This window comes from Manis pentadactyla, chromosome 12, assembly GCF_030020395.1.
Source record: "Manis pentadactyla isolate mManPen7 chromosome 12, mManPen7.hap1, whole genome shotgun sequence".
NCBI lineage: Eukaryota > Metazoa > Chordata > Mammalia > Pholidota > Manidae > Manis > Manis pentadactyla.
In genome coordinates, this window is record NC_080030.1 from 12,261,882 (window position 1) to 12,382,257 (window position 120,376).

The 120,376-nt window shown below is 47.4% G+C and overlaps 2 protein-coding genes and 1 long non-coding RNA gene across 11 annotated transcripts; 2 read left to right on the forward strand and 1 right to left on the reverse strand.

The window, feature by feature from the left end:
• Nucleotides 1–10,324: 10,324 nt before the first annotated feature.
• On the reverse strand, nucleotides 10,325–21,715 carry LOC130680050 (uncharacterized). The gene is made up of 3 exons (XR_008993067.1): nucleotides 21,110–21,715; nucleotides 20,435–20,581; nucleotides 10,325–11,058 (listed from the first exon to the last, which is right to left on the reverse strand). It is a non-coding gene; the product is annotated as an uncharacterized LOC130680050 (long non-coding RNA).
• Nucleotides 21,716–23,437: 1,722 nt separating this feature from the next.
• LOC118917609 (ultra-long-chain fatty acid omega-hydroxylase) lies at nucleotides 23,438–55,558 on the forward strand. Of its 4 annotated transcripts, XM_036895629.2 has the most exons (14): nucleotides 23,438–23,576; nucleotides 28,638–28,782; nucleotides 29,119–29,341; nucleotides 31,793–31,937; nucleotides 36,963–37,016; nucleotides 37,131–37,258; nucleotides 37,444–37,565; nucleotides 48,373–48,640; nucleotides 49,647–49,713; nucleotides 49,824–49,953; nucleotides 51,420–51,553; nucleotides 52,271–52,335; nucleotides 52,961–53,043; nucleotides 53,429–55,558. In XM_036895629.2, the coding sequence occupies exons 3-14, from the start codon at nucleotides 29,120–29,122 to the stop codon at nucleotides 53,604–53,606; spliced, it is 1,596 nt and encodes a 531-aa protein (XP_036751524.2). In that variant the 5' UTR covers nucleotides 23,438–23,576; nucleotides 28,638–28,782; nucleotide 29,119; the 3' UTR covers nucleotides 53,607–55,558. The 4 variants fall into 4 exon arrangements, with proteins under 4 accessions (XP_036751524.2, XP_036751523.2, XP_057346028.1 ...); XM_036895628.2 differs by lacking the exon at nucleotides 28,638–28,782 and having other exon boundaries at nucleotides 23,446–23,576; XM_057490045.1 differs by lacking the exons at nucleotides 28,638–28,782; nucleotides 52,961–53,043 and having other exon boundaries at nucleotides 23,446–23,576.
• Nucleotides 24,783–115,635, forward strand: LOC118917569 (cytochrome P450 4F2-like). Of its 6 annotated transcripts, none has more exons than XM_036895521.2 (14): nucleotides 24,783–26,191; nucleotides 61,735–61,781; nucleotides 62,150–62,348; nucleotides 80,478–80,622; nucleotides 82,257–82,310; nucleotides 82,399–82,526; nucleotides 83,880–84,001; nucleotides 84,719–84,989; nucleotides 85,325–85,391; nucleotides 85,587–85,716; nucleotides 91,869–92,002; nucleotides 92,081–92,145; nucleotides 92,301–92,383; nucleotides 92,550–93,186. In XM_036895521.2, the coding sequence occupies exons 1-14, from the start codon at nucleotides 26,174–26,176 to the stop codon at nucleotides 92,725–92,727; spliced, it is 1,641 nt and encodes a 546-aa protein (XP_036751416.2). In that variant the 5' UTR covers nucleotides 24,783–26,173; the 3' UTR covers nucleotides 92,728–93,186. The 6 variants fall into 6 exon arrangements, with proteins under 6 accessions (XP_036751416.2, XP_057346033.1, XP_057346036.1 ...); XM_057490050.1 differs by lacking the exons at nucleotides 80,478–80,622; nucleotides 82,257–82,310; nucleotides 82,399–82,526; ... (6 more) ...; nucleotides 92,301–92,383; nucleotides 92,550–93,186 and adding exons at nucleotides 102,237–102,381; nucleotides 104,582–104,635; nucleotides 104,724–104,851; ... (6 more) ...; nucleotides 114,886–114,968; nucleotides 115,357–115,635 and having other exon boundaries at nucleotides 24,796–26,191; XM_057490053.1 differs by lacking the exons at nucleotides 24,783–26,191; nucleotides 80,478–80,622; nucleotides 82,257–82,310; ... (7 more) ...; nucleotides 92,301–92,383; nucleotides 92,550–93,186 and adding exons at nucleotides 102,237–102,381; nucleotides 104,582–104,635; nucleotides 104,724–104,851; ... (6 more) ...; nucleotides 114,886–114,968; nucleotides 115,357–115,635 and having other exon boundaries at nucleotides 61,735–61,865.
• The last annotated feature ends 4,741 nt before the right edge of the window (nucleotides 115,636–120,376 follow it).

Below are 120,376 nucleotides of genomic sequence, written 5' to 3' on the forward strand. Positions count from 1 at the left end.
TTCCAGCGGGGAGTCCCTGGGATGCTGAGGGATGGTGGTCACATGAGATTTCCACGTAGTGTCCACCTGGTCTGGGAGGGATCTTGACTCAGTATTAGGGACCCTGGGTTTGTCGCATGATTCTGCCACTGATCCCAGCTGTGGGAGACCCTTGAGGTTTTATTTACCCATCCATTTATGGCCAGTTTACCCAGCAGGAAGGTGAGCTCGGAGAGGTTAAATAACTTGTCCAAAGTCACATAGCAAGAACCAGGAGAGGGCTCCAAGCCCCGTGCCTGTCTCCACTCTTCTGTAGCTGGGTCAGGGTCAGAGTAATTATGACCACGTCTCTGCAGACTGGCTGCAGAACAGCCTCCCATTCAGGGATACATGGGCCCACCAGGCAGGCAGCCTCGATTCTCTTTTAAAGCTTGGAGTTGGCGGCAGAGGCTTGGGTTGAGTGCGAGCCAGGGGCATGTCATGGTTGGCTAGTGTGTCCCTTAGGGTTTGTCTGGGATTGTGACCTTCTGAGGTAGGACCCTTCCTCCAGGAAGGCTTCCTTATTACCCGTGGCTGCTCCATTTCCCCACCCTGGCTCCCTAGCCCGAGATTCCTCCCTGTGACCCAGATTGGTCCATTTTAGGGCTGGCAGTTTTTCTGTCTGGTTGTCTCCCCAACACTAGGAGATGCTGAATCCTTTCGGGGTGCACAGCACAGTCCAGGAACCAGGTGGGTGGCAGGGAGGGATTGCTGAGTGCACGAAAGTCCTGATTGAGGATGTGGGGTCAGCTTGGGGTCGGGCTCTGAGACATACACGTAGGCACCTGGGCTGGGTGCCTGGGAGGCAGCAGAAAGGCTGGGGTTCCTGTGGTGACTCACACCCCCACCTCTCACCTCTCGCCTCTGCTTCCCTCTCGGCTCATGACGCCCACCTGCCATGGCAGGACAATGGCCCTCCAGGCTGCAGACAGACCAGGGGTCTCAGGAGACTTGTCCCTGTCCAGGGCTTGGGGACAGCTCTTAAGGAGGAACCATTGGCACAGACAGGCAGAGTCCTGGGCCCTGCATCTGAATTGAGGCTGGGATGAGGGCCAGAGTCCAGAGGGAAAGGAACCTGGGGCTAAGCTGGGCTTGAGGCCAAGGTCAAAGAATAATATTTATTTGGGTAGGAGAATGATAATATAATGAAGACCCTTACAATCATAATAACTGCTATATGTGGGGCTTTGAGCTAAGATTTTATATGCCTGCATTTCTCTTTTATCCAGTTCTGGGTTTTGTTAAGAGATGGTGTAGAGCAGAAGATGGCAAACTACAGCCTATGGGCCAGCTGTCTGATCAACAACATTTTTTTTTCTTCTGATATCATTAATGTACAATTACTTGAACAACATTATGGTTACTAGACTCCCGCTATGATCAAGTCCCCCCCACATACCCCATTACAGTCACTGTCCATCAGTGCAGTAAGATGCCATAGAATCATTCCTTGTCTTCTCTGTGCTGTACTGCCCTCCCCGTGTCCCCCCCGCTACATGATGTGAGCTAATCATAATGCCCCGTTTTCCCCCTTATCCCTCCCTTCCCACCCACCCCCACCAGTTCCTTTCCCTTTGATAACTGTCAGTCCATTCTTGGGTTCTGTGAGTCTGCTGCTGTTTTGTTCCTTAAGTTTTTTCTTTGTTCTTAAGCTCCACAAATGAGTGAAATCATTTGATACTTGTCTTTCTCCCCCTGGCTTACTTCACTGGGCATAATACCCTCTCGTTCCATCCATGTTGTTGCAAATGGTAGGATTTGTTTTCTTCTTATGGCTGAATAATATTCCATTGTGTATATGTACCACATCTTCTTTATCCATTCATCTACTCTTGGACACTTAGGTTGCTTCTATTTCTTGGCTATTGTAAACAGTGCTGTATTAAACATAGGGGTGCATATGTCTTTTTCAAACTGGGCTGCTGCATTCTTAGGGTAAATTCCTAGGAGTAGAATTCCTGGGTCAAATGGTATTTCTATTTTGAGCTTTTTGAGGGACCTCCATACTGCTTTCCACAATGGTTGAACTAATTTCCATTCCCACCAGCAGTGTAGGAGGGTTGCCCTTTCTCCACAACCTCACCAACATTTGTTGTTGTTTGTCTTTTGGATGGTGGCGATCCTTACTGGTGTGAGGTGATATCTCATTGTGGTTTTAATTTGCATTTCTCTGATGACTAGCGATGTGGAGCATCTTTTCATGTGTCTGTTGGCCATCTGAATTTCTTCTTTGGAGAAGTGTCTATTCAGCTCCTCTGCCCATTTTTTATTTTTATTATTTTTATTTTATTTACTTATTTATTTATTTAAAATTTTATTTTGGTGTCATTAATCTACAATTACATGAAGGACATTATGTTTACTAGGCTCCCCCCTTCACCAAGTCCCCCCCACATCCCTGTTCACAGTCACTGTCCATCAACATAGTAAGATGCTGTAAAATCACTACTTGTTTTCTCTGTGTTGCACAGCCCTCCCCGTGCCCCCCCCACTATACATGCTAATCATAACGCCCCCTTTCTTTTTTCCCGCCCTTATCCCTCCCTTCCCACCCGTCCTCCCCAGTCCCTTTCCCTTTGGTAACTATTAGTCCATTCTTGGGTTCTATGCTTCTGCTGCTGTTTTGTTCCTTCAGTTTTCTTTTGTTCTTATACTCCACATATGAGTGAAATCATTTGGTACTTGTCTTTCTCTGCCTGGCTTATTTCACTGAGCATAATCCATGTTGTTATGCTCCATCCATGTTGTTGGGAATGGTAGGATTTGTTTTTTTCGTATGGCTGAGTAATATTCCATTGTGTATATGTACCACATCTTCTTTATCCATTTATCTACTGATGGACATTTAGGTTGCTTCCATATCTTGGCTATTGTAAATAGTGCAGCGATAAACATAGGGGTGTATCTGTCTTTTTCAAACCGGAGTGCTGCATTCTTGGAGTAAATTCCTAGAAGTGGAATTCCTGGGTCAAATGGTATTTCTATTTTGAGCATTTTGAGGAATCTCCATACTGCTTTCCACAATGGTTGAACTAGTTTACATTCCCACCAGCAGTGTAGGACGGTTCCCCTTTCTCCACAACCTCGCCAACATTTGTTGTTGTTTGTCTTTTGGATGGTAGCCATCCTTACTGGTGTGAGATGATATCTCATTGTGGTTTTAATTTGCATTTCTCTGATGACAAGCGATGTAGAGCATCTTTTCATGTGTCTGTTGGCCATCTGAATTTCTTCTTTAGAGAACTGTCTATTCAGCTCTTCTGCCCATTTTTTAATTGGATTATTTGCTTTTTGTTTGTTGAGGTGTGTGAGCTCTTTATATATTTTGGATGTCAACCCTTTATCGGATCTGTCATTTACAAATATATTCTCCCATACTGTAAGATACCTTTTTGTTCTATTGATGGTGTCCTTTGCTGTACAGAAGCTTTTCAGCTTGATATAGTCCCATTTGTTCATTTTTGCATTTGTTTCCCTTGCCTGGGGAGATATGTTCAAGAAGAGGTCACTCATGTTTATGTCTAAGAGATTTTTGCCTATGTTTTTTTCTAAGAGTTTTATGGTTTCATGACTTACATTCAGGTCTTTATCCATTTCGAATTTACTTTTGTGTATGGGGTTAGACAGTGATCCAGTTTCATTCTCTTACATGTAGCTGTCCAGTTTTGCCAACACCAGCTGTTGAAGAGACTGTCATTTCCCCATTGTATGACCATGGCTCCTTTATCGTATATTAATTGACCATATATGTTTGGGTTAATGTCTGGAGACTCTATTCTGTTCCACTGGTCTGTGGCTCTGTTCTTGTGCCAGTACCAAATTGTCTTGATTACTGTGGCTTTGTAGTAGAGCTTGAAGTTGGGGAACGAGATCCCCCCCACTTTATTCTTCCTTCTCAGGATTGCTTTGGCTATTCGGGGTCTTTGGTGGTTACATATGAATTTTAGAACTATTTGTTCCAGTTTGTTGAAGAATGCTTTTGGTAATTTGATAGGGATTGCATTGAATCTGTAGATTGCTTTGGGCAGTATGGCCATTTTGAGAATATTAATTCTTCCTAGCCAAGAGCATGGGATGAGTTTTCATTTGTTAGTGTCCTCTTTAATTTCTGTTAAGAGTGTCTTGTAGTTTTTAGGGTATAGTAGCTCTTTCACTTCCTTGGTTAGGTTTATTCCTAGGTATTTTATTCTTTTTGATGCAATTGTGAATGGAATTGTCTTCCTGATTTCTCTTTCTGCTAGTTCGTCATTAGTGTATAGGAATGTACCAGATTTCTGTGTATTAATTTTGTATCCTGCAACTTTTCTGAATTCAGATATTAGATCTAGTAGTTTTGGAGTAGATTCTTTAGGGTTTTTTTGTACAATATCATGTCATCTGCAAACAGGGACAGTTTGACTTCTTCCTTGCCAATCTGGATGCCTTGTATTTCTTTGTGTTGTCTGATTGCTGTGGCTAGGACCTCCAGTACCATGTTGAATAAAAGTGGGGAGGGTGGGCATCTTTGTCTTGTTCCCAATCTTAAAGGAAAAGTTTTCAGCTGTAAGTATAATGTTGGCTGTGGGTTTGTCATATATGACCTTTATTATGTTGAGGTACTTGACCTCTATACCCATTTTCTTGAGAGTTTTTATCATGAATGAATGTTGAATTTTGCTGAATGCTTTTTCAGCATCTATGGAGATGATCATGTGTGTCCTTCTTTTTGTTGATGTGGTGGATGATGTTGATGGATTTTCGAATGTTGTACCATCCTTGCATCCCTGGGATGAATCCCACTTGGTCATGGTGTATGATCTTTTTGATGTATTTTTCAATTCAGTTTGCTAATATTTTGTTGAGTAGTTTTGCATCTATGTTCACCAGGGATATTGGTCTGTAATTTTCTTTTTTTGTGGTGTCTTTGCCTGGTTTTGGTATTAGAGTTATTTTTGCCTCATAGAATGAGTTTGTGAGTATTCCCTCCTCTTCTACTTTTTGGAAAACTTAAAGGAGGATGGGTATTAGGTCTTCACTAAATGTTTGATAAAATTCAGCAGTGAAACCATCTGATCCAGGGGTTTTGTTCTAATGTAGTTTTTTTGATTACCAATTCAATTTCCTTGCTGGTAATTGGTCTATTCAGATTTTGTTTCTTCCTGGGTCAGCTTTGGAAGGTTGTATTTTTCTAGAAAGTTGTCCATTTCTTCTAGGTTATCCAGTTTGTTAGCATATAAATTTTCATAGTATTCTCTCATAATTCTTTGTATTTCTGTGGTGTCCAGAGTGATTTTTCCTTTCTCATTTCTGATTCTGTTTATGTGTGTAGACTCTCTTTTTTTCTTGATAAGTTTGCCTACGGGTTTATCTATTTTGCTTATTTTCTCAAAGAACCAGCTCCTGCTTTCATTGATTCTCTCTATTGTTTTATTCTTCTCAATTTTATTTATTTCTGCTTTAATCTTTATCATGTCCCTCCTTCTACTGACTTTGGGGCTTATTTGTTCTTCCTTTTCTAGTTTCATTAATTGTGAGTTTAGACTGTTCATTTGGGATTGTTCTTCTTTCCTGAGGGAGGCCTGTATTGCAATATATTTCCCTCTTAGCATGGCCTTGGCTGCATCCTACAGATTTTTGTGTTGTTGAATTATTGTTGTCATTTGTCTCCATATATTGTTTGATCTCTGTTTTTATTTGGTCATTGATCCATTGATTATTTAGGAGCATGTTATTAAGCCTCCATGTGTTTGTGAGCTTTTTCATTTTCTTTGTGTAATTTATTTCTAGTTTCATACCTTTGTGATCTGAGAAGCTGGTTGGTACAATTTCAATCTTTCTGAATTTACTGAGGTTTTTTTTGTGGCCTAGTATATGATCTATTCTTGAAAATGTTCCATGTGCACTTGAGAAGAATGTGTATCCTGTTGCTTTTGGATGGAGCGTTCTGTAGATGTCCGTTAGGTCCATCTGTTCTAATATGTTGTTCAGTGCCTCTGTCTCTTTAGTTATTTTCTGTCTGGTTGATCTGTCCTTTGGAGTGAGTGGAGTGTTGAAGTCTCCTAAAATGAATGTATTGCATTCTATTTCCCCCTTTAATTCTGTTAGTATTTGTTTCACATATGTAGGTGATCCTGTGTTGGGTGCATATATATTTATAATAGTTATGTCCTCTTGTTGGACTGACCCCTTTATCATTATGTATTGTCCTTCTTTGTCTCTTTTTACTTTCTTTGTTTTGAAGTTTATTTTGTCTGATACACCAGTACTGCAATCCCTACTTTTTTCTCCCTGTTAGTTGCATGAAATATCTTTTTCCATCCCTTGACTTTTAGTCTGTGTATGTCTTTGGGTTTGAAGTGAGTCTCTCATAACCAGCATATAGATGGGTCTTGTTCTTTTATCCATTCAGTGCCTCTATGTCTTTTGATTGGTGCATTCAGTCTATTTACATTAAGGTTAATTATTGGTAGGTATGTACATATTGCCATTGCAGGCTTTAGATTCATGGTTACCAAAAGTTCAAGGGTAATTCCCTTACTATCTAACAGTCTAATTTTACTCACTTTGTGTGCTATTACAAACACAACCTAAAGGTTCTTTTTTTACCCCTTCTTTTTCTTCCTCCTCCATTCTTTGTATGTTATGAATCATACTCTATACTCTTTGTCTATCCCTTGGGTGACATATATTTAGCCTTAGGAATACTTCCATCTGTAGGAGTCCCTCCAACACTGTAGAGGTGGTTTGTGGGAGGTAAATTCTCTCAACTTTTTGTTACCTGAAAATTGTTTAATCCCTCCTTCAAATTTAAATGATGACCTTGCCTGGTATAGTATTCTTGGTTCAAGGCCCTTTTGCTTCATTGCATTAAATATATCATGCCACTCCCTTCTGGCCTGTAAGGTTTCTGTTGAGAAGTCTGATGATAACCTGTTGGATTTTCCTTTATATGTGATCTTTTTTCTCTCTCTAGCTGCTTTTAAAAGTCTGTCTTTAACCTTGATCTTTGCCATTTTAATTATTATATGTCTTGATGTTGTCTTCCTTGGCTCCCTTCTGTTGGGAGATCTGTGCACCTCCATGGCTTGAGAGACTATCTCCTTCCCCAGACTGGGGAAGTTTCCAGCAGCAATTATCTCCTCACTGACACTTTCTGTCCCTTTTTCTCTCTCTTCTTCTTCTGGTACCCCTATAATATGAATATCATTCTGTTCGGATTGGTCACACAGTTCTCTCAATATTCTTTCATTCTTAGAGATTTTTTTTTCTCTTTGTGCCTCAGCTTCTTTGTATTTCTCTTCTCTAATTTCTATTCCATTTACCATCTCTTCTACTACATCTAACCTGCTTTTCAATCCTTCCATTGTATGTTTCATTTCAGATATGGAATTTCTTAATGATTTAATCTCCAACTTAAATTTGTTCCTGAGTTCTTGAATATTTTTCTGTACCTCCTTAAGCATGTTTATGAATTTTATTTTGAACTCTCTTTCAGGCAGATTGGTGAGTTCAGTTTCATTTGACCCTTTTTCTGGGGTTTGTGAGATTTTGGATGGACCATGTTCTTTTGATGTTTCATATTTCTGTGTGATGCCCACTAGTGCCCAGAAGCTCCAGTCTCTGGAGCTGCTCAGCCCCTAGAGTGTGGTTGGGGGTCATAGGGGAGCGGAGCTGGTGCCTGTGGGGAGGATAGAGCTGTTTCCTGACTCCTGTATGCCGGTGCCTGTCTCTGGTGTCAGAGCCAGTGGGCTGAGCACACAGGTGTAAGCCTCTGTGCTTGGCTTTTCTAGCTGTTGTAGGCGGGGCATCCCTGTGGCTGGCCTAATGCCAGCACAGTGACTGCAGGTTTGCAAGCAGGTGCTGGCAGGCCAGGAGGGAGGTGCAGCAGGCTGTGTCACAGTGGTGGTGGGGCCTCAGAGATGAGTAGGCAGCCAGGGAGATGGGGTGCCTGGAGCTCCCCAAAGTTCCCAACCAGCTGGGCTGAGTGTGCCCAGACAACCTTGTCCAGCTCTCTCCTCCCCTGCACAGCAGGCTCTGTGCAAACCCCTCCCCTTCAGCAGCCCTCTTGCTGCTAGGGAGCCTCTCAGACTGCCTGCCTTTCCTCTGACACAGAGTGGCCGGTGTGGATCCCCTCCCCTCCAACTGCCTGAATCTCAGTCTCTCAAACTCCCAGCTCCCCAATAGCCAGAGCACCTCCCCAACACCACACACTGTTTCCTGAGGTCTGCTCTGCTTGCAAGGTCTGTATGCAGTCTAGTTCAGCCTTCTTTCTTGTTGCTGTTTTAGGGTTAGTTGTATAAATTAACTATATTTTCATACTATTTGTGGTTTGGGGAGGAGTTCTCTGTCTCACCTCTCACGCCACCACCTTGAATCCCTCAACAACGTTTTTTGTTTGTTTGTTCTTGGTCTTTTTTCAAGGTGAAATTCACCTAACATAAACCATTTCAAAGTGTACAGAATTGTACTAGATGTTGTGCAGCCATCACCTCTGTCTAGTTTCAGAGCTTTTTCATTCCCCCCAAATAAAACCCTGGACCCATTAAATAAACAGTCCCTCCCCATTATCCCCCAAACCCCTGCAACTACTGATCTGCTCCTGTCTCTATGGATTTGTCTATTCTTGATGTTTCATATAAATGGGATTGTACACTGTGTGACCTTTTGTGTCTGCCTTTTTTTCCCACTGAGTCTCATGTTTTTGCGTTTATCAACATTGTAGCATGAATCAGTACTTTTAAATCATGAATCACTCCTTTTATGGCTGAATGATATTCCATTGTATGGATGTGCCACCACAATCTATGTAAAATGAAAGTTTATTGGAACTCATCATTTACATATTATCTATGAACCTTTTCATGCCATAAATGCTATAATGGCAGAGTTGACTCATTGTAATGGAGACCAGCTGGCCTGCAAAGCTGGAAATATTTACTATTTGGATGACCTCTTCCCCAGCTTTACTGAGATACAATTGACATGTAACATTGTGTACGTTTAAGGTGTGCAACATGGTGATTTGATATATATATACATATATTGCAAAATGTTTACCACAATAAAGTTGATGCATTGATCACCTCACCACATATTTATTGCTACCCCTTATTTGTGTGTGTGTGTGGTGAGAACTTTTAAGATCTTGTCTCTTAGCAACTTTTAAGTGAACAATGTAATATTGTCACCTATAGTCACCTTGGCATACAGATTCCCAGAACTTATTTCTTAAAAAAGTTTTTATTGAAGTAGAGTTGATATACAATATTTTATTGGTTTCAGGTGTACAACATAATGACTCAACAAATATATACATGGTGAAGTGCTCACCACAGTTAAGTGTACTTGACAACTACCGCTATGCAAAGATATTACAATACTATTGACTATGTTCCCTGTGCTGTAGTTTCATCCCCGTGACTTATTTATCTTATCATTACAAGTTGGTACCTCTTTATCCCTGTGGCCTATTTCAGCTCCCCCTTTCCCCCATGGCAACCACTATTTTGTTCTAGTGTTTATGAGTCTACTTCTGTTTTGTTCGTTTGTTTAAAACTTAATTATCTTATAGCTAGACACCTGGACCCATTAAACAGCATCTTCTCACCTCCTCATTCCCCCACTCCTGGTCCCTGGCAACTACTCTTCTGCTTCCGTTTCTGTGAGTTCATTATTTCGTGTGTGTGTGTGTGTGTGTGTTTTTAGCTTCCACATACAAGTGATATGTCTTCTATTATTTCTGGCCATGTATTATTTCATACATTATTGGTCTTTGGCTTATTTCACTTAGCATAATGTCCTCCACTTTTATTCATGTTGCTGCAAACGGCAGGATTTCTTTCTCTTTTTATGGCTGAATAATATTCAATTGTATATATCAACTGCATTTTCTTTATCCATTCCTCCACCGAGGGACTCTTAGGCTGTTCTCATGTCTTGGCTATTGTGAACAATGTTGCAGTGAACATGGGGGCGCAGATATCTTTGGGGTAGTGATTTCATTCCCGCTGGGTATATGTGGACCTTTAGTAAAGTTTGCTGACCCCTGCTGAGCCAGCCCGCCTGGATTCAAATTCTCCCTCTGCTGCTTCTTGCGGAGCAAGTGGCTTAAACGCTAGCCCTCATTTTGCCTATTTCTAAAATGGGAGAATAGTACCAACTTCATAGGGTTATTTGTTGTAAGAGTTAAACAAAAGAGTCCTAAGTGCTAAAGACCTTGCCAGTATGTGGTAAGCTTTTGATGAGCAGGGAGTCATTTCTCCCAGCAGAGGGTCAGCCCTCGGGATAATCTGCTGTGGCCAGACTCCCATTTCTTGTACACGTCAAGACTCACGGTCATGTATTATTTCTGCATCTAGGGCACTTGTCCAAGCTGAGACTTCCCTGCTGGCTCCAGTCCCCCAGCAAGCCAGCCAGGTCTTAGGACTGGGCCTCGAGCCAGTCTGGAACCACAGCCAAATCACTGAAACCAGAGCAGGCCAGAATCGGTCAAACCCAATTTGTCAAAGGGAAAAGCAAATGGTGGTATGAGTTGTTGACCCCACAGCCTCTAGCCAGGGCTATTCCATGATCCCTGGCAGCTCAAGTTAATTTCTCCCATCTTTCTGGGTGAATAGAGGTGAGATTTCATCTTCCAACACCTGGTCCTAGGAACTGGAGAGGAGAGGTTTTGTAACTGAGGACATTTGCTATGTAGCATAACAAAATTGTGAGCTCAGCCCTCACCGATAGGCTAGAGGCTGAGAATGGAGGTGGGAGAAATGGGGCCAGACATCGGTACTCCCTGGGGAATATTTACCAGCACCTGCAGGCTTCTAGCTGTCATCACCCTGCTTTGAGAGAATGACACAGAGCAAAGGACTTTAAGCTTTATATTCTAAACAGAAAAATTCAAACACATTCAAAAGTAGAGAGAAGGTTATAATGAATTCCCATGTATACCCATCTTCTAGTTGATATGTGTCATCATGAGCAATCCTCTTGCTTCTCTGCCACCCACTGTCCCTCTTCTGTGATGTTATCTGCTGTTGAAGATCATTGCCGAGATTTATTAATTCACTGCTACAACAGAGCTACATGCCGTGACTTAGCCTTTCTTCAGTTACTAGCTGTGTCTCTAGAAAGAGACAGCCTCTCATCTACTATTTAGTTACTCAGGGGCACCAATTCACATGAGACCAGCAAGGGAAATGCTTGATATTTTCTTTCTGTAGTTCACAAAGTGGTTATTGGGCTCCTTAACATCTTTCGAGGCTAAATAATGAAATATTTTTCCTGCATTTTTATGAACTCATGGATTTAAACTATTGAAATGTGTCAATATACTGCAGCTTCTGTCATTACAGATAATCAAACTATTATCCCTTCTTTGGCCAGTGGAAGCCTCTTCACCGGGACTCCTGGGTTCTGTGGACAGGCTGCTTAGGTAGGTTTCTTGCCTTAGGGTGTAATAAAACATTCCAGAAACATCTTGCACACCTCCTGCCACAGGCCTGGGCTTAACCATTTTTCTATGGACACCTTGTTCTTTCGACTGGAAAGTGGTACTTACAGCTCACGGCCAAGGCGATGGGTATGCTCATGGCTACCTGGTGAGTTGTTTCTAGGGATTTTCATTGGATGTAATTAGGAAACCCGCTGCTATTTAAATAAAACTCATGAATTTATGCTGATACTTCCAATTCATATTCAGGATTCTGAGGATTTTACTTAACTGGATCAATCTTTTACCTCTATTTTCTTTTTCCCACACTGAAAATCCAAATTCTCACTGACACTGACATTTGCTTTAGTCCATAACACACACACACACACACACACACACACACACACACACACACACACACACACATCAGTCTCAGAATAACGTGTCAACAGCACCATACACAATATGATCAGTGAAAAACAAGTATAAGACTTTTTTCCTTTATGTCTTTCTGTCCTTCAGGTATGTCCCCCTGGGCATGTGCTACCAAATCACTACACTGCAGGGTCACCTGAAAGGTTTCTTTCTGTGCATTTGTGCCACTAACCTGACACTTTTGATTTTTAGGGAACTTTCTTTGAGGGAAGAAAGTTTTAATTTTTTTAAAACAGCAACAACAATAAAAACAACAATCACGATAAGATCGTGCATTATAATTGCTAAACTATGAACACTATGATTAGAAAATATCTTAAAAGTCAGGATTAAGGTTGTAATCATGATAACTATTACTGTTATTATTATTGAAAAATTCACCTCACTATTCCACCCTCCCCTATTTAAAAATACCTTTGAAATATTATTATAACAGATGCAATTTAGAGTAATTGGGTCATTCAAATGAGGTATGCCACACTATTTATTTTTATTGTAAAATATACATAAAATTTAGCATCTAAATTTAACTAGTTTTAGTGTACAGGTTAGTAGCATTACGTACCTTCACTGTGTTGTACAGCTGTCATGACCATCCATCTCCAGAACTTGGTCATCTTCCTGAACAGAAATTCATTAAATAGTAATTCCCCACTCCACTCCCACAGACCTCTGTCAACAACCATCCGCTTTCTGTCCCTGTGAATTTGACAATCCTGGGGACCTCATATAAGTGGGTTTGTACAGTATTGCCCATTGGTGGCTGGCTCCTTTCATTTAGCATCATATCCTAAAGGTTCATCCATGTTGTAGGATGTGTCAGAATTCCCTTTGCTTTTAAGGCTGAATAATATCCATTGTAAGGAGGGACCACAGTTCGTTCATCCATTCACCCATTGATGGACATGTGGGTTGTTTCCACTTTAGGCTGCTGTCAATAGTGCTGTTTTGGACACAGATGTGCAGATACCTGTTTGAGTTCCTGCTTCCACTTCTTTTGGGTGTATATTCACAAGCGGAACTGCTGGACCAACTGTATGTTTAATTTTTTTTAAGAAATCACTGTACTGCTTTCCACAGCATGGCTGCATCATTCTACATTTCCCACACACAGTGCACAAGCGTTCCAGTTTCTCCATGTCCTTTACATACTGTTGTTATTGTCATTTTTATAATAGCCATCCTAATGGGTGTGAAATGAAGGAATTATTTTTTGAAATCTAATATTATTTTAGAATGATCTAAGATAATTTAAATGGTTCCAAAGTGAAATCTCTGAAAAAAGATACATAGAGGGACTTCTAGCTTCTATTCCTGTACCTTTCATCATGTCCTTCACCTCCTCCCCAAGTTACCACTTAGAATTATTTCATGGTCTATTTTTCCATTTAAAAAATATTAGTATCTATCTATCTATCATTGATAGATCAATTTTGCTGTTTTTCCACATTAGACAGCTTCCTGGGATCTCTCCATACTAGAATAGAGAGATGTGTCTCATTCCTACTATAGCTACACAGGGTTGCATCATGTGTCTCTGCCATACTTTATTCAACCATGTCTTATTGATGGCTATATGGGCTATTTCCAGTCTTTTGGTATTTTAAATACTGCGGCTATGAAAAGCCATGTTCATTTATCTTTTCCTGTTTTTGCAAAGGATAATATTTCTCTAAGTAGATAAATGCATATAAAATTTTGCCAGACATTACCAATTTCCCTTCTCCAGAGCTTATACTACTTCACTTTGCATTCTCACTGGTAAAGTATGTGAATGTGTAAAATACTCACATCAAAGCCTTTTCATTTCATCTGGTGGACACCTATGCGTTCTTCAAAACCCATCTCTAATATCCCCCTTTACAGGAAGCCTTCCCTTACTCCCCATGGCTTTCCCAGCTCTACGCTAATTTCTCTGGCCCAGCCCTGACACTGAGACGTTAGGAGTGTCCGTGTCCGTCTCCATACTCTCCAGACTGGGAGCTCCTTGAGGGCTGCTTCCAGGGCTGAGTCTTCTTGGGGCATTCGGCTCAGGACTGGCCACAGAGAGATGACAGTAACAGAAGGTTTTTCTGTCTGTACAAAGGACAGTCCTTTAGTCCCTGGATAGCTTCTCGTGGGTCAGGGGAAAAGAACCAGGTCAAGCCAGCTGATATCCTGGATTCTGCTACCTACCCCTTCTCTGAGTCACCTGTGCTCAAGGGCGGCGACCTCACTCTGGGTGTCTGTCACCTGCATGGTTCCCAGGCAGAGGAGTGGTGCCTGTGTGAGGTCAGGGAGGCCCTACATCCAGTTCAGGTTTCCCCATTCCCTGGGCGGAGCACCTCCCTTCCCTGTGCCTTGATTTCTCCATCTCTAAAATGGGAGTAATAAGGCAACTATCTCATGGCTGTAGCAAATGAATCTGTAATATGAAATCATATCAACCCACTTCCCATCCTTTATTTATTTGTTCTTTACTGTTGAGATGAAATCTATACAGCACAATGTTAATGGTTTAAAGTGCACAGTTCAGTGGCATTTAGTACACCCACAGTGTTGTGCAACCATCACCTCTATCTGGCTCCAGCTCATTTTCATCACTGCAGATGGAAACTCCATACCAATGAAGGAATCACTTCCTTTGCCCCCCTCCCCCAGCCCCTGGCAACCACCAATCTGCTTTCTGTCTCTCAGAATTACCTGTGTGGACATCCCATATCCATTGGGTCACACACATCACGGATCATACATTTTGTGCCTGGATTCTGTCTACTAAGCATGATGTTTTCAAGGTTCATCCATGTTGTAGTGTGTGTCAGTGCTGCATTCCTTTTTACAGCCAAATAATATTCCATTTTATGTATATATGGCATTTTGTTTATCTATTCATCACTTGGCCAACATTTGGACTGCTTCCATTTTTGGCTATTGTGAAGAGCACCGCTATGAACACGTGTGTGCATGCACTTGTTTGACTACTACTTTTGATTCTTTTAGGTCTATATCTAGAAGTGGAATTGCATGGTCATGGGGTAACTATGTTTAGCTTTTTGAGGAACTGCCAAACCTGACCATTTATTTAATTTTAAATTTAATTTAATTAAAAAATAATCAAGGTATCATTGATATACAATCTTATCAAGGTTTCCCATGAGCAACATTCCCATGGGTTGAAACATTCACCCATATTATCAAATCCTCCCCCATTGCAGTCACTGTCCATCAGCGTAGTAAGATGCTATGGAGTCATTACTTGTCTTCTCCATGCTATACTGCCTTCCCCGTGACCTACCTAAATAATGTGTGTGCTGATTATAGTGCCTCTTAATCCCCTTCTCCCTCCCTCCCCACCTGCCTTCCCCACCCCTCCCCTTTGGTAACCGCTAATCCCTTCTCCGAGTCTGTGAGTCTGCTGCTGTTTTGTTCCTTCAGTTTTGCTTTGTTGTTGTACTCCACAAATGAGTGAAATCATTTGGTACTTGTCTTTTCCGCATGGCTTATTTCACTGAGCATAATACCCTCTAGCTCCATCCATGTTGCTCCAAATGGTAGGATTTGTCTTCTTCTTCTGGCTGAATAATATTCCATTGTGTATATGTATCACGTCTTCTTTATCCATTCACCTACTGATGGACACTTAGGTTGCTTCCATTTCTTGGCTATGTAAATAGTGCTGCGATAAACATATGGGTGCATAGGTCTTTTTGAATCAGGGATCTTGTTTTCTTTGGGTAAATAACCTGACCATTTATGTTACACACCAAAACCAGTGAGGAGAGAATTCTTGTGGGAATGCTAAGCCCCCATTTTTCAGCCAGGGAAACTGAGATGGGAGGGGTGGCTCCACACCATTCTGAGGCTAATGACCATCAGAATAGCTCCCATCTGCTTAGTGCCCACTTAGTGCCAGACACTTGTTAAGGAAGGCCTTAGGAATGGGTCCCCCAGAGCTTCACTGTCCCTGGGATCTGTCAGATTGAATTTAACTGAGTTTAACTCCCAACTTGGGCAAATTACTTCCTTGAAGCCTCCATCTCTCCACCGTAAGTGATAATAATCTGAGTCCCTAGCTTATAATGGAGACTGAATGTGGTAATGTAGGGTGAGGATGAAGCCCGTATTAAGCCTTTGATTTACGGATGGATCACAAACAAAATCGATCTGCTGACAGGTTCAGGGGGTGAAGTAACTTGCTGGAAGTTACACAACAATCGGTGACTGGATCCAGCCTACAAGCATTTCTGACAAGTCTCCTGAAGCCTCACCACTCTGGAAACTAGAGAGGAGAGATCCTGAAGGCAGGTCCTCTGCAGGGCTGGAGCGGCGGGTAGAGGGGGATGGTTTGCTGCTCTGTTGCTTTGCCCTTTGGGGTGCTTACCTTTGACAACACAGTATCTTGCTGAGTCTTACTGGGGTGGCCTGTGGTCATGCACCACGACAGCTGGTTCCTGGTAGAGGTTACCTTTGCTCCAATTCACTCATTCCTCCTCTCTGCTCTATGATTTATAGCAGTACAGCCAGAGACAGGGCGATTTCTGGTGATGCAAACAGGCAAGGGCCAGGCACTTCCTTGCCTCCAGGTGTTGGCCGCTGCTGATTTCTCTGCTGTGGGGCATTCTTCCCTCTCATTTCTGCTGTGCATACCCTCAGACCTCCATGATCTGGCTTCTACCCATCCATCTGATTTTCTTTCCTCATGAGTTCCCTACCCCAGCCCATTGGCTTCTTGCTCCTTGAGGATGCCACCCTCATTCAGCCGCAGGGCCTTTGCACTTGCTGCTCACATTCCTTGGAATGCTCCAATTCATGTCTTCCTATCATTCAGGGATCAGTTGAACATGATCTCTTCTGAGAAGTCTAGCCCTGACCACCTGACCTGAACTAGGTTCCCAGTCCCTCCTCGTGAGCTCATCTGTTTTCTAAGATCCTTATCTGACATTGCCTTATTCATTTGTTTATTGCTGCCTCCCCACATGGATGGAAACTGCAGGAGTGCAGGTACCTGTCCTTTTCAGTGCTGTATTCCCAGTGTTGGCACACAGCATTCTGCTGTTCAATAAATGTCTGCCAACTGACAGACCATTGGGCTTCTTATTATAAATATGAATTTTCTTTCCTCCTAAATTGGATCAGGAGAATGAAGGCCTTTTTCCTGCTTGGCATCCAAACCCTGGAAAGGTTCTCAGATGGACCAAAGGACTTACAGTGCCGACTCTGTTCCCGCTACACTGTGTGACTTTGGACAAGTCACTCCCCTCCAGTTTGTAAAACAAAGTCCTTACCCCATTTTTTTTCAAAACCTGGTAAAAGCAATGGTTCCCAGTCTCCTCTGAAAAAAACGAACTCATGATTTTGCACATGATTTTAAGGGACTTAGTGACCACCCCCAAAGTCTAATTCTGGACTCTCCAGCTGATCAGTATTAAATTTGATGTGTTCATTGACTCAGTTGGTCAGCAACTGTTCAAATGGCAAATTTACTATGTGTCAAGCCTCATGATATGGGAGATTCTGGAACTTCAAAAGGCCCAGCCCTGGGCTCTGAGGTTCCCAACCTGGAGGCAATTGCAGTCAGGCATTCTCAGCCCCCTGTGGTCATGACTGGGCTAGCAGAGTGGGGAGCTGGGTACAGCCTCAGAAGGGGGCACAGAATGACTCTTGGAGGAGAGGCTGCTGAGGTTTTGAAGGATGAATAGGAGTTGGTCTGGCAGGAAAGAGCATTCCAGTAAAGGGAACAGCTTCACAGGATTTGAAGGAGGGAGGAGAAATAATACCACATTTATGTAACATAGTTCTAGGGAGAGACCACTTTTCATTTGGAGCCTCAGAAACACTCGAAGAGGGAAGGGGGATGCCCATCCTCATTTTCAGTAGAGAGGCTACAAAACCAGGCATAGATACCTGCAGGCTTTTCCTAAAGGGGCATTCTTATTAGCTAAGAAATAAGAGGGTTGTTTCTGATAGGCTGAGTGATGGAGACAGAGTCAAACCTGACTGGTTAAGGGACAGGAAGGTGGAAGTAGTTGGTAAGGTGGCAGAGAGTCTAATATAATAATAAATAGGTTATAATAATAATAAATAGGCTGAAAAGTAGGAGACGAGCATCTAATTGGCGCATTGTTAGGTGAGTAGTTTAATTGGCTGAAGAGCAGAACGTAGCGTCTAGTTGCCGGAGGAGCAGGGAAGGAGTGTCTGATTTCCTGTGGGTTAGGCAGGACTGAGAGGGCAGAGGGCACCATCTAATTGGATGAGAAACAGGATATGGGAGTCTGATTGGCTGAGGGACAGGAGAGCATTTAATAGGCTGCAGCGGAGGTGGGTGGAGTCTGATGAACTGAGGGGCAGTCAAACGAGGGGTCAAGGATATCAGCCTCGTAACGCACCACTTACTGCACAAATGCTGTGTGTTCCCCGAGTCCTGTAGAGGGAGGTGGAGATGGGTCTCTCTCCGACCAAGGGGAAATAGAGATGCGTGTGTGTGGAGGAGGGAAGGGGACTGGGTCGCCCCAGGCACAGGCCAGAGAAAGGACATCTCCCCAGCCTTACCAGGTGAGAAGTAATCCTGTTCCCTGCCCCTCCCCTCCACCACACCTCCTCCAGGGTGACTCAACCACCGGGATTTCTGGCCCAGGCGGAAGATAAGTCATCCCACTGGGTGGAAGGCTGGGTCTTTGCTTCGCGGTCCTCCCAGCACCCAGCTCCCTCCTTCTCCCCAGGAGCGCCCTCCACTCCACTGGTCCCCTGTCTAGGGGAACACGCTCGCCATCTCTCCAGTTCGGGGGACCAGGGCCATCCTTCCCTCCAATGCCCCAGGGTGTCTCCCTGCACCCTCCAGGCTCTTTATTGCTAACCTCCTCCTCGGGAGATTTCCCTCCCTCTCTTCCATTTGGGGCTTTTCTCTCCACCCTTTTCCCCTTCTTTTCTTCATTGAAAACTCCAGGTCAAAAACCTTGGAGTCTTCCCTGACTTTTCCCCTTTTCTCAAACCCACACCCACAACTAATCTGTCAGCAAATCACCTCAACGCCACAGCGTGGAAGTACCTTAAGTGAAATGTCAGAGGACAAATGCCGTGTGATTTCCCCTATATGTGGAATACAAAAGCAAAGCAAATAAACACCCCCCCTCACTCCCAGAAACAGACTCATAAATACAGAGAACAAACGTGTTTGCCAAAGGTGGGGGTGTTAGTGGGAGGGGGGAGTCGGGGAGGGGGGTTTGAGGGGGAAGATAGGCAAGATAGGTAAGTACAAACTTCCAGTTATAAGATAAATTAGTTATGGGTATAAAATGTGCAGCGTAGGGAATATAGTCAGTAATATTGTAATAACTGTGATGACAGTAACTACGCTGATCATGGAGAGCATTTTGTAATGTATGTAATTGTCCAATCACACCTGAAACTAATATATTATGTCAACTATAATTAAATAAAAACATTTAAAGTAAATAAATAAACAAATCACAAATTCCACCACCTTTCACAACTCACAGCCCCGCTCCATGGTCTCCTCCTGCCTCTCTGGCGCTCCCTGTCGTCGGTAGGTAATATTGCAGCTACAGGGAGTCTTGAAATCTAAGCCAGGCCCCACCCTCTTCTGTTCAGAGTCCTCCGTGGCTCCCAGCTTTCTCCGAGTAAACACCCAAGTCCTCCCAGCAGACCATCAGACCGCCTGTCCTGTCACCTCCCAGCCCTCGTATCTTTCCGCTGTCTCCCTCACTCACTCTGTTCCAACCTCACTGGGCTCTGGGCTATTCTTTCAGGCTCAGCCTGGCCTCAGGGCCTTTGCACCGGCTGTGCCTTCTGCCTGGAGCGCGCTTCCTTCAGATATCCTCCTCCCCCGCTTCCTTTTGGACTCTGCTCAAATATCACCCCCTCAGAGAGGCCTTCCTCATCTTCCTTTGCTGGATTTTTCCCCATAACACGTATCTCATTTTTCATTATGTACTTTTTGATTATGTACATCTAGTTATGCTTTATTTAATTGCCAGAGCACGAATGTGCTCTGTTTTGTTCACTGTAGAACAATGCCGGTTACTGTCTGGGAACTTGGCGTTTGTTCAGTGAATACGTGCTGTCTGCCTGCTGGAGGCAGGGAAAAGGATGATTTGAAAAGAGTCTAATAAAAGCACTATTTCAAAGGGATGGTACATTACCCCAGGAGCCAGGGTCAGAGGTGCCGTTACCACCCTGGGGCCAGCGGCTAAAGCAGTTACTACTGGAACATGAATCAGACAGGGTTATGTGGAGAGGACGACCCAGCAAGGGCCGTGGACAAGGAAAAGGCAGAGATCATCTCAAGATGAATTAAAATTGCCCCATTTGAATTCCTCATTTCCTGCCAGATCTCTTAAAAAAAATATTGAGGTGAAATTCACATAATATAAAGTTAGCCATTTATGAGTGTACAATTCAGTGGCACTTACTACATGCACTAATATTGTGCAATTACCACGTTAATCTAGTTCCAAATTTTTTTCATCACTCCAAAAGGAGGTCCTATACCCATTCCCCCTGGGTGTGGGCTTTACTTCTTATTGCCCCTCCCCCAGCGCCTGCCAACCACTGATCTACTTTCCTTCTGTATGGACTTACCTGTTCTGGATGACTCGTATAAATGGGTCATACAATGTGGGACCTATGTTTCCTACTTCTTTCACTGAACATAATGTTTTTGAGGCTCAACCACGTCATAGCATGTGTCAGAGCTTCATTCATGTTTTATGGCTGAGTAATCTTCCACTGCATGGATGGACCACATTTATTTATTTGTTTATCTGTTTGATGGATGCTTGGGCTCTTTCCACCTTCTGGCGATTATGAATATCATTATTATGAACATGCACATACATGTGTCTGTTTGAGTCCCTGTGTTTGATTGTTTTGGGTCTATAGTCAGGAGTGGAATTGCTGGGTCATATGGTTTAGCTTTTTAGAGGGACCTCCAGGCTGTTTCCTGAAGTGGCTGCACCATTTTACACCCTCACAGCTTATGAGATCAGTCTTCTTTTTTATCTCTGCCCCTAGAAGTCGGCTGTGGCTTTGGAGCTCTGGGAAAAGCCCTTCACACACTCTGCCTTCTCCCACTTGCAGAGACACCTTCTTGGGACCATCTCCCTTCTCCAGCCACTGCCCCCACATCTTATGCTCCCTCTCTGACCTCAGTTTATTGAGACTCTGGCGACCTGGCAAACGCACAGCCCTCGCCCTTCCTGGGGTCTGAGCTGCCCTACCTCTGCGCACAAGGGACGGTCCCCAGCCGTCGCTCACCTCCAGCTCCAGCTCCATGCTGCTGCTTGCCCTCTCTCGGTGCAGCTGTCATCAATGCTTCCATCTCCCCATTCTCTTCTCCCTGCCTCCTCCCTGAGTGACCTCACCGATCCCCTCCTGGGGCAGCCACTGCATTCCCGATGCAGGTGACTCACAGAGGCGCTTCTCATGACGGGCCCAGCTGTCTCCTGAGTGTCTCTCTGAACAGCCCATGGGCCTTTTAGGTTCAAGGGAACTTCGGGGTTTCTCCACCTCAGTAGTGCTGACATCTGGGGCCGGACTGCTCTCTGTGGTGGGGGCTCTCCGCGAACTGTAGGATGGTCCGCAGCACCCCTGGCCTCTCCCGACAAGATGCCTGTAGCACCTCCCTGACCAGAGTGTGACAACCAAAGGTACCTCTGGACATTGCCAGATGTGCCCTGGGGAGCAGTCCGCCCTAGCTGGGGACCGCTGGGAGATTCCAAATCAAGCTGCAGACTGCAAGTACTGATGCCTGTCCAGCCCGGTGCCAAGCACGGCCGAGCACCCTGCAAACACCACCTCATCTCGTCCTCTCCTTTTGATCTGCCCAGGGATGGAGGCTTGCCCAAGGTCATGTGACAGAGAGCCGCTTAGTGACCCCTCCTCCCCTGGCCCTTCAACCGGCTCCTTCTTTCTCATCTCCATTTGTCTGGGGGCAGAGAAACCAGGCTGACACCCTCTCTTCTCCTCCTCTGCTCCCTGGGACCCCACATTCGGCCAGCCACCAATTCGGACATCCTCCACATCCCTAAACATTCCTCATTTCTAAAAAAATATAAAATAAAAATCAATTAAGCTCCACTGGTTTGTGTTTAAAATAAACCAATCAAAAGGGAGCTCCTCTCCTGCTCAAGCATCATCCATGGCTCCCTAATACCCATCAGACCAACCCTCAGCCACTTGTACTGGCCTTCTAGGCCCCTCACATAGTTCCCTTGCACCCCTCCTGCCTCCCCTCCTCTCACACCCCAAGGCCAGGGAAAGCCACCTGCCCAGCCACACCCTCAGGTTTCTCTGTGCCCGAGCTCCACCCCCTCCGCTGCACCTGTTGAAATCTAACCTCTCCCTGAAGTCCCGGATGAAATGTCACATCCTTCACGTCGCCTTCCCTGGCCTTCCTTCTGCCTCCTCCAAACAGCAAAGAGGCAGCAAAACCTCAATCATTTGTATTACCTCCTCTGCATCTTGAGACACGAGCCCCTCCCACTCTCACTGTGTGTCAGGCAATGATTGAGATGAAGAGGGGTGAAGAAATCGTGCAAGTTTATCACCTGCTGGGGCCAGTGGGGCATCTTACCCTTATTTCAAAATCCCCTCCTGTAAGTTTTGAGCCTTCTGCTGCTTGTTCTCTGGAATTTGGAGAGACTGGTGCCCTAATATTTCCAAAACTCAAGTTTAGAAATCATCGGCCTCCTGCTCTATCTTTATCTTAATATCGACAGATGGTTTCTGATTCGAAGTTTCTGCCACTCACAATCACCTGTCACCATTTTTGCTCCATGTACGTATTACCCATTTATTACTTAATAGTTCTACATAATTATATTTCTACTACTTAATTAATAGTTTTCTGTTGGTGGTCTTCGTTTCAAACATTATTTATTTTAACGCAAAATTTATGTCATTATTATGGCCACGAGACTGTGGATTTGATGCATGGGCCGGGTATATTTTCTTCTTCTAGGCATCAAGACAAATCTCTCATGTAACATGAATACATAAAATAGGAAATGGACAGAAAATGTTCTACCACATGCCATCTAAAAATTACCAGGCTTAACAGCTAGGGACACTTGTATTAGACTTTGGGAACCAGCCAGAGTATTATCTGTGTGGTGAAGACTTCATTTTTTTTTTTGCCAGCTTTATTGAGGTGTAATTGTCAAATAAAAATTTGATGTGCTTACAAAGGTGTACAATGTGATTTAACATTTACTCTCATGATTCAGGCTTTAGCTAGAGACCTGACACCCAGCAGCACCCCCTGTATGCCATCACAAAACTTTGTATTACATCCCTTCACTGGTGGACATTTTTCTGATGGACGTATTTCTTTTTTTTTCTGCTTTCTCCACTTAAGCCTCAGGTCCGCGAGGACAGGAACTTGGTCTGTTTTTATTTTTGGCCATATTCCCAGCACCTGGAATAGTGCTTGGAGCACAGCGGGCGTTCCATTGTTTTGCGAATTTATTCTGAATCCCCTGCACCATCTGATCCCGGGGTCCCACCCTCGAGGAGACCCCAGTCGGCCCTCCGTGACTCTCTCTCATTGTCTCCGGCTCTGTCCGCCGCGTCTGGGTCCCCACCCAGAGGCGGGCGGGCCCGGGGTGGGCCTTGCGGCGCAGCCGGGCGGGGTTAAAGGGCTTGGCCGCCAGACGGCGCGGGCAGAGCCGAGGTTTGGGCGCGGGCGGATAAGGATCGAGGGCTGGAGGTCGGAGCCCGCTGGGTGAGTGCTTACCGGGGATGGGACGGAGACGTAACCCGAGAGCAGCCCCGCGCGGTAACCCGAGTTGTCCCCGCTCCAGGGCTGGCGGCGCGGGGGTCTGCACGAGAGCCCAGGGACCCGGGACGGGGCTGTGTGTCCGGGACACTCGGGTTGGGGGGAATATGGTGTGTCCCCGACGGCCACTGCATTTGAGCGCGGTTTATTCTGTGCACGCCTGGGCGTCCTGGGTATATTCTCTCAGGGGATCTGTGGTGGGAGGGGAGCCCCAAGACTGTTTCCCTCCCCATCAGGACATTTGGACAGATGCAAGCCCTGCCCTGTGATGCCTCCCGAGGGCTGATTAGGGTCACCGGGATTCCATCACTCTGTACTGTCTTGAAGGGGAGGCTTTGTGGCCCACCCGTGGACTCTACGCTGGTGGTGAGGCCGCCTTCAGGGCCCTTCTGCCCTCCCATGGCAGACGCAGAGCCTCTCCGTGCCCTGCTAAGAAAAAGAGGATGCCCTGCTGGGCACCCACGCTGTCTGTGGGGTTGCGTGAGGTCCTACAGCTGCCCCAGCCGAGGTCTGTTGGATGCTGTAGGGGTGAGGCTCCCTGGGGTCCCTGGGGCCAACGAGTAGCTGGCCAGCCTGGATCACACAAGGCAGCTGAGACCCACCAGCTGGGGACCCTCAGGCTGGAGGTGGGAGGGAGACAGAGAGACAGTGGGGGAGCTGGGATTTGCACAAACCAGCCCTGTCTGACCCCCAAATCCTGGGCACTTTCCGATGGCCCCAGCTTCTCTGTGTAGCTCAGCTTGGGTTTCGGAGAGGTAACATTAGCTCTGCGCTGGTATCGGTGGTGACCTGGGCTGGTATCTGCAGAGGGGCTTGGATGACTTAGAAGGCATTCAGAAAATGGGACCCTAGCTCTCTTCCCTGGCAAGCCAGAGAATTTGGCCCAGATTCTCCAAATCCCAGATGACTGGTTGCAATAATGAATATGACGGCAGCACTGGTACAAATGAGAGGTACCGCTGATTAAGGCTTACTGTGCGCCAACCCCTGAGCTGAACACATTAAAAATGTTCACTGTCATCCCAGCCCCATGAAGCAGGTAATACAGTTCCTGTCTTACCAATGGGGAAATTGAGGCTCGGAGAGGTTCAGACACTAGCCTGAGGTCACACAGGTAAGAGGCAGAGCTTTTTAGAATCATTTCTGGGGCTCACGTCCTAGTGTGGCCACCCTTGGTTGGCAAGGTGGGCAGAGATGATCGCAGCCCTGGAATGATCTAGACTACTTGTGGTTTTTAAACTTTTTCTGCCAGAATCTCCTTTGGGCCAAGGATAATAGGCAAAAGCCTATTAATATGCTGAGAGCTGTGGTGAGTCTGCCCTCTCCCCAGCCCGTTTTGCCAGCTTGGCCCTACCCTCAGAAACTGCTCCCGAAGCTCTTTCTCAGAACCCTAGACATTTGGGATAATCTCCCCTCTCAGCTCAGGCCTTCTGGGTCTTGGCACTTTGGAAAAATAGGAGTCTTGGGTGAGGCAGCCCTTTGACATAGAGGGATCTGAAGGGGTGGCACGGGCCAGGACAGCGGCAGGCTGTGCTGACTGTAGGGCCCCAGAGGGCGAGCACAGCTGGGAGGTCAGGCGGTGGGGCTGAGTCCTGGTTGCCAGACCATCAACAAATCCAGTGCCTGCAGTCCAAGTAGAGGTAGAGACGTGGTTTCCAGCCAGCTGGGGGCGGGGGAGAGGGGGCTTGGTCTGTGTGCTGGATTCCTTCTCAAGAGCATGCACACCTTGTATGACAAGTCCCTGACTGGTGACTACTGGCCGGGCTAACCTGACAAACCAGCGCTCCTGGGCGTGGGCCACAGAGCCACTCGCTGACACTCCATCTCCAGATAACACCTGCCCCGGCAGGGCGGGCAGGGCCCCTTCTGCCTGGGTGGGCAACTGGGAGCCTTGCTGGTCATCTGGTGCAGAGGAGTGGCCGTGTCAGCCTTCCAGAGCATCCCGGGAATGTCAGCTTGGAGTTTCTCTTGCTCTAATAAAATAGTTATTGTAGCAGTAAGAACGATGGCTAAATTTTGCGTGTTACTTGCCAAACCTCATCTTACCCAAATGTCCCAACCAACCTTAAGAAATAGGTCCTGCTGGTATTAACTCAGTTCACAGATTCTGTGAAGCTGAAGGTAGGGACTAGACTCAATCACCACCTCACAGCCCTGAGGGCTTCACACATCCCCTTCTCTGGTCCTCCGTGTACCCATCCACCCAGAACAGAGTCCTCTTTTCCAGGGCTGGCACCTTCTCTTGTTCCACATTCTGCCCATTTCAGTACTTCAGGAAGACATTTCCAGTGCCTGCAGTCCAAGTAGAGGCAGAGATGTGGTTTCCGGCCCACTGGGGGCGGGGGACACAGGACAATCAGATAGGATTGTCCTGTGTGTGTGGGGGGCTCCTGCTCTGACCACTTGGAAGTACCCCCACTCCTTCTGAGGGCTACCGGGAAGATGGGGGAAGCCACTGCATGCAGCAGGTGCTCAATAACTCCTTTGAGGGTGAAGGAAAGGAGACGGCTGACTGGCAAAGAGCAGAGCATTGAGGTGCAGCTATGCCTGCAGGACGAGGGGGAGCCTGCATGGGCAGAGCAGGGGAAAGGGATGTTGGGTGGAGGGAACAGCATATTCAGAAGGCTCTGAGGTGGGAATGAACTCGGCCTGTGGCCGGAGTGGCTGGAGTCCAGGGTGCGGGGTGGAGAGTGGGGGTGGGAGACAGGGCTGGAGGGGTCAGCAGGGGCCAGGCCACACAGGGAGCTGTGGGCCATGGGAAGGAATCTGAATTGTGAGTGGAGTGTAATGGGGGTTCGTGAGAGGGTTTTGGGCAGGGGCAAGTCATGATCTGATTTAATTTTTAGGGCCACGTCTCTGGCTGCTATGTGGAGGATGGACTGCCAGAGGGGCCAGGATTGAATGTGGGAGACCAGTGGGAGGAGGCTGCCTGACATGGGGTGGGGTGCTGGGGGTGGGGAAAAATAAACGGACAAGGAAAGTGGTGAGTTTCGGCAACTGGCAGGACTTGGGAAGGGACTGGACATGGAGAGAAAGAGGGAGGAAGGCGGTGAGGTGGATCTGAGGGTCTGGGAGGCGCCCCTGGGAGAGGCTGCTGGGCCTGTCAGCAGGGTGACTGATGCAGAGGAGGCGTCTTAGCGGTGGGGTCGTGGAAGCCGTGGGCTGGGCGAGGTCCCCAGGCTGTGTGAACAGGACTCAGGCCCAAGCTCTTAAGGGGCTCCAGCATTTACAGACTGAGTGAAGAAAGAGGGTCCAAAACAGACCAAGAAGGGGAATCTATGTGGCCAAAGTGGATGCCAAACTGAGGGCACTGGGGAGCCACTGAGGGTGTTAGAGCAGGGGAGCGCCCGACCTTCTGAAAGGTGACTGGGGTGGTTGGGATGGGAGCCAGACTGTGGCCAGGCTGCCCAAGGGCTGGAGGTGTCCCATGTGGCCCCCTGTTGCCTCTGTTGACTCCCCCACTGCTCCCCAACCCCAGGAGTCTGGGGCCTGTCAAGGTGGTGATTCCCCTGGGCCACATGCAGGAAAGGTCACGCTGGGGAGGCCTGGAGATAGTCACCTCCAGTTTCAGGTAGGGAAACTGAGGACCAGGTCATCCAGCCAGTCAATGTGTGTCCTTCACTCAGGTCGCTGGCCAGGTACCCCTCCCAGAGAGGCCGTCCTGGGCCATTTCATCCAGAAGAATTGGTCCCCATCTTCCTGCTCTGGTGTGTGAGTTTCCTGTGGCTGCTCTAACAGATGACCGCAAACTGGGTGGCTTAAAACAATACACATTTATTCTCTCCCAGTTCTGGGTACCAGAAATCTGAAATCCAGGTGTTGGCAGGGTCATCCTCCTTCCGGAGGGTCTAGGGGAGAATCTGTTCCTTGACGCTTCCAGCTTCTAGAGGTCCAGGCGCCCCTGGCTTGTGCCTGCGTTACTGCCACCCCTGCCCCTGTCTTCGCATGGATTTCTCCCCCCGCGTGTCGAATCTCCCTCTGCCTCTCTCATAAGAACGTTTATGACTCCAGTTAGGATCGACCTAGACAGTCCAGGATAATCTCACCATCTCTAGATCCTTCACTTAATCCCATCTGCAGAGACTGCGGTAAGGGGTCACATTCCCAAATTTCAGAGATTAGGACCTGATATCCTTGGGGAGGAGCCCACTCTTCAGCCACCTCTACCCCTGCTTTACCTCCTTCATAACATGTAGCCTTTATATGTTTCATCGTGCCTGTGGGTGGTCACCCCCTCTAAGGGCTGGCACCGTGTCTGTCCTGCTCGCCATTACAGCCCCATGCCTAGAACAGGGTCACATATGTAGAGAGCAGGGGTTCAGTAATAATTGCTGAAGAAATGGATGTAGAACAACTGGTGTGAGGTCTGGCATGTAGAAACAAGTACAGGAAGGTTTACAGTTGCACATGTACGTACCAAGTATTATTTCAGGGGCTTTACCACCCATGTTGTTTTGGATTTTAGTGCAAGTAGTTTACTTGGGAAGTGATCACAGACACAGTAAGGAGGAAGGAAGTGAACCCCAAAGAATTGAAAGCGGACTCAAAACAAATACATGCACGTGCACGTTCCCAGCAGCACACTTCACAACAGGTGAAAGGTGGAAACAGCCCAAGGTCCACTGATAGATCCATGGATAATCAAATTGTGATATATCCTTACAATGGAATATTACTCAGCGGTACAAGGAATGGAGCTCTGATAGATACTACAACGTGGGTGAACCTTGAGAACATCGTGCTGGGTGAGAGATGTCAGTCTCAAAAGGCTACATGTTGTGTGATCCCGTCTATGAAACGTCCAGAACAGGCACATCCATAGACACAGAAAGTGGTTGCCGGGGGGGTTTCGAAGGTATGGGAGATGGGGAGTGACAGCTGATGGGGTCGGGGTCTCCTTCAGGGGTGATGAAAACACTTTGGAACTAGACAGAGGTGGTGGTGGCACGACATCGTGAATGTCTAGATGCCACTGGACTGTTCACTTTAAAATTTGTGTCATGTCAGTTTCACCTCAATTTAAGAAAGAAGAAGAGGGAAGTAAAACAGTGGGAGGGAGGCAGCTAATACAGAAAGTTTCTACTGTGGGCGGCTGGAGTTTAGTCCCTCAGGGGAACCCAGACCTCAGGATCACCGCACCAGAGGGGAGAAGGTATTTATCTCAGTCATTGGCCGAGAGCTGCTTTCAAGGGAGGGGTGAGGCTTATTTTTCCAGCACTCTGGCCAGCTCTGTGTGGGCAGAGAAGTCAGGAGGGGTGCCCCACAAAGCCAAGGCTGAGGGCCTAATGGGCAGGACACTGGGGCATCCATCTGGCTAGCCGGCTGGTCACTAATGGGGGAAGTAGGGGCCCCTGGGACTCACGTATATCGGGGACCTACTGTGTGCCAGGCACACTGTACTTGACTCCGCAGACCACTATGTGTATGGCATGCATGGCTGGAGGGCGGGCTCCCGCCTGCACTCACCCCCATCTCGGGTGTCCCCCAGGATGCTGCCCGTCGCGGAACACCTGCTGCTCCTCCTGGGACTGGAGAAGACCTCGTTCCGTCTGTACGCCGTGTCTGCGCTTCTGCTCTCCCTGCTCTTCTTCGTCTTCCGCCTGCTGCTGAAGTTCTTGAGCCTCTGCTGGCACTTCTACAACACCTGCCGCCGGCTGAGCTGCTTCCCCCAGCCGCGCCGGCGCAACTGGCTGCTGGGCCACCTGGGCATGGTGTGTATGGCGGGGCAGGCGGACCCGGTGGGCAGGTCCCAGGGATTCAGTAAGGGTGATGGACCTGCTGACTTCCCTCATCTCCCCAAAAATCTAGTTGGAGCCATAAACAGACCCATTTCACAGGATATGAGTGAGACTGGGCCTCCGAGAGGGCAAGCGGTTTACCCCAGTTCACGCAGCTGGGGTGAGGCAAAGCTGACTGTAAAGTTCTCTCTGTAATCCCAGGCTATTGCTGTAGCAACAGGGCACAGTGCCTGCACAGTTCATCAGGTTTTGGGATCCCGGAGTGGAGTCACAGGGAGGGGCGCCCCTGTAAATGTTGTTGCTCCATCCCCACCATCTACGTGGTTCCAGACTCTCTCTCATTCTTTTTAGTGCTGTGATCCTAGGTCAGGACCTTAGCTCTCTGTTTGCATTTCAGGTTTTATTTCGCATGCATGTGCCAGGTATTATTTCAGGGGCTTTATAAATACAGCTGACCCTTGGACAGAGTGACAGTTAGGGGCACCAACCTCCCACCCAGACAAACATCTGTGTAGAGCTTTTGACTCCCCCAAAACTTAACTAATAGCTTTTAATCTATGTTAATACCGTATTCTTACAATCACATGCTAGAGAGATGAATGTGTTATTTTTCAAACTGTCACAAATCTCCAAAACACTTTCCAATATCGTTTACTGAAAAACAAATACACGTGCAGGGGGACCCACATAGCTCACGCCTGTGTTGTTCAGGGGCCAACTGTGTTAACTCATTCGACCCTCTTGACAATCCCGGGAGGCAGGCCCTGTGTCTGTCCTCCGCGGGCTCCTGAGCATGCTGGGGCACAACTGACGAGGCTCCGCCTGCCTGCCTTTGCGGCCTTTTCTCCGGCGGTGCCCTCTGCCCAGAGCATCCTCTCTTGGACCAGCTTCTTCCTTTCCTGCCTCGTATCCACTGTCCTTGCTCCAGGAAGCCCTCTGGCTTTGATGGTGGTCCTGGATTTGGCAGCAAGGCCCTGGTGCCTGGGGCAGTTGGCCAGGCTGGATTCTGAAGCCCAGCCTGGGCCCTGTGGGCCCAGCCCACCTTATGGGGTCATGAGACCCCGGTGAGGCCATGCTCTCCCTTGGGTGTGGACAGGCTCAGGGCTGAATCTGATCAGGAAGGACACACAGGAGCTAGAGAGGAGTCCCTTGTTTGTTCATTCAGTTGACAACCGCTGGGCCCACCATTGGCCATGCATTGGATTAGGGACCCTTAACATCTGCGCCCTCCCCTGATTCTCACAGCCTGGGGATAGGGATGAATCTTTCCTGTGTTAACAATTTGTTCTTTGGCATTCAGAGAGGTTAAGTGACTTGCCCAAGGCCACACAGCAGCTGGGAGTGGATTTAAGCTCTGATCCTTCTGACACTGAGCTGGAAGCGCTCTTCGTCATGTTGGTTAAGAGCAGGCATTTTGGAGCTTGGTGGCCTATGTTCAAATCCAGCCTTTGCCATGGTGGCAGATGATGCCAGGCCTTGCCCATATATTCTTGGCCCATTTCTGGATGGGATGGTCTGACTTCCAGCTTCCAGCCCCTGCATTCTAGGGCTTTCTGTGGCAGCTGGAGCCTACTCTGCCTGTGCATACTGTAAGCTTGTGAATGCCCCAGGAGTGGCCCTCAGCCAGTGAGTATGGGACCTGGGAGTGGGTGTAAAAACACCCAGTTTACTCACCCTTGAGTGGGTTGACTCTGAGATATGTGTCCCCAGTGGGACTGAGCATCAGGTGCCTGGGGCAGTAACTTCCTTGACATCTCACTCTTTACTGGCTGCCCACCCTCCCTGTTTCACTTCCTCACTTTCTTATACATGCATCTGGGGGTCACCCCCAAATAAACCATCTGCCCTAGAGCTCTTGTCCCAGGGCCTGCTTCTGGGCAACCCAAACCAGGACAGTCGCTTACTCATGTGTAACTTCAGGCAAGTCATTCGGCCTTTCTGGGCAGAGTGCAGTGGGGAAAACAGTAATGAGTTGGTGACAGAGTTCTGGTGTGGGCTGGACGTACGGCCATGTGGAAGGTGCCCAAGGCAGCTCCTGACACCACAGGCATGTGTGTGTGTTGAGGATAACAGCACTAGTGATAGCTCATTACTGACATAGTGAGTTCTTGATAAATGCCCACCACCATCATCATTATTGTATTTCCTGTTACTATGTTTATCTCTTGAACACCAGCCATGTATCAGGCTTCCTGCTGAGGGTCTCTTGCTTTACTATTTCATGAATCTTCTCAACTGCTGTCAGATGGAGAGACGATTCTTCTCCACTTTGCAGATGAGGAAATGGAGGCTCAGAGAGGTGCAGGCAATTGCCCACAGCTCTTCTAGGCCTATTTTGAGGGCAGGGGAGGTGGCAGGAGGAAAGGGCAGGGGGAAGCTGGTATTGGACATCTCCTCACTGTCCTTCCCTGCTGCCCCTTGCAGTATCTCCCAAATGAGACAGGCCTCCAAGATGAGAAGAAGGTGCTGGACAACATGCATCATGTGATCCTGGTGTGGATGGGACCTATCCTGCCACTGTTGGTTCTTGTGCATCCTGACTACATCAAGCCTGTGGTGAGCGCCTCAGGTAGGCAGGCTGGCTTCTGAGTGATGGGTAAACCCTTAATTCCCAGAGCCCACCTGGGCTTCTAGGTAGGTGGGCTACCTAGAGGAAGGGCCATCTGAGTAGGGCTTTGAGGGATGAATAGGAGTTCACCAAAACAGAAAGGGATATACAGATAGTGGGAATGCATGGGAAAAGTTGTGACAATGTCTAAGAGTCCTAGGAACTTTGAGAGGATGTCCACGTACCTGGAAGTCAGAGCCAAACATGTTGGGATAGGCATCTATTTAGCCAAGAGTTTATTAAGGGGTTGTTGCTCAATTTGAAGCCATGGCACCCCCATCATTTGACACTCCCACTGTGACCATCCCAGTCTAGTCTTCTCTTTTCATCTGCACTGACCCTGACTGGCAGAAAGAGAGATGTAGAAGGATTGCTTCTCCCTTCTGCAGTCCACACCTGTTTCAAGGCGTAGGACTCCCAAATGTGCTTGGCAAACTCTTGCTCAGCCTTCAATACCCAGCTCCAGTGACCCCTCCTCTAGGAAGCCTTCTGGGTACTGCAGACAGACCCTAACCCTTTCCTCTGGCTTTACCATTCTTAGTCTTTACCCTTTAGGGCTGAGTGTGTCTGTGTCCAGCTCTATATTTCTTACAAGTAGGGCACTGAATCTTCAGCATGGCCTCATGTGTAGCTGGGCACCTCCAGAGGCATTGGGGACATTTAAGAGAGGAGGGACAGGATTAGAATCTCTGGCCCCAGCTTGGGGCTCTATAAACGTATGTCTGGAGACTACCTTTAAGGCTGCCCCACACGAGCTGTGAAAAAAGGAAGGGGTGGCCATCCCCCCCTTTCCCAGTGATGCCTTCCTATGCCTCTTTGCCTCACCCCCCGCCATTATTGTATTTGTGAGGGAAGCCTATTCCCAATGAAGGGGAAACCAAACCTAGCACCTAGGAAGGGCCACTCTCCCAAGGCATGGGCACCAAGTTGTGGGAAGGGCCCTGGGCTGGAACTTGGGTGGGCTGGGTTTGAATCCTGGCTGGAGCGTACTTGTGTGACCCAGAAATTCACCCAGTCTCTCAGGGCCTCAGTTTCTGGTCTGTCAAATGGAACGATTTAAAGACTCAATAATATAATGTCCAAAAGGGTTTCTTTTTCTTTGCTTTTTCCATATCCTTTCTTTCCTTCTCTCCTCTTCCTCCCATATCCTCCTCCTCTTCAGAGCATCAGTTTCCTGAGTATCATCCTGCATGGTTGTGAGACTCCAAGTAGACCAGGGAGTAGCACCCCAGCCTGGGCTTGGCACTTAATAGGTGCTTAGGCCTCTTTCTCCCTCTCCCCTCCCCTCACTCAGGACAAGCAGCACTTACACTGCCTCCAGCACCACAGGGGCCAGATGGCGGGCTCCAGGCTGGGGAGGGGGGATCCTGTGAGTCAGGAGAGGCAGCCTGGAGTCAGGCCCGCTAGTTTCAGCAGGTCCCACCACCCCTTGGGGGCCACACCTGCTGCTCCGGCCTTAAACCCACACAGCCAAAGAGCCCTGAGGAAGGCATGGTTCTTCTCGGAACCTCTGTTTCTTCATCTTCCAATGGGCATTTGGGATAGAGAGCATTAATGGGAGAATGTAAGTAAAAATAATTCACAGAGGACAAGGCATGATATATAGGCATGTAATTACAGCTTGTCTTTAAACACTCATTTCTTTTATTGAGATGAAATTCACTAACAGTATAATGAACCATTTTAAAGTGCACAATTTGAAAGTGTCAGGTGTTTCATGCATTCACAATGTTGCACAACCGTTGGCTCTCTCTAGTTTCAAAATTTTTTCATGACCCCATAAAACAGCCTGTACCTATTAAGGAATCACTTCCTGTTCTTCCCTCTCTCCAGCTCTTGGTAAATACCAATCTACTTTCCATCTCTATGGATTTGCCTGCTCTGGAGAAATCATAGGAAAGGAATTAGACCAAAACATGGTTTTTTTGTGGCTGACTTCTTTCACTTAGCATGTTTTTGAGGTTCATCCACATGGTACCATGGGGCAGCACTGCATTCCTTTTAAAGGCTGAGTAATATTCCATTGCATGGATGTATGGTCATGCCACCATTTGTTTATCCACTCATCTACCGGTGAACACTTGGATCATTTCTACTTTTTCACTGTTTTGAACTACATTGCTAGGAGCATGTGTGTACAAGTTTCGATGTAGACATATATTTTCATTTATCTTGGATAGACACCTAGGAGTAGAATGGTGGGGTCACATGGTAATTCTACATTTAGCTTAAAATTTTTTTAATTTAAATTTTAAACATTTTACTTTTTTATTGGAATATAGTTGATATATACTATTATATTGGTTTTAGACATACAACCTAGAGATTTGTTGATAATTGTATATATTACTAAATACTCACCATGATAAGTGTAGTTACCCCTTGTTACGAAACCAAGATATTACAACATTATTGGTTCTATTCTCTATGTTGTACTTCCATTCCTGTAACTTATTTTGTAATTTGAAGTTTGTACCTATTTATCCCCTTCACCATTTCACCTTCCCTATGGTAATTAGCAGTCCATGGTCAGTATTTATGTCAGGGTCTATTTCTTTTTTGTTCGTTTGGTGTTTTAGATTCCGCATATAAGTGAGATCATATTGTGTTAGTCTTTCTCTGTCTGAATTATTTCACTTAGCATGATACTCTCTAGATCTATCCTACGTTTAGCTTTCTGAGGAACCACTAGAATGCTTTCATGGTATCTACATATTCCTTTTTCATTAGTAGAATCTGCTGTGAGCTGGGGACCCAGATATTCCTCTCACAAGTTCTTGACATTAATGGCCAATAATTATAATGCTAGTAATGAAAGTAACCAAAAGTTGCTTCATAATTTACATGCACAAATATTTAATGAGAACCAACTGTGTGCCTGGAACATATTATCTCATTGAGTTTTCTGTAGGGATGCCCTGACACAGGCAGGATTGTTCTAGTTCCCTTCAGGTAGATGGGAAAATGGAGAGGGAGACTGGTAACATGCCCAAGTTTATATAATGAGTTAGTGGCACAGTGGGGATTTGAACCCAGATCTGGTCAGCCCAGAGGCCAAGCTCTCCACCGCGGTGGTTGAGAGCCTCCTGCTGGGCACCCTATCAGGGTCAGGGCTTTGCTTAGATGACCTCCTCCAGGGTAAACAGCACCATCTCCTTTGTATTGGAGAGATGAGAGAGCTGGCTCAGCTGCCGACTTTCCTGGGCTCGAGCAGGCAGGATTGGAGGGGAGCTGGTCCCAAGGATGGGAGAGAGAGTGCTCTGCTGGGGACACATTTTGAGGAAGGCTTCCTGGAGGAGGCACTGGCGAAGCTGGGCTTTGAAGGATGGGTAGGGGTTTGCCAGATGTGGAGTCAGGTGACCTGGGTGTTTGGAGTGAAGATGATGGTGTGGGGAGAGGTAGGCAATAAGACAGGAGCTGGGCTCAGGACACCTGTGCACAGAGTGAATGAGCTTGTGTTTTATCCTGGTGCTGTTAGGGAGCCATGGTAGGTGTTTGAGCAGGACAGCCATTGGACAGATCTGTGTGTCAGAAAGATCCCTGGCCTGTAGTCCCAAGCCAGAAAGGAAAGGGCACCTTCCTCTCCAGTGTTGCCTCTTCCTGGAAGCTTGTCTTGATTTCCAGAGCCCTTTCTCTGTGCCTCTCTTCATTCCTGGCACACCTTTCTACCTTCTTGATAATTGCATGGGATGTCTCTTCTTCCTTTTCCACCCCACCCGGAACTCCTCCAGGCAGGGTGTGGAGCTGAGCCATCTCTGGGTCCCCAGCATCGCCCAGCATGGGTTGGGTGCAGAAGGGTGGCAGAAAACTTGTGCTGAACACGAGAACGACTGGACAGGTGACTGTGCACACAATTGGCCAATTCCTGGGGAGTATGTGTGTGTGTAGATGATGAGTCACATCTCGGGGAAAACTGACATCATTTGAGTTTCAGGTACTTCTTTCTGGGCCTCTGACCATTCTGTGTCAAATCTGTTCAACACATAGAAAAGGAATTCACTCCTTCATCCATCCATCCATCCATCCATCCATCCACCCACCCACCCTTCCATCCATCCAACCATTCAGTCATTCATTCACCCATCCTCTGACTGTGTCACTCATTCATTCTATAAAAATTTGCTTAGCAATCTTTCAGTACCAGTGGGGTCCCTCCTCTGAAGGGGTTTGTAACTGGATGGATACAATTCAGAGGACTGGTGGGGAGGAGGTGGCATCCAAGCAGAGACTAATAGGATGAGGGAAGAATGTTTGAGGCAGAGAGAGCATCTGGTAGAAAGAAGCAGAGCAGAGAGAGAAAATGTTTTTTTCCAGGAAGTGAGTAAAGTTCTGTGAGGTTAGAATGTTGAACATGTAGGGGATGGAGGAGAGAGGCATTTTGACAGAGTTCTGGACTGGGGCAGATCACTCAAGGCTTCCAAAATGGGCTGAGAAGCTGGTGCTGGAGGCTAATGGGTGTGTGAGCAGGAAGCGACTGGTCAGATATGGCATCTGATTAGATTCCCCTGAGGCCAGGGTACAGGACAGACTGGAGAAGGTGAGGCTCCACGGAGGCTTGGAGGCACAGGAGGTGTAATTCAGATGGCCCGAGTGGCAGAAAAGATGGTGTGGATTATGGTGGAGAGGGCCATTCTGGATGGGGAGCACAACCTGGGCAGAGGTTTGGAAGTGAGGGCCAGCATGTGGGGTATTTGGTGTGTGCTGAACGATAAGGCAAACAAGAGTGAGATGAGGCAGGGTCTTCAGTACTATCCTGAGTTTGAACTTTTTAATAAGAGTACTGGGGAGCCATGGGAGGTGTTTGAGCAGGGGAGGCTCATGTTCAGATCAATATGTTCCAAGGATCTTTCTGGGACAGATGCAGAGGATGGACTGGAGGAGTGTGGTGAGAGGTCAGAACCCAGAGAGGAGGCCTGAGGAGGTCATAAACAGAAGTCAAGGGTCAGAACTTGGTTTGACTCATCAAGGCCTCTTGTCTCTCCACAGCTGCCATTGCCCCTAAGGACGACCTTTTCTATGGCTTCCTGAAACCTTGGCTAGGTGAGTGCAAGACTGAGTAGGCTGGGGCTGGAGCTTCAGGGAAGAGGGCATGGGATTTCTTAGAGTGTTCCTGAGTAATAGGAGAGGCCCCTAACTTCAGTCTTCTGGGCTCAGGAGATGGGCTGCTTCTCAGCAAAGGTCACAAGTGGAGCCGGCACCGCCGCCTACTGACCCCTGCCTTCCACTTTGACATCCTGAAGCCCTACATGAAGATCTTCAACCAGTGTACTGACATCATGCATGTGAGTCCCAAAGCTTCTTGGAAAGAGGGTGTCCTGGGACTGAGACTGGTCCAGGATCCAGTTCATGGGCAGGCTGTGAGATGTCAGGAAGCCTCACTTCCTTTATCAAATAGGCTAGTGAGCATGATGACAGGTTTAAAGTCCATGGTCTCCAGGCCTATTTGCTACGTGTCTCTCTCTTCTAGGCTAAGTGGCGGCGCCTGGCAGAGGGCTCAGTGGTCTCCCTTGACATGTTTGAGCATGTCAGCCTTATGACCCTGGACGGTCTTCAGAAATGTGTCTTCAGCTGCAACAGCAACTGCCAGGAGTGAGTGTGGCCTCCCTGGGGAAGACAGAGCCAGCTTCCCCAGGAGTGAGCTGGTGGGAGGAGAAAGGAAATGCTTAGGGGTTAGGCACCCCTGGGCTCCTGGCGCTGTGCCACTGACAGGCTGTGTACTTCCGGGAAATTGACGTCACCTCTCTGAGCTTGTTTCCTTATTCAAAAAATGGAATCCCAATTCCTTCCCCGTTGCCTTCATGTGAGAATTAAATGTGAGAACGTGAGTTGGTGGCTTGGGTTTGTGCATAGTAGGTGCTCAGTAAATGCCAGTTTCCCTCATTCCTCCACAATGAGTGTGTGGTGTTTGGAAAAGTGTCCTCTCACTTTCTGAGCCTCAGTGTCCTTGTTTGTAAAGCAAAGATGATAATCCTGACCCGCTAAGAGATGTTTTAAGGCTAAAATTTATGTAGCATTGCTCTGGCACAAAATATATGCTCAGCAAATATTGGTTGAATGTATGAATAAAATGACTATTGTCCTGGTTCATTCATTCATTCATCAAATATTTGTTGTGTATCTAGTATGTGCCTGGTACTATGCTTGCAACTGAGAATATGGTGGTTAGCAACACAGTAAGTTCCATTTCCTTGGAATTTATAATCTAAGTGGGGGTATAAAGAATAAGGGACAGCATAGGTGGCGGGGGGCACAGGGAAGGCAGTATAACACAGAGAAGACAAGTAGTGACTCTATAGCATCTCACTACACGATGGACAGTGACCGTAATGGGGTGTGTGTGGGGGACTTGAGCATGGGGAGAATCTAGTAACCACAGTGTTGCTCATGTGATTTTTTTTTTTTTGTAGATAATTATTTTTTATTGAAGGGTAGTTGACACACAGTATTACATTACATTAGTTTCAGGTGTACAACACAGTGATTCAACATTTACATACATGATAATTCTAGGTACCAGTTATCACCATACCAAGTTGTTACAATATCTTGACTATATTCCTTATGCTACACATTACATCCCGGTTACTTATTTATTTTACCATTGGAAGTGTGTACTTTTGTGTGTGTGTGAGGGCATCTCTCATATTTATTGATCAAATGGTTGTTAACAACAATAAAATTCTGTATAGGGGACTCAATGCTCAATGCACAATCATTAATCCACCCCAAGCCTAATTTTCGTCAGTCTCCAATCTTCTGAGGCATAACAAACAAGTTCTTACATGGAGAACAAATTCTTACATAGTGAATAAGTTCTTAAATGGTGAACAGTACAAGGGCAGCCACCACAGAAACCTTCGGTTTTGCTCATGCATTATGAACTATAAACAGTCAGTTCAAATATGAATACTCATTTGATTTTTATACTTGATTTATATGTGGATACCACATTTCTCTCTTTATTATTATTATTTTTAATAAAATGCTGAAGTGGTAGGTAGATACAAGATAAAGGTAGAAAACATAGTTTAGTGTTGTAAGAGAGCAAATGTAGATGATCAGGTGTGTGCCTGTAGACTATGTGTTAATCCAAGCTGGACAAGGGCAATAAAACATCCACATATGCAGAAGATTTCTCTCAGAACAGGGGGGGTGAGGTTCTAAGCCTCACCTCTGTTGATCCCCAGTTTCTCACCTGATGACCCCCCCTGCGACTGTGCCTGTCTTAGGTTGTTCCTCCCTTGAGGAATCTTACCCGTCTCTGGCTAACCAGTCATCTTCCGGGGCCATACAGGGAAATGTAAAGTTGGTAAGTGAGAGAGAAGCCTTATTGTTTGAAATGGTTAGCTTTTTATTTCTTTGCATATTTATGCCCTGTAGCTTCTATGCCCAGCATTTGTCTTGAGGTATCTTTACCACTTGGAAGAATTATGATACTCGGTAAATTTGATATGAGGCACGAATTCTATTTAAGGGTTGTAATTAGGAAGGAAGAAGAAAAGCTATAGAAGTAGCAGGTGGCAGAAAACATGGGAAGATTGATTATTTCTTTGACATATCTTCTTGTAGAGTAACTTCAGCATGGATAGGTTTTAAGCTACTACTTAAACTGTGCACACACATTAACATAATAGGAGTATAGTTACATAACCAAAGCATACCTGTAATTACCAGCCATCTCCAGTGAAACCAAGAAAACCAGTTAGGCACCTTAGGCATTTGTGAAAACTTATCTATGATATGGTGGATATTGTCAAACTGAACTTGAACAGTCTGAGAGAAATCAGACAAATTAAAACAACCCATTCCTGGGGACTGTTCACATCCCATATGTTCTTTTAACAGTAAATAGTCTGTAGTTGTAAGATTTTGGAGCACTACAACTTGCACTTCTCCAAATTCTTGGTTGAGTTCCAACAGTATAGATCCAGTCAAATTTGTTGTTTTACTGTATGCACAGGCCAGCTTAGATATCTCCTTCTTCATTCCCATGGCAAGTCCAGGAACTGGTGGGATGAGTGCATCTACACCTGTGGCAGTGCATGGATCTTTGTTGGGGTTTTTTGATGATCATCTTCTGGCATGAGTCTTCCAGAGAGTGCTGATGTTGGAAGTTCTTTTTCATATCGTATCTTAGTTCATTTTCAGGGTAGCCCAATTAGGCTTTGATCCTCTGTATAAACACAAACAGACCCTTTGCCTACACTTTTATATGCCCTTTATACCCTTGTGTAGAACTCATTGGAGGTCACCACACACAGGAACTGCCTTTTTTTTTGGTATCATTAATCTACACTTATATGATGAATATTATGTTTACTAGGCTCTCCCCTATACCAGGTCCCCCCTATAAACCCCTTTACAGCCACTGTCCATCAGCATAGCAAAATGTTGTAGAATCACTACTTGCCTTCTCTGTGTTGTACAGCCCTCCCCTTTCTCCCACCCCCCCCATGCATGCTAATCTTAATGCCCCCCTTCTTCTTCCCCCCCTTATCCCTCCTTACCCACCCATCCTCCCCCGTCCCTTTCCCTTTGGTACCTGTTAGTCCATTCTTGAGTTCTGTGATTCTGCTGCTGTTTTGTTCCTTCAGTTTTTCCTTTGTTCTTATATTCCACAGATGAGTGAAATCATTTGGTATTTCTCTTTCTCTGCTTGGCTTGTTTCACTGAGCATAATACCCTCCAGTTCCATCCATGTTGCTGCAAATGGTAGGATTTGCCCTTTTCTTATGGCTGAGTAGTATTCCATTGTGTATATGTACCACATCTTCTTTATCCATTCATTTATCGATGGACATTTAGGTTGCTTCCAATTCTTGGCTATTGTAAATAGTGCTGTGATAAACATAGGGGTGCACTGATCTTTCTCATACTTGATTGCTGCATTCTTAGGGTAAATTCCTAGGAGTGCAATTCCTGGGTCAAATGGTAAGTCTGTTTTGAGCATTTTGATGTACCTCCATACTGCTTTCCACAATGGTTGAATTAGTTTACATTCCCACCAGCAGTGTAGGAGGGTTCCCCTTTCTCCACAGCCTCGCCAACATTTGTTGTTGTTTGTCTTTTGGATGGCAGCCATCCTTACTGGTGTGAGGTGATACCTCATTGTAGTTTTAATTTTCATTTCTCTGATAATTAGTGATGTGGAGCATCTTTTCATGTGTCTGTTGGCCATCTGTATTTCTTTTTTGGAGAACTGTCTGTTCAGTTCCTCTGCCCATTTTTTAATTGGGTTATTTGTTTTTTGTTTGTTGAGGCATGTGAGCTCTTTATATATTCTGGACGTCAAGCCTTTATCGGATGTGTCATTTTCAAATATATTCTCCCATACTGTAGGGATCCTTTTTGTTCTATTGATGGTGTCTTTTGCTGTACAGAAGCATTTCAGCTTAATATAGTCCCACTTGTTCATTTTTGCTGTTGTTTTCCTTGCCCGGGGAGATATGTTCAAGAAGAGGTCACTCATGTTTATGTCTAAGAGGTTTTTGCCTATGTTTTCTTCCAAGAGTTTAATGGTTTCATGACTTACATTCAGGTCTTTGATCCATTTTGAGTTTACTTTTGTATATGGGGTTAGACAATGGTCCAGTTTCATTCTCCTACATGTAGCTGTCCAGTTTTGCCAGCACAATCTGTTGAAGAGACTGTCATTTCGCCATTGTATGTCCATGGCTCCTTTATCAAATATTAACTGACCATATATGTCTGGGTTAATGTCTGGATTGTCTAGTCTGTTCCATTGGTCTGTGGCTCTGCTCTTGTGCCAGTACCAAATTGTCTTGATTACTATGGCTTTATAGTAGAGCTTGAAGTTGGGGAGTGAGATCCCCCCTACTTTATTCTTCTTTCTCAGGATTGCTTTGGCTATTCGGGGTCTTTGGTGTTTCCATATGAATTTTTGAATTATTTGTTCCAGTTTATTGAAGAATGTTGCTGGTAGTTTCATAGGGATTGCATCAAATCTGTATATTGCTTTGGGCAGGATGGCCATTTTGACGATATTAATTCTTCCTAGCCACGAGCATGGGATGTTTCCTTTTGTTAGTGTCCCCTTTAATTTCTCTTAAGAGTGACTTGTAGTTTTCAGAGTATAAGTCTTTCACTTCTTTGGTATTTTATTTTTTTTGATGCAATTGTGAATGGAGTTGTTTTCCTGATTTCTCTTTCTGTTGGTTCATTGTTAGTGTATAGGAAAGCCACAGATTTCTGTGTGTTGATTTTGTATCCTGCAACTTTGCTGTATTCCTATATCAGTTCTAGTAGTTTTGGGGTGGAGTCTTTAGGGTTTTTTATGTACAGTATCATGTCATCTGCAAATAGTGACAGTTTAACTTCTTCTTTATCAATCTGGATTCCTTGTATTTTTTTGTTTTGTCTGATTGCCATGGCTAGGACCTCCAGTTCTATGTTAAATAACAGTGGGGAGAGTGGGCATCCCTGTCTAGTTCCCGATCTCAGAGGAAAAGCTTTCAGCTTCTCGCTGTTCAATATAATGTTGGCTGTGGGTTTTTCATAGATGGCCTTTATTATGTTGAGGTACTTGCCCTCTATTCCCATTTTGCTGAGAGTTTTTATCATGAATGGATGTTGAACTTTGTCAAATGCTTTTTCAGCATCTATGGAGATGATCATGTGGTTTTTGTCTTTCTTTTTGTTGATGTGGTGGATGATGTTGATGGACTTTCGAATGTTGTACCATCCTTGCATCCCTGGGATGAATCCCACTTGGTCATGGTGTATGATCCTTTTGATGTATTTTTGAATTCGGTTTGCTAATATTTTGTTGAGTATTTTTGCATCTACGTTCATCAGGGATATTGGTTTGTAGTTTTCTTTTTTGGTGGGGTCTTTGCCTGGTTTTGGTATTAGGGTGATGTTAGCTTCATAGAATGAGTTTGGGAGTATCCCCTCCTCCTCTATTTTTTGGAAAACTTTAAGGAGAATGGGTATTATGTCTTCCCTGTATGTCTGATAAAATTCCGAGGTAAATCCATCTGGCCCGGGGGTTTTGTTCTTTGGTAGTGTTTTGATTACCGCTTCAATTTCGTTGCTGGTAATTGGTCTGTTTAGATTTTCTGTTTCTTCCTGGGTCAATCTTGGAAGGTTATATTTTTCTAGGAAGTTGTCCATTTCTCCTAGGTTTCCCAGCTTGTTGGCATATAGGTTTTCATAGTATTCTCCAATAATTCTTTGCATTTCCGTGGGGTCCGTTGTGATTTTTCCTTTCTCGTTTCTGATACTGTTGATTTGTGTTGACTCTCTTTTCTTCTTAATAAGTCTGGCTAGAGGCTTATCTATTTTGTTTATTTTCTTGAAGAACCAGCTCTTGGTTTCATTGATTTTTGCTATTGTTTTATTCTTCTCAATTTTATTTATTTCTTCTCTGATCTTTATTATGTCCCTCCTTCTGCTGACCTTAGGCCTCATCTGTTCTTCTTTTTCCAATTTCGATAATTGTGACGTTAGACCATTCATTTGAGATTGCTCTTCCTTTTTTAAATATGCTTGGATTGCTATATACTTTCCTCTTAAGACTGCTTTTGCTGTGTCCCACAGAAGTTGGGGCTTAGTGTTGTTGTTGTCATTTGTTTCCATATATTGCTGGATCTCCATTTTGATTTGGTCATTGATCCATTGATTATTTAGGAGCGTGTTGTTAAGCCTCCATGTGTTTGTGAGCCTCTTTGCTTTCTTTGTACAGTTTATTTCTAGTTTTATGCCTTTGTGGTCTGAAAAGTTGGTTGGTAGGATTTCAATCTTTTGGAATTTTCTGAGGCTCATTTTGTGGCCTAGTATGTGGTCTATTCTGGAGAATGTTCCATGTGCACTTGAGAAGAATGTGTAACCTGTTGCTTTTGGATGTAGAGTTCTGTAGATGTCTATTAAGTCCATCTGCTCTACTGTGTTGTTCAGTGCTTCCGTGTCCTTACTTATTTTCTGCCCGGTGGGTCTATCCTTTGGGGTGAGTGGTGTGTTGAAGTCTCCTAGAATGAATGCATTGCATTCTACTTCCTCCTTTAGTTCTGTTAGTGTTTGTTTCACATATGCTGGTGCTCCTCTGTTGGGTGCATATATATTTATAATGGTTATATCTTCTTGTTAGACTGAGCCCTTTATCATTATGTAGTGTCCTTCTTTATCTCTTGTTACTTTCTTTGTTTTGAAGTCTATTTTGTCTGATATTAGTACTGCAACCCCTGCTTTCTTCTCTCTGTTGTTTGCCTGATATATCTTTTCCAACCCTTGTCTTTTAGTCTGTACATTTCTTTGGGTTTGAGGTGAGTTTCTTGTAAGCAGCATATAGATGGGTCTTGCTTTTTTATCCATTCTATTACTCTGTGTCTTTTGATTGGTGCATTCAGTCCATTAACATTTAGGGTGGCTATTGAAAGATATGTACTTATTGCCATTGCAGGCTTTAAATTCGTGGTTACCAAAGGTTCAAGGTTAGCCTCTTTAGTATCTTACTGCCTAACTTAGCTCGCTTATTGAGCTGTTATATACACTGTCTGGAGATTCTTTTCTTCTCTCCCTTCTTATTCCTCCTCCTCGATTCTTCATATGTTGGGTGTTTTGTTCTGTGCTCTTTCTAGGAGTGCTCCCATCTAGAGCAGTCCCTGTAAGATGTCCTGTGGAGGTGGTTTGTGGGAAGCAAATTCCCTCAGCTTTTGTTTGTCTGGGAATTGTTTAATCCCACCATCATATTTGAATGATAGTCGTGCTGGATACAGTATCCTTGGTTCAAGGCCCTTCTGTTTCATTGCATTAAATATATCATGCCATTCTCTTCTGGCCTGTAGGGTTTCTGTAGAGAAGTCTGATGTTAGCCTGATGGGTTTTCCTTTATAGGTGAGCTTTTTCTTTCTAGCTTCCTTTAAAACTCTTTCCTTGTTCTTGATCTTTGCCATTTTAATTATTATGTGTCTTGGTGTTGTCCTCCTTGGATCCTTTCTGTTGGGGGTTCTGTGTATTTCCGTGGTCTGTTTGATTATTTCCTCCCCCAGTTTGGGGAAGTTTTCAGCAATTATTTCTTCCAAGATACTTTCCATCCCTTTTCCTCTCTCTTCTTCTTCTGGTACCCCTATAATACAGATATTGTTCCTTTTGGATTGGTCACACAGTTCTCTTAATATTGTTTCATTCCTGTAGATTCTTTTATCTCTCTCTATGTCAGCTTCTATGCGTTCCTGTTCTCTGGTTTCAATTTCATCAATGTCCTCTTGCATCCTATCCATTCTGCTTATAAACCCTTCCAGAGTTTGTTTCATTTCTGTAATCTCCTTTCTGGCATCTGTGATCTACTTCCGGACTTCATCCCATAACTCTTGCGTATTTCTCTGCATCTCTGTCAGCATGTTTATGATTTTTATTTTGAATTCTTTGTCAGGAAGACTGGTTAGGTCTGTCTCCTTCTCTGGTGTTGTCTCTGTGATCTTTGTCTGCCTGTAGCTTTGCCTTTTCATGGTGATAGGAATAGTTTGCAGAGCTGGGACGAGTGACGGCTGGAAGAACTTCCCTTCTTGTTGGTTTGTGGCCCTCCTCTCCTGGGAGAACAGCGACCTCTAGTGGCTTGTGCTGGGCAGCTGTGCGCAGACAGGGTTTCTGCTTCCTGCCCGGCTGCTATGGAGTTAATCTCCGCTGTTGCTGTGGGCGTGGCCTGGCTCGGGCAGCTGCTCCAAAATGGTGGAGTCGCGTTGGAGCAGGAGCTGCTGGGAGGCTATTTATCTCCATAAGGGGCCTCCCTGCTCCCTGCAGCCCAGGGGTTAGGGTGCCCAGAGATCCCCGGATTCCCTCCCTCTGGATTAAGTGACTCGCCCTGCCCCTTTAAGACTTCCAAAAAGCACCCACCAAAACAAAACAACTACCAGAAAGAAAAAAAAGAAAATTTTTAAATTAAAAAATAAATAAATAAATAATGGCCGCTCGTTTTTCTTTATTCTCCAGCGCCAGCCTCAGGCATCTGCTCACCAGTCTTGCTGCCCCGTTTCCCTAGTATTGGGGTCCCTATCCCTTTAAGGCTTCCGAAAAGCGCTCACCAAAAAAAAAAAAAAATGGCCGCTCTCTTTTCTTATGTCCTGCGGCGCCAGGCCTCCGGTACCCTCTCACCACTCTTGCTGCCCTGTTTCCCTAGTATCCAGGACCCCATGCATGCACTGTGTCTGCGCTCTTGCCCAGATGGCGGGGGCTGGGTGTTCAGCAGTCCTGGGCTCCGTCTCCCTCCTGCTCTGCCTATTCTTCTCCCGCCAGGAACTGGGGGGAGGGGCACTTGGGTCCCGCTGGGCAGGAGCTTGTATCTTACCCCCTTCGCGAGGCGCTGGGTTCTCTCAGGTGTGGATGTGGTCTGGATATTGTCCTGTGTCCTCTGGTCTTTATTCTAGGAAGAGTTGTCTTTGTTATATTTTCATAGATATATGTGGTTTTGGGAGGAGATTTCTGCTGCTCTACTCACGCCGCCATCTTGGCTGTGCCTCTCATGTGATTTTATATTAATGATACCCAAACAAACAAAAAAATAAGGGACATAATGGATGTCAAGTTTGTAGAACATGATAGGTCCTCAATATCAAACTGTTGACCTTGTTGCCTGGTCCTTGTAGGGGTACATTTCAAAGACTTGCACTTTTGGAACTTAACATTTTGGTCGGAAGACAGGCAGTACTTATACACAAATAAATAAACAAGCAAATAACAGATTGTGATAAGTGCATGAAAACTGGCACACTTCAGAACTCAGGACAGCTCCCTGCAAACCTGTCCCAGCAATTTTGTGTTTTTTTAGTAATAACTTGGCTGAGATATAATTCACATATCATATAATTCACCTAAAGTACATAATCCAGTGGTTTTTAGTATATTCACAGAGTTGTGCAACTGTCACCATTATGAGTGTTAGAATGTGTCTACCAGAGAGAAACCTGTACATTTTAGCACTGATCATGCACTTCCACTTCCCTCCTGGGTCTAGGCAAACACTAACCTTCCTTCTGTCTCTTTAGATCTGTCTATTATGGAAATATCATATAGCTGGAATTACATAGACTTTTATGTCTGGTTTCATTCACTCAGCATAATGTTTTCAAGATTAATTCATGTTGTAGCATATGTCAACACTTTTAATTTGTGGAGTAGTATTCCATTTGCCACATAATACTGTATTTTTTTTTTATCCAGTCATCCACTGATGGACATCTGGATTGTTCTTACTTTTTGTTTATTATGACTAATGCTGCTAGAAACGTTCATGTACAAGTTTTTATGTGCACTTGTTTTTAATTCTCTTGGGCATATACCTAGGAGTGGAATTGCTGGGTTGCATGATAATTCTATATTTAACCTTTTGAGGAATTGCCAGACTTTTTCCCCAAAATGGATGCACCCTTTTACATTCCTACAAGCAGTACGTGAGGGCTCCAATTTCTCCAGACCCTCACCAACACTCGTTATTATCTGCCTTTTTGATTATAGCCATGCCTCTTTGGGGTGAAGTGGTATCTCATTGTGGTTTTGTTTTTCATTTGCATAATAGCTAAAGCTGTTAAGCATCTTTTCATGTGCATATTGGCCATTTGTATATCTTCTTTGGAGAAATGTCTATTCATGCCCTTTGCCCATTTTTTAATCAGGTTGTCTTTCTATCATTGCATTTTGAGAGTTCTTTATAGATTTCAGATACAAGTTCCTGATCAGACATATGAATTGAAAATATTCCCATCCTGCACTCTGTGGTTTATAGCCATTTAGTGCTACTGAGCCTCCATCTATTTGGGAATCCTCGTCCATCTTTGGGCCTGTTTTAAGATGTACCTGGATTTTGGGTTTATTCAGGTATAATGAAGTCAACACATCAGGAAATCATTGTCATTGAAAAGATAGTTTGTTACATACAGTTCCCAAGGGGAGGGGAAAAGCCACACCCAGCAGGGCCATACAGGGAAGCACCAGGGTCAGTCCAAGAAAGCATGGCAAAAACCTTTTTTGTGGTTTCTGTGGGAAGGAAAAGGTAAGGCAGGGAAGGCAGACCTGGGATCGGCTAGTTTGAATAATTCCAGGGGTCTCTGGGGGATAGAAGCTGCCCCTAGTTGTCTGGGACTGGCTTTGGGATGATCAAGGCAGAGGGGGTAGTGGCCCAGACTGATAAATTTCAGCGTGTGGTCTCTGGAGTGGTTGATTTGCATATGAAAGGTGTGTCCCTCGGTGAATCATTTGTTATCTCTAAGAACTGGGTAGTCCTGGGGTCAGGGGTGTCTCTCCAATCAGCAAGGCCCCAGATGGCAGAGCATCAAGAATATAAGAAAATATAGTCAACCCAGGGCCTCTCTTTGTCTCCTACCCGTGGGGAAAGGCAGCTTGTCTTAGGAGATGGCCCTGTGCTCACAACCCTTCTCCCTGGCAGGAAGATGAGCGATTACATCTCGGCCATCATTGAGCTGAGCGCGCTGGTGGTTCGGCGCCAGTATCACCTGCACCACCATCTCGACTTCATCTACTACCGCTCGGTGGATGGGCGGCGTTTCCGGCAGGCCTGTGACACTGTGCACCGCTTCACCACAGAGGTCATCCAGGAGCGGCGGCGGGCACTCCGCCAGCTGGGCGCTGAGGCCTGGCTTAAGGCCAAGCAAGGCAAGACCTTGGATTTCATCGATGTGCTGCTCTTGGCCAAGGTGAGTCTGCACCCTGGAGGGTGGGATCCTGCCTAGGACGGCCCCGTCACAAATTGCACCAACCAGTTAAAATGATAAAGGTCCAAACTAACAAATCTAAGAGGCAGGCAGATGCAGAACACATCAGACTTACCAGATCCACTTGCTAGGGCTGCCGTAACAAAGTGCCACAGACTGGGTGGCTTAAATGGCAGAAATTAATCTCACAATTCTGGAGGTAAGAAGTCTGAGGTCAGGGTGTTGGCAGGGTTGGTGTTTTCTGAGGTCTTTCTCCCTGGCTCCTAGCTGACTGTCTTCTCTCATGTGGTCTTTCCTGTGTGTGTCTTTGTCCAAATTCCCTTTTCTTATAAGGACACCAGTCATACTGGGTGGGCACCTACCCTAACGACCTAATGTGATGTAGTCACCTCTGCACAGACTCTGTCTCCAAATACAGTCACTTTCTGAGGTCCTGGGGAGTTAGGATGTCGACATATGAATTCTGGAGGGTGGGGAGACACAATTTAGCCCACAACACTTATGAAGAAGAAATACAAGACTTGGAAGAAACATGAGATGTGCAGAGATAGGTGGTCACCCATGGGTGGTGGAATTTCTGAGCAGTACCTGGGGTCTGGGTTCAGGCAGCTGTGGATTCCAGTTCCGGCTCAGCTGCTTAGTGGATGTTTGACCTTAGTCATTAGACTCTTCTCTGTGTGCCCCACTTTCCTCATTTACAACATGATGGTCTGGTTGTAAGACCTGATCACAAGATTGTTGTCAGGCAGGAGGCTTGGGGCTTGCAGCTGCTCAAGAAATATGAACTCCCTTTCCCCACTCACCTTTCAGTCTCCCTCCCTTTTCCCGTCTCCTTTAGGCAGGTTGTATACCCTATCTGCCTGGAATCCTTTCCCTCGCAGTTTGGCTTAAGGGTGTGTATGTGGGGGGTAATTTTTTACTTTGATAGAGACCTAGGGTGCAGAGGGAGGGATGAAGTGGGCTGAGAATCCCCTACTGCCCACTCTAGGATGAAGATGGGAAGGAACTGTCAGATGAGGACATCCGAGCTGAGGCGGACACCTTTATGTTTGAGGGTGAGGATGTCGGGTGAACTTGGGGAAGAGGGGGAGGGACCCCATTGTCTGGAGGCAGCATCTCTGCTACCTTCAGGCAACCTCCATTTGAGCTCCTCGTTGGCCTGCAGGTCACGACACAACATCCAGTGGGCTCTCGTGGGTGTTGTTCAACTTGGCCAAGTATCCAGAGTACCAGGAGAAGTGCCGGGAGGAAATCCAGGAAGTCATGAAAGGCCGGGAGCTGGAGGAGCTGGAGTGGTTAGTCTGGGGTTGGGGGGACGGTGGGGGACAGGTTGAGTCTAGTGCCTTGGGTTTGAACTTGTCTGCTTTACCAATTATTGACTGTCTGACCTCCGACAAGCCACTTAGTCTTCTTGAATTTCAATTTCTTCAACTGTAAAATGAGGTTGACAGTAATGCACATGCCTGCGTTGTAATGCAACAGTTCTTAGAAGTGTCTGAGTCAGCAATTGTTGCAATAATGCTACCTAACAAACAGTCCCCAAACTCTGATTTGCAGCAAGCGTTTATCTGTTGTTCTTGTCTGCATATATTTCTTGCTCTTGTCTGCATATTCCTCTTGTCAGTCACCTCTGGGCACTGCTGAGTTGAGTGGGGTCACTTCCAAACTGAGGTTTGGATTCAGGTCTGTTCCATGTGTCTCCTCATTCTCCTCAAAGCAGCAGCTTCCCTGGGTATGTTCTTCTTAAGGCAGATTCTGGAAGCCCAAAGAGCCACACAATTTAAAGCTTTTGCATGTATTGTAACATTCCACTAGCTAAAGCAAGTCATTTAGCAAAGCCCAACATGAATGGGGCAGGACATATATTCCACCCACCTGCACAGAAGGCACTGCAGAATCACATGGTGAAGGGCACCTGTGTGTGATTCAAACACCCAAGGAAGAATCAGGAACAATAATCTGACTTTCTTCAGATGTGTGCCATGTAGAGCTGATTCTGGGCTATAGAAGGAAAACACAGCACTAAATAGCATCCAACAGAAAGTTCCCTTCGTCTCAGTGTCAACCTCTCAGATTCTGATATCAGGGAGACACTCTCAGTGGGGTGCTATTGTGTGTGTTGAACTCCTTGCTAATTTGTCTTTTCAGCAAAGGGAGAAGATGCCTCAAGTCCTGAGAACGGGACAAGAGTTGTGGTTAGCCAGAATTTAGTAACTCGTGTCTGCTTTCCCAGTGGTGTTTATGTGTATGGAAACTTTCATGCCAGGCATGCCATTTGCCCCTGTGGTATCCACATAAAGTTTTAAAGGAGAACTTGTTGGTGTAAAGAAAACAATCTAGATTCTGAAACAAGAATTATAATTGATCCAATTTGGGCCTTGGAGTCCAAAGGAGAAAAAAAATTAAGTAAATAACATAAGGAGAGGATGTATGGGTTTTCACACACTGACATTGGTCCATACAGGCTGGTAAGTGGGTGCTGCCCAGGTCCTCCTGCTATCCTGGCACCTCTCCTGGGTGCCCACTGATGTCCATATAATTCACCAGTAAGAGGGTTAATGCTGTGCCAGCAGAAGTCTGCTGCTGGCACTGCTCTGATTGGTTAGGGCCAGACATGGTGCATGCTGGGATTTAGTGGTAACAGGCACAAGTGCATGTGTGCAAAGTTGGGGCAAGTCTGAGATCCTGGACAGATTTCCTGCGTGGTTGCTCCTGAGTGTGTGCGTATGCCCCAAGTCACCCACCATTCCACACTCCCCAGGGACGATCTGACCCAGCTGCCCTTCACCACCATGTGCATTAAGGAGAGTCTACGCCAGTTCCCACCTGTGACCCTGGTCTCCCGCCGCTGCACAGAAGACATCAAGCTCCCAGATGGGCGCATCATCCCCAAAGGTGCCTGCTGGGTGCTCCCTGCTGCCCAGCTGCTCTGTTGCCCACTGGCCCCTGGTCATGCCTGCCCTAGGTGCACCATCCTTGTAGATGGTTCAGCCCTTTGCATGACTCTTGCTTCTTCAGCAATGGGGGAGACCCATTTGTGTAGGGGACGTAGAGGGGGTGAGTCCAGGTGGAAAAGCTGGAGGGGGTGTGGCAGGGTGGGCTTTTATTCCATTGCCAGATATTTCCTGATGACCAGGTCCTGTCCTGGGAGGACCTCATCCCCAGGCCCAGGTCTTGAGCATCACCCAGTCTGGGGGAGATGTGGCAGGGCACAGACATTCCTAGCCATATGGGGTCAGGGATGTGCTGAAAGTAGGGACAGGGGCTGGAGCAGCCCCAAATAAGAAGTGATGGCTCTAAGTGGGGCAGAATGCAGGGAGGGCTGCCTGGAAGAGTGAACATGACAGGTGAGCCTTGGAGGCTGGAAGTTAAAGAGAATGTTTATGGAGCAGGGCTTCAGGGTGCAGAGAGTGAAAGGCCTTGAATGCCAGACTGAGGCATAGGTCCTCAGGGCAATAGGGAGCCATGGGAGATTGTGAGCTGAGGAGGAGCAATGTCAGTATGTGAGTGGGGACAGGCCCTGTGTGGCCGGCGTGGCGGCTGGAAAGAAGGTGATGGGGGCCTCTAAGGAGGGGGCGGAGTGGATCCCACTGACTCCACCCCTCCGCACAGGAATCATCTGCTTGGTCAGCATCTATGGAACCCACCACAACCCCACAGTGTGGCCTGACTCCAAGGTGAGCTCCTGTCCCGATCCTCCCTCCCCTCAGCCTCTTCCTCCTTGGAAGGGGCTGTCACGGGGCAGGCAGCCAGGCCTCTCCTCCCCTCCCCACCAGGGAGCCAGGTGGGGCTGGGTGCAGGGTTTGAGCGCTCCTCCCCCATTATTCACCCAATCACGGACAATGCGTTAGGTCGGCAAATATTTATTGAGTGCCTACTGTGTGCTAGTCCCTGTGCTCGACATTGAGGACAGTAGAAGATACTATCTTTGCCCTCGCTGAGCTCATAATGAAATGCAGGGGAAGAATATAAGCAAAAAATAAGATCCTTTTGGGTACTGATAAAAGGAAGTAAAAAATTGTGGAGTGCGGTGGGGGCAGGGAAGATCTTCAGCTCCCAAGGTGAGCGGAGGCCTTGCAGAGGAAGAGATGTGTGAGCTGAAACTGAAAATTGTGAAAAGCAGCGAAGGGCCTTGCTGTGGGGTTGAGCCTGGCAAGCCCGAGTAACAGAGAGAGGCAGGTGTGCCTGGACCGTAGAGAGATTCTCTGTCCAGCTAGGCTGGTCCCAGAGGCTGCAGGAGGGAGCGAAGCAGGGATGGCTGCTCCAGGCCCCCAGAATTACCTCCAGTCTGCCCCTGCCTAGGTGTACAACCCCTATCGCTTTGACCCGGACAACCCTCAGCAGCGCTCCCCGCTAGCCTTCGTGCCTTTCTCCGCGGGACCCAGGTAACTCTTCATTCCTCCCTCCCCCGCTTCTACTGCCATCCAAGCCCATTGTAGGCGGCCGCTGAGGCCGGGGGAAGATCAGGAATGTGCCTGTCAGGAGCGGAACCACGTCCCACACACAAGTCCTTTCTGCCGACCCAGCAATGCCTCAGGAAACCCCCAAATCAGACTCCGAGATAGCATCCCCGGTTATTGAGCACCGACTGCGTGCTAGGCCCTACATTCTGGGCTTATTTGTTCCCAGCAGCTGTGTGATGGCAGTATCCCCATTCTGCACAGGCGGTACTGGGGTTCAGAGGGGGCGGTCATTTACCCTGTCACAGCGACTCGGCTTGCACCGCGGCCGAGTCTGAGCGCCCCAACCCAATCGTCCCCCTCCCTCCAGGAACTGCATAGGACAGAGCTTCGCCATGGCTGAGATGCGCGTGGCCGTGGCGCTGACTCTGCTGCGCTTTCGCCTGAGCGTAGACCGGACGCGCAAGGTGCGACGGAAGCCGGAACTCATCCTGCGGACGGAGAACGGCATCTGGCTCAACGTGGAGCCGCTGCCTCCTCGGGCCTGAGCCCAGGGGAGCGATCGAGGCCCTCCGCAGACCGAGGCCCAAGTCCCGCCCAGAGAGGCAAGGCCCCGCCCCCGGCGGGCCAGGCCCCACCCCCAAGATCCCCAGGGCATAGACCACGCCCCTCAAAGTCCAGGCTCCACCGTGAGCGGCCCTACGGTGCAGGCCACACCCGCCAAGGGAAGGCCCCGCCTCCTGAGGGTCAGATCCCGTCCACTGAGCGCAGTTCCTGCTCTCTCATTTGAGGGACTAGGGTTGGTCACACCCTCAGGGCCTCGGCCCCGCCCCCGTGACATCGCGGATTCAGGCCTTCAGGCTCCGCCCCCTGAGCCTTCCCCTGCGGGATCTGAGACTTGATAACTTAAGGTATCTGGGATTCTAGCCCGTGCCCCTACGAATACATTTCTAAATTGACGATTTGGGAGTTGGAACCCTCGGGTAGAGCCTTGATCTGGGACATCATCTTCCTGAGGCCTCCAGCTTATATGGGCCAACTCCTCAGGCACAGGCTGCATCCCAGGGCCTGGGCTGCTCACTTTGGTTGTTTTGGGAGCTCAGACCCTCCCTCCCAAGCCCCTTTCTTCCTCCCTTTGCTGAATGTTCTGATTTTTGTAGAGTAAAAGCAAGGGATGTAGACTCTCCCACCGTTCACTCCCAAGCCTTCCTAGCCTGACACGCCCCCTGGGACCCAGCAGGGAAAAGAGGGGCCCTCCCTGGTCGGAAGGGAAGCTGTGGGCCAGGAGGCTGGGAAGCCATTTGTCCTCAGACATAAACTCTTTTTGGGACAGTTTGTGTATGCATTTATTTTGTCAACAGATCACGGTTCAGGCCTATACTGAGGGCAATAGAGAGCTATAGAGGGTGTGTGAGCAGGGGCAGGACAGGACATGGTCGGATCTGGGTTGGCAGGGAGGTGGCTTGGGAGTGTGCGTGGGTGGTGGGGCTTTGGGCGTGGAAGTCAGGGAAGAGGGAGCCTGAGGTCCAGATGGGATGGGAGGGTTGATAGCTGTGGGGGTAAAGGCGAGGGAAGAGGTAAGGGTAATTCCCAGGTCTTTGGCTGGGGGAACAGCTGATGGGGTGGTTCTTGAGATGGTGGTATATAGAAAGTGGGTCAATGCCAGGTTCTATGACAATGATAGTAACTTTTCCAGTATTTATTGAGCATCTGCTGTGAGCCAGGCAGTATTTGAGCCCTTGTATACTTGACCTTGTAGAGAGGGCAACAGTTGACACATGATTAATAAGCACATAAATATATAAATTCACACAGGGCCTTGGAGATGACTGACTTTTATTGTGATGGGAACAGGGAGTCATTGGGGTATTCAATAATGCTGGTGGGGAGAGAGGTTGCAAGATGGTCGGTGAAGTGTTGCTGAGAAGGGGCCATTTCAACAAAGGTTTTAGGTGGGAGCAATGGGGAGCCATGTGGATATTTAGGGGAGGAGTTCAAGGCAGACAGAAAAGCCAATGCAAAGGTCCTGAGGTAGGAACAAGCTTGGGATGTCGGGGAACATTGAAACCAGTGTGGCTGGAAGGGGAAGTGTGGAAGGAGACGAGGGTGGGAGGCGATGGAAGAAGATCACACAGACCTGGAGTCCTTTGACTTTTTTTTTGAGAAGGAGGGAGACACGGAGGGTTCTGAGCAGAGGAGGGACAAGATTTGCCATACAGTCATTGGCTGCTGTGTTGCATAGAGACTGGGAAGCGTGGATGGGACTAGGGAGAGCAGATGGGAATGTCCAAATTCGCCCAGGTAAGAGGTGACAGTGGCTTCGGCCTAGCTGTGGGCTGTAGAGGTGAAGAGGGGCAGCTGCATTCTGATGAGGAACGATTACTCTATCAAGGTATCACGGGTTAGGTTTGCTGATGGACTGAATGTGGGGCTCGGGAGAAAGAGAGGGCCCCAGGTTTGATTCTGAGCGCCTGGGAAGATGGAAATGTCATCAACAGAATGCCAAATGGTGTAAGTTGTTTTATTTCTGGGGTTGGGGGGAGATCAGGGTGTCGGTTTGGGCCAGGAGGAGTTGGAGATGTGAGGCAGGCAGTTGGATGGACGGGTCTGGAGTTCAGGAGAGAGGTGGGATGGGGTGCGGGGTTGTGCAGATAAGCCAAAGCTGGGAGGTGTGATGCTGGAGGCCACATCGCCATGTGTTCTGGGAGCCCCCGGGGGGCGTATGCTGGGGTCTCCGGCCAGCATCCCCTGTGCGAGGCTACTCGCGGGCTGAGTGGGAAACCAGCCGTCCCAGTACCTAACGGAGTCACCCAGACTTTGCTCTCCCACACCCCCGTCCCAAAGGGGGGGGTCTCTAAGCTGCATGTTACCGTAAACATTGCTCCGGCCTCCCTGAGCCCTCCCCTGTGCAACCATCTGCCAGCAAAAAGAACTTGGCGCTGGAGGCAACACATGTGGACTCGCACCCCGGCTCTGCCCCTTTCTAGCGGTGGCTTTGGGCTCCTGATGGCTCCTCTTTGCACCTCGGTTCTCCCTTGCCACGTGAATTTTTCCGCATGCATACTGACATGAATATATGCATTTGTGACGCATATTGACTCCCCGCTAAGGTCCCTGATGGTGAGTGAATGAGGGACGGAGGAAGGGAGGAGTGGGGCCTGCGCTGCGTGGGTCATTGTGGAAACACATACGCTGGCGGCTGTCTCCTTTCTCTCCAGAGTGTGTCACAGGCTCCCTCTACTGGAAAGATCTGGGACAACAGGAGCTAAGGCCTCTGGGCTCCATCAGTTCAGTGTACATGTCAAAGTGCGAGAATGTGTGTGCCTGTGTACCTGCACATGTGTGTTCATTTGTGTGAGTATGGATGTGTCTGAGTGTGTGGGTCTTCGTGTGTGTGACTGTATGCGGGTCGGTGTGTTGGGAAGAGAGGAGGGGAGGGTCCCACTTACTGAACAAGCCTCTGTGTCCACATCAGGCCACTGACCAACCCCCACCACTTGCAGCAGGCAGGATATCCTGGAGAAATAATGCCTTTGGAAGCAGCCTGACTAATGATTATTCTCCGCTGTCTCCCTGAGGTCCCCAGAGACACCGAGCCCCAGGTGCCCACAGTGGGAACCTGTTTGATAAACCATCATTTCCCTGATGCCTTTAAGGCATCTCCTGGGATTGCCACCCAAACAAATAACTTGCAGTTGGCTTCTTGTCTCAGAAAAGTATTTTCACTTGAGTCCTTGAATCATAGTCTATTTCTGAAGAACCCAAACTAAGACACACATGTGGCTCACTCCTCCAATCCCCATAGGTCTATTATTATGCCATTTTTCTAAGGGGGAACATGAGGCATGGGATGGGGGGAGCAATTCACTTGCCCAAGGTCACACAGCTGGAGAGTGGCAAATTTCAGCTTTGATCATGGGCTGCTTGACCCCACGGCACTTGCCCCGCTCCTGGGGGACAACCCCCTGCTAAGGGCTGAGAAAATGAACATGGTGGTGGTGGGGGGATGCTCATAATTAGTAAAATCTCTGATGTATGTGCCAGAGGGACCCAAGGCTGTTGGCTGATGCTCGTGTCCTTGTTCTCTTATAAAATAAGAGAAATAATGGTGAACACATGCTTGGTGCTGCCTGTGAGACAGGGAGAGCTGTTGTAAGCCACTTTATTCATTTATTCTCTCTCTCTCTCTCCAAATACTACATGGGCTCGACGTAAAGAAAGTAGAACTCTAAAAAGGAAATTCTTCCACTCTTGTTTCTGCTCCCTACCACCATCCCAGCAGTTGGGTGTGATTCTTTTATTAGCTAAAAAATTGCATATGTGAACATTTTCCAATGTATATACATACATTTACACACATATAACCATTTTTTCAGAGGATTTCAGAAAGGTTGGGGATTATATTTGTCCCAGTTAGCTGTTATTCTTTAATGAACAGCCAGGAAGTTTAATAGCTTAAAATGACAAAATGTAGTTTGCTCACAATTTAGTTTACAATTTGGACAGGGCATAGCTGGGGCGACTTTCTCTGTTCTATGTGAATTGAGCAGGGGCGGATTGTTCCAGGTGGGAAGACTCACGTTTGAGATGGCTCATTCTCACAGCTGGCAATTTGGTGCCAGCTGTTGGCCGGGGTCCTCAGTTCCTCTCACTGGAGGGCCTTCTCAGTGGGCTTGCGTGGGCTTCCTCTTAACATGGTAGCTGGGTCCAAGAGGGTGTATTCCAAAGGGCCTGAGAGGAAGCTGCATGTCTTCTTATGATCTAGACTCCCAAGTCCCTAAGGTCACTGAAGACAGCCCAGGTTCAAGGAGAGAGGAACCAGGCTTCATTCTACAGTCAGTGTTCTCCAGAGAAACAGAACTAATATCACCTATCTATCTCTATCTGTCATCTCTCATCTATCTATGTATCTAACTATGCGTGTATGTATGTATGTATGTATGTATGTTTCTATCATCATTTATCTAGCTCTATTTCTGTTTAGCCACCATCCATTACCTATCTGTTATCTATGAATCCATCACTTATCTATCCATTATCTATCATCTATTATATATATTTATCCCAATATTTGTTAATATAAATTTTATATATGAATTTATATCTTAAGGTATATGTTTATCTTAAAATATATATATATATATGCACACATATGTATAAAGAGATATATTTTAAGGCACTGGCTCATGCAATTGTGGGGCCTGCAAGTCTGACATCTGCAGGACAGCAGGCCACCAAGCTGGAATCTCAGGCAGGAGCTGATGCTGCAGCCTCAAGGCAGAATTTCTTCTCAGGGAAACATCAATTTTTGCTCTTAAGCCCTTTCAACTGATCACATGAGGCCCATTTACAGTGAAGTGAAGGAGTACAATTTACTCCTTTCCTCAAAGTCAACTGATCGTAGATGTTAAGTATATCTACAAAACGCCTTCACAGCAACACTTGATCAGTGTTAAGTAACTGGGAGCTAGAGCCTAGCTTAACTGACCCAAAAGCTAATCATCGCATACACATGGTGTGTGTGGGGTCACGGGGAAGACAGGGTAGCACAGAGAAGACAAGTAGGGACTCTGTAGCATCTTCCTACACTGATGGACAGTGACTGCAATGAAGTATGGGGGGTATTGATAATATGGGTGAATGTAGTAACCACAATGTTTTTCATGCAAAACCTTCATAAGAGTGTCTATCAATGATACCTTAATAAAAAATAAAATAAAATAAAATAAAACAGAGGGCAATTCACTGAAGAAAAAAAAAAAGCTAACCATCCCAGTGTCTCTGGGTGGGTCAGCAAAGGGTTTATCACCATCTTTAATCTATCACTTGGGGAGGAGACGCGGTTCATGGCCTCTTTTTACGACATCACACTTCTGAGTCTCCCGCTGCGGCTTGGGTGGCCATCAGCGGTTGGTCTAGTTCTGTGAACAACCATCCTCCCACACGCCTGTGGCTGCTCCGAGCTGCCGCCGGTCTTCTGAGCTTTTCCTAAGGCTTCTAGCCTTCTGAACCCGTTCCACAGTGTGATCTTCTGCCACCTGGGTCAGGACTCTGGCAGTGCTGGCCCGGGTCCTGCCCTCCACGGGGCCCCCAGGGGCTCGGCGGTTTCAGGTTCTTGGTTCTGTGGCATGAAACACCTGCCTCTGGGCTGGGTGTTGGGTCAGATTTCATTAACCACCATGGGCCACCGGCAAGACTGGTTCCTGCTGCCCCATGGCCCCTGATGACAGGCGCCCTGCCAGCCTTGATGATCTCAGCATATTTGAGGACAGAGCAAGCATGCATACAAATAAGCAGTGTGCCCCACCTGTGCTGGTTTGCTGCAGTCTTGGCATATGGCTTGTAGGGCTGTTCCTTATTCACTGCCCACTCCTTCATGCCATTCAGGTTTCTGCTTGAAGGTCACCTCCTGAGGGAAGCCCTCCCTGATTGCCTGTCCAGAACAGCCCCCTTGGTCACTTTCTAGCAGGTCTCATTCTGTTAATTTCCCTCATTAGCGCCACCATCTGAATTTACTTTATTTCCAGCTGGCTTCCCCCATCAGACATGGGCACCATGACCTACAGACTTCATCTATCTTATTCCTCCTGGGTCCTGGGCCCTATCTTCTTGCCTGGTCCAGAGTAGGTGCTCAAGTAGAGTTTTTGTTTTGTTGGAGAATGAACTACCTGGGAGATATAAATCCACCTGTCCATTTTACTGAGGAGGGTATAAGGTTCAGAGAGGGCAAGTGACTTATCCAAGGTCACACAGCAAGCCACTGGCAGAACAGGACTTTGAACTCAGTTTTGCTGAATCCAGAATTTGTTCCCTCCCAATAGCCAAGGAGAGGAAAGGTGGAGCTCCAGCCAGCAGGCAGCCTGCATGCTTGTTCTGGAGAGACCCCAGGCTGACTCCTGGGAGGTGTGTCTTCATGGGGACACAAACAAAAAACTGCTCATCTGTTTTGTGCACCAACCCCCACTGTGCCAAATCCTTATTTCTTTTTAAAATTGTGTTTCAGAGAGAAAAATCATAGTGGCTTAGTGTAGGGGGAAAAGAAAGCATTAGAATATGTAGCAAGTTAAAGGATAAAGGCTCCTATTCTACTTCCTCCAATTCTGCTGTGATGTGTGGATTCTTCTGGAATGTTTTCAGTGCATATGCAAATATGTGCACACACAGACACACACATACTCCTAAGTATGATACTAGGTGGGCTCATCACTCACGTATCATTGTGAAACATCCTTTCACCTCTTCTCTCTGTGTCAGCATGCTTGCAACACTGAGGTTTTATCAGGCCCATTTTATAGATGTGAAAACGGAGGCTCAGAGGGGTGAGGGGCTGTGTGTGAGGCTGGATACCTACGGAGTGACCACCCCTGCTGATCTGACGCATGCTTAGTCCACTGCCCAGCTCCGGGTGGGGGTGAAAGGACCCCGGGGGAGGACCGGCCTCTGCCCTTCTGCGTGTGGCTCCCCTCCTTCCAGGGCTGGCTGGGGGATATTCCTAAGCTAAGCTTGTGTGATTTGGCAGCTGAGATGTTCCTTCTTGGATGAGAACTGCTGCAGGCTCCTCTGGCTCAGAACGGGAAGCCCACAGCTGTGGCTCTGGCCACCGGCTCCCTTTCTGGCTCCTGTCCCCTGACCCAGGAAGCTGGGAGTCCTGGCGATGGGCCTCCCCTCCCATGGCCCCAGAGGCTTGCTGGGGTTTGAGTTCTTGGTCATGATGAAGGAATCTTCAATTCCTGCTTCTGGATGAATGTTGGGCCAAATTTTGGGCCTTTCCCTAACACACTCTGGGTCACAGTGCCGATGTCTGTCCCACTGTCTGTTCTCAATCTTTCCATCCTTCCACCTCACCTTCATCTTGGAGCCTGATCATGGGGTGGGGACAGTGAGACCACCTTGTGGGGAAATTCAAGACAGGGTCTGGACAAGATGTGGCCCCTCTGCCGCTCCCCTCTGACATCCCATGTCCCAGCTGGGAAGACTGAGCCCAGAGACGCCGGCACAGCCCTTGTCAGAGCGGGTCGGGGCAGCACTGCTCCCTGGGCCTACCAGCTCCGCCTTCCCCTGTCGGGACCCCCTACGAGGGCTCACCGTCCCCCCAGGCCCCCCGGTGCCCCCTTCACCTGGGCCCTTGTCCCTGAATCTCAGGTGGGTCATCCCCCGCCAGGCTGGTTGTGTTGCTCCCGCTCTCAGCCTCCACGTGTCCACCCGGGGCCTGGGCTGCTGGGAGGCAAGGCTGGAAGCGCTGCCCAGCTGTGCCGCCCAGAGGCCAGAGGGTCCCGGCTCCGAGCTCCCTGATTCCACCCTGCGAGGAGGTGCGTGAGACCCTCCTGGCCTGGTGAGATGGAGCCTGGGGGAGGTTTGGGGACAAGGCTGGTCCCTGCTCTGTGCAAATGGCTCCTGAACCTTCATGCTTTTATCTGCCTCACCTTGGCCTGAAAGGGCAGGGGTGGCTGTAGACTTGGGGGCCAGAGGCACCTTTGTCCGGTCCCCGAGTGCCCCGCCCCGCATGGAAGGAGCTGAGGATCCAGTGTCCACACTCCTGACAGCACTGCAGCCCTGCACCCCACACCCTCCGTCTGGGCCGGTTGCCAGGTGGGGAGGAGATAGGCAGGCGTGTGGGGATTGGCTGGCCTGGCTGAGGCCCCAGGGCAAAGTTTTCCCAGGATGAAGGAACAAGCAAACAAGCGGCTCCTGCAGTTGTGGGAACAAACCTCTCCTGACAGCAGGTGCCAGGCCGGGGCAGGGGGTCCTGGCCTGGGTGGGAAAGGGTGCTGCCCAAGGCAGGGGCTGCTCTAGAGTGCAGCTGGGTGGTGAGTGGCTCCCAGGGGGTCATCTCTCTGTCGCTCTCTGTCTCCTTGTCGCTCTCTCCCTCTGCCTCTCCCTCTGGAATTCCCTGGAGCCCCCTCCCCCTCTGAGCCCCCGTGTGCCCACCCCTGAGCCCTCCCTGCCCCATTGCCCACCCTCACCCACCCTGCCCCTCAGACCCTTGGCCCTCTCCCCCTACTGGGAGCTGCCCTGTCTCTCCTCCCAGCTCTCCATCCCCGCCTCCTTCCTCGGCCTCAGGGGCTCACCCTCTATCCCGTGTGCCCCCCAGGATGCCGCAGCTGAGCCTCTCCTGGCTGGGACTCGACACAGCGGCAGCCTCCCCATGGCTGCTCCTGCTGCTGGTCGGGGCCTCCTGGCTGCTGGCCCGCCTCCTGGCCTGGGCCTGCACCTTCTATGACAACTGTAGCCGCCTCCGCTGTTTCCCAGAGCCCCCGATGCGGAACTGGTTTTGGGGCCACCTGGGCCTGGTGAGTGTGGACGCAGGAATGATCTGGGGCATCAGGGTGGGTGGGCCTCCTGAGTGGCTGGTAACAGGGATCGGGGCTTGGGCTGGGGTCTAGTACATTAGGGAAGAGAGGCACGTCAAGAGGGACCCTCTCTCCTTCCTCCCCAACCAGGCCATCTCCTTTCTGTCCCCTCCATGCCTCAAGCCACTTCTTGGTCTGGACTTCCCTCACCCTAAGCGTGCTTTGGGTCATGATCCTGCCTGTCCTGCCCACCTTAGTGCACCTGCAAGGGGCCATCAGGGTGGGCTGCACAGAACTGGGTCCCCAGTGTCCCCACAGTGTCACCTGCTGGTCTTGAGGCCTCCTCAAGGCCACCACCCAGTGTCTGCTCCCTGCATGGCCCATCGTTGTAGGCCTCAGACATCAGCCCCTTTTGTCCCCCAGCAGGGCCATGGCTGGACTAGGGGAGAGGTGTGGGCAGTCTCTTCTTCCTTTCCTCAGGCACCTTCCTTTCCTTCTCTTGTCAAGACTCATCAACAGGCCCCATGGCCCAACTTGGACCAAAGTTGACCAGTTTGCCCTGTCACATGGCCTGTGCCTTAACGGCCAAGCTTCCTGTGAAAGGGGCTCCTGGGCCACCATCCCAGCCTCATCCCCAGACTCCCTTTTTCCATGCTGCACGGACTCCGTGGCCACAATTGCACTTTGGACTTTGTTGTCACCCATGAAGGTGCCATATCCAAAGCCACTGCCCTGAAGGTTGGATTCTCTGCCTGCACCCGTCTTCCTTCCAGCTTCTCTTCTCTTTCTTCTTCTCCCCTGTTAGACCGAGAGCTTCCTCCTGATTTTACTTCCTTGAATCCGTCTAGCCGAGACTCCCATCTTTGGTGCATGGGCTGAAGTCTCTTGCCAGTTGGGTTTTCCTTCACGGCCCTTTAGAAAACCTTTGCCTTGTTTGAGCTCAACCACCCATGTCCTCTGCTGTCTTCTTCACAGCGATGCTAGGGAAGGTCATAACATGGGGCAGAAATATGGCATGGGAACCCCCAGCTGCCCGCCTCCAGGGTGCCTCCTTCTGCACTGTAACTTCCATCTGCTCATCCTGCCGTCTCCGTGTGCACCACGGGCCGTTTTCAATCATTGCCTCCATTTCCCTGCTCAGTCCTCGCCCGATCCAGTGTGGTCCCTGTCCCCATCCTGCTCCTGTGAGATGACCACGACCCCCAGTTTCCTAAATTCCACCTTGTCCTGCTTCCAGCATCTCTGACATTGCTGACCACCTGGACCTCCTGGAACCTCCTTTTCCTCTCGGCTCTAGGATATTGCTCTCCTTTGGTCCCCCTGCCATCCCAGGGCCCCCCTGCCTCCTTGGCTCCGCCTTTCCTTGTGGGGAGCCTCCGGGGACCTAACCCCCCTCCCGCTTCCTCTCTCCTACGGCCACCTTCTTAGCCAGGGCTCCAAGCCCCAAGTTCACTTCTCTCCTGGGCCTGAGACTCCGTGTCCAGCCTCATGAACACCCCTTTCCACTATGTCAGAATCTGTGCTCACGGCTCTCTCCCCCATCCTGCCCCTGCCCTCAGTTGAGCCCATCCTTCTAGTTGCCCACCGCCCACGCTTTAGGGCTCCCTGCCCCTCTGTTCTCTCACCCGTCTGAGCTGCTTCACCATTTCTCCTTGAGGCGTTCCCTCCCTGCGTAGTCCTGACGCCCCAGCCCCCTCCGCTACCATCTTTCTCCAGGAAGCCTCTCGCAGCCCACTTCCTGGTCTCAGGGCCCCTCTTGTTCCCTGTTGTTCTCTCTCTGTCTCTTTAGCCCTGGAGAGGTTTTTTCCTGAAATTTCATTTTTGATGACCACACTTCTTGGCTGAAGACCATTTAGTGACTGCCCGTTGTTCTGAAGAGAAAGACTAAACGTTGCCTGGCCGGGATTCCATTGCCCTGCCCAGCCCCAAGCGGGCCCTGGAGACCCCTGACTCCTGCTTTATCTCCTCAGTGAGTCAACAAACCCTTTCGACCTCAGGGCCTTTGCTCATGCTCCTCTTTTGCTTGGAAGCTCTTTTGCTTCCCTCCCTGGGTCACCTGGTCATTTCATCCTTATTCTCCCATTTAGTCCAAGTGTCCTTCTACAAACTTCCCTGGACCCCCCAGACCTCGGCCTCTGAGTTGGCCCTGGTTGCACTCAAATAGTCAGTTGTCCAATTGCTTGTTTATTATCCATCTCTCCCAAAGACAGTAGCACAGGGAAATGTGATGTTGATGGTGCCCAGCCCAGGAGTTGACATACGGTAAGTACTTAATAAATGTTTGATGTGTGGTGGAAGCCATACCTCAGGCCTGGGTGAGCCTGCCAACACCTCCTTTGTTCATCCAAGATAAGGGAACGAATGTCCAGCTCATCCCCAATCCTCCCCCAGACCAGCTCATCACAGAACAGGGCGTCCCAAGCTCATTGTGAAGGTTGCTAGAGATTCTGGGTCTTGGAATGTTCTCAGTGAGCCCTGGAGGCAGGAAGAATGTCACAAAATCACTGCAGCTCCATATCCCCCTCTGAGGGTTCAGCCATGGAGGCTGGACTTGGTCACACTTCTATCCTCCAGCCTCTCTTGCTGTGTGACGTTGGCCAAGTCACTCTCCCTCTCTGATCCAATCTCATCCAGTGCCCCAGGATCTTCAGGCAGCAGGGAGCAGGTCACACAGGTGACAGTGACTTATGTTCACCTGCCTAGAGTACTTAGCGGGTACTTGAAAGGCTTAGATGGGCCATTCTGAGTGCCTCACCGAGAAGTGGCCCCACATCCTTCTCCTCCTGGGGGATTTGACTTTAGTTTCTTCATTTGTAAATGGCATGAGTGATGGGTGATGTCAGAAGAGGCAGACAGATGATGGACAGGGTGCACTATGCACAAAGCTGGGCCTGTAGAAGGGGCCCATAGGTGGGAGCTGCCCTCCTGATTGGGGCCCGCAGGGGAGGGGCTGCCGGGCTCAGGTCTGCACACCGTTCACTCTGCGAAGAACCAGAGGCCACGTGGACCCATCACGACATGAAAGGATGTGGGAGCCAGTTAAAGGGACAAGTCCCGAGGCCACCCTGCTGCCCACAGCCTCCCCCATGGGCATTTCCGCCTGCGGCTGGAACCACCCCCAGGGGGAGAACAATCTGACTTCCCCAGCCCAGGCCAGTCTCTGGGGGCAGAGAGCTCACCTCCTCCCTGTCTGGGAGGCACCCTGGGCCACGAAGGGAAGGAGCTGGGGAAGCAGAGATTCCTCCCTCTGCACAGAATCCAGACACACTGTCCCCAGGGCTGCAGGGGGCCTGCCCTGCCTCCGCTGGGGCGGTGCTGGCTGCCACCTCGATTGCAGGTGACCCCCCCTTCTCAGGGCTCGAGGTTCTTTGTCAGCATGTGGTCACCTACTCACAGGGTTTTATGATCTTGGGAACACAGAACTAGACTGAGCCACCCCCAATCTGTGTGGTCAGGGTGGGAGATGGGCTGGGGGGTGGACAGAGGGAAGCAAGAATTGTGCCATTCAAGCAGTCTGGAAGGATTCTTGGAGGAGTTGCTGGAAGTGGGTCTGGAATGATGAGCAGGACTTTTTAAGCAAAGAAGGGAAAACGTGTTCTGTGGAGAGGAGTAGGGCGCTTGAAGGCCTGGGGTTGAGAGAGCGAGTGGCTGGCCTTTGGGCGACGAAAAAGAGTCCCTTGCAGTGCCAGTGATGCAGTGATGGGCAGAGGAAAGGAGAGAAGAGTGGGGTGGGAGGGGTCTCCAGACTGGGGAGGGGCAGGGGTTGGTTGTGAGGGTGATGGGGAGCCATCAAAATCAGAGGTGCAGAGCTGGACAGAGAAACTGGGGCAAAGAGAGAAAGATGCAGTGAAAAAGTGAGAGAGAGAGAAACAGAGAGGACACAGAGACAAACAAAATACGTGTGTATATATCTGTATCTGTCCATCTGTCCATCCATTATCCATCTATCATTTATCCATCTACCATCTAGCATCCATCTATCCATCATCTAAATATTTACCCATCATCATCTTTTTTTTTTTTTATAATCATTTTTTTATTGAAGGGTAGTTGACACACGGTATTACATTACATTAGTTTCAGGTGTACAACACAGTGATTCAACATTTATATACATGACAATTCTAGGTACCAGCTATCACCATACCAAGCTGTTACAATAACTTGACTATATTCATTACATCCCGGTTACTTATTATTTTACCATTGGAAGTGTATACTTTTTTTTTTCTTTTTTTGTGAGGGCATCTCTCATATATATATATTTTTTTAAATAATTATTTTTTATTGAAGGGTAGTTGACGCACAGTATTACATTACATTAGTTTCAAGTGTACAACACAGTGGTAAAACATTTATATACATAATTCTAGGTTCCAGCTATCACCCTACGAAGCTGTTACAATATCTTGACTATATTCCTTATGCTATACATTACATCCCGGTTACTTATTTATTTTACCATTGGAAGTCTGTCCTTTTTTTTTTTTTTTTTTTTGTGAGGGCATCTCTCATATTTATTGATCAAATGGTTGTTAATGACAATAAAATTCTGTATAGGGGAGTCAATGCTCAATGCACAATCATTAATCCACCCCAAGCATAATTTTCGTCAGTCTCCAATCTTCTGAGGCATAACAAACAAGTTCTTACATGGAGAACAAATTCTTACATAGCGAATAAGTTACATAGTGAACAGTACAAGGGCAGTCATCACAGAAACTTTCGGTTTTGCTCATGCATTATGAACTATAAACAGTCAGTTCAAATATGAATACTCATTTGGTTTTTATACTTGATTTATATGTGGATACCACATTTCTCTCTTTATTATTATTATTTTTAATAAAATGCTGAAGTGGTAGGTAGATAAAAGATAAAGGTAGAAAACATAGTTTAGTGTTGTAAGAGAGCAAATGTAGATGATCAGGTGTGTGCCTGTAGACTATGTGTTAATCCAAGCTAGACCAGGGCAATAAAACATCCACGTATGCAGAAGATTTCTCTCAGAACGGGGGGGTGAGGTTCTAAGCCTCACCTCTGTTGATCCCCAATTTCTCACCTGATGGCCCCCCTGCGACTGTGCCTGTCTTAGGTTGTTCCTCCCTTGAGGAATCTTACCCGTCTCTGGCTAACCAGTCATCTTCCAGGGCCATACAGGGAAATGTGAAGTTGGTAAGTGAGAGGGAAGCCTTATTGTTTGAAAAAGTTAGCTTTTTACTTCTTTGCATATTTATGCCCTGTGGCTTCTATGCCCAGCATTTGTCTTGAGGTATCTTTACCACTTGGAAGAATTATGATACTCGGTAAATTTGATATGAGGCACGAATTCTATTTAAGGGTTGTAATTAGGAAGGAAGAAGAAAAGCTATAGAAGTAGCAGGCGGCAGAAAACATGGGAAGATTGATTATTTCTTTGACATATCTTCTTGTAGAGTACTTCAGCATGTATAGGTTTTAAGCTACTACTTAAATTGCGCACACACATTAACATAATAGGAGTATAGTTACATAACCAAAGCATACCTGTAATTACCAGCCATCTCCAGTGAAACCAAGAAAACCAGTTAGGCACCTTAGGCATTTGTGAAAACTTATCTATGATATGGTGGATATTGTCCAACTGAACTTGAACCGTCTGAGAGAAATCAGACAAATTAAAACAACCCATTCCTGGGGACTGTTCACCTCCCTTATGTTCTTTTAACAGTAAATAGTCTGTAGTTGTAAGATTTTGGAGTGCTACAATTTGCACTTCTCCTAATTCTTGGTTGAGTTCCAACAGTATAGATCCAGTCAAATTTGTTGTTTTACTGTATGCACAGGCCAGCTTAGATATCTCCTTCATCATTCCCATGGCAAGTCCAGGAGCTGGTGGGATGAGTGCATCTACAGCTGTAGCAGTGCGTGGATCTTTGTTGGGGTTTTTTGATGATCATCTTCTGGCATGAGTCTTCCCGAGAGTGCTGATGTTGGAAGTTCTTTTTCATATCGTATCTTAGTTCATTTTCGGGGTAGCCCAATTAGGCTTTGATCCTCTGTATAAACACAAACAGACCCTTTGCCTACACTTTTATATGCCCTTTATACCCTTGTGTAGAACTCGTTGGAGGTTACCACACAGCTCTTTTTTTTTTTTTTGCTTTGTTTTTGGTATCACTAATCTACACTTATATGACGAATGTTATGTTTACTAGGCTCTCCCCTATACCAGGTCTCCCCTATAAACCCCTTTACAGTCACTGTCCATCAGCATAGCAAATGTTGTAGAATCACTACTTGCCTTCTCTGTGTTGTACAGCCCTCCCTTTTCTCCAACCCCCCCATGCATGTTAATCTTAATACCCCCCTACTTCTCCCCCCCTTATCCCTCCCTACCCACCCATCCTCCCCAGTCCCTTTCCCTTTGGTACCTGTTAGTCCATTCTTGGGTTCTCTGATTCTGCTGCTGTTTTGTTCCTTCAGTTTTTCCTTTGTTCTTATATTCCACAGATAAGTGAAATCATTTGGTATTTCTCTTTCTCCGCTTGGCTTGTTTCACTGAGCATAATACCCTCCAGCTCCATCCATGTTGCTGCAAATGATTGGATTTGCCCTTTTCTTATGGCTGAGTAGTATTCCATTGTGTATATGTACCACATCTTCTTTATCCATTCATCTATTGATGGACATTTAGGTTGCTTCCAATTCTTGGCTATTGTAAATAGTGCTGCAATAAACATAGGGGTGCATCTGTCTTTCTCAAACTTGATTGCTGCGTTCTTAGGGTAAATTCCTAGGAGTGGAATTCCTGGGTGAAATGGTATGTCTGTTTTGAGCATTTTGATGTACCTCCATACTGCTTTCCACAATGGTTGAACTAACTTACATTCCCACCAGCAGTGTAGGAGGGTTCCCCTTTCTCCACAGCCTCGCCAACATTTGTTGTTGTTTGTCTTTTGGATGGCAGCCATCCTTACTGGTGTGAGGTGATACCTCATTGTAGTTTTAATTTGCATTTCTCTGATAATTAGCGATGTGGAGCATCTTTTCATGTGTCTGTTGGCCATCTGTATTTCTTTTTTTTTTTTTTTTTTTTAATAATTATTTTTTATTGAAGGGTAGTTGACACACAGTATTACATTACATGAGTTTCAAGTGTACAACACAGTGGTAGAACATTTATATACATAATTCTAGGTTCCAGCTATCACCCTACCAGGCTGTTACAATATCTTGACTATATTCCTTATGCTATACATTACATCCCGGTTACTAATTTATTTTACCATTGGAAGTCTGTCCTTTTTTTTTTTTTTTTTTTTTTTTTTTGTGAGGGCATCTCTCATATTTATTGATCAAATGGTTGTTAACGACAATAAAATTCTGTATAGGGGAGTCAATGCTCAATGCACAATCATTATTCCACCCCAAGCCTAATTTTTGTCAGTCTCCAATCTTCTGAGGCATAACAAACAAGTTCTTACATGGAGAACAAATTCTTACATAATGAATAAGTTACATAGTGAACAGTACAAGGGCAGTCATCACAGAAACTTTCGGTTTTGCTCATGCATTATGAACTATAAACAGTCAGTTCAAATATGAATACTGATTTGGTTTTTATACTTGATTTATATGTGGATACCACATTTCTCTCTTTATTATTATTATTTTTAATAAAATGCTGAAGTGGTAGGTAGATACAAGATAAAGGTAGAAAACATAGTTTAGTGTTGTATGAGAGCACATGTAGATGATCAGGTGTGTGCCTGTAGACTATGTGTTAATCCAAGCTAGACCAGGGCAATAAAACATCCACGTATGCAGAAGATTTCTCTCAGAACGGGGGGGTGAGGTTCTAAGCCTCACCTCTGTTGATCCCCAGTTTCTCACCTGATGACCCCCCCTGCGACTGTGCCTGTCTTAGGTTGTTCCTCCCTTGAGGAATCTTACCCGTCTCTGGCTAACCAGTCATCTTCCGGGGCCATACAGGGAAATGTGAAGTTGGTAAGTGAGAGAGAAGCAATATTGTTCGAAAAGGTTAGCTTTTTTTTTTTTTTTTTTTTTTTTTTTAGATAATTATTTTTTATTGAAGGGTAGTTGACACACAGTATTACATTACATTAGTTTCAGGTGTACAACACAGTGATTCAACATTTATATACATGATAATTCTAGGTACTAGCTATCACCATACCAAGTTGTTACAATATTTTGACTATATTCCTTATGCTATACATTACATCCCGGTTGCTTATTTATTTTACAATTGGAAGTGTGTACTTTTTCTTGGTTGTTGTTGTTAGGGCATCTCTCATTTTTATTGATCAAATGGTTGTTAACAACAATAAAATTCTGTATAGGGGAGTCAATGCTCAATGCACAATCATTAATCCACCCCAAGCCTAATTTTCGTCAGTCTCCAATCTTCTGAAGCATAACGAACAAGTTCTTACATGGAGAACAAATTCTTACATAGTGAATAAGTTACATGGTGAACAGTACAAGGGCAGTCATCACAGAAACTTTTGGTTTTGCTCATGCATTATGAACTATAAACAGTCAGTTCAAATATGAATACACATTTGATTTTTATACTTGATTTATATGTGGATACCACATTTCTCTCTTTATTATTTTTAATAAGATGCTGAAGTGGTAGGTAGATACAACATAAAGGTAGAAAACATAGTTTAGTGTTGTAAGAGAGCAAATGTAGATGATCAGGTGTGTGCCTGTAGACTATGTGTTAATCCAAGCTAGACCAGGGCAATAAAACATCCACATATGCAGAAGATTTCTCTCAGAACAGGGGGGGTGAGGTTCTAAGCCTCACCTCTGTTGATCCCCAATTTCTCACCTGATGACCCCCCAGCGACTGTGCCTGTCTTAGGTTGTTCCTCCCTTGAGGAATCTTACCCGTCTCTGGCTAACCAGTCATCTTCCGGGGCCACACAGGGAAATGTTAAGTTGGTAAGTGAGAGAGAAGCCTTATTGTTTGAAATGGTTAGCTTTTTATTTCTTTGCATATTTATGCCCTGTGGCTTCTATGCCCAGCATTTGTCTTGAGGTATCTTTACCACTTGGAGGAGTTATGATACTCGGTAAATTTGATATGAGGCACGAATTCTATTTAAGAATTCGTTGTAATTAGGAAGGAAGAAGAAAAGCTATAGAAGTAGCAGGCAGGAGAAAACCTGGGAAGATTGATTATTTCTTTGACATATCTTCTTGTAGAGTAACTTCAGCATGTATATATTTTAAGCTACTACTTAAATTGCGCACACACATTAACATAATAGGAGTATAGTTACATAACCAAAGCATACCTGTAATTACCAGCCATCTCCAGTGAAACCAAGAAAACCAGTTAGGCACCCTAGGCATTTGTGAAAACTTATCAATGATATGATGGTTATTATCTAACTGAATTTGAATAGTTTGAGAAAAATCAGACAAATTAAAACAACCCATTCCTGGGCACTGTTCACATCCCATATGTTCTTTTAACAGTAAATAGTCTGTAGTTGTAAGATTTTGGAGCGCTACAATTTGCACTTCTCCTAATTCTTGGTTGAGTTCCAACAGTATAGATCCAGTCAAATTTGTTGTTTTACTGTATGCACAGGCCAGCTTAGATATCTCCTTCATTCCCATGGCAAGTCCAGGAGCTGGTGGGATGAGTGCATCTACAGCTGTAGCAGTGCGTGGATCTTTGTTGGGGTTTTTTGATGATCATCTTCTGGCATGAGTCTTCCCGAGAGTGCTGATGTTGGAAGTTCTCTTTCATATCGTTTCTTAGTTCATTTTCGGGGTAGCCAAATTAGGCTTTGATCCTCTGTATAAACACAAACAGACCCTTTGCCTACACTTTTATATGTCCTTTATATTATTGTGTAGAACTCATTAGAGGTCACCACATAGGAACTGCATTTTTTTTTTTTTAATCATTAATCTACACTTACATGACGAATACTTACGAATACTTTGTTTACTAGGCTCTCCCCTATACCAGGTCCCCCCTATATACTCCTTTACAGTCACTGTCCATCAGCGTAGCAACCTGTTGTAGAATCACTACTTGTCTTCTCTGTGTTGTACAGCCCTCCCCTTTCTCCCACCCCGCTATGGATGCTAATCTTAATACCCCCCTACTTCTCCCCCCCTTATCCCTCCCTACCCACCCATCCTCCCCAGTCCCTTTCCCTTTGGTACCTGTTAGTCCATTCTTGAGTTCTGTGATTCTGCTGCTGTTTTGTTCCTTCAGTTTTTCCTTTGTTCTTATATTCCACAGATGAGTGAAATCATTTGGTATTTCTCTTTCTCTGCTTGGCTTGTTTCACTGAGCAAAATACCCTCCAGCTCCATCCATGTTGCTGCAAATGGTTGGATTTGCCCTTTTCTTATGGCTGAGTAGTATTCCATTGTGTATATGTACCACATCTTCTTTATCCATTCATCTATCGATGGACATTTAGGTTGCTTCCAATTCTTGGCTATTGTAAATAGTGCTGCGATAAACATAGGGGTGCACTGATCTTTCTCATACTTGATTGCTGCATTCTTAGGGTAAATTCCTAGGAGTGCAATTCCTGGGTCAAATGGTAAGTCTGTTTTGAGCATTTTGATGTACCTCCATACTGCTTTCCACAATGGTTGAACAAGTTTACATTCCCACCAGCAGTGTAGGAGGGTTCCCCTTTCTCCACAGCCTCGCCAACATTTGTTGTTGTTTGTCTTTTGGATGGCAGCCATCCTTACTGGTGTGAGGTGATACCTCATTGTAGTTTTAATTTGCATTTCTCTGATAATTAGCGATGTGGAGCATCTTTTCATGTGTCTGTTGGCCATCTGTATTTCTTTTTTGGAGAACCGTCTGTTCAGTTCCTTTGCCCATTTTTTAATTGGGTTATTTGTTTTTTGTTTGTTGAGGCGTGTGAGCTCTTTATATATTCTGGACGTCAAGCCTTTATCGGATGTGTCATTTTCAAAGATATTCTCCCATACTGTAGGGTTTCTTTTTGTTCTATTGATGGTGTCTTTTGCTGTACAGAAGCTTTTCAGCTTAATATAGTCCCACTTGTTCATTTTTGCTGTTGTTTTCCTTGCCCGGGGAGATATGTTCAAGAAGAGGTCACTCATGTTTATGTCTAAGAGGTTTGTGCCTATGTTTTCTTCCAAGAGTTTAATGGTTTCATGACTTACATTCAGGTCTTTGATCCATTTTGAGTTTACTTTTGTATATGGGGTTAGACGATGGTCCAGTTTCATTCTCCTACATGTAGCTGTCCAGTTTTGCCAGCACCATCTGTTGAAGAGACTGTCATTTCGCCATTGTATGTCCATGGCTCCTTTATCAAATATTAATTGACCATATATGTCTGAGTTAATGTCTGGATTGTCTAGTCTGTTCCATTGGTCTGTGGCTCTGCTCTTGTGCCAGTACCAAATTGTCTTGATTACTATGGCTTTATAATAGAGCTTGAAGTTGGGGAGTGAGATCCCCCCTACTTTATTCTTCTTTCTCAGGATTGCTTTGGCTATTCGGGGTCTTTGGTGGTTCCATATGAATTTTTGAATTATTTGTTCCAGTTCATTGAAGAATGTTGCTGGTAGTTTCATAGGGATTGCATCAAATCTGTATATTGCTTTGGGCAGGATGGCCATTTTGACGATATTAATTCTTCCTAGCCACGAGCATGGGATGAGTTTCCATCTGTTAGTGTCCCCTTTAATTTCTCTTAAGAGTGACTTGTAGTTTTCAGAGCATAAGTCTTTCACTTCTTTGGTTAGGTTTATTCGTAGGTATTTTAGTTTTTTTGATGCAATTGTGAATGGAGTTGTTTTCCTGATTTCTCTTTCTGTTGGTTCATTGTTAGTATATAGGAAAGCCACAGATTTCTGTGTGTTGATTTTGTATCCTGCAACTTTGCTGTATTCCTATATCAGTTCTAGTAGTTTTGGGGTGGAGTCTTTAGGGTTTTTTATGTACAGTATCATGTCATCTGCAAATAGTGACAGTTTAACTTCTTCTTTACCAATCTGGATTCCTTGTATTTCTTTATTTTGTCTGATTGCCGTGGCTAGGACCTCCAGTACTATGTTAAATAACAGTGGAGAGAGTGGGCATCCCTGTCTAGTTCCCGATCTCAGAGGAAATGCTTTCAGCTTCTCACTGTTCAATATAATGTTGGCTGTGGGTTTATCATAGATGGCCTTTATTATGTTGAGGTACTTGCCCTCTATTCCCATTTTGCTGAGAGTTTTTAACATGAATGGATGTTGAACTTTGTCAAATGCTTTTTCAGCAACTATGGAGATGATCATGTGGTTTTTGTCTTTCTTTTTGTTGATGTGGTGGATGATGTTGATGGACTTTCGAATGTTGTACCATCCTTGCATCCCTGGGATGAATCCCACTTGGTCATGATGTATGATCCTATTGATGTATTTTTGAATTCGGTTTGCTAATATTTTTTTGAGTATTTTTGCATCTACGTTCATCAGGGATATTGGTCTGTAGTTTTCTTTTTTGGTGGGGTCCTTGCCTGGTTTTGGTATTAGGGTGATGTTAGCTTCAGAGAATGAGTTTGGGAGTATCCCCTCCTCCTCTATTTTTTGGAAAACTTTAAGGAGAATGGGTATTATGTCTTCCCTGTATGTCTGATAAAATTCCGAGGTAAATCCATCTGGCCCGGGGGTTTTGTTCTTTGGTAGTTTTTTGATTACCGCTTCAATTTCGTTGCTGGTAATTGGTCTGTTTAGATTTTCTGTTTCTTCCTGGGTCAGTCTTGGAAGGTTATATTTTTCTAGGAAGTTGTCCATTTCTCCTAGGTTTCCCAGCTTGTTGGCATATAGGTTTTCATAGTATTCTCCAATAATTCTTTGCATTTCCATGGGGTCCGTTGTGATTTTTCCTTTCTCGTTTCTGATACTGTTGATTTGTGTTGACTCTCTTTTCTTCTTAATAAGTCTGGCTAGAGGCTTATCTATTTTGTTTATTTTCTTGAAGAACCAGCTCTTGGTTTCATTGATTTTTGCTATTGTTTTATTCTTCTCAATTTTATTTATTTCTTCTCTGATCTTTATTATGTCCCTCCTTCTGCTGACCTTAGGCCTCATCTGTTCTTCTTTTTCCAATTTCGATAATTGTGACGTTAGACCATTCATTTGAGATTGCTCTTCCTTTTTTAAATATGCTTGGATTGCTATATACTTTCCTCTTAAGACTGCTTTTGCTGTGTCCCACAGAAGTTGGGGCTTAGTGTTGTTGTTGTCATTTGTTTCCATATATTGCTGGATCTCCATTTTGATTTGGTCATTGATCCATTGATTATTTAGGAGCATGTTGTTAAGCCTCCATGTGTTTGTGAGCCTCTTTGCTTTCTTTGTACAGTTTATTTCTAGTTTTATGCCTTTGTGGTCTGAAAAGTTGGTTGGTAGGATTTCAATCTTTTGGAATTTTCTGAGGCTCTTTTTGTGGCCTAGTATGTGGTCTATTCTGGAGAATGTTCCATGTGCCCTTGAGAAGAATGTATATCCCGCTGCTTTTGGATGTAGAGTTCTATAGATGTCTATTAGGTCCATCTGCTCTACTGTGTTGTTCAGTGCTTCTGTGTCCTTACTTATTTTCTGCCCGGTGGATCTATCCTTTGGGGTGAGTGGTGTGTTGAAGTCTCCCAGAATGAATGCTTTGCAGTCTATATCCCCCTTTAGTTCTGTTAGTATTTGTTTCACATATGCTGGTGCTCCTGTGTTGGGTGCATATATATTTAGAATGGTTATATCCTCTTGTTTGACTGAGCCCTTTATCATTATGTAGTGTCCTTCTTTATCTCTTGTTACTTTCTTTGTTTTGAAGTCTATTTTGTCTGATATTAGTACTGCAACCCCTGCTTTCTTCTCACTGTTGTTTGCTTGAGATATGTTTTTCCATCCCTTGACTTTTAGTCTGTACATGTCTTTGGGTTTGAGGTGAGTTTCTTGTAAGCAGCATATAGATGGGTCTTGCTTTTTTATCCATTCTGTTACTCTGTGTCTTTTGATTGGTGCATTCAACCCATTAACATTTAGGGTGACTATTGAAAGATATGTACTTATTGCCATTGGAAGCTTTAAATTCGTGGTTACCAAAGGTTCAAGGTTAGCCTCTTTAGTATCTTACTGCCTAACTTAGCTCGCTTATTGAGCTGTTATATACACTGTCTGGAGATTCTTTTCTTCTCTCCCTTCTTGTTCCTCCTCCTCGATTCTTCATATGTTGGGTGTTTTGTGCTGTGCTCTTTCTAGGAGTGCTCCCATCTAGAGCAGTCCCTGTAAGATGTTCTGTAGAGGTGGTTTGTGGAAAGCAAATTCCCTCAGCTTTTGTTTGTCTGGGAATTGTTTAATCCCAGCGTCATATTTGAATGATACTCGTGCTGGATACAGTATCCTTGGTTCAAGGCCCTTCTGTTTAATTGTATTAAATATATCATGCCATTCTCTTCTGGCCTGTAGGGTTTCTGTTGAGAAATCTGACGTTAGCCTGATGGGTTTCCCTTTATAGGTGACCTTTTTCTCTCTAGCTGCCTTTAACACTCTTTCCTTGTCCTTGATCTTTGCCATTTTAATTATTATGTGTCTTGGTGTTGCCCTTCTTGGATCCTTTCTGTTGGGGGTTCTGTGTATTTCCGTGGTCTGTTCGATTACTTCCTCCCCCAGTTTGGGGAAGTTTTCAGCAATTACTTCTTCTAAGATACTTTCCATCTCTTTTCCTCTCTCTTCTTCTTCTGGGACCCCTATAATACGGATATTGTTCCTTTTGGATTGGTCACACAGTTCTCTTAATATTGTTTCATTCCTGGAGATCCTTTTGTCTCTCTCTATGTCAGCTTCTATGCGTTCCTGTTCTCTGATTTCAATTCCATCAATGGCCTCTTGCATTCTATCCATTCTGCTTATAAACCCTTCCAGAGTTTGTTTCATTTCTGCGATCTCCTTTCTGGCATCTGTGATCTCCTTCCGGACTTCATCCCATTTCTCTTGCATATTTCTCTGCATCTCTGTCAGCATGTTTATGATTCTTATTTTGAATTCTTTGTCAGGAAGACTGGTTAGGTCTGTCTCCTTCTCTGGTGTTGTCTCTGTGATCTTTTTCTGCCTGTAGCTTTGCCTTTTCATGGTGATAGGAATAGTCTGCAGAACTGGGACGAGTGACGGCTGGAAGGACTTCCTTTCTTGTTGGTTTGTGGCCCTCCTCTCCTGGGAGAACAGCGACCTCTAGTGGCTTGTGCTGCGCAGCTGCGTGCAGACAGGGTTTCTGCTTCCTGCCCGGCTGCTATGGAGTTAATCTCCGCTGTTGCTGTGGGCGTGGCCTGGCTCGGGCAGCTACTCCAAAATGGTGGAGTCGCGTTGGAGCAGGAGCTGCTGGGAGGCTATTTATCTCCGTAAGGGGCCTCCCTGCTCCCTGCAGCCCAGGGGTTAGGGTGCCCAGAGATTCCCGGATTCCCTACCTCTGGATTAAGTGACTTGCCCTGCCCCTTTAAGACTTCCAAAAACCACCCGCCAAAACAAAACAAGGACCATCAAAAAAAAAAAAAAAAAAAAAAGAAAAAAAAATTTTTTTAATTAAAAAAAAAAAAAAAGTTTTTAATTAAAAAAAAAAAAGGTGGTCGTTCGTTTTTCTTTATTCTCCGGTGCCAGCCGCAGGCCTCTGCTCACCGGTCTTTCTGCCCTGTTTCCCTAGTATTGGGGTCCCTATCCCTTTAAGAGTTCCAAAAAGCGCTCGCCAAAACAAAACAGCAAAAAAAGCCAAAAAAAAATGGTCGCGCGCTTTTCTTATGTCCTCCGGCGCCCGGCCTCCAGTGCCCGCTCACTGTTCTTGCTGCCCTGTTTCCCTAGTATCCAGGGCCCCCTGGGCACGCACTGTGTCTGCTCTCTGGCCCGGATGGCTGGGGCTGGGTGCTCGGCAGTCCTGGGCTCCGTCTCCCTCCCGCTCTGCCTGCTCTTCTCCCGCCGGGAGCTGGGGGGAGGGGCGCTCGGCTCCCGCGGGGCCGGGGCTTGTATCTTATCCCCTTCGCGAGGCGCTGGGTTCTCTGAGGTGCGGATGTGGTCTGGATATTGTCCTGTGTCCTCTGGTCTTTATTCTAGGAAGGGTTGTCTTTGTTATATTTTCATAGATATATGTTGTTTTGGGAGGAGATTTCCACTGCTCTACTCACGCCGCTATCTTCCGCTCCTCGACCATCTCTCATATTTATTGATCAAATGGTTGTTAACAACAATAAAATTCTGTATAGGGGACTCAATGCTCAATGCACAATCATTAATCCACCCCAAGCCTAATTTTCATCAGTCTCCAATCTTCTGAGGCATAATAAACAAGTTCTTACATGGAGAACAAATTCTTACATAGTGAATAAGTTCTTATATGGTGAACAGTACAAGGGCAGTCATCACAGAAACCTTCAGTTTTGCTCATGCATTATGAACTATAAACAGTCAGTTCAAATATGAATACTCATTTGATTTTTATACTTGATTTATATGTGGATACCACATTTCTCTCTTTATTATTATTATTTTTAATAAAATGCTGAAGTGGTAGGTAGATACAAGATAAAGGTAGAAAAACATAGTTTAGTGTTGTAAGAGAGCAAATGTAGATGATCAGGTGTGTGCCTGTAGACTATGTGTTAATCCAAGCTAGACCAGGGCAATAAAACATCCACGTATGCAGAAGATTTCTCTCAGAACGGGGGGGTGAGGTTCTAAGCCTCACCTCTGTTGATCCCCAATTTCTCACCTGATGGCCCCCCTGCGACTGTGCCTGTCTTAGGTTGTTCCTCCCTTGAGGAATCTTACCCGTCTCTGGCTAACCAGTCATCTTCCAGGGCCATACAGGGAAATGTAAAGTTGGTAAGTGAGAGAGAAGCCTTATTGTTTGAAATGGTTAGCTTTTTATTTCTTTGCATATTTATGCCCTGTACCTTCTATGCCCAGCATTTGTCTTGAGGTATCTTTACCACTTGGAAGAATTATGATACTCGGTAAATTTGATATGAGGCACGAATTCTATTTAAGGGTTGTAATTAGGAAGGAAGAAGAAAAGCTATAGAAGTAGCAGGTGGCAGAAAACATGGGAAGATTGATTATTTCTTTGACATATCTTCTTGTAGAGTAACTTCAGCATGTATAGGTTTTAAGCTACTACTTAAATTGCGCACACACATTAACATAATAGGAGTATAGTTACATAACCAAAGCATACCTGTAATTACCAGCCATCTCCAGTGAAACCAAGAAAACCAGTTAGGCACCTTAGGCATTTGTGAAAACTTATCTATGATATGGTGGATATTGTCCAACTGAACTTGAACCGTCTGAGAGAAATCAGACAAATTAAAACAACCCATTCCTGGGGAATGTTCACCTCCCTTATGTTCTTTTAACAGTAAATAGTCTGTAGTTGTAAGATTTTGGAGCACTACAACTTGCACTTCTCCAAATTCTTGGTTGAGTTCCAACAGCATAGATCCAGTCAAATTTGTTGTTTTACTGTATGCAGAGGCCAGCTTAGATATCTCCTTCTTCATTCCCATGGCAAGTCCAGGAACTGGTGGGATGAGTGCATCTACACCTGTGGCAGTGCATGGATCTTTGTTGGGGTTTTTTGATGATCATCTTCTGGCATGAGTCTTCCAGAGAGTGCTGATGTTGGACATCATCATCTTTTTATCTACCCGTTATCTATCATCTATCTATATCTATCTATCTATCTATCTATCTATCTATCTATCATCTATCTAATCTATTTCAATCCATCCATTATTTACCTATGCCTCCACTTATCATTTATCCCATTTATCCATCCACCATATAGTCATTTATGTCTCCCTCCCTCCATCCATCCATTATCTATCTATCTATCTATCATCTATCATCTGTCTAAACAAACAGAGAGATGAAGGTGTTGGAGGGGCTCATAAATAGACACAAAAGACAGCGACCAACAAAGAGAAGCTGACTTAGTGAGATGCAGAGAGGTGTAGACCAATAATCCAGGCGGATGGGAGAAGGTGGTGAGTGGGACATGGTGGGTAGGGGGTACCGTGGATGGTGGTGACATCTGAGGCCCCCTGCACTGGCTTCACCCCTGCCCATCCCCAGGCCAAGAACAATGAGGAGGGCCTGCGGCTGATGGAGGACCTGGCCCACTGCTTCCGAGACGTCCACCTCTGGTGGCTCGGGCCTTTCCACCCCGTCGTGCGGCTCATCCACCCAAAGTTCGTTGTCCCCCTGCTCCAGGCCTCAGGTATTTCTCCCAGGAGCCCCAACCCCAGCTCTTTCCTCCTTCCTCTCCAAGCCCCTCCCACTCCTGAAGAGACCAGGTTGAGCAGGGGAACGGGCAGCATTGACAGAGACCTGCTTTTAACCCTCTAGGTGACTCTGGGCAGGCCCCTGGCTTTTTCTGGTTGTCAGAGTCTCAGTGTTGAGTGGTGGAAGCTCAACACTGTTGGTCTAAGTAAAGACAGATTATCTGTTGACTGAAAAGTTCAGAGAGGATAGTCTTCAGGCATGGCTGGATCCAGGTCTTCAAACAATGCCTTTGGGAATCTGTCTTCATCCCCTAGTTTTGTGCTCCTCTGTGATGGCTTCACTCTCATGCTGGGAAAGGTGAGTCCCAGAAGCTCAGTCCCCAACGAAAAGTGAACTCATTGCCTGCAGATCCAGAAAAAGTCTCAGGATTCCCTTACAATGGCCAGGCCTGGGTCCCAGGGACCAATTCTTTATCTAACCACTTCAACTTGATTGAATCAGATTCAACTTGAGGCTGAGGGTCCTGTGCACTACTCTGGAGCAGAGGTTGGGGTTGCATAGCCTCCCTCCTAACTGGTTGGACGGAGAGTGGAGCAGGCATGGGGTGCTGATTTCAGGAGCAGCGGGTGGAGGTTGGACAGGCTGATAGCACAGATGTTGATCCGCCAGCATCCTTGTGAGGTCGGCATTCCCTGGGTGAGGAGACTGAGGCCCGGGGGCACAGTGGCTTCCCCAGGCCACACCGCATGCTGCAGCTTTTCCCCCCAGCTCTGTGCGCTCTCTGCCACCCTGGCGGCCTCTGATAGGAGGTGCTTCTAGCTGGAGGAGACCTGAGATGGGGATATGACCAGAGTGCTGTGGGGAAGCTCCTCCAGACCTCAGCTTGGTCGGCGGTATCTGGGTGGCCTGGGGGGTGGTCTAGAGGCTGGAGGGGACAAGCGTAGCTCTTCAGGGAGGGTGGAGCTCAGCGTCTGAGCGGGTAGCCTCCTCAGGTCTCTTTGAGGATAGAGGAGTCCCTGACCCCAAGTGTTTAATGTTGGGTGTAGGGTGGAGGAGGGTCCTGGAGAAGTCTAGGTCACACCTGGGCCATGTCTGCAACATTAATGGGACCTTATTTTGGTCCTATCTGGGGTCCTTCTGTGGGACACATTGAGGTCACATCAGATTGTCTCAGGCTCATGTCAGAGGATGTTGTGTCATGTCAGGACATGTTAACCTATGTTGCGGCTTTGTCAGATGTCCCAGGATGTTAGAGAGGGCTGGGGCAGACACAGTGTCCGAGGCCCCCATTAAGGTGTTTGTTGAGTGCTGGGCTGAGCTCGGGGGTTTAGGACATGCTGGACCACGTAGGGGCCGTGTCAGGTGGCGCAGGTTGTGCTGTGCCACGTGAGGGTGTGTCTGAGCCTGGAGGGTGTGTCTGCGGGCTCTGCCTTTGCTCTGCTCTGTGCTGAAGTCCGGTCTGCACCCCGCTCGCCTCCCCCTCCTTCCTGTTTCCTCTGCTCTTGGCCCCATTCCTGCTGTGCTGGGCATGGAGGGGCAGGATGCCGACCCCTGGCTGGGTGCCTCCAGACCTGCCAAAGACCCTCCCCTCCCCCTCCATGGCCCCCGATGGTTTATCTCTCATGTCAGCCACCATCGCACCCAAGGACAAGGGCTTCTATGATTTCCTGAAGCCCTGGCTGGGTGAGTACTGTGGGTGAGGGGGATTGGGGCAGCTTGGGGCCCTAGGGAAGGCGCTGCCCTTGCCCACTCCCCATGGCTGCCTCTACAGGGGACGGGCTCCTGCTGAGTGGTGGGGACAAGTGGAGCAGACACCGCCGCCTGCTGACACCCGCCTTCCACTTTGATATCTTGAAGCCTTATATGAAGATTTTCAGCAAGAGCACGGACATCATGCATGTGAGTTCTTTGGGCTCAGGGTCCCGGCTGGAGCCTTGAGAAAGGAGGAATCTTCTCAGACACATATGGTCAGGAGTCCTGGCTCTGCTGGACAGCTTTGGGGCCACTGCCTTTCCTCTCTAAGCCTCTTTCTTTCTCAACTGTAAAAAAAGGGATAATAATTATTCTGAAATGTGGTCAAGATGATGTAATAGAATCACGTTCTTGGCACATAGTAGGCACTCAGAAGGCTTTAGTTTCTATTCTCTCCCACCAAAGCTCTGTAAATTCAAGACAGTAATGATGAAAAGTACATAGTAGCTCTTTCTCTATAACATGTCACCTTAAAACTCACAGGCTTGAAAGTATTAGTGTTATTGCTCATGAGATAATTGGATTATTTGAGTTGTTCCCTCTTCTCTTGGCTGGGATCATGTGTCTATGGTCACGGCTGGGTTCGACAGATAGATCTGCTAATCCAGGCTCAGCTCTGCCACATGTTTGGGGCTCAACTAGGTGCTGTTTGGTATAGGATGGCCGTGGTGGGACAACTGGACTCCTGCATTTGTCCCCCACCCCCGAGTACGCTAGCTGGGGATCGACCGCATGGTGGGGGCTGGGCCCCAAGGAAGTGAACAAAATTGTGTAGGGCCTCTTGGAGCCCAGGTGCAGAAGGAGCGCATCATAATGTCCACTTTCTTCTGAAGCAAGTCCCATGTCCAGCTCAGATTCACGAGCTGGATAGAGAGGTTCTATCCCCTAATGGAAGAGCTGCAAAGCCCCATTGCAAAGGGTGAGGGTATAGGGTAAATGTAGCCACCGACCCCTGTAATAATGATGAAGATAATGATGAGAGCTAACAGTTATTTAGCACTTACTGTATACCAGAACTAAGGTACCAATTCCATGGCATATGTTGTCTAACTTATGAGATACAGATGATTATCTTTGCCCCATTACAGATGACGAAATGCGAAGTCAGATAGGTTAGGGAGCTGGCTCAAGTTCACACAGCTGCAAGTGAGCTAATAACCAGAGCCGGGCTTCTAATCTGGTTCATCCAACAGTAAAGCAGGTCTTAATTGTTATTGAAGATTTGACAGGTGGACCCCAGAGGAGAGCAGTGAGTTGCCCGGGGCACTCAGAGTGTAGGAGGCAGAGCCAGGACTTGAACCCAGGTCTCCTGACTCGGAACCAGGGGGTCTTCCTGACCTAAGAGGAATGGCTTTGATCCCACTGAAGGCCGGTCCCCCTTGGGGATGGGTGCCTGGGGCCGGGAGGCTGGGTGTGGGGCAGTCCCTCTTGGCGGTTGGGGTGCGGGGTAGGTCTGGAGAGGCAGCTCTCAGCCGCAGCTCTGCCCCTTCCTCCGTCCAGGCCAAGTGGAACCGCCTCATCCATGAGGGCAGCTCCCGTCTGGACATGTTTGAGCACATCAGCCTCATGACCCTGGACAGTCTGCAGAAATGCGTCTTCAGTTTTGACAGCAATTGCCAGGAGTGAGTGCTTGCCGGGGTCTGGGCACATGAGCCATGGACCCAAGGCAGTAGGTGGGGAGGGAAGACTGACGGGCAATTGGGAGGGATACCCTGGAGGAGGGGGACCAGGGCTGGACAGTGAAGGACAAAGAAAGGAAAGAGAACGAGTGTCCCTTTGTATAGATAGGAATGTTTGATAAAGGCTAGGAGGCTAGAATGAGCAAAGTGTGCCACACTGAAAAAAAGACACCTTGGAAATGAGGGTGGTAGGAGCAGGCAGGGGCTCGATCTCAAGGGGATTCAAAAGGCAGGCAACGAGATAAAAATTTTATCCTGAGGTTTCCAGGGAGGCATGGAAGGTGTTTGAGCAGATGAGAGTCAGGGTCAAAGCTGAGTTTGGACATCTGTTGAACAGATAGAGGATGCAAGGAGACCAGGGAGAAGAGGAGGCGTGAACTTGGTGGAGAAAATGGGCCTGATGTGGGAGAAACCAAGGAATAATGGGCAGGATGAGATTTTGCATAGCAGAGAGAGGAGATAAGCATGATGTCCGAGCTCTGCCCTAGGGTCTGGGACCTCAGGCAGTTCATAGAGGTGGGAGGTAGAGAGAGAAGCATGCTTGGAGGCCACCCTTTCCTGGATGGGACTTGGTCCTGGGATTCTGGCTGGGAGGTGCTCCCAGGGTTTCATGTGTGTTAGGAGCTGAGATTTGAGGCTCTCTCTGGCCTGGCTCTGCAGGCATCCCAGTGAATATATTGCTGCCATCCTGGAGCTCAGCGCCTTCGTGATCAAACGGCACAGGCAGATCTTCCTGCACATGGACTTCCTCTACTACCTCACCCCCAATGGGTGGCGCTTCCGCAAGGCTTGTGACCTGGTGCACGGATTCACAGATGCTGTCATCCAGAAGCGGCGCCGCAACCTCTTTAGTCAGGGTTCCCATGAGTCCCTCCAGGGCAAGGCTAAGGCCAAGACTTTGGACTTCATTGATGTACTCCTACTGGCCAAGGTGGGCTTCTCTGGAATCTGAATTCAAGAGGCAGAATGGACCTTGATTTCAAATGTTAGACTGAAGGACTTGGAGTTGATCGGCACTGGGGAGCCACAGAAGCTGCTTGAGGAAGGGAGGGACAGATCTGAGATAAGTTTTAGACATGACTTTGTAGAAGGCTGCCTGGAAAGAATAAACAGGAGGCAGGAGACCAGGGAGGTCTGTGGGGTGCTCTGGAGGTGCTGAGGGAAGGATCCTGCTTGGATGATAGAGCTTCAGGAACTGTCTGGTTAGGCTCAGGGGCTCTGAGAGCAGTTGTGATTTGGGTCGGGGGTGTCTTATTTTCTCTCCAGGATGAAGATGGGAAGGAATTGTCAGACGAGGACATCCGAGCTGAAGCTGACACCTTTATGTTTGAGGGTGAGGGTCCCAGTGTGGACTACAGAGGGGGCAGGGGTGTCTCCATCCCAGGGACTTGGCCCTCCCCATCCCACCCCATCTCTCCCCAACCTCTCCATCATCCCCATGTTCCCTGAGGGCCTTAATGTGAGGACGCTGTCCACCTTCTGGTGCTGAAGCAGCCCAGAGGCCCAAGCCTGTCTGCCTGCCTCTCAGGCCATGACACCACGGCCAGTGGCCTCTCCTGGGTCCTGTACAACCTTGCGAAGCACCCCGAGTACCAGGAGCGCTGCCGCCAGGAGGTGCAAGAGCTCCTGAGGGACCGTGAGCCTAAGGAGATGGCATGGTGAGTGCAGGCGGCCGTGGCCTGTTCCTGAACCCGTCGGTGGCTCTGCTGCCCAGCTGGGGAAGGGGCAAGATCTTTTTGTAGATTCATCATTACTTCTCAGTGGGAATAGGAGCAGAGCCCAGAGGCAGGGTCTGGTTCCCAGCCTTGCTATCAGGGAAATGTTTGCAGGCTTTTGCAACAGAGAGATGTGTGTCTACACTTAACTGCTCTACTAACTGGCTATGTGATTTTAATAAAATGAGTCCTCCTTTCTGAATACCACCTTTCTCCTCTGTAAATCTGGGTGGAGGACCAAGAAGCCTCCCCTACAGGGCTGCTGGAGAATTGCAACAATATATATAGAATAGATGCCACCCAGCACATACTCAGTAAATGAACTTCTTTGCTCCTTTGCTTTTCTGCCTGAAGTTGCCATATTTTCCCCAAAGGTCCCCACTCTATTTAATTTTTTATCTTTTTTTTCTAATTCCCACCTTATACTCCAGGGATTCACAAGAAATCTGTGAGGGTAAAAAAAAAAAATCATCTCTTTGTTCAGTAAACATGTCCACACTGCCCGCCATTTCCCCACTGAGCGTCCAGTATCATTCAAGTCCTACCTGGGCAAGGCTGGGGCAGAGAGGGAATGAGGGAAGGCTGGGTAGTGAGACAGCAAATATGAATGCGCCCCACTGGGTGTAGGCTGCAGACAGTGTGTTCCAGGTCATGGGGCTAGCTTGTGCAAAGGCCAGAATGGAAGCATGCAAGAGTGAGCCTGGTGTGTTGGGAGGAAGTAGAAGGGGTTGGATCCTTGTGAGGAAGTAGAGAGCTCCCAGGAGGCTGGAGCTGGTAATGGAAGCCCTTCTGGGAATGCTTTGGAAACCATGTGAAGTTTCCAAACGTGTCAATTCAGATCCTTTAGGAAGCTGGTGTTGGATAAAATATATAAGCAGGCAGGGGTGCTGCCACTAGAGGCAGTAGTGGGCCACTGTGCTCTGTCACCGGAGGGCAGCTGCCCAAAAAAGTGTGGCCTTGGCTCAAATGCTGCAGTGCAGCCTGGGGATCCCACAGCTGGAGGCTATCAGCTAGCTGCACTCTTTGCAGCTGGACTGCCAGTTTTTTTTGTTTTTTTTTTCAGGGTTTGTTGTATTTGCTGTAGTTGCTTCCTTGGGGTGTATGTGGGGGGAGGTTTCCGCCTTGCCTTCCTACTCTGTCATCTTTTTGCAGCACATCTCAGGAAGTCCTTTCTTGAAGGGAGATCCATGACTCACCCAGGAGGGCAGTGGAGAACCATGGGAGACCTTTGAGCAAGGAGGATGGGTCAGATTATGGGTATTAGAAATATCTCTCTGCAGCCTCAGGGGCAGACGGGAGGGGATGAGCTGGGGCCTGGGAATCCGGGGACAGATGCTGGGCCAAGAGCTGAAGGACGGAGAGGAGGTGTTGAACAGTATACTTTGGAGGTAATGCCCTCAATGTCAAGGCTTTGGACAACAGGGCGGTCCTGTGAGGTGGAGAAATGTTTCTGTGCTTCTCCCAACTTCAAAAGATTATGCACTTGGTAAAAAATTCAAATAGTTTAGGTAAAAATTCAAAAGGGTTTACAGTGAACATGAGCCTCTGCGTCCTTCCTCTGACCCCAGATTTGCTGAGATATAATTGACAGGTAACATTGTGTAAGTTTAAGGTGTGCAACATGGTCATTTGATATATGAATGTATTGCAAAATGACTGCAATAAGGTTAGTTAATATAGTTAACACATTTTATCACCTCACGTAAGCCTCTGTCTGATGCCAGCATCCCAACCCCATCCTTGCCTTTGATTTTGTCCTGTATCCTTCCAGACAGCATTCAGTGTATACTCACATTACTCTGTCCCCGGCCTCCCTCAACTTGCTTACTTGTTCTGTCGCGTCCTCTGTAACTGAGAGTATGTCTAGAGCACCCAGCGTGCACATTGACAATATAATGTCAAGATCTTCTAATTTTTTTCCCAAAATATAAGTTTTGCAAAATTAATTTTGTATTGCAAATTCAGTATTGGGAACAAGCCCTTTTATTTTTGTACAAAATGAAACATTATGGAGATTAGGTTCACCTGTATTGACCTCCCTGCCAGCCTAATCCCTTCTCTGTCTACTGAAGGGTTTCTAGAGACATCAATTTCACACATCCTTTCAGATCTTCCTCTTGGCATATATACATATATATATATATGTTATATATATAGAATTGTGTGTATATATATTATATATAATTTATTACAGTTTAATATAAATGAATACACACATATTTGGTCCCTTGTTCTTTTCACTCAGTAGTGTGTTTTAGAGCTCTTTCTTTCTGAGTACCGCAGAACATTGCAGTTTACTCGGCTCACTCTTTTCTTGGGGACATTTATGTGAGCATTTGCAGTTTAACAAATATTGCTGAACTGGCTTTTGGCATCTCTGTACTGATTTATCCTGCAGTGTGTGATAGGACTTGCGATCCCTAGTTCCTCCTTTTTTGATAGCTGTATAATATTCCAGCAGACAGATGTACCATCATTTGTCTAAACATTCCCCCATCCAAGGCATTTGTACAGTTTGGGGACTTCTATTATTATAAGTCTGATGTAGTGAATATCTCTGTACACTGACCTTTGCTTACACATGTGGATATCTCTCCAGGACATACTCCTAGAAGTAACACTGCTGAATCAAAGACTATTTGAGTTTGCAATTTAATAGCTCTCAGAAAATCCACTCCTACAAACTGATTCTGAGAGAGACAATTTCTTCATATTTTCACTGACAGTATAGATCATGAAACCTTAAAACTTTTGCCAATCTGATAGATGAAATCATTACTATATTATTCTAATGAACATCACTTTATGGGTAAAGTTGAGCACTTTTTCACACATTGAGCAGCCATGCATATTTCTTTTTCTGTGAAGTGTTACTGTATCATTTGTCCTTTTTACTTTGAAATTTTTTGAGTTTTTTCTATTGATTTACAACAATTTTAAATATAAGGAAAATTAGTTCTTTTTCTGGTATGCAAAAATTCTTCCCCAGATTGTTTTTTGACTTTAGTTTTGCTTTTTGTTTTATTTTTTGTAGTCATATTTATTAATTTTTTTTCTTTTATAGCTTCTGGATTTTTAAAATCATGCATTGAAGAGCCTTTCATGCTCTAAGACTAAAATGTAAAACTCTTGTTTGTTTTCTTCAAATAGGTTTATTTATTTAAAAATGCTTTATTTAAAATTTAATCTACTTAGGATTTCTCTTATTATTTTTTATATTTAATACTTTTTTTTTCCATATGAAATCTATGTCAATTTAAGTACTGAGGTAGGAATCAGTTTTTTTGTCCAAATCTAATTGTCCCAGCAGAATTTTTTTTAATTTAAAAAATTTTTTTAATTTTGTTATCATTAATCTACAATTACATGAAGAACATTATGTTTACTAGGCTCCCCCCTTCACCAAGTACCTCCCCACACCGCATTACAATCACTCTCCATCAGTGTAGAATCACTACTTGTCTTCCCTGTGTTGCACAGCCCTCCCCATGCCCCCACCCCCACATTATACATGCTAATTGTAATGCCCCCTTGCTTTTTCCCCACCCTTATCCCTCCCTTCCCACCCATCCTCCTCAGTTCCTTTCCCTTTGGTAACCGTTAGCCCATTTTTGGGTTCTATGATTCTGCTGGTGTTTTGTTCCTTCAGTTTTTCTTTGTTCTCATACTCCACATATGAGTGAAATCATTTGGTGCTTGTCTCTCTCCCTGGCTTATTTCACTGAGCATAATACCCTCTAGCTCCATCCATGTTGTTGCAAATGGTAGGATTTGTTTTCTTCTTATGGCTGGATAATATTCCATTGTGTATATGTACCACATCTTCTTTATCCATTCATCTACTGATGGACACTTAGGTTGCTTCCAATTCTTGGCTATTGTAAATAGTGCTGTGATAAACATAGGGGTGCATCTGTCTTTTTCAAACTGGAGTGCTGCGTTCTTAGGGTAAATCCCTAGAAGTGGAATTCCTGGGTCGAATGTATTTCTATTTTGAGCTTTTTGAGGAAACTCCATACTGCTTTCCACAATGGTTGAACTAATTTATGTCCCAGCAGAATTTAATGACTGTTTTGTATTTGTCTTAGGATTTTGAATAATAGTCCCTCCACAGTGAACTAAAAATATCTCTGTATGAGGGTTTATTTCTGGACTCTATTCTGTTGTATTTATTTATATACTCATAGATAGCCACCCATAAGTCTTCATTATCATGTGTTTGAAAACATTCTCATAGTTGATAAAATTTGTCCTATCTCATTATTTTGCTTTAACAATGTTTTTCTTGTATTCTTATTTTTCCATTGAAAATTTATGATTGGGTTGGCTAGTTTGAAATATACTCTTGAAAATTTTAATTAATTAGGGTTTTGGACCTCCAGCACCAAGGATGGAGTTAACCGTGGTCCTCAATTCATGACTAATGTCATCATTTCTCCATGCAATACTCATTCCGATTCATCCCAGCTCTCCACTTACTTCAACAATATGATCTAGGCAGCTTGATCCTTTTACTTGAATAATGTCTTGTTTTGGGTGGGCGCATTTTAAAGTCACAGGTATGTGTTACAGATCTCAGACAGGCTCTTATTTTTTTCAGAAATGTAGCACTATGCCTTTATTAGACACCCATGGTTCTGTGTAGATTTAGATTACTGCTTTGAACTATCATATAACACTTTCCTCTTCAATCCCAACAGCCCAGTCCCTGGGCTGCTTCCATCTCATCACTGCAATGAACATCTCTGTGCATGCATCTTTGTTTACCTGTCTGAGAATCTCTCTGGGATTCATACCTAGGAGCCAGCTTGCTGGGTCATGAATCCCACATCGTTTTTCTTGACTGTGTTGACTCCTCATGTAGTAGCCCCTGTCCACACCTCCCCTATTAGTGCATGAAGTCTCTCTAATCACACCTCAGTCTCTCCTAGCATAGTGTTAATACTTGCCTTGAGCAGATGTGAAGTAACACCTCATTGCTATATAATTTCCATTTCCCTGATAACCAGTGACTTTGAGCATCTCTCCATATTTTAAATCTCTGTGTTTGAGCTTTCACGAATTTCTAGATCATGCCTTTTGCCTACTCTTCTCTTGAGTCACCTGTCATCTCTCTTGCTGGTTTGCAGGAATTCTTTGTACATTCAAGATACGGTTCTTGATCTATGTATTTATTGCAGGTATGTTCTGCGAATCTCTTCTCTGACTGTGAATTTGGCCTGTGGTGTCTTTTATTAAAAGGAAATCCTTAATGCTGTGTGTATTTATCCATTCTGTTTGTCTTCCAGTTTGTGCTTGCTTTCACAAAGATGTCTCCTACATTATCTTCCTTTAACTTTATGGTTTTACACTTCACATATAAAAGGAGACACCGCCCTGTATATGGAGTAGATGAAGATCTAGTTCTTTTTGTTTCCATGACACCAGTTGTCAGAGTACCTTCTACCAAACTATCCATCCATTGCCCAGAGGTTTGTGGGCCTCCTTTACCAGATACTATGTTTTCACCTATTCCTGTGCCTGTCTCTGAACTCTGTATTCTGTCCCATGGGTCTGTTTTCCTGTTCTTGCAATAACACCACACTGATGTAGAAAAAATTATTGCACTTGGTAATAGGTCTCAGCATCCGGTAGACTAAATTATCTTTCTTTGATCTTTTATGTTTAAATTAGCCTAGCTCTTGATGAACTTAATTCTTTCAAATTGAAAAAGATTACCAAATTCCAAAAAAAAGAAGAAAAACCCAGCGAGATTTTTATTGCATTACATTGAATATACTGATTAATTTAGGGAGATTTGACACCTTCAGAATAACAGGTTATCCCACCTGAGAGTGTGGAGTGGAACTTACTCATTTGAATAACCTTAAAAGTCCATTATAGAGTTCTTTTTACCTAATTATGTGTTTAAAAGTTTTTTGTGCAAACATATTCTCACTTTTAGGGATACCCTCTGAGGGTGATGTTTTGCTCAGAAATGCTTCTGAATATTCCGAAAGGCTGTTTTCTTTGAGATTTTGATTTCCTAATGCTTAAGTCTCTGGTTCATCTTTGGCAGCAGGGGGGAGCCTAGTAATCGTTGGGGGGTTCCTTAGGGACGACCTGGCCCAGTTGCCCTTCCTGACCATGTGCATCAAGGAGAGTCTGCGCCTGCACCCCCCCGTCACGGGCGTCTCCCGCCGCTGTACCCAGGACCTTGTGCTCCCAGACAGCAGAGTCATCCCCAAAGGTGCCCAGGAGGACAGGGTGGGGTGGGGGGTGGTCCCATTAGGGGACCTCCCCCTGACCGCCCCCTCCTCCACCGCAGGAAATGTTTGTATCATTAGCATCTTTGGGATTCATCACAACCCGTCAGTCTGGCCGGACCCTGAGGTGAAGTACCCCGCCACCCCCTTCTCAGTCCCTGGAGCCCGGTGAGGGAGCGGGGTCCTGCCTGGACCTCCACTGTAGCCACACCCGTCTTTTCTAGGGGTGTCTGGCTGTCCCGAGACACCCCACGCAGCAGCTCTGCCTCTCTCCTCCCCCAGGTATACAATCCCTACCGCTTCGACCCAGAAACCACGCAGAAGAGGTCATCTCTGGCTTTTATTCCCTTCTCGGCGGGGCCCAGGTGAGGCGAGGGTGGTGGTGGAATTAAGGGGTCATGCGAGCCCACGTGGGGGTCCCAGGCCCCGTAAGTCCCCCTCTTTATGCGCGGGTCCCGGGTCAGGATCCAGACGCAGTGGGGCGGGGATGAGGTTCCGGGGCGCAGTCAGAGCCCCCACTCCCCTCCGCAGGAACTGTATCGGGCAGACGTTTGCCATGGCCGAGATGAAGGTGGCCCTGGCGCTCACGCTGCTGCGCTTCCGCGTCCTGCCGGATGACCAGGAGCCGCGCAGGAAGCCAGAGCTGGTCCTGCGCGCGGAGGGCGGACTGTGGCTGCGGGTGGAGCCGCTGAGCGGGGGCGCGCGCTGATGCCCTCTGCCCGGCCTGTGTGGGTCAGTGTGACCCTAAACACTCCTCAGTCTGCGGATTCCCAGGAATAAAACTGTGCTGTCACATCCGCTCTAGCCTATCCCAGAGCCAGCAGGAATGCTTGCGACCTGCATGGGGTCAGGGGGTGGGCGGGCTGGTGTCTCTGAGCCTCAGCAGCTGACCACAAGCCCCCCACGCTGACCTGAGGTCTCCCGGAGACCAACATGGATTTCATCCTGTTGGCAATAGGGAGCCGTGGGAGGTGTCTGGGCTGGAGAGGGACCAGGGCTAAGGACGGACTTAAGGGGCACATTTGAGGCTCTGAGTCACACTCTAGCCACCCTGACCTCCGTTCCAATCTTGTAATATACCCAGTGTTCTCTCACCCCCGAGTCCTTCACTGTTTCTCTGGTTACTGTGTCACTGTGTGGACTTAAACATAAGCCTGGTTGCTTTATAGTTTGTGTTTGCTCATTGCGCTAACGGTATCAACTCTATTGTCTGCTGTTCTTGGTTTTCACCCATAAGGTCAGCATTTTTGTGTGCCTGGTTATCTTGGGCATTGGCTATCATCTTTGAAATACCATTTTTAGACTTTGAAGAGGGCAGCTTTCTGTGAGGAGGGATCCGTGGTTAAGGATCACGTTAAGGTTGAAAGCTTCTTGTGTCCCGGGCTACTGAGGCAGCTTAAATTCAAGCTGCAGTTCAAGCCCTCTCACCCTGAGGGCTGTAGCATTTTTGAGGCCTCCACTTAGATGAGGAGGGTCTTCTTACCATTTCTGTCCTTGTATCACTCTAGTCCTTGATTTTTCTCCCTCCACCGTGAGGCCATCAAAACACAGCTTCACATTTTCCTGACTTGAAAAATATCTCTGGGGCAAAAAATATCACTCTCGTGCATTTTATCTGCAGGTCTCTTTTTCCATTTGAGTGGTATGTTTGTAATTCTCTACTGTCTTTTCAGGTCATTTATTTATTTAAGAAATTGCAAAAGTAGCTTTGAGGATTGTTTTCAATAAGCTGGAAGTTTAATCCAAATAATAGCTTGACATTAATGGAAACAAGAAGTTTCAATTGGGATTTTCAATAGTCGCAATCCAGTTACTACTCCACCAATATTTTGATGCATTAAGGGTGATAATTGCCTTAAGTGTATAGATTTCCAGACCACAAAAGCCCACATCACGGTAAAAAATCATCCAGCAATCCTAGACTTCAGGCTGAATGGAGGGAACAGGTAGTCTTGGGCATTTACTGCCCTGGGGATGCTGTGAGTGTGTGCACAACTTAGGAAGAAGGATATACATCAGAAGTGTGGGTAGTCAACAATGTTTTGGTCACGGACTGTGTAGATATTGCTTTTGTGTATCCTGATACCCAGTTTAGCTTTCTTAGAATCCCTAATTTTTGGCTGGCTGAAATACAGATTATATTCAAAAGCTTTTCTTGAAGCTAGGTTGGTTAAATGACTGTACCCTGTTTTATATGGAAAAATCCAAATTACATGGCAGGTCTGGAAACCTTCCTGAAGAGAAACCAGGACACCCTGGTTGCCCAGCCTTCCACCTGCTTCCTCTGTGTTGCTTATGATATTGACCTGGTAGTTGGAGCTCCATCTCGGATCATGAGGGGAAGACAGTTCTCTAGGAAAGGCGGGGCAGACAGCTAAAGGTGGTCAGGGTGAGAGGTCCCTGGACCCACCGCACCCTGGGCTTGTACCACCAAGGTCGCAACCCCGGTTTGCTATTAACTAGCTGTCTGACTCGAGGAAACTCCTTCTCTCTCTATACCTGAATTCCTCTACCATATAGTGGTAGTTAGCTTACTGCACTGTTGGGGAGACTGACTTAGCAAGCATGGGCAACGGTTACTGAGTCACTAACTGTTAAACTTCAGTATGCAGTGGTGTTCACCTTCTCTTTTCTTTTTGCATCATATTCTAAAAGCTTGAAAGTCATAGCAGTGAAATGTAAGTTTTGGGAAATGTGGCCTTGTAGGGAAAATTCCATGGCCAGGATCCTCACCTGATCCTAATGTACTCACCCACTGTGCACTTGTAATGATGTAATACTTGGCCTGCTGCACAGGTATGCTTGCACACTTGTTGGCAATAAGCCATTATTATCTGTGTTACTGTATAAAGAGCTCCACTCAGTGTTCAGCACAGAGCCTGAAGCAGAGGCAGGGATGGAGATGGACTTGCTGGATGCAGGTGTGACTCTAGTGCTCAACCTGCCATCACAAGGATAAAGCTTGGTAGAAGTCTTTTTACTCTCCCCCAATATTCTTTTGTCATTATTAGGTCTCCTTGAATCAAAAGCAAACTTGCCCAGAGCTGGGATCCCCCTTGGCTTGCAGGTACATTTTGGCATAGTTGACAGGATTCACTGCAGACAGAACAATGGAATAAGCTGCCCTCATAGGAGGGGTGCTACAATGGGCTGTCCCTACAAATAGGGAAATACTGGAGGAACCTCTTATGGATGATGAGATACTTTGGTATCCTCCAATGGACATGTGGTCCAAAGTGGCTCTCCTCCTAGAGGAGTGGGCCCCTCCCCAGGACTGGGGGGAGGTGGAGGTGTTACCTGAGGCAGTGCTGGAGGCGCTCTACAAAATAGAGAAGTCCTTAAAGAAACAGGCTGCCCACATGATGGCAGGAGCTGTGGGGTGGCCATTTCTCATAGTATTAAGAAAGGCCATAAAGGAGAAGGATGTACTCCTGTGAGAAACATGAGAAGAGGCAGCATGAGGACGCAAGCTGTGAGGTGCTGTGGAGGAGGTAAAAGATTTGTTGAAGATTGAGATGGTGTCACTCAAAGTGCTGTAGAGAAGATGAAGGATGCAGTGCTGACTGAGATGGAGGTGCTCTGTGGGGCAGTGAGAGATTTGCCATCAGCTCCAGAAGTGGTGGGGGGTAAACAGCAGGAAAATGGGGAGGTAGAGGTGGTACTGGAGGCACCAACCCCTCCGCTATTGAAATCCTGCCTGGTAGTAGTAATGAAAATAAAGATGTAGCAACTACAGTTTCCTCCAGGAGAGGTGCAGTCAGTCCCCTCCCCAGGTCATACAGCACATTATGTTCCACCCCTATACACAGGAAGAGCTGGTGGATTTGGGTTCCCAGTTTTGGCAGAAACTCCTGGGGTCCATATCAGCCTGGCGCCTGTGCCTTTGGGATGCAGGCGTGGATGGGATTATTCTGTCCTAGTCAGAAATGGGAAAGCTGGCTTCCCTGACAATTCATCCTGCCTTGCAGCAATGATTACAAAATGCGTACCAGACCCCAGGCAAGCCCTTTCTTCTCAAGTGGCTTATGGCCACACTGTGCACTGTATGGTCCATTCAGGGTGATTTATGATTATCTTTGGCTAGATGGCAGATGTAAGCTGAGCTCCAACAGGCATTACGGGAGTTGGGCATGAAAAATGCCATTTATAACTCAGTAAATCATGACCTGGATGAAGAGCAGTTTATAGCAGGGATGAGGGATATGGTGCTATAAAAGTCTCCCCTGTCCTTCTTTGGGCCCCTAGAGTCCATTCCTGCCCATCACATAGGGAATCCCATATATGTGGTTATCTGTACTCTGTGATATTTGGGGGAGGCTTAAGCAATGATGGCACAGAAGGGATTGTGGTCTGCTACTCGGAGGAAGACTTTAAAGAGCCCTGTGAAAATCACAAGGACCCAGATGTGGATTGATTTGACAAAGGCGGGAGCAGACAGAGAGAAATTGGATGGGAAGTCAAATAGAATCTTACTGGTGCTGTGGCAACAAATGAAGCCAGAGCATCAGTTTCAGCCACTGAGGACCGAGAAGCAGAGGCCAGAGACAAAGCCACAAGTCCAGCCTGTGCGTTGCGAGACTTCCTGCTGGAGAGTGAGCTGGCCTCACCTGAACCTGCAGAGGAGGATGGCTAGGCTATACAGTTTGACTGGGGAGGAGGTAGAAGCACCCACCTTGGGAACCAGGTGGGGACCAGAGACCACACATTGAAATATTACTTCTTTGGTCCCCAGTGACTGTACATGTCCTGGCTCTGGTAGACACAGGAGCTAGATGCTCACTGATTGATGGCAACCCTGAGCATTTTCCTGGAATTCCCACTTTTATAGATGGATATGGGGGTAAAGCTATCAGAGTGAAATGAGCCCAAATCTCTTTGGGAACAGAGCGTTTAATACTTTGTATGAAGTTACGCTTCTGATTTTCTTACAGACAAATGTGGCATTGTTATAGGAGTTTTTGGGTCTTTTAGGCTACTGGAGGGTGTTTATTCCACACTTGGCACAATTCTGAAGCCCTTATACCATTTGGTATGAAAGGGCATCAGGTGAGACTGGCATGAAACATGTGCATTTGCCTTTGATGCTGCAAAGCTGGCAATTGAGGCTGTGCAGGCCTTGAGTGTGATAGACCCATCAAGGCCCTGTGAGCTGGATGTCCATGTGACTGAAGATAGTGACGGCTGGGGTCTCTGGCAGCGGCTTGAACGAACTCACCAACATAATGGATTCTGGTCACAACTCTGGAAAGGAGCAGAGACCACTTTCTGTTGGCATCCCCAGGAGATGATGAAGCAGATGAATTTTCCCAAATACGTTGGCTAGAAGGAAAGCCTGCCTCTGATATGGTGCAGTAGTTAAGTCAATATCTATTACATGTGGAGAAGACAATGTGGGTTGTAGCCTATTAGTGGGGCCTACCTTTAACCTTTGAAGAAGTCAGCAAAGCCAGGCAGGAGTGCACTGTGTGCTCTAAAAGGGACTCACACGGAGCCCCACAGCAATCTGGGATGAGAGCTAGCACACATTGCTGTTTCCTATACACCTGAAAGTACAAACCAAGGAGGAATTGTTGAAGCCAGGGTTTGGCCACCAAAATAATATCATGGTGCCAGCACTAACTGCAATAAACCCTGAAGCCTCCTGTGGGTAAAACTGTAACATTTCCAGAATATCTCGCCTGGCTTTAGTATATCTGCATATCAATAGGCGTTCAGAGGTGGAGAGAAGTATGCCTTCGGTGCATTTGCTTCATTCCTCAGGGGTGGAGAAGTTCATCTCCATATCAATGGGCCAAGGATGGCTTATCTCTGCTGGAGAGGGGAGGGGAGGGCCGGTTTTGCTGCTGCTTGAGCTGGAAAGAGAGGTCTTGGACTGGAGTTTGTAAGCAATAAACAGATTTTAAACTTTATTTCTCCCTTTGACTGATTTCGGTTTTTAGAGGTATTTTGCCCCGGGATTTCCTCTCCCTGGACTTACATCTCCGTTCAATGGATGTGGTGTTGGACAGTCCGACACATGGACCAGCGATGGCTGGCTCTCCTTGCACCCTGGGGACAAGGTCTGGGAGATGGCTTCCTGGGTGTTCCTGGAGTGATGGCAGAGTGGCCCCCAGATGATGGTAGTGTACCCTAAATGGCCGGAAGCTGTCAAGGCTCACGCAGGTCTTGGGACTAGCATCAGCTGAGAGCTGCCACCCCGCCCAGGCTGACGGGTTCAGGGAGAACCTCTTCCTGGAATCCTGGAAGAGGATTCGCTGGAGCTGAAGTGGAGGTGGGCTTTGGCAGAGGACAGACGCCATGTCCCCAGTGCCCTCTGACCGCCTTGCAGGCGTGTCTCACTGACCCCAAAGCCATTTCCTTATTTGACTCTGAGAGGCTGTGGGTAGGTGGCCAACGACTTCTGCTGCAGCCCATCATTGGCCTGGGTCAGTATCAGCTCCATGCACCCCTGCAGAAGGGGGTTCACCCAGCCCCTCTGCACTGGGAGGCCCCCTTGCCCATTGGCTGAGCAGACACCCAAGTGCGGGGGGGAGGCTCTGCCTCTCCCCTGGTGGGCTCCTCTGCTCCTTCTGAGCGGTATTCTTGGGGTCCCCCCATTGGTCAGTACCATTGCCATTCCACAGGGGTGGTTTCTGTTGACTGCCCCATCTGAGGGTCCCCACCCGCCCACCCCCAGCTCTCTCTGGGTGGTGGGTGTGACAGGTCTGGCACCACCCACAACAATCCCATTCAAGGGAGGTTGATGCCAACTACTGCGGGTCTTGCCTGAAGCTGTCCTTGAGGCTTGTTTTTCCAAAACCAGCTCCTTTGTTCTCCTGGTACCTCTGCCAGGGAGGTGGCAGCCCCAGATTACAGGTCTTGCCCTTGATGTGCCCTCAGAGGCTGGTGTGTCTCCTCATTTTTATTACGGTAAGTAAAATGCAGCAACCACTTTCAGTTTGAATGCCAGGCCAGATTTCACTGCTGCTGTGGGTCTCCAGCAGAGCTGGTTTCTGCTTCCCTTACAGGCAGACACTGAGTGAAATTGCCTCACTCTCTGTTTATCGGCACATTGGGGAAAGGAAACAAGCAAGTTTTAGGCACTTGGTTGCTCCCACCCTGTGCTCGGTCTTTATAGTCCAGACATGACTTGCAGAGGATGTGAAATGATCTTTATTAAATGCTCACTCCTTCAAGGATTCAAGTTTCTGCTCAAAGGTCACCTCCACAGGGAGGCCCTCCCTGATTGCCCTGTCCAAAACAGCCCCTTGGTGAGTTTCTAGTATGTCTTGCTCCATTAATTTCCTTCATTGCTGCCACCCTCTGAGTTGGTATTATTTCTTGTTGGCTTCCCCCATCAGACTTGAACACCATGATCTAGAGACATTGCAGAGGGGCAGGAGGTTCTAGGGGTGGTGCACCTCACCCCACTGAAGGCTTTAGGACCAGGCATCTGAATTCCTATTCTATATTTATTGTGCACTTGGCACCCCACAGGCACCTTTACTTGGCCCCTAAAGTGCACCACCTGCAAATAAACAGCTGAGGATCCAGTGTCCACATTCCTGACAGCACTGTAGCCTTCCACCCCACACCCTCCATCTGGGCTGGTTTCCAAGTGGGGAGGATGTCAGCAGCCCTGTGGAAATTGGCTGGCCTAGCTTGGGCCCCTGCCAGTCTCCTTTATTTCAGGCCCCAGGGCAAAGACTTCCCAGGAGAACGGAACAAGCTGCTCCTGCGGTTGTGTGGACAAACTGCTCCTGACAGAAGGTGCCAGGCTGGGGGCCGGGTGCTGGGGGTCCTGTCTCTGGTGGGAACGGATGCTGTCCAAGGTAGGGGTGGCTCCAGGGGTCAGCTGACCTGGGAGATGAGGGGCAACCGGGGGTAACTCTCTCTCTGTCTCTCCCTCTCTCTTCTTCTCCTGCTAGAATTCCCTGGAGCCCCCTCCCCCTCTGAGCCCCCGTGTGCCCACCCCTGAGCCCTCCCTGCCCCATCGCCCACCCTCACCCACCCTGCCCCTCAGACCCTTGGCCCTCTCCCCCTACTGGGAGCTGCCCTGTCTCTCCTCCCAGCTCTCTATCACCGCCCCCTTCCTCAGCCTCAGGGGCTCACCCTCTATCCCGTGTGCCCCCCAGGATGCCGCAGCTGAGCCTCTCCTGGCTGGGACTCGACACAGCGGCAGCCTCCCCATGGCTGCTCCTGCTGCTGGTCGGGGCCTCCTGGTTGCTGGCCCGCCTCCTGGCCTGGGCCTGCACCTTCTATGACACCTGCAGCCGCCTCCGGAGTTTCCCGCAGCCCCCGATGCGGAACTGGTTTTGGGGCCACCAGGGCCTGGTGAGTGTGGACGCAGGAACGGTCTCGGAATCAGGTGGACGGGCTTCTGGGGGAGTCAGGAATGGGCCCCGGGTGGGGCTGGGGTCTGGGAGAGGAGAAGCCAGGGAGACTGAGGGGAGCTTCCTCATCCATCCTCCTGCTCTGCCATCCCAGGCCATCCCTGCATCCTTGGACCCCTGACCTCCACCCTGCTTTGGACCCACTTCCTGCCTGCCTGCCCCACATTAGTGCATCTCTGAGGGGCTCCCGAGGGGCTGAATGGAGGCAGATTGCCTGGGGTTCCCAGTCTCTTGGCTGGCCTTGGCCTTCTCAGGGGCGCTGTCCAGGGGCTGCTCCCAGCCTGGCCCGATTCCTTTTGTCTGCTCACTCTGGGCTGCAGCTATTGAGCCCCACGCCCACCCCTGGGGTGCTGCTCCCTGCACCCTCCGCTGCCAGGACACCGTCCTCTTATCTGACTCTTACCCCATAAAATGTCCCGTTTGGTCGTTGTGCAACAGATAAAATTGGCCACTCCCCTTTTCAGAAGGGTTCTACCTCCCACCTGCACTTTGACCTTTGACTTGGCCGTGCTCATGCCTATTTACATAGTTATTTATGGAATTTCTTATTATCCGTCTCTCCTACTAGACAGGAGATCTGGAGAGCGGACACTTAAGTGTCCAGTCCAGGGCTGGAAAACATTCAGAATTAAAGTTTGGTGACCTAGGTGGTGAACTTGCCTTCCCCTTCCCCGGTCACGGCTGAAAGGATGCTGGTCCAGCTGCTCCCCTCCCCCAGGCCCCCTGAGGAGGGAGCACAGCTTTCCTTTTCTGCCCAGTCTGGGGAAGGACTTTCCGTGATTTTACTGCTTATCATCGCCAAGTTCAGAACATGGACATTCCTGAGTTCATCGTGAAGGTTGTCTGAATTTTAGGTCCTGGAAGATTTTCCATGAGCCCCAGGGGTAACAGGAACGTTCTAGTACTGCAGGTCTGCCTCCTCCTCCCAGACTGTGGCTCTTAGGGCTGGTCTTGGTCACTCTCCCCTCTTCCAGCCCTTTGCTGTGTGACTTCTGCTTAGTCACTCTCCCTCTCAGAACATCCTCTTCAAGGGCCTTCAATTCTCAACATAGGATCCTGGGGAACGTGGAAGGGGTCCTAAAGGTGAAAATGACATATGTTCATGTGTCTGGAGCACCTGGGGGTAGTTGTCAGGCTCCCATGGGGCATGTCCGGAGACTGGAGAGGCCACCTCACCAGCAGGCCACCTGCTGTCCTTCACCTTTGGGGCACATGGCCTCAGATTCTTCACTATAAATGGCATGTCTGACGGGCAAGTCCATAGGCTCAGGAGAGATGATAGATGGATATTTGACGGATAGTTGGACAGATGATGGGCAGGGCACGCTCTGCCAGAGGCGGGCCTGTGGAAGGGGCCCATAGGTGGGGGCTGCCCTCCTGATTGGCAGGCAGAGCTCACGGCTCCCCTGGGGCCCGCAGGGGAGGGGCTGCCGGGCTCAGGTCTGCACACCCTCCACTGTGCGAAGAACCAGAGGCCACGTGCACCCGTCAGGACATGAAAGGATGTGGGAGCCAGCCCCAGGGACGAGTCCCGAGGCCACCCTGCTGCCCACAGCCTCCCCATGGGCATCTGCCCCTGTGGCCGGAACCACCCCCAGGAGGAGAACAATCTGACTTCCCCAGCCCAGGCCGGCCTCTGGGTGCAGAGAGCTCACCTCCTCCCTGTGTCCCGGGAGGCACCCTGGGCCGTGGAGAGACCTCCCGGGCCCTGCCTCCCTGAAGGGAAGGCACAGGGGAAGCAGAGATTCCTCCCTCTGTGCAGACTCCAGCCACACTGTCCCCGGGGCTGCAGGGGGACCTGCTGAGGCTCCGCTGGGGGAGGTCACAGCCCTAGTCTTGCCTGCAGATTCCCTCTGATGAACAAGGCTTGAGGTTCATCGGTGAGCAGGTGGCCACCTACTCCGAGGGATTTAAGATCTGGCTGGGCCCCACCATCCCCCTTGTTTTTTTCTGCCACCCAAACATGATTCGGACTATCGGCAATGCCTCAGGTACCAACGCAGAGCTTGTCGGGTGGGCCCCTGGCACATCCCAGGGCATCCAGCCCCTCCACACCCCAGCCTCTGTGCTGTCCCTGCAGGACCCAGGCCCCTCCTCCGCTCTTCTCTCCATCTTCCTCGTTCCTTCATGTAGTCACCAGCCCCCATCTCACCATTTCCTCCTTCCTCTGCCATCTGCCCCTGGCCCTGGTGTCCTGGGCACCACGGACACCCAACAGGCCTCCATCTGAGGCCCTGTCCTTGATTGAGGTGGGTCTGGGCAGAGAGGTCCCCAGCCTGGTGTGCTCAAGAATTGGCCAGATGGGCATGGGTTCTGGCTGCCCAGTAGAGAAGCAAGGTCTTGCAGGCAGGCTGGAAGGCTTCCTGGAGGAGGAGTTGCTGGAAATGGGTCTGGAATTATGCACTGAAGTTTTTAAAGCAGAGGTCAGAGTGATGAAATGGGCATTGATAGCAACTGGCCCCCAGGCACCGAGCAATGAGGGCTGCAGCTGATGGAGTGTCCAGGCTGCTATTTCTGTGACATCCACCTCTGGTGGGATGGATCCTTCTAGCCAATGCTATGGCTTGTCCCCCCAAGATCATTGTCCTACTCATCCAGGCTACAGGAATCTCCCAGAAGAGACCCCATCCTAGCCTGGCTCCCTTCCCTTGTCCTCTGCCCTCCCACCCCCAGACAACCAGGCTGAGCAGGGGAATGGGCAGCATTTGTCAGGGGCCTGGGCCCTGACACCAAATAGCTGGGTGACTCTTGAAGGTCCCGAGGGGTCCCTGGTTCCCAAGGTCTCTTTCCCTTGTGAGTGGTGGCAACTCAGCACTGTATGGTCTAAGCAAAGGAAAAACTATTGACTATAATGTCAGGGGAGGGTTGTCTTCAGGTGTGGCCGGATCCAGGTCTCAAACAATGTCCTCAGGAAGCTGTCATCATTTTGGGTCGTGTTTTTCTTTGTGATGGCTGCACTCATGCTGGCAAAGATAAGTCCCAGGAACTCAACCACATGGAAAAATTCCCAGCAGTCCAGGCAAAGTCTGAAGATTCACTGTTATTTGTGTGCCCAATTCTCACCCAATCACTGTTCACTGTGACTCTGGCTGCCCCTTCGTGAGGGGTGTAGGGTTCTCAGAGCTGTTGTTCTGGGACCCAGAGCAGTTCAGGGGCTGAGAACGCAGCCCTGGATTCAGAGAGCCCTGGGCTCGTGTCTCAGGGATGCCACTTACTGTCCAGGAGGCTGTGGACAAGTGACGTCATTGCTCAGAGCCTTGGTTTCCTTGTCTGGATAAATGGGGTCAGAGGAGAAAGAAGGTGACCCGGTGTTTGGGATCCAAATGGGGAAACACCCTTTCTGTCCCTGTCAGCAAGGGACCCCTATGTGTCATGTCAAGGATCTGGGGAGGGATTCCAGGGGAGGCTGAGCTGCTGCAGGGGAGTCACAGGGCTCAGGTCCGTGTGTTGGCCCTGCAGGTCCTCCTCTCTGGTTGCCTAGAAGGGACTGAATTGGCTTCCCTTTCTTCCTCTCCAGATTCGGAGCTCAGAGGAAGGTCTCCTGTACACACAGGGCCTGTCGAGCACTTATGGGGATTTGTGTTGCTGGTGGGTGGGGCCCTTATATGCGGACATCCACATCTTCCTCCTGACCTGTAGGATTGTGTTTAAGTCCTGTCTGGGGCCCATCTGTGGGACATTCCACAGTCATGTCAGATCGTCTTTGAGTCCATGACTGAGCTTATTGCACCATGTCAGGGTGTGTCATGCATGTTGTGTCATGTCAGGACATATTAGCACATGTTGTGGCCATGTCAGATGTCCCAGGATGTTAGAGAGGGCTGGGGCAGACACAGTGTCCTAGGCCCCCATTAAGGTGTTTGTTGAGTGCTGGGCTGAGCTCGGGGGTTTAGGACATGCTGGACCATGTAGGGGCCGTGTCAGGTGGCACAGGGCGTGCTGTGCCACGCGAGGGTGTGTCTGAGCCTGGAGGGTGTGTCTGCGGGCTCTGCCTTTGCTCTGCTCTGTGCTGAAGCCCGGTCTGCACCCCGCTCGCCTCCCCCTCCTTCCTGTTTCCTCTGCTCTTGGCCCCATTCCTGCTGTGCTGGGCATGGAGGGGCGGGATGCCGACCCCTGGCTGGGCGCCTCCAGACCTGCCACAGACCCTCCCCTCCCCCTCCATGGCCCCCGATGGTTTATCTCTCATGTCAGCCACCATCGCACCCAAGGACAAGGTCTTCTATGATTTCCTGAAGCCCTGGCTGGGTGAGTACTGTGGGTGAGGGGGATTGGGGCAGCTTGGGGCCCTAGGGAAGGCGCTGCCCTTGCCCACTCCCCACGGCTGCCTCTACAGGGGACGGGCTCCTGCTGAGTGGTGGGGACAAGTGGAGCAGACACCGCCGCCTGCTGACACCCGCCTTCCACTTCAACATCCTGAAGCCTTATATTAAGATTTTCAATGACAGCGTGAATATCATGCATGTGAGTCTTTTGGACCCAGAGTCAAAGCTGGCTTCTTGGAGTAACGGGGGCTCCTAGACATCTTGTGTGGAGTGATGGCTCTTCTGGGTGGTCGTGGGGCCACTGGCATTTCTTTCTGAACTTCAGTTTCCTCAGCTGTAAAATGGGAATATTGTTCCCTACTTTGCACGGTGGTCAAGATGACCTCATGGAGTCATGTCCCTGGAACACAGTAGGTGCTTTTATGGTGTTAGTTTCCATATTTCTCTCACTGAATCCAGAGACACAGTTCATGATAATGATGAATGTTTCATAGTAATTAATTTTGACTAATAAACACAGGTCTGTAAAATGGACCACGGAAAATACTATCTGGAGCTTGCCTTTTTTTGGCTTATCCAGCAAGAATGTAGGGTTCCCAATAGAGGGACATTTTCCTAATCAGTTTATAACAATAAAGATGATGAAAGCTGACATTTTTTTGAGCAGTTACTATATATCACACACTATGTGCCAGTGCTGTGACATATGGAGTTGAATTTGATTTTCACAAATTTATGAGGTGGAGATTATTTTATCCCATTACAGGAGATGAAACTGAGCCTCACATAGATTAGGGAACTTGCCCAAGTTCACAAGCTGCATGTGAGCTACCAAGTCAATGTCGGCTTCTAATCTGGTTTGTCCAGCACCAAAGCAGATCTTCGTAATTGTTACTGAACATTTGACAGGTGGACCCCAGAGGAGAGCAGTGAGTTGCCCGGGGCACTCAGAGTGTAGGAGGTAGAGCCAGAACTTGAACCCAGGTCTCCTGACTCAGAACCAGGGGGTGTTCCTGACCTAAGAGTAATGGCTTCGATCCCACCGAAGGCCAGTCCCCTCTGGGGATGGGTGCCTGGGGCCGGGAGGCTGGGTGTGGGGCAGTCCCTCTTGGCGGTCGGGGTGCGGGGTAGGTCTGGAGAGGCAGCTCTCAGCCGCAGCTCTGCCCCTTCCTCCGTCCAGGCCAAGTGGAACCGCCTCATCCATGAGGGCAGCTCCCGTCTGGACATGTTTGAGCACATCAGCCTCATGACCCTGGACAGTCTGCAGAAATGCGTCTTCAGTTTTGACAGCAATTGCCAGGAGTGAGTGCTTGCCGGGGTCTGGGCACATGAGCCATGGACCCAAGGCAGTAGGTGGGGAGGGAAGACTGACGGGCAATTGGGAGGGATGCCCTGGAGGAGGGGGACCAGGGCTGGACAGTGAAGGCTGAGGAGAGGACAGGGAAGGTGTGGTCCTTTTGATAAAGGCCAGGAGTGTGGGATGAGCACAGCACCTGCAACAGTGAGGAGAGCCTTGGAAGTGAGGTTGGAGGATGAGGCAGGGGTGGATCTTCAGAATATTCAAAAGCCGCGCAAAGGGGCGGGAACTGTGACCTGAGGTTTCCAGGAAGGCATGGGGGGTGTGAGCAGGTGAGGGTCATGGTCAAAGCTGAGCTTGGACATCTGGCTCTAGGGAAGACCAGTTGTCATGTGCACAGTGAGTGGTACTGAAGTTCGATCCCCAGAGACTAAGGGAGGGGAAAATTGGTAACAATGGACCCAGTGACCAATTGGGAGAGGATGAATTTGTGCAATATGGGCAGTTTTGGGGAGGAGAGGGGCAAATACTGGGGAGGAGAGGGAGGAGAGAAGCATGACGCCTCAGCTGTGCTCTGGAGCCTGGGGCAGGGAAGCAGCTCACACAGATGGGATGCAGGGAGAGAAGAAGGTCGGGGCGTCCTGTCCCTGGGTCATCCGCACCACGTACGTGCGAGGGCCAGCTGTGCCTGGATGCTCGGTTTTCTGGTGGGGGGCAGCTGCCATCTTCTGGTGGGACATGCTCTTCAGTCTTCAGAGGAGCTAAGCTGTCGCCTCCCCTCATGCCCTCATCCTGCAGGAAGCCTAGTGAATATATTGCCGCCATTCTGGAGCTCAGCGCCCTTGTGTCAAAACGGAACCAACAGATTCTCCTGCACACGGACTTCCTGTACTACCTCACCCCTGACGGACAGCGCTTCCGCAGGGCCTGCCGTCTGGTGCACAACTTCACAGACGCCGTCATCCAGGAGCGGCGCCGCACCCTCCCCAGTGAGGGCGTTGATGAGTTCCTCCAGGCCAAGGCTAAGGCCAAGACATTGGACTTCATTGATGTGCTCCTGCTCTCCAAGGTGGGCTTCTCTGTGAGCTTCAGACATTGTCTCAGGTTAGTGTCAGGAGCCCTCAGATCTGTGATTTAGTTTTAGCTGCGGTCCTGTGTTTTCTGTCCAGGATGAAGATGAAGATGGGAAGGTATTGTCAGACGAGGACATCCGAGCTGAAGCTGACACCTTTATGTTTGAGGGTGAGGGTCCCAGTGTGGACTACAGAGGGGGCAGGGGTGTCTCCATCCCAGGGACTTGGCCCTCCCCATCCCATCCCATCTCTCCCCACCCTCTCCATCATCCCCATGTTCCCTGAGGGCCTTAATGTGAGGACGCTGTCCACCTTCTGGTGCTGAAGCAGCCCAGAGGCCCAAGCCTGTCTGCCTGCCTCTCAGGCCATGACACCACGGCCAGCGGCCTCTCCTGGGTCCTGTACAACCTTGCGAAGCACCCCGAGTACCAGGAGCGCTGCCGCCAGGAGGTGCAAGAGCTCCTGAGGGACCGTGAGCCTAAGGAGATGGCATGGTGAGTGCAGGCGGCCGTGGCCTGTTCCTGAACCCGTCGGTGGCTCTGCTGCCCAGCTGGGGAAGGGGCAAGATCTTTTTGTGGATTCATCATTACTTCTCAGTGGGAATAGGAGCAGAGCCCAGAGACAGGATCTGGGCAGGAAGCCTGGATATCAGGGGAAAGGTTGAAGGCTTTGTGGACAATAAGACCTGGGCTGCTGAGAGAATTTGTGACAGTGCTCAGGGGTATTTGATGCCACTTAGCACATAGGCAGGGAGCACACCTCCCCTCCACTCCCTGGCTTCTGTCTCCGAAATCACATTTCTTTTTAAATATCTTCATTACCTGAATGTTTACTCTTCTCCTGCAGTCTTGGGAGGCTGTATCTTTCTAGGAATTTGTCCATTTCTTCTTAGTTGTTTAATTTATTAGCATATAATTTTTCATAGTATTCTCTGGTATTTATTTTTATTTCTGTGGTATCCGTTGTGATTATTCCTTCTTTGTTTCTGATTTTGTTAATTTTTGTACTCTATTCTTTTTTTTTCTTGATAATACTGGCTGGCGGTTTATCTGTTACATTTATTTTCTCAAGGAACCAGCTCTTGGCTTCATTAATTTTTTTCTGTTGTTTTATTCTTCTCTATATTATTTATTTCTGCTCTGATCTTTATTACATCCCTCCTTCTACTAACTTTTGGTTTCATTTGTTCTTGTTTCCTACTTTCTTTGTGAGTTTAGAGTGTTTGTTTGGGATTGGTTCTGTTCTTTGAGGTAGGCCTGTATTGGTATGTGTTTCCCCTTAGAATGGCCTTTTGTGGCATCCCTCAGGTATTGGACTGTGGAATTTTGTTTTCACTTGCCTCCGTGTGTTTCTCGATACATGTGTTAATTTGGTCATTGATCCATTGATTAGTATAGAAGCATGTTGTTTAGCCTCCATGTGTCTGTAGGTTTTTTTGTCCTGTGTAGTTTATTTCTAGTTTCATTCCATTGTCATCTGAGTAGCTGCTTGATACAATTTCAATCCTTTTGAATTTATTGAGGTTCTTTTTGCAGCCTGGCACGTGATCTATTCTGGAAGATGTTCCATGTACCCTTGAGAAGAATGTGCATCCTGCTGCTTTTGGGTGGAGAGTTCTGTTGATGTCTGTTAGGTCCATCTGTTCTAGTGTGTTGTTCAATGCCTCTGTCTCCTTACTTATTTTCTGTCTGGTTGATCTGTGCATTGGTGTGAACCATGTGTTAAAGTCTCCTAAAATGAATGTGTCGCAGTCTATTTCCCCCTTTGATTCTGTTAGTATCTGTTTCACACATGTAGGTGCTCCTGTATTTATAATGGTTAGATCCTCTTGTTGGACTGACCCCTTTATCATTATGTAATGTCCTTCTTTGTCTTTTGTTACTGTTTTTATTTTGCAATCTATTTTGTCTGATATAAGTACTGCTACTCCTGCTTTTTTCTCCATATTATTTGCATGAACTACCTTTTTCCATCCCTTCACTTTTAGTCTGTGTATGTCCTTGGGTCTGAGATGAGTCTCTTGTAGCCAGCATATAGATGGATCTTGTTTTTTTAAAATTCATTTTGACACTCTGTGTCTTTTGATTGGTACATTCAGGCCATTTACATTTAAGGTCATTATTGATCGATATGTACTTATTGCCATTGTAGGCTTTAGATTTGTGATTACCAAGTGTTCAAGGAGAGCTGCCTTAGTTTCTGTCTATCTTAAATTGCTCATTACTCTATTTCATAGATAATAAATATACTTTTTCTCCCCTCCTTTCTTCTTCTTTTCTTCCTTGCCCACCCTTTATATATTAGGTGTCATATTCTGTGCTTTTTGTGTATCTCTTGACTGATTTTGTGGGTAGTTGATTTAATTTCATATTTACTTGGTAATTAACTGGTCTGCTACATTTACTGTGGATTTATTTTCACTGGTGACAGCTATTTAGCCTTAGGAGCATTTCCATCTACAGCAGTCTTTTTAACATATCCTGTAGGGCTGGCTTAGTGGTGGTGAATTCCATCAACTTTTGTATATCTGAAAATTGTTTAATCCCTGCTTCAAATTTAATGATAATCTTTCTGGGTAGAGTATTCTTGGTTGGAGGTCCTTCTGTTTCATTACATTAATTATCATGCCACTGCCTTCTGGCCTGTAAAGTTTCTGCTGATAAGTCTGCTGATAGCCTGATGGGGTTTCCTTTATAAGCAATCTTTTTTCTTTCTCTGGTTGCTTTCAATACTTTCTCCTTGTCCTTGATCTTTCTTATTTTAATAATTCTATGTCTTGGTGTTGTCTTCCTAGGGTATCTTTGGTTAGGGGCTCTGTGTGCTTCCATGACCTGGGTTTCTATATCCTTCCCCACATTGGGGAAGTTTTCAGCAATTATTTCGTCAAAGAGACTTTCCATCCCTTTGTCTCCCTCTTCTCCTTCTGGTTCCCCAATGATGTGAATATTGCCCCATTTGGATTGGTCACACAGCTTTTATTATTCTTTCATTCCTAGAGATCCTTTATTCCCTGTTTTTCAGCTTCATTCTTTTCTTGCTCCCTAATTTCCAAATCATTTGAACTCCTTCAACCTGTGAAATCTGTTATTAAAGCTCTCCATTTTATTTTTCACTTCAGATACTGTATTCTTCAGCTGTGAGTGACTCTTTTGCAGGTCATCTATCTTTTTGTTGAGGTCCTCCCTGACATCTTGAATATTTTCCTGTAGTTCTGTGAGCATGTTTATGACTTTCCTTTGAAGTCCTTATCAAGAAGACTGGTGATTTCAGTTTCACTCAGCTCTCTTTCCAGTGTTTTGTCTTTCAGTTTTGTTTTGACCAAATTCCTCTGCCTCTTCATTTTTTTTCAGTGTTTCCTATGGAATAATAGCTTTATGGAGGAGGCATCCTCTATTGCCCAGAAGCTCAAGACACTTTACTTTCCAGTGCGGGATCCTCAACTGTTGGCGGGCAGTGGGAGGGACACCTTTCTTTCTGGCTTGTAGTGATCTGGTACAGGTGGGCTGTATGGGCCATCAGCTGGTTGTGTGCACAGGGAGAATACTTGAGGCTGCGCTGCTGGAGTTGCTGTGGGCAGAGCCACCCTCTACCTGGCTTGCAGCAATGGTGGGGATCACAGTTCAGTGGGACCAGCGCCTGCTGGTAGGAAGGAACTCCTGAGGGTGGCTCCCACAGTACTTCCCCAGCTGGGCTGCAACAGGGCCAAGAAAGCTGGGATGATTTCCCTCTGCCTATCCAGCAGCAAAGTCTGACTTCGCTGCCGGCTGTTCTCAGGCCGTGCACTGCAGGAAAGGGCCTTGGGGCTGTGTTGCATGTGATCCTTACTTCTTTTCTGTCTGCTTGGTCTGTCTATTGATGTGAGTGGTGTGTAAAGTTTCCTAAAATGACTGTGTTGCAATTATTTCCCCCTTTAATTCTGTTAGCATTTGTTTTACAATTTAAGTCCTTCTATGTTGGGTGAATAGATATTTAAAATGGTTATATTCTCTTGTTGTATTGACCCCTTTATCATTGTGTAATGTCCTTCTTTGTGTCTTGCTATTTTCTTTGTTTTGAAATCAATTTTGTCTGATATAAGAACTGCTACTCCTGTTTTTTTCTCCCTATTAGCTACATGAAATATTCTTTTCCATCCCTTCACTTTTAGTCTGTGTGTGTCCTTGTGTCTGATATGAGTCTCCTATAGGCAGCATATAGATGGGTATTATTTTTTATCCCTTCTGCCACTCTGTGTCTTTTGATTGGTGCATTCAGTATATTTACATTTAAGATAATTATTGGTAGGTATGTACTTAATAGCCATCTTATTGTTTTCTTGTTTTTATAGATCCTCTCTAGTCCTTTCTTCATCTTTTATAGTCTTCTCTTGTTATTTGATGGTTTTCTTTAGTGTTGTGGTTGGTTTTATCCTTCCTCATTTTTTGTTTATCTATTAAGGCTTTATGTTTGTGGTTCCAAAGGTTCAAGTATAGCTTCCTGACTATATCACAGCCTATATTAAGTTGGTGATCACTCTATTTCAAACACAATATAAAAGTACTTTTTTCTTCTTCCTCCTCATTTTATGTATTAGATGTCATAATCTGCACTCTTTGTGTATCCCTTGACTGATTTTGTGCATAGTTGGTTGTACGACTTTTATTTTAATATCATACTTGCTTGGTAAGTAATTGTTCTATTGTCTTTACTGTGGGTTTATTTTCATTGGTGAAAACTATTTAACCTTAGGAACATTTCGATCTCCAGGAGTCCTTTTATGTTGATTTAGTGATTATAAACTCCTTGAGGCTTCATTTTTTTTGGTATCATTAATCTACAATTACATGAGGAACCTTGAGGCTTCATTTATCTGGGAATTGTTTAATCTCTGCTTCAAATCTGAATGATAATCTTGCTGGTAGAGGATTCTTGGCTGAAGGTCCTTCTGTTTCAGTAAATTAAACATTTAATGCCATGCCCTATGGCCTGTAAAGTTTTTGCTGACAAATCTGCTGATAGCCTGATGGGGTTTCCCTTGTAAGTAATCTTTTTACTCTCTCTGGCTGTTTTCAATACTCTTTCCTTATCCTTAATCTTTGTGATTTTAATTATTATATGTCTTGGTGTTGTCTTCCTGGGGTTCCTTTTGTTAGGGACTCTCTGTACTTCCATGACCTGAATGTCTATTTCCTTCCCCACATTGGAGGAGTTGTTGACAATTATTTCCTCAAAGAGACTTTCTATCCCTCTGTCTCTCTCTTCTCCTTCTGGTACCCTTATTATGTCACTATTGTTTCATTTGGATTGGTCACACAGCTCTGTCATCATTCGCTCATTCCTAGAGATCCTTTTTTCTCTCTGCTTCTCAGCTTCATTGTGTTCCCATTCTCTAATTTCCATCTCATTGACTGTCTCTTGTATTTGCAGTTATCCATTATTCATCCCTTGATTTTGTGTTTCATTTCAGCTGTATTCTCCAGCTCTTGTATCTCTTTGTTGAAGTCCTCCCTGAGATCTTTAATACATTTCTGCAGGTCAGCAAGCATATTCATGACTTTTACTTTGAAATCTTCATCAAGAAGATTGGCAATTTCCATTTCACTTTGTCCTCTATGTGGTGTATTCTTCTGTAGTTTTGTTTGGAACATCTTCTGCTTCCTCCTCATTTTGTCAGGGTTTCTGTGTTTCTTCTTTGGTATTAGGTGGGTCTTCTCTGTTACCTGGTCTAGAGAGTAATGGCTTTATGAAGAAGACATCCTGTGGTGCCCAGAAGCTCAAGATTCTTTCCTCTCCAGTGCCTGGTTCTCCTTGGCTGTGGAGCCCCAGTTGCTGTTGGTGGGCACTGCATGGTGCCATCTTTCTGCCTGTCTGCTGGCAGTGGTTTATCACAGTCTGCTGAGGCCATAGTTTGCCTCAGCCAGCCTTTTGCGATCAGAGCCGTGGCTTCTGCCAGGATCATGGTGGGCAAGTATTCCCTTTGCCTGCCCTCAGCTGTGGTGGGGCTCCTGGGTTATTGGGTGAGTGGAGTGGTAGCACAGTGAGTTGCCTGGAGGCAGGGCATGGGGACTTGCAGAGGCACCATAACATGCATTTCCAGAGATGCACAGGGAGCAGAGGTGGCAAGTCCCATGTGCACACCCCCTTGTTGGGGCGAGGCATGTAGCACTGGGTTTGGCCCCCCATATGGAAGAAAGAATTCTTGCCTCTGGCTCTTATAGGTGCCTCTCTAATTAGGCTGAGACAGGCCAGGAAGGCTAGGAAAGGCTTCCTCTCTCCACAAGGCAGCAAAGTCCAATGCTGCTGGGCAGAGCAGGCTGGCGTGCCAGTGGTGTGCAGGAAAGTGCCTCAATGCTGGGTTGCCAAGGCGTGGGATGGAGCATGTGGCGCTCCCGAGAGTGCCTGACCTGTTGCGCTGAGTGAGGGCTTGGGAGGTATCATCCACCTGCCCTTTCTCCTTGAGAAGCGAGTTCCATCTAACCCTTGCCCATTTGGCTACCCACCCATGGCTGGCAAGTCTTTTGAACTGCCGCCTTGGTGTTGGTTCTCAGGGGGATGGGCACCCTGTGCCTGTTCTCCACAATCAGCCAGAGTATCAGCCTCCCAGAGTGTTCCAGCTGTCCCTGGTGTCCAATCCTGCTGATCACCAGAGCCCACTGCAATGTGGACTTGTATTCCCAGAGTAGGTCCCCCGGGCCAAGTGTGCAGAGTTCCTGGAGGCCTGTCCCCTGTGCCCTCTATTCCTCTCCCTCCCACCTATGGACTGGAATGGGGGAAGGGCTTTGGTGCCCCCTTGATAGTGGCTCTGCCACTTCACCATTTTCTGTGAGGGCTGCTCTTCTTCACCAGGTGTAGGTGGTCTGTTCTGCTGTCTTCAGGTCATTTTCAGGTTTGGGTGCATTTGCTGTAGTTGCTTCCTTGGAGTGCATATGGGAGGGGAATTCAACCTTGCCTTCCTATTCCACCACCTTCTTTTCCATCTTCTACTATTTAATTTTTTAAGATGCACAAAAGGAACTCTGGAAGGACACATAAAAATTATAACCTAGGCAAAGTGTAAAGAAGCAAATGAGTGGTATTGATCCACAGGAGTGGTGTTTCATAGTTTTCTATTTTGAACCAGTTAACAATCAGCTACTAAAAATTTTAATCATCACACAGAAAAAAGGGGCTTAAAGAAAAAGAATTCAGTCCCCTTACTGGATATTAAATGTTTATGAAACTTTTCCAGTGGATTCTTTTGTGTTTTCTAAGTATAAAATAACCATCTATCAAACATGACATGTTTAACCCCACATTTCAAATTGCATTAATTTGGTGGTGGTGGGGTCTTTACTGGGAGTCGTTTCTGTTCTTTTCACCATGTGTAATCGTTGGGGGGTTCCTTAGGGATGACCTGTCCCAGTTGCCCTTCCTGACCATGTGCATCAAGGAGAGTCTGCGCCTGCACCCCCCCGTCACGGGTATCGGCCGTTCCTGTACCCAGGACCTTGTGCTCCAAGACGGCCGAGTCATCCCCAAAGGTGCCCACGAGGACAAGGAGGTGGGAGGATGTGGGGCGATGGGGAGCGTGAGGGGTGTGTGATTGGGAGGCTGCTGGTCAGGAAGAGGGGCCCATGGAGGGGGGACCTCTTCCTGACTCACCCCTCCTCTCCCACAGATGTTATCTGCCTCATCAGCATTTTTGGGATCCACCACAACCCATCCGTGTGGCCAGACCCCGAGGTGCTGCCTCCCCCTGACTCTCTGCTCTACCTGTCCAGACCCCTAGGGCTCTGACCTAGCAAATCATATGTTACGTTCCCCCATCATAAACACGTTTGCCTGTCTAAAGCTGACTGTCCTGGGAGACCCCCACCCAGCAGCCCTGTCTTGGCCTCCTTTCAGGTCTATGACCCCCTTCGCTTTGAGCCAGAAAACATCAAGGAGAGGTCACCTCTGGCGTATATTCCCTTTTCCGTGGGTCCCAGGTGAGGCCAGTGGGTGATGAGGGCAGAGGTCTGGGGCTGAGACCCCAAACATGAGTGTGGGTTCAGACAAGGGGTAAATCGAAGCTTGTCAGAGTTGCAGGTCTCTTTCGCTGCTGTCCCCTGGTAATTATGGATGAGGACATGGAGAATGCAGGTGGGGTGGGTCTAAGGAGGGGTCTACAATGTGCTCAGAGCCTCTTCTCCCTGTCTGTTGAGTTTCGGGGTGGAGTCTGGGTCAGATTCAGGGGCTACACCTGGGGGTCTCAGGCACAGTAACCCCCTTCTTGATCCTTGCTGGAGTAGAGGGGGGTTCCGGACCAGGGTCCAGATGCGGTGGGGCGGGGATGAGGTTCCGGGGCGCAGTCAGAGCCCCCACTCCCCTCCGCAGGAACTGTATCGGGCAGACGTTTGCCATGGCCGAGATGAAGGTGGCCCTGGCGCTCACGCTGCTGCGCTTCCGCGTCCTGCCGGATGACCAGGAGCCGCGCAGGAAGCCAGAGCTGGTCCTGCGCGCGGAGGGCGGACTGTGGCTGCGGGTGGAGCCGCTGAGCGGGGGCGCACCCTGACAACCCCATCCCTCCTCTGCCGCCTGCCTGGGTGGGTCAGGCTGACCCTGTGCATCCCAGTGTATAGACTTCCAGGGATAAAATTGTGTTGTCATCTCTGCCCTAAGTGTCCCAGAGCCAGTGGTGTGCTTGGACCTGCAGGGTGGTCAGGGGGTGGGTGGGCTGGTTTCTCTGAGCACAAGAGCCTGACCGCCTTTGTAGCTGACCACAAGGCCGCCACGCTGACCTGAGGTCTCCCGGAGCCCAAACCTGGATTTTATCCTGTGGGCAATAGGGAGCCATGGGAGGTGTTTGGGCGGGAGAGGGACCAGGGCTAAGGGCAGACTTGAGGGGCACATCTGAGGCCCTGAGGCACGGGGGAGGTCCCCAGGGGCAGACTCACTCCCTGGGGTGGCAGTGCCCCCCCCACGGAGGTCCCTGGCAGCCCAGAGCACTTTGCAGAGAGCGTCTGCAGCCCGCGCCCTGGCAGCCTCTCCAGGACCCTGTTCCCTTCCTGCTCTTGCCAACAGCCCCACTCCCGTGTCTGCTCCTCCCAGTCAGTCCCGTTGGCCACCCCCTGCCCTGTCTTCAGGAAGCCCGTTCTCTTTCCTTCTCTGGGGCCCCTGATGCCATCCAGGCAGCCTGGCCCATAACCGATACCGGCTGAGCCCCCGCGATGTGCTGGGTGCTCCCATAAGGGTGTGAGGAGGAGGCTCATCTCCAGCGTCCTCCCCTGTGCTCATCACAGGCCCCGCGGTCCATCTCTGGTGGGGCAGGGCCAGGGCCATCTGCGGCTCTTGACGTTCAAAGCCAGACCTTGGGCTCGGGTCTCGGCTCTGCCCTGTGACTTGGGCAAGTCAATTGCCCTCTCTGTGCCTCAGTCTCCTCAGCTGTGTAACGGAGACCACAGCAGTTCCCATCTCAGGATGCCTCCAGGACTGCACGAGAAGGACTCAGAGGTGTGCTCCGCACACAGTACGGGCTCAGTATTTGTGGCCGCAATGGCTTTTTCTCTCCAAGAGCCTGGCTCCTAAGGCATGTTTCCTTGAAGACTATTATTTCCGTGATGAATCTTAAGAACTCGGAACTCCCAGGCAAGCCTTCTAAGGTTTGTGCTCATGGCATCAGCTCCTTGCACCTTGGGGGCCATGCCCAGCGGAAGCTCACAGCAGTACCCTGCTCCCCGTATTGACTTCCTTTCATAGCTGGAGGGACTGAGCCCCACCGAGCCCCTGCTGAGCCCTGGACCCTTCTCTCCAGCTCGTCTGCCCCCTCACTGTACCCAGTCGCTCTGGCCTCCCCTCTGCTCCCCGATCCACCCGGTCCTTCTCCACTCGGGGCCTTTGCACATGCTGTTCCCTGTATGGGGTGCTCTGTGCTCAGCTCTTCTGTGACTGACGCTCATTATTCAAGGCTCAGCTGAAACGTCACATCCTCAGAGTTTTTCCTTCACTACTGAAGTACTACCCCACCCCAGTTCATTTCTATCCCACTACGCCCTTTACTCCCCTTACAGCTCTTATCATCATCTGAAATGATCTTGTTTACTTAATTGTGCGGACTGTTTACTAAGGTTTAAAATATCCACAGTTTCATCTGTAAGAAGCTGCAAGGGCTTTGGGGCTGACTTGGCCCCAGAGCATAGACAGTGGATAAATGGCCCAGTGATTCTATATGATCTCAGTGAAAAGATTCAGTGCAAGGAGGAATTTCACACGTTCTGTGGTAGGGTGGGCCCTGCAAAACACATCACAGCAAAACAACACATCAGTGACTCTTCTGGGAAAGAAAAAAATGGAGCCGCAGTTACAAGAGTTTATAACCCTTGAGTCTCACACAGGTGAATAGATTTATATCTTGCAGGAATTCTCAGAATGTTTAAAATTCTAACATGGCTGAGCATCTTGAAAAAGGCCCCAAGTATGGACTACTTTGCAAATAAGGATGGTAAAGCAAGGTGATGAAAATTTACTAAGTGCATATTGTCATCTGAACCCACTGCCTCCAGCCTCATCCCCATCCTCTGAAAGCCCATTGAGCCGCCGCTCTGGGGTGTCCTTCCTGGAGAACACAGGGAGACGACCAGTTAAGACTCTTGGCTGGCATTACAGAGCCCAGGGGGGCACACACCCGGCACAACCTGCCAAACCCCACTGGCACACATTCCCTGGAAGCCAATTTCAAGTTTCCTTAGTGAAGAATCCACCGGATTTCCAGAGACACCTGGGGCCTCATTGAAAGTTGACCCCAAATTCCCACCTCCCTCTCCTGTGGAGATGAAAGAGTCCGTAAGGATCAGCTGCAGAGCCCAAGGCGGATGCGGTCTGATGCACAGCTGAGCGCTGAGGTGGAGACAGGGCCACAGGTTCACCCCTCAGGAGGACGGGTCCCCGGAGAGTTTCCCTGCTTAGTCTCAAGCTCAAACTTGGGCATTTGATTAGCATCAAGAGACAGAAGTGGGAGTGGAGGCGGCATTCTTTTCCCCCAAGCCTCCAGATTCCCTGAGCTTTAACGGCCTAACCTCCAGCATGCCCTGTGGAGGCCCGGGCAGCAAAGCCCGAAGTGAGCACCGCACCTGGTGCTGAGCGTGGCCGCTGGGAGCGCTCTACGCTGACAGGCGCGCTCCAGGTGAAGGTCTCCCGGGCTCAGAGGGCGGCAGAGGCTTCTGCTTCCACAGCCTTGCTCACTGCTGTGTTATGTAAACGACCTCATCTATACCCCTTCTTCCCCAGGAGACTGGCAGCCCTGAGAGTGTACTGAGAGCACGCTGGACTTGCTCACCCTCACGTTCTCACAGCCTGACATCTAATAGGTGCTCAGTAAATACTTGCTGAGCAAACAAACAGATGACTCAGCACAACTTTATGGCAAGTCCGTGAACTGCAAAATCCTTCTGAAATGTGAATGGCTTTTCCTGAGTTTATCGGAAATTCCCTTTTCAGGTGTGACTGAAGTCATAGAAACCCTTGTGTGTGTATCGTAGTTAGTACCCTCTATGTAAATGAGTGTCATATCGTGCCTATAGGGATTATGGGGTAATGCCTCTGTAATCTGACCCGTCTGTCCTGTTATGCCATTGTGAGTGCCCCATTCCCTGCTTGCTGCCCAAGCCTGCTGTCACATTGGCCTTGTTCTGTACCTTGGGTGGGCAATCATCTTCCTACCTCAGGCCCTTTGCACATGCTGTTCCCTCCGCCTGATGCACCCTGTCCTCTCACTCTATCTCTAGAGCAGAAAGTCTCAGCTGAAATGCCACCTTCTCCATGAAGTCCTCCCAGACCGCCCGTTGGGCCCTTGTAGCCCTCTGTCTTCCCTTCCTTACCCTCTTGACTAAATTCAGTTACTCACTACCACCTTCCCTCCTCCAATGTAATGTTCACGACAGCAGGTCCTGCGTCAGTCCTGGTCACCGTGGTCTCTCCAGTGATGGGGTCAGCCGACCCATATACATCTATTGAACACCTGGTAGCTGGAACTGGACTTGTGAGTGGGAGATAAGTTATCTCCTGCACAGCCTTTTGGCACTGAGGTGGGTCATGCTTATTAACCCAGTTGTCAAAGGGCAGATCAAGCATGAGATTTCCTTTCCCTATTTACAATCGCACAGCCACATATTAAAAAACGGGGAACCTCTTGAGCATGATGATGGCCAAGGATTTAAGGACTCAACTGTCCAATCCTTGGTGGGGATTTTTTTTTTTAAATAATTATTTTTTATTGAAGGGTAGTTGACGCACAGTATTACATTACATTAGTTTCAAGTGTACAACACACTGATAAAACATTTATATACATAATTCTAGGTTCCAGCTATCACCCTACCAAGCTGTTACAATATCTTGACTATATTCCTTATGCTATACATTACATCCCGGTTACTTATTTATTTTACCATTGGAAGTCTGTCCTATTTTTTTTTTTTTTTGTGAGGGCATCTCTCATATTTATTGATCAAATGGTTGTTAACAACAATAAAATTCTGTATAGGGGACTCAATGCTCAATGCACAATCATTAATCCACCCCAAGCCTAATTTTCGTCAGTCTCCAATCTTCTGAGGCATAACAAACAAGTTCTTACATGGAGAACAAATTCTTACATAATGAATAAGTTACATAGGGAACAGTACAAGGGCAGTCATCACAGAAACTTTCGGTTTTGCTCATGCATTATGAACTATAAACAGTCAGTTCAAATATGAATACTCTTTTGGTTTTTGTACTTGATTTATATGTGGATACCACATTTCTCTCTTTATTATTATTATTTTTAATAAAATGCTGAAGTGGTAGGTAGATACAAGATAAAGGTAGAAAACATAGTTTAGTGTTGTAAGAGAGCACATGTAGATGATCAGGTGTGTGCCTATAGACTATGTGTTAATCCAAGCTAGACAAGGGCAATAAAACATCCACGTATGCAGAAGATTTCTCTCAGAACGGGGGGGTGAGGTCCTAAGCCTCACCTCTGTTGATCCCCAATTTCTCACCTGATGACCCCCCTGTGACTGTGCCTGTCTTAGGTTGTTCCTCCCTTGAGGAATCTTACCCGTCTCTGGCTAACCAGTCATCTTCCGGGGCCATACAGGGAAATGTAAAGTTGGTAAGTGAGAGAGAAGCCTTATTGTTTGAAATGGTTAGCTTTTTACTTCTTTGCATATTTATGCCCTGTAGCTTCTATGCCCAGCATTTGTCTTGAGGTGTCTTTACCACTTGGAAGAATTATGATACTCGATAAATTTGATATGAGGCACGAATTCTATTTAAGGGTTGTAATTAGGAAGGAAGAAGAAAAGCTATAGAAGTAGCAGGCGGCAGAAAACATGGGAAGATTGATTATTTCTTTGACATATCTTCTTGTAGA

What these genes read in the sequence shown, in the direction of transcription:
- LOC118917609 (XM_036895629.2), top strand. Translation starts at nt 29,120, where the DNA reads ATGCTGCCCGTCGCGGAACACCTGCTGCTCCTCCTGGGACTGGAGAAG. An exon ending in GGACACCTTTATGTTTGAGG is followed by an intron (nt 49,714 to 49,823) that starts GTGAGGATGTCG and finishes GTTGGCCTGCAG; the next exon opens with GTCACGACACAACATCCAGT. An exon ending in TGGGCGCATCATCCCCAAAG is followed by an intron (nt 51,554 to 52,270) that starts GTGCCTGCTGGG and finishes CCCTCCGCACAG; the next exon opens with GAATCATCTGCTTGGTCAGC.
- LOC118917569 (XM_057490049.1), top strand. Translation starts at nt 99,625, where the DNA reads ATGTCAGCAGCCCTGTGGAAATTGGCTGGCCTAGCTTGGGCCCCTGCC. An exon ending in GACTATCGGCAATGCCTCAG is followed by an intron (nt 102,382 to 104,581) that starts GTACCAACGCAG and finishes CTCTCATGTCAG; the next exon opens with CCACCATCGCACCCAAGGAC. An exon ending in ATGTGCTCCTGCTCTCCAAG is followed by an intron (nt 107,019 to 107,118) that starts GTGGGCTTCTCT and finishes TTTTCTGTCCAG; the next exon opens with GATGAAGATGAAGATGGGAA.